This window comes from Girardinichthys multiradiatus, chromosome 9 (assembly GCF_021462225.1).
Source record: "Girardinichthys multiradiatus isolate DD_20200921_A chromosome 9, DD_fGirMul_XY1, whole genome shotgun sequence".
NCBI classification, from domain to species: Eukaryota; Metazoa; Chordata; class Actinopteri; order Cyprinodontiformes; family Goodeidae; genus Girardinichthys; species Girardinichthys multiradiatus.
The window spans coordinates 1-107,190 of record NC_061802.1 but is presented as its reverse complement, the minus strand read 5'-3'; the positions used below and the strand labels follow the sequence as shown (position 1 = coordinate 107,190).

At 43.9% G+C, this 107,190-nt stretch overlaps 4 protein-coding genes across 5 annotated transcripts; 1 reads left to right on the top strand and 3 right to left on the bottom strand.

The window, feature by feature from the left end:
* Positions 1-13,794: 13,794 nt before the first annotated feature.
* Positions 13,795-17,022, bottom strand: LOC124873842 (ELAV-like protein 1). The gene is made up of 3 exons (XM_047374847.1): positions 16,869-17,022; positions 14,862-15,108; positions 13,795-14,740 (listed from the first exon to the last, which is right to left on the bottom strand). Exons 1-3 carry the CDS (start codon positions 17,020-17,022, stop codon positions 14,422-14,424), a joined length of 720 nt encoding a protein of 239 aa, XP_047230803.1. The 3' UTR covers positions 13,795-14,421.
* A 4,966-nt stretch (positions 17,023-21,988) lies between these two features.
* On the bottom strand, positions 21,989-29,834 carry stx6 (syntaxin 6). 2 transcript variants are annotated; one of them, XM_047375750.1, is made up of 8 exons: positions 29,633-29,834; positions 27,602-27,771; positions 27,423-27,520; positions 27,179-27,244; positions 26,870-26,992; positions 26,682-26,788; positions 24,634-24,728; positions 21,989-23,200 (listed from the first exon to the last, which is right to left on the bottom strand). In XM_047375750.1, exons 1-8 carry the CDS (start codon positions 29,665-29,667, stop codon positions 23,124-23,126), a joined length of 771 nt encoding a protein of 256 aa, XP_047231706.1. In that variant the 5' UTR covers positions 29,668-29,834; the 3' UTR covers positions 21,989-23,123. The 2 variants fall into 2 exon arrangements, with proteins under 2 accessions (XP_047231706.1, XP_047231707.1); XM_047375751.1 differs by having other exon boundaries at positions 27,423-27,517; positions 29,633-29,833.
* Positions 29,835-39,179: 9,345 nt separating this feature from the next.
* On the top strand, positions 39,180-68,619 carry LOC124873970 (ELAV-like protein 1). The gene is made up of 8 exons (XM_047375070.1): positions 39,180-39,341; positions 39,957-40,020; positions 41,521-41,592; positions 41,708-41,879; positions 57,371-57,474; positions 57,915-58,068; positions 67,327-67,552; positions 67,674-68,619. The coding sequence occupies exons 2-8, from the start codon at positions 39,985-39,987 to the stop codon at positions 67,990-67,992; spliced, it is 1,083 nt and encodes a 360-aa protein (XP_047231026.1). The 5' UTR covers positions 39,180-39,341; positions 39,957-39,984; the 3' UTR covers positions 67,993-68,619.
* A 29,950-nt stretch (positions 68,620-98,569) lies between these two features.
* LOC124874223 (perforin-1-like) lies at positions 98,570-100,675 on the bottom strand. Its single transcript, XM_047375501.1, has 4 exons — positions 100,600-100,675; positions 99,814-100,058; positions 99,626-99,719; positions 98,570-99,045 (listed from the first exon to the last, which is right to left on the bottom strand). Exons 2-4 carry the CDS (start codon positions 100,041-100,043, stop codon positions 98,848-98,850), a joined length of 522 nt encoding a protein of 173 aa, XP_047231457.1. The 5' UTR covers positions 100,044-100,058; positions 100,600-100,675; the 3' UTR covers positions 98,570-98,847.
* Between the last annotated feature and the right edge of the window lie 6,515 nt (positions 100,676-107,190).

The following is a 107,190-nucleotide window of genomic DNA, read 5'->3' as shown; positions in this document are numbered from 1 at the left end:
GAGCCTTTTAATATGGTGATTGTGTGCTTGAATGTTATTTTGTCAATCAATAAGCAGTTTTGTCTACATTCTGCCACAATCTGCCTTTTGAAAATGTTTTGAATCTTGCTCTTTATGTAAAAAAAAAAGAAAGAAAAGAAAAATTGGCTAAAATCTGCAGACACAAAATGAACCTGGATTGAAGCTCTAACTAAGTTTATTTAATCTGAGATCTTCTCCAAATGCAACAGTATATGTCAGTCTACATGAGATACTAACAACTTCACCTACTGGTATAATATAAAGATCTGATTGAATATGTGAAACAAACAATGATGAAAGTTTTTCAACAGGTGATGCTCATCCAGGAGGAAGACAGTGTTCCTAGGAAATGCAGCTCATTCATTAACAATCAATTTTTCTCCTATAGGTGGAAGTTTTGCTGACTAATCATAGGCTGAATCTATGAAACATTATGTGCACAGAACAAATGACCAAGGTTCTGACTGACTTATGAACCTCACTGACCTGACAATAACATGACACCCAACAGATAACACCTTTAAGGTGGACCCACTAAGACCACCTTATTGATTCTTGGTGAATAAAAAAAAGAATTGAAGCGTTCAAAACAGACCTTGTGGAAACAAAAGGGGTTATGAGGAAACAATGTGCATTTTAAGAATAATAGAAGTCAAATTATGTTCAAATTTTTGCAAATAAAATTACTCTGACAGAGAAGTAAGTAAGTAGTGTGTGAATGTGTGTGAATGGGAATGACTGATTTCATTGTAATGCATCTTTGAGGGACGTTAAAAGCGCTAATAAAGGTCTGATGTTCTGATGATCTTTGCCAAATTTATATCTTAATAAGGTTTCCAGAATCTTTTTCAAAAAATCATTTAAAGATGGCAAAGGTTCTACCTGTATTAAAAATACTGATAACCATAAGAAAGTTCATAGACCCGTCTTGAATTTTTCCTAATTCTTTTACAAACAGGTTATTTAAACTTTCATGTGGCCAAATGTCTGTGTTTGACTTTCTGTTTTTGTGAAATAAATGTCTGTTTCATGTTATGTAAAAATTAGAGTCCTCAACATACCATAATAATATTAGGTCAGTTCTCTATGGTAAAACAAAAAGATTTTAACAGATGTTTAGACTTTTTCCAGTCAGGTTCAAAATGATCGAATTAGACTCAAACTTAACATAAGATGAAATAAACCTTAACAGAATTACTGAACTGGACTGAAATAGAGAAAACTTTAGTTAATTGAAACAAACTTTAGTTACTTGAACTAAATACAAAGCTGACTGAAACTGTATGTTGTATCTATAAAACAGGGTAAAACAAACTAAGATTATAAGATATAATATGCCCTTCATTTTTTGTGTTCATCAGTGAGTGAGTTTTTATTTTTATTTTTAATAAGAACTAAACCAAGCATTATTTATAATAATAGCAATTACCAAAAATAGTGATCTCATTTTTAAATGTAATAAGGACTTACTTTATAAAATATGATAAAAAAGAATAATAAGAATTTGGAAAAACAGAGGCTTTAAACCTCTGCAGGAACAGCACTGACACTGTCGAAGGTAGATCCTAATACAGAAATCTGGAAGCTCATTCTGGCGTGGATAGTCAAAGTCCATCCAAGGACACATTTAGATGAGGCAGAGAGACAAATACAGGGCTTAGCTGAGAGCAAAGAGAGCAACATGCATCCTGTCCTATCTGCTGTCCCACCTGAACTGTGGTCCCAATCATCAACTGATGTAGGACTTATAAAGGGGTTCCCACCATACAAGGTTAAACTAATATCTGAAAAAAGGCCATTAGTCCGCCAATACCCCTTAAAGCCAGAAGCTGAAGAAGATACTAAGCCAGTAATACAAGATATGTTGAAGTCAGGAATATTAAGAGAAGCACCTGACGCTACATGCAAGACATATCACACTGACATCACTATTATTATCACAGCCAAACATAACTCTAAAAAGATGTGCCCTTTAAATCCAAGTACTCTAATACCTACTGCAGAAGATGGAAAACCACATTCTTATAAAGCAAAAGTTGAAGAAGACACAAAACCCAGAAGAGACATTTCTCAAATCCTTATACCAGATTCATGTGTTGTGTTTGTAGATGGCTCATCATCTAAAGATGAATATGGAAAGAATAGAGTTGGTTATGCAATAACAACCATCGATAGGATAATAGAAGCTAAATCTCTACCCAATACATGCTCAGCCCAAACAGCAGAATTATATGCTGTCGTAAGAGCATGTGAATTACATGAGGGACAAATACTTACTATATACACAGACAGCCAATACGTTTTCGGATCAATACATCACCATGCTAAGATTTGGCAAAATAGAGGTTTTAAAACATCATCAGGGACAGAACTAACTCATTTCAACCTATTAAAGAGAAAATGTCAGATCTGCTATTTATAGACACAGATGTGCTGAAAGACGCCCAACAGTCAGCAACCAAGACAGAAATAAAGGCCTGGCTAAAGAGAGGAGCACAGAAAAAAGATGACATCTATCAGATAGAAGATAAACCAATCCTCCCAAAACATTTATACAACACAGCGGCTACAGTGACACATTGGGAAGACCCACGTGTCAAGGGGGGAATATGTCACATCTGGTAAAGCATTAATGCTACACTATAAATATTTCTGACTATGCAAATCATTTTTGCAGATCATGCATAAGTTGTTGCAAACACGGGGGAAGAAATATTGCCTAGTTGTAATAGATGAACCTAGTGACACATTTCTTCCCCACATATGGTATCCCACAGATTATAAGGTCAGATAATGGAACTCATTTTATAAATAAATTAATAGAACTAAGTTCTAATGCATTAGGGTTTCAGTTAAAGATTAAGGAAAACAATGGAAGAAACAGGGAGGCCATGGCCCGAATGCCTATCCCTGGTTAATTATGGATGAGAATAACTCCAAATCAAACTGGTCTTACTCCATTTGCCACCTACTGTACATCATTGTATAACTCCACCCACTGTGTTCTGGGTCTGAGATCACGTGACACCAAGTTGATGATGTGAATTTGTATTCTCAAAGAAATAGTACATGGCAGACCGTTTTCTCTGCCCTCTGACATGAATGAAATAGAGAAAGCACAACAGGAAACTTCATTAGCTGAGTGGATGAATAAAATGTTGCAGACAAAAGAAGAACAAATGTCCAGTGGTCTGCCGATAATCTCTGCTCCTATCCCACAGAATGAGGCCTGGAGACCTGGTCCTGATTAAGACACTCCACCGGAAGGATTGGAGCACTCCTTGGTGGAAAGGGCCGTTTCAAATACTCCTGACAACGCCCACAGTTCTGAAAATAGCAGAGAGGCCTTCCTGGATCCATAAAAGCCACTGTAAGCCAGTTTTGCCGTTACAGGAGCCAAACCAACCGACGGGGTAGCAGAAGGAAGTCCGGGTTCAAAGGAGTTGGAGGACCCATAGGGCCCAGCGTCTCAAACCAGTGAAGAAAACAGCTGATCTGCGCCCAATTATAAAATGGCTCTCTGTAACTTGTGGACAGGACTGATAAGCCTGAGCTTAATTCTGGTAGCAGGACTCTTTCTCTATCTAAAGCAGGATCCACAGGAGGTGATACCGAACCAGAAGAGATGGACATCAGACGGGACCCATCTCAGAACACTAACGGAAGAACATGACGCACATCCATTCCTACAGAATTTCTGGTATTGTTCATGGTGGGAAATGCAACACTGAACCAGGTAGAAATGCACGAAAATGAAGGGGACGATTATGATGACATGTTGTAAATAAATCACATCAAAAGCCTGAGTGTACTCATACATTGTATTTCATAAAATAACCTTACAGCAGAAAATCGGAAGAAGTTGTTGCTTAAGTGAAATGAGAAAAAGTACAATGATGACATAAACAGGGCAGATTTTTTAATTCTTTTATTTTTATGATTTCAAGTATTATTCTTTTATTTTTATGATTTCAAGTATTATTCTTTTATTTTTATGATTTCAAGTATTATTCTTTTATTTTTATGATTTCAAGTATCATTATTTTATTTTTATGATTTCAAGTATTAATCAACATTTAACTTTTAATGGTCGCCGAGGGCGGCGGGGCCGTATGAGTATTTCCCACAAAATATAATCTGTTTACCGTCCGTGGGTTTTCGCTCATACAAAGTATTTTTCTTACTCGTTTTTATATTAAATGTTTTTACTTGTGATAAAAGGAGGGACTGTTGGATGGGTGCAAAAACTTGTTATCACTCATGTAAAAACCTTGTGTTGCAAGGCACCTGCACTATGCCTTCCTCCCTGTGTGTGTGAGATCATTGTTATCTCTGTGTGAACCAGCCTCCTTTCCGTCTCACACACACACACCCTGTCTGAACTGTCTGTTGAACTGTGCATATAAATAAAGAGATAGGGTGTCAAAAACTTTGTAGTTTCACTGCAAAGTGGGCTACCCTTGTCACAAGTAACTATGACTGTATCGTTCTTACCTCTGAGTTGACTAAATAATACCTAACAATAACTCATGATTTCATTTTGCTAGTATATTCTACTATATTTTCTTTATTTAATTTTTTATTCTTTATATTATTTGTGTATTCATTTATCTGATCATTCCTTAAAAGGTTGTTGATTGAAGAGATGTTTTTGTTTCCATCAGAATGACAAATTGTTTCCAACAAAGAGGATGACAGTAATAATAGATCTGTTGTAGAGTTTAGCTTTGTAATAATGTTTCATTGTTCATTTTACATTATTTAGTCAATTTGTATTACTACTTATTTCATATAATCAATTTTTGATTTGTTTTTATTATTCATTTTATTACTAATCAATTCACATTTTTGTAATTCATTTTCTTGTACTTTCCTTCTTTGTCATTCAGTAAACTTTTCTTGGGTGTTCGATAAAATATGAAACTAGTTTCATTATAATTTGTTATAGAAATTTTAGTGTCTTGCTTGATTTGCTCCTTGATTCTCTACAGGAACTGACAAAAGTATTAGAACCCTTCAGTGTTGATCCATTCTTCTCTTATTTAGTCTTAGAGTAATGGTTTCTCAGCCTTCTGCTTGCAGCTGTGTGAGATAATATGTACGCCACACTGTTAAGATTATATCTAGGACAACAGGTCTCATGAGAGTTACCTTGAAAACTGTTGTAGCTTCTAGGAGAACTTTTACTTTGTCTGGTCACAATGATTTGGCAGCACTACTGAGCGCATCTCCAATGCTGTAAAATCCTTCTCTCTTGCAAGATTAAAATAAAGCTGATTCTGAGTCACATTCATCAGTCTCTGGATATAAATCTTTCTACAACACAGGCCACATAGTGGCTTAATCAAATGGATCCTTGTCAAAAAGGGTGTCATCCTCTTGTACCAGTTTATCTTTGACTATGTGTTGCATCTTATGTGAAATCAACAGTCATGTTGTGTAAGCTGTAGCAGTGAGCGGTGTGGCAGATGAGCAACAAGGGCAGATATATTTAATTAGGGCAGCAAAGAAATTATTAGAAAAAGGCCACAGAATCATACATCCATAACAATCCCCCTGTTGCGGTGGGAAAAACCCACCTCACATCAATCAATGTGTCTAGTGCATATGGACCTAAGCTAGAATATGGGAGGAGTACCATCCTTTAGTTGCCCGGAATCAGCCTGCTTTAGTTGCCCGGAATCAACCTGCTTTAGTTGCCCGGAATCAGCCTGCTTTAGTTGCCCGGAATCAGCCTGCTCTAGTGTCCCGGAATCAGCCTGCTTTAGTTAACCGGATTCAATCTCCTTTAGTTGCCCAGAATCAGCCTGCTTTAGTTGCCCGGATTCAACCTGCTTTAGTTGCCCGGAATCAGCATGCTTTAGTTGCCCAGATTCAACCTGCTTTAGTTGCCCGGAATCAGCCTGCTTTAGTTACCCGGATTCAATCTCCTTTAGTTGCACGGATTCAACCTGCTTTAGTTGCCCGGAATCAGCCTGCTTTAGTTGCCCGGAATCAGCCTCCTTTAGTTGCCCGGAATCAGCCTCCTTTAGTTGCCCGGAATCAGCCTCCTTTAGTTGCCCGGAATCAGCCTGCTTTAGTTGCCCGGAATCAGCCTGCTTTAGTTGCCCGGAATCAGCCTGCTTTAGTTGCCCGGATTCAATCTCCTTTAGTTGCCCGGAATCAGCCTGCTTTAGTTGCCCGGATTCAACCTGCTTTAGTTGCCCGGATTCAACCTGCTTTAGTTGACCGGAATCAGCCTGCTTTAGTTGCCCGGAATCAGCATGCTTTAGTTGCCCGGAATCAGCCTCCTTTAGTTGCCCGGATTCAACCTGCTTTAGTTGCCCGGAATCAGCCTGCTTTAGTTACCCGGATTCAATTTCCTTTAGTTGCCCGGAATCAGCCTGCTTTAGTTGCCCGGAATCAGCCTGCTCTAGTTGCCCGGAATCAGCATGCTTTATTTGCCCGGATTCAATTTCCTTTAGTTGCCCGGAATCAGCCTGCTTTAGTTGCCCGGAATCAACCTGCTTTAGTTGCCCGGAATCAGCCTGCTCTAGTTGCCCGGAATCAGCATGCTTTAGTTGCCCGGATTCAATTTCCTTTAGTTGCCCGGAATCAGCCTGCTTTAGTTGCCCGGAATCAACCTGCTTTAGTTGCCCGGAATCAGCCTGCTTTAGTTGCCCGGAATCAGCCTGCTCTAGTGTCCCGGAATCAGCCTGCTTTAGTTACCCGGATTCAACCTGCTTTAGTTGACCGGAATCAGCCTGCTTTAGTTGCCCGGAATCAGCCTGCTTTAGTTGCCCGGAATCAGCCTGCTTTAGTTGCCCGGAATCAGCATGCTTTAGTTGCCCGGAATCAGCCTCCTTTAGTTGCCCGGATTCAACCTGCTTTAGTTGCCCGGAATCAGCCTGCTTTAGTTGACCGGATTCAATTTCCTTTAGTTGCCCGGAATCAGCCTGCTTTAGGTGCCCGGAATCAGCCTGCTCTAGTTGCCCGGAATCAGCATGCTTTATTTGCCCGGATTCAATTTCCTTTAGTTGCCCGGAATCAGCCTGCTTTAGTTGCCCGGAATCAACCTGCTTTAGTTGCCCGGAATCAGCCTGCTCTAGTTGCCCGGAATCAGCATGCTTTAGTTGCCCGGATTCAATTTCCTTTAGTTGCCCGGAATCAGCCTGCTTTAGTTGCCCGGAATCAACCTGCTTTAGTTGCCCGGAATCAGCCTGCTTTAGTTGCCCGGAATCAGCCTGCTCTAGTGTCCCGGAATCAGCCTGCTTTAGTTAACCGGATTCAATCTCCTTTAGTTGCCCGGAATCAGCCTGCTTTAGTTGCCCGGAATCAACCTGCTTTAGTTGCCCGGAATCAGCCTGCTTTAGTTGCCCGGAATCAGCCTGCTCTAGTGTCCCGGAATCAGCCTGCTTTAGTTAACCGGATTCAATCTCCTTTAGTTGCCCGGAATCAGCCTGCTTTAGTTGCCCGGATTCAACCTGCTTTAGTTGCCCGGAATCAGCATGCTTTAGTTGCCCGGATTCAACCTGCTTTAGTTGCCCGGAATCAGCCTGCTTTAGTTACCCAGATGCAATCTCCTTTAGTTGCACGGATTCAACCTGCTTTAGTTGCCCGGAATCAGCCTGCTTTAGTTGCCCGGAATCAGCCTCCTTTAGTTGCCCGGAATCAGCCTCCTTTAGTTGCCCGGATTCAACCTGCTTTAGTTGCCCGGAATCAGCCTGCTTTAGTTGACCGGATTCAATTTCCTTTAGTTGCCCGGAATCAGCCTGCTTTAGGTGCCCGGAATCAGCCTGCTCTAGTTGCCCGGAATCAGCATGCTTTATTTGCCCGGATTCAATTTCCTTTAGTTGCCCGGAATCAGCCTGCTTTAGTTGCCCGGAATCAACCTGCTTTAGTTGCCCGGAATCAGCCTGCTCTAGTTGCCCGGAATCAGCATGCTTTAGTTGCCCGGATTCAATTTCCTTTAGTTGCCCGGAATCAGCCTGCTTTAGTTGCCCGGAATCAACCTGCTTTAGTTGCCCGGAATCAGCCTGCTTTAGTTGCCCGGAATCAGCCTGCTCTAGTGTCCCGGAATCAGCCTGCTTTAGTTAACCGGATTCAATCTCCTTTAGTTGCCCGGAATCAGCCTGCTTTAGTTGCCCGGAATCAACCTGCTTTAGTTGCCCGGAATCAGCCTGCTTTAGTTGCCCGGAATCAGCCTGCTCTAGTGTCCCGGAATCAGCCTGCTTTAGTTAACCGGATTCAATCTCCTTTAGTTGCCCGGAATCAGCCTGCCTTAGTTGCCCGGATTCAACCTGCTTTAGTTGCCCGGAATCAGCATGCTTTAGTTGCCCGGATTCAACCTGCTTTAGTTGCCCGGAATCAGCCTGCTTTAGTTACCCAGATGCAATCTCCTTTAGTTGCACGGATTCAACCTGCTTTAGTTGCCCGGAATCAGCCTGCTTTAGTTGCCCGGAATCAGCCTCCTTTAGTTGCCCGGAATCAGCCTCCTTTAGTTGCCCGGAATCAGCCTCCTTTAGTTGCCCGGAATCCGCCTGCTTTAGTTGCCCGGAATCAGCCTGCTTTAGTTGCCCGGAATCAGCCTGCTTTAGTTGCCCGGATTCAATCTCCTTTAGTTGCCCGGAATCAGCCTGCTTTAGTTGCCCGGATTCAACCTGCTTTAGTTGCCCGGATTCAACCTGCTTTAGTTGACCGGAATCAGCCTGCTTTAGTTGCCCGGAATCAGCATGCTTTAGTTGCCCGGAATCAGCCTCCTTTAGTTGCCCGGATTCAACCTGCTTTAGTTGCCCGGAATCAGCCTGCTTTAGTTACCCGGATTCCCTCTCCTTTAGTTGCACGGATTCAACCTGCTTTAGTTGCCCGGATTCAATCTCCTTTAGTTGCCCGGAATCAGCCTGCTTTAGTTGCCCGGATTCAACCTGCTTTAGTTGCCCGGATTCAACCTGCTTTAGTTGCCCGGAATCAGCCTGCTTTAGTTACCCGGAATCAGCATGCTTTAGTTGCCCGGAATCAGCCTCCTTTAGTTGCCCGGATTCAACCTGCTTTAGTTTACCGGAATCAGCCTGCTTTAGTTGCCCGGAATCAGCATGCTTTAGTTGCCCGGAATCAGCCTCCTTTAGTTGCCCGGATTCAACCTGCTTTAGTTGACCGGAATCAGCCTGCTTTAGTTGACCGGATTCAACCTGCTTTAGTTGCCCGGAATCAGCCTGCTTTAGTTGCCCGGATTCAATCTCCTTTAGTTGCCCGGAATAAGCCTGCTTTAGTTGCCTGGAATCAACCTGCTTTAGTTGCCCGGAATCAGCCTGCTTTAGTTGCCCGGAATCAGCCTGCTCTAGTTGACCGGAATCAGCCTGCTTTAGTTGCCCGGAATCAGCATGCTTTAGTTGCCCGGAATCAGCCTCCTTTAGTTGCCCGGATTCAACCTGCTTTAGTAGCCCGGAATCAGCCTGCTTTAGTTACCCGGATTCAATCTCCTTTAGTTGCACGGATTCAACCTGCTTTAGTTGCCCGGAATCAGCCTGCTTCAGTTACCCGGATTCAATCTCCTTTAGTTGCCCGGAATCAGCCTGCTTTAGTTGCCCGGATTCAATCTCCTTTAGGAGCCCGGAATCAGCCTGCTTTAGTTGCCCGGAATACGCCTCCTTTAGTTGCACGGATTCAACCTGCTTTAGTTGCCCGGAATCAGCCTGCTTTAGTTACCCGGATTCAATCTCCTTTAGTTGCCCGGAATCAGCCTGCTTTAGTTGCCCGGAATCAGCCTCCTTTAGTTGCCCGGAATCAGCCTGCTTTAGTTGCCCGGAATCAGCCTGCTTTAGTTGCCCGGATTCAATCTCCTTTAGTTGCCCGGAATCAGCCTGCTTTAGTTGCCCGGATTCAACCTGCTTTAGTTGCCCGGAATCAGCCCGCTTTAGTTGCCCGGAATCAGCCCGCTTTAGTTGCCCGGATTCAACCTGCTTTAGTTGACCGGAATCAGCCTGCTTTAGTTGCCCGGAATCAGCCTGCTTTAGTTGCCCGGAATCAGCATGCTTTAGTTGCCCGGAATCAGCCTGCTCTAGTGTCCCGGAATCAGCCTCCTTTAGTTGCCCGGATTCAACCTGCTTTAGTTGCCCGGAATCAGCCTGCTTTAGTTGCACGGATTCAACCTGCTTTAGTTGCCCGGAATCAGCCTGCTTTAGTTGCCCGGATTCAACCTGCTTTAGTTGCCCGGAATCAGCCTGCTTTAGTTGCCCGGAATCAGCCTGCTTTAGTTACCCGGAATCAGCATGCTTTAGTTGCCCGGAATCAGCCTCCTTTAGTTGCCCGGATTCAACCTGCTTTAGTTGACCGGAATCAGCCTGCTTTAGTTGCCCGGAATCAGCATGCTTTAGTTGCCCGGAATCAGCCTCCTTTAGTTGCCCGGATTCAACCTGCTTTAGTTGACCGGAATCAGCCTGCTTTAGTTGCCCGGATTCAACCTGCTTTAGTTGACCGGAATCAGCCTGCTTTAGTTGACCGGATTCAACCTGCTTTAGTTGCCCGGAATCAGCCTGCTTTAGTTGCCCGGATTCAATCTCCTTTAGTTGCCCGGAATCAGCCTGCTTTAGTTGCCTGGAATCAACCTGCTTTAGTTGCCCGGAATCAGCCTGCTTTAGTTGCCCGGAATCAGCCTGCTCTAGTTGACCGGAATCAGCCTGCTTTAGTTGCCCGGAATCAGCATGCTTTAGTTGCCCGGAATCAGCCTCCTTTAGTTGCCCGGATTCAACCTGCTTTAGTTGCCCGGAATCAGCCTGCTCTAGTTACCCGGATTCAATCTCCTTTAGTTGCACGGATTCAACCTGCTTTAGTTGCCCGGAATCAGCCTGCTTTAGTTACCCGGATTCAATCTCCTTTAGTTGCCCGGAATCAGCCTGCTTTAGTTGCCCGGAATCAGCCTCCTTTAGTTGCCCGGATTCAATCTCCTTTAGTTGCCCGGAATCAGCCTGCTTTAGTTGCCCGGAATCAGCCTCCTTTAGTTGCACGGATTCAACCTGCTTTAGTTGCCCGGAATCAGCCTGCTTTAGTTACCCGGATTCAACCTGCTTTAGTTGCCCGGAATCAGCCTCCTTTAGTTGCCCGGATTCAACCTGCTTTAGTTGACCGGAATCAGCCTGCTTTAGTTGACCGGAATCAGCCTGCTTTAGTTGCCCGGAATCAGCCTGCTTTAGTTGCCCGGATTCAATCTCCTTTAGTTGCCCGGAATCAGCCTGCTTTAGTTGCCCGGATTCAACCTGCTTTAGTTGCCCGGAATCAGCCCGCTTTAGTTGCCCGGAATCAGCCCGCTTTAGTTGCCCGGAATCAGCCCGCTTTAGTTGCCCGGATTCAACCTGCTTTAGTTGACCGGAATCAGCCTGCTTTAGTTGCCCGGAATCAGCCTCCTTTAGTTGCCCGGATTCACCCTGCTTTAGTTGACCGGAATCAGCCTGCTTTAGTTGCACGGATTCAACCTGCTTTAGTTGCCCGGAATCAGCCTGCTTTAGTTGCCCGGAATCAGCCTCCTTTAGTTGCACGGATTCAACCTGCTTTAGTTGCCCGGAATCAGCCTGCTTTAGTTACCCGGATTCAACCTGCTTTAGTTGCCCGGAATCAGCCTCCTTTAGTTGCCCGGATTCAACCTGCTTTAGTTGACCGGAATCAGCCTGCTTTAGTTGACCGGAATCAGCCTGCTTTAGTTGCCCGGAATCAGCCTGCTTTAGTTGCCCGGATTCAATCTCCTTTAGTTGCCCGGAATCAGCCTGCTTTAGTTGCCCGGATTCAACCTGCTTTAGTTGCCCGGAATCAGCCCGCTTTAGTTGCCCGGAATCAGCCCGCTTTAGTTGCCCGGAATCAGCCCGCTTTAGTTGCCCGGATTCAACCTGCTTTAGTTGACCGGAATCAGCCTGCTTTAGTTGCCCGGAATCAGCCTCCTTTAGTTGCCCGGATTCACCCTGCTTTAGTTGACCGGAATCAGCCTGCTTTAGTTGCACGGATTCAACCTGCTTTAGTTGCCCGGAATCAGCCTGCTTTAGTTGCCCGGATTCAACCTGCTTTAGTTGCCCGGAATCAGCCTGCTTTAGTTGCCCGGAATCAGCATGCTTTAGTTGCCCGGAATCAGCCTCCTTTAGTTCCCCAAATTCAACCTGCTTTAGTTGACCGGAATCAGCCTGCTTTAGTTGCCCGGAATCAGCATGCTTTAGTTGCCCGGAATCAGCCTCCTTTAGTTGCCCGGATTCAACCTGCTTTAGTTGACCGGAATCAGCCTGCTTTAGTTGCCCGGATTCAACCTGCTTTAGTTGACCGGAATCAGCCTGCTTTAGTTGACCGGATTCAACCTGCTTTAGTTGCCCGGAATCAGCCTGCTTTAGTTGCCCGGATTCAATCTCCTTTAGTTGCCCGGAATCAGCCTGCTTTAGTTGCCTGGAATCAACCTGCTTTAGTTGCCCGGAATCAGCCTGCTTTAGTTGCCCGGAATCAGCCTGCTTTAGTTACCCGGAATCAGCATGCTTTAGTTGCCCGGAATCAGCCTCCTTTAGTTGCCCGGATTCAACCTGCTTTAGTTGACCGGAATCAGCCTGATTTAGTTGCCCGGAATCAGCCTTCTTTAGTTGCATGGATTCAACCTGCTTTAGTTGCCCGGAATCAGCCTCCTTTAGTTGCCCGGATTCAACCTGCTTTAGTTGCCCGGAATCAGCCTGCTTTAGTTGCATGGATTCAACCTGCTTTAGTTGCCCGGAATCAGCCTGCTTTAGTTGCCCGGATTCAACCTGCTTTAGTTGCCCGGAATCAGCCTGCTTTAGTTACCCGGAATCAGCCTGCTTTAGTTGCCCGGAATCAGCCTGCTTTAGTTACCCGGAATCAGCATGCTTTAGTTGCCCGGAATCAGCCTCCTTTAGTTGCCCGGATTCAACCTGCTTTAGTTGACCGGAATCAGCCTGATTTAGTTGCCCGGAATCAGCCTTCTTTAGTTGCATGGATTCAACCTGCTTTAGTTGCCCGGAATCAGCCTCCTTTAGTTGCCCGGATTCAACCTGCTTTAGTTGCCCGGAATCAGCCTGCTTTAGTTGCATGGATTCAACCTGCTTTAGTTGCCCGGAATCAGCCTGCTTTAGTTGCCCGGATTCAACCTGCTTTAGTTGCCCGGAATCAGCCTGCTTTAGTTACCCGGAATCAGCATGCTTTAGTTGCCTGGAATCAGCCTCCTTTAGTTGCCCGGATTCAACCTGCTTTAGTTGACCGGAATCAGCCTGCTTTAGTTGCCCGGAATCAGCATGCTTTAGTTGCCCGGAATCAGCCTCCTTTAGTTGCCCGGATTCAACCTGCTTTAGTTGACCGGAATCAGCCTGCTTTAGTTGCCCGGAATCAGCCTGCTTTAGTTGCCCGGAATCAGCCTGCTTTAGTTGCCCGGATTCAACCTGCCTTAGTTGCCCGGAATCAGCCTGCTTTGTTGCCCGGATTCAACCTGCTTTAGTTGCCCGGATTCAACCTGCTTTAGTTGCCCGGAATCAGCCAGCTTTAGTAGATGATGAGGCCTAACCATATATTGGCGCGATTGTCTAATCCAGGGCTTTCTGTTGACCTACGTATGTCCTACCCATGAACCACCATATAAAAGATAATGACCAAAAACATAAATGAAACCAAAAATGTCCCATGATGCCGCGCTGACCTCAATGAGAATGGAAAATGCAACCATGAGTGAGGGTACTCTGTCCCAGAGTAAAATGACAACATTTAAAAGCAGGCCTCCCAGAGCCTTAAGAAAGCTTCATGTAAATGAATTCATACATCCCAGCATGTTTTACATGAACGGATTTATTATTAAAATCAATATCACACTGAGGATGAAAAATAAAACGTTAACAAAAGTAAAATTACTGCATGTCTTCCACCTGTTCTGCTCGTTTTTCTACAAAGAGACAATTTTTTTTCCACTGACAGCTGACCTGAAGGAATCTCCTCAAATCTCTCTCAGCTCAGATGCAGTTTTATTAACCTTCAGCCACTAGAACACATCAGATGACATTTAATGATTGATTTACCGATTGCTCAATTCTGCGGGGTGGAAACGTTTTCACATAAAAATGGACTGTCACGTTCTAAAAAAAGAAGAAAAAAACAAACAGAACCCTGGGGGCTGAAACTCCAACCATCTCTGCAGAATACTTCTGGTTTCAGGCTAGCAGTCGCCCATCAGTGTGCAGGAGCGATACATCTCAGGTCCAATCAGCCTGTAGGACCAAATACCCTTCAGATCCAAATGTCCTGCAGGTCCAATTTGAGGACAGATGTAGGAAAGTTCAGAGAATTGTGTCGGATCGAGTTTCACCTCAAAAATAAAAAGCTGTGCATGCTAATAAAAAAACTAAAAGGAAAACTACAACATGTGATCCTTAGCCCTGTCCACCCAATGCAGTAGACTGGTTACTTGTGTCCCTTGTTGGTCTTGAAGGACACCTGCAGGACTTTGTCTCCCAGCTGGTACCCATTCAGGCTGTGGATAGCCATGGCGGCCTCCTCGTAGTTCGCCATGGTAACAAAACCGAAACCCTTGCACTTGTTGGTGTTGAAATCACGGATCACTTTTACGTTGACGACGGCGCCGAACGGCCCAAACATCTGCCACAGCATTCCCTCGTCGGCATCCTGGCCCAGGTTATAGATGAACAGGCACCAACCGGAGGACGGGCTCCCAGAGGCTCCACCCCCTGTACCCATGTGGTCAGCAGTCATTGGAGAAAACCTGGAAGCAAAGAGGAAGTGAATAAGAGGATAGAGCAGACCAGTGAATGGGGAGGTCATCATTAGCAGCCAATCAGATCACTCCATCTCAGGTAAGTTCCAACAGTAATCTGATTACTCACCTGAACCTCTGTGCTTGATGATGGACTGGACCCCCAAAGCGCCGTGATTGACCTTGGTATGGCTGTGACATCACCATGGAGTTCCTGCCCTGATTGGGGTTAGCAGCAAACTTCACAGTGATTGGCTCAGAGCCGCCGGGCGGCACGTGTCCATTCAGGTGTTTAACTGCATCCTCGGCCTCCGACCTCTTATCATAACGAATGAAGGCCACACCCCGAGAGAGACCTGAGCAGCCAATCAGAATTCAATATATATATATATATATATATATATATATATATATATACATACACATACACATACATACATACACATATATACATATATATATATATATATGCACTGCTCAAAAAAATAAAGGGAAGACTTAAACAACACAATATAACTCCAAGTAAATCAAACTTCTGTGAAATCAAACTGTCCACTTAGGAAGCAACACTGATTAACAATTAATTTCACATCTTGTTGTTCAAATGGAAAAGACAACAGGAGGAAATCTTTGGTGATTATCAAGACACTCAATAAAGGAGTGGTTCTGCAGATGGGGACCACAGACCACTTCTCAGTACCGATGCTTTCTGGCTGATGTTTTGGTCACTTTTGAATGTTGGTGGTGCTTTCACACTCGTGGTAGCATGAGACGGACTCTACAACCCACACAAGTGGCTCAGGTAGTGCAGCTCATCCAGGATGGCGCATCAATGGGAGCTGTGGCAAGAAGGTTTGCTGTGTCTGTCAGCGTAGTGTCCAGAACCTGTAGGCGATACCAGGAAACAGGCCAGTACACCAGGAGACGTGGAGGAGACCGTAGGAGGGCAACAACCCAGCAGCAGGACCACTACCTCCACCTTTGTACAAGGAGGAACAGGAGGAGCACTGCCAGAGCCCTGCAAAATGACCTCCAGCAGGCCACAAATGTGCATGTGTCTGCACAAACGGTTAGAAACCGACTCCATGAGGATGGTATGAGGGCCTGACGTCCACAAATGGGGGTTGTGCTCACAGCCCAACACCGTGCAGGACGCTTGGCATTTGCCAGAGAACACCAGGATTGTCTAATTCACCACTGGCGCCCTGTGGTCTTCACAGATGAAAGCAGGTTCACACTGAGCACATGTGACAGACGTGACAGAGTCTGGAGACACCGTGGAGAGAGATCTGCTGCCTGCAAAATCCTTCAGCATGACCGGTTTGGCAGTGGGTCAGTAATGGTGTGGGGTGGCATTTCTTTCCATGTGATCAACAGAGGTAGCCTGACTGCCATTAGGTCCTGAGATGAGATCCTGAGACCCCTTGTGAGACCATATGCTGGTGCGGTTGGCCCTGGGTTCCTCCTAATGCAGGACAATGCTAGACCTCATGTGGCTGGAGTGTGTCAGCAGTTCCTGCAAGATGAAGACATTGAAGCTATGGACTGGCCCGCCCGTTCCCCAGACCTGAATCTGATTGAGCACATCAGGGACATCATGTCTCGCTCCATCCACACGTTGCACCACAGACTGTCCAGGAGTTGGTGGATGCTTTAGTCCAGGTCCGGGAGGAGATCCCTCAGGAGACCATCCTCCGTCTCATCAGGAGCATGTCCAGGTGTTGTAGGGAGGTCATACAGACATGTGGAGGTCACACACAATACTGAGCCTCATTTTGACTTGTTTTAAGGACATTACATCAAAGTTGGATCAGCCTCTAGTGTGTTTTTACACTTTAATTTTGTCTGTGACTCCAAATCCAGGCCTCCATTGGTTAATAAATTTAATTTCTATTGAAGATTTTTGTGTGATTTTGTTGTCAGAACATTTAACTTTATACAGAACAAAGTATTCAATGATAATATTTCATTCATTCAGATCTAGGATGTGTTATTATATTATAAAGTGTTCCCTTTATTTTTTTGAGCAGTGTAATATATATATATATATATATATATATATACACTGAAATATCCACACTTAAATTTTTGCACTGCTGGAATTCTGCAATAAGTATCAGGTGCTAAGATGTCTGACCCGTTTGCACAGTCTTGTTTGAACTGTTCAGCAAGACACTTAACTTTGGCTTCAGCTTTGGGCTGGGCTCCAGCAGCAGAGCACCAGGGAGAGCAAGAGAGACTGGACTGGGACCATTGAGGAGCTGCATGGCGCCTGGTCCAGAGCCCGGCATGTCTGCCCCAAACAGTCAACAATAAAACTGTTCCAGGTTTGTGAGGAAGGCTACATGTGCTACGCTACATTCTCTCTGACAAGCCCCATATTCTGAGACATCAATATAGGGCTCTGGGTCTGACAGAACATTCTGCTGCACTGCATTATGGATCTTGTAGTTTAATCACAGCGTAAAAAAAAATGCCAGAACTAAAACACATGGAATGACTGAAAAAATGAGAAAGAAAAAAAAACAACCGAGCAAACGTAGTTAAGACCCTCATTTATTTAAACCCTTTTATGGAAAAACGTCAGGCTATTTGGAAAACCATAGATATAGAAGTGATTGGTTATCATGTGACTTATCGTGTACATTTTGAGGCTCCATTTAGATGTGTTGATTTGGTTTATTAAAAATGGCTGAATCATAGGTTATAAGGAGAGAGACAATGCTGGGCCATAAACCATTTACATTATCAGAGCAAATGTACAAAACCAGCAGGAAATCACTTTCCATAGCAAGTTTCATGTTTATATTTAACATTCTGTGGAAAACTATTAGAACAACCAGCAGGAAGTGTGCTAATGTCTAGCTCAACAGATGCTGCATAGGGTACATGTGTATGTCTACAACTATCCCTTATTGATTTTCCGGTTTCCTGCGTCGCACACCCTTATGCATTCTGTGGAGAGAGTCCATGATGATGGGGAAAGTGAGGTGGTGTTACAGTCTGGATTAAGGCTCTCTGTAATGGTGCGTTCACACCAAACACGGATTCTGCAAATTTTTCGCCTCATTTGTGTGCTTTTGCTCGCTTGACATTCCACGTGAACTTCGCGTTGCCAAATGGCAACAAGTGGCAACGCTTCGCCGCGTCATCAAATAGGAGGAGCTTCTATCTGCTGCTTGCTGGTTTCAACTGAACATGGCGGACATGGATTTCACAGACCTAATTATGGTCTTTTACCTGTGGAGAGCCAAAAAACGCCACCGACGTCCCTGGGTTCACCAGATTCTTCAGGGACGGAAATAGTTCGGAGATTACCACCACCTACTCCAGGAGCTGCGTCTGGATGATGGTCAATTTCAGCGGTACTTCCGTCTATCCAGGACCCAGTTCGAAGATCTGCTGTCCCGCGTTTGGAGACGAATCGGCCTCTGGGACACCAACTACCGGCACTGTATCCCCGCTGCTGAACGCCTATCCATCTGTCTTCGGTGAGTAAATAAATCTCAGCTCAATAAAAAAACAGCCGATTTTTCATGTCCACATCTCCTAAATATAAGATATTTGTGCCTAAACATAACCATGCCAGGTCCTTTCTGTACTTGTCTCGGTAAAAGTAATTAGTTGAGTCATACAATTCTGGCTTGTCGCACACCGCCACTATGATCTGGTCCTCAATCTTCACTGACAACCGCTTCTTCTACGCTGCGGTCTTTCACCCTACGTCACACCACATCCGGTCCCTGATTGGTTGACGCGACGCGAATTTAGGAAAAAGTTCAGATTTTTCAACTCATCCATCGCTCTCGCTCCGCGCGCCTTCCGCACCGCGTCTTGTCTGCTTCGCACCGCCTCGTGCCATGTAAATCGACCGCTCCTATCGCAGAATCCACGTTCGGTGTGAACGCACCATTAGCTGGCTGGAGGGGATTCCCCATCTACAGGAAGTTTTTTATCTTCCATATGTTGGATCCTGCCTGTGGTGGAGCAGCGGTGGACTAAGCGCACCTTCCAGAGGCAGCCCAGCCTCTCCACAGGTGCGGGCGACTCAAGCACGCTGCAGAGCTCACTAACCTTCAACCACTGAGTCGGACCATGTCCACGACCAAGGAGGAGGTGGGAGACATTGCAATTTATCATGATAATTAATGAAAATAATCATATTTATAATCATCATGTACCAGATTTTAAAACATTTGTTTAGCATTTTAAGTGGAACCAGTTTAAGAACAAGGCCAATTCAGCCTGACTCAGTTTGTGTACCTCTGGATGACCATGCTGAGGTTTATTTTAATTCAAGTCACTAATGATATTCTCATGGCCTCAGATAACTGACTTGTGTCTGTATTGGTTCTGTTAGATCTCCTTGCTGCATTTGTTCCAGTCCATCAAAAATTCTCTTATAAAGCCTGAAACATGTTGTAAGGATCAGGGGAACAGCGCTAGGCAGGCTTAAATCTTATTTGTCTGACAGATTCCAGTTTGTTCATGTAAAAGATAAATCATCTTTAAACTCCAGGGTTAATTGTGGAGTACCACAGGGTTCAGTACTTGGGCCAATTCTCTTTACTATATACACAATACAGACCAAAAGTTTGGACACACCTTCTCATTCAAAGAGTTGTCTTTATTGTCATGACTATGAATATTGTAGCTTCACACTGAAGGCATCAAAACTATGAATTAACACATGTGGAATTATATACTGAACAAAAAAGTGTGAAACAACTGAAAATATGTCTTATATTCTAGGTTCTTCAAAGTAGCCACCTTTTGCTTTGATTACTGCTCCGCACACTCTTGGTATTCTGTTGATGAGCTTCAAGAGGTCGTCACCTGAAATGGTTTTCCAACAGTCTTGAAGGAGTTCCCAGAGATGCTTAGCACTTGTTGGCCCTTTTACCTTCACTTTGCGGTCCAGCTCACCCCAAACCATCTGGATTGGGTTCAGGTCCGGTGACTGTGGAGGCCAGGTCATCTGGCGCAGCACCCCATCACTCTCCTTCTTGGTCAAATAGCCCTTACACAGCCTGGAGGTGTGTTTGGGGTCATTGTCCTGTTGAAAAATAAATGATGGTCCAACTAAACGCAAACCGGATGGAATAGCATGCCGCTGCAAGATGCTGTGGTAGCCATGCTGGTTCAGTATGACTTCAATTTTGAATAAATACCCAACAGTGTCACCAGCAGAGCACCCCCACACCATCACACCTCCTCCTCCATGCTTCACGGTGGTAACCAGGCATGTAGAGTCCATCCGTTCACCTCTTGTGCGCCGCACAAAGACACGATGGTTGGAACCAAAGATCTCAAACTTGGACTCATCAGACTAAAGCACAGATTTCCACTGGTCTAATGTCCATTCCTTGTGTTCTTCAGCCCAAATAAGTCTCTTCTGCTTGTTGCCTGTCCTCAGCAGTGGTTTCCTAGCAGCTATTTTACCATGAAGGCCTGATTCACACAGTCTCCTCTTAACAGTTGTTCTAGAGATGTGTCTGCTGCTAGAACTCTGTGTGACATTGACCTGTTCTCTAATCTGAGCTGCTGTTAACCTGCGATTTCTGAGGCTGGTGACTCGGATTAACTTATCGTCCGCAGCAGAGGTGACTCTTGGTCTTCCTTTCCTGGGGCGGTCCTCATGTGAGCCAGTTTCTTTGTAGCGCTTGATGGTTTTTGCGACTGCACTTGGGGACACTTTCAAAGTTTTCCCAATTGTTCGGACTGATTGACCGTAATTTCTTAAAGTAATCATGGCCACTCGTTTTTCTTTACTTAGCTGCTTTTTTCTTGCCATAATACAAATTCTAACAGTCTATTCAGTAGGACTATCAGCTGTGTACTGTATCCACCTCCTGCACAACACAACTGATGGTCCCAACCCCATTTATAAGGCTTGAAATCCCACTTATTCAACCTGACAGGGCACACCTGTGAAGTGAAAACCATTTCAGGTGACTACCTCTTGAAGCTCATCAACAGAATACCAAGAGTGTGCGGAGCAGCAATCAAAGCAAAAGGTGGCTACTTTGAAGAACCTAGAATATAAGACATATTTTCAGTTGTTTCACACTTTTTTGTTCAGTATATAATTCCACATGTGTTCATTCATAGTTTTGATGCCTTCAGTGTGAAGCTACAATATTCATAGTCATGAAAATAAAGAAAACTTTTTGAATGAGAAGGTGTGTCCAAACTTTTGGTCTGTATGCTTGCATACAAGTTCAATGTTGAACTGCGTGGCCCAGCCGGTCTATCCCCCCAAAATGGATGACCCCAACAGAAATATAGGTGGCATATTCACGTCATTATAATGATCAGCACTGAGCTATGATTGAGCTCAAAGCAGCTGCTAGATGGCACCCTTTGGACCTAAAGCAGACATTGTAGAACTAAAGGGGTTCGGCTCGACAAACGTTTTAGTCGCTGATGTCATCCAAGAAGTTTTTGGTTTGCTAACATTCACTACAAACATTCCTCATGGTGTAGTCAAAATCCCTCTGTGACTACACATGACCAAGACAGATTGCTTACATTGTTACTGAATGCATAAATGTGCCGGATAACAAGTGAGGCTGCAGCTTTTTAAACTTTAAATTCGCATTTATTTATATACTTACTAAAAACACAGAGGCATCCAGGGGATTGGTGGAGCGCTATGGAAACTGAAATCAGGAAACCACTTAGTTTTAATCACAGCTCCCAGGAAGAGTCTCCAGGTTAGGCTTGTGCACTGAGGTGCAGACTGAATCTCTCTAGGTAAGGGTTTGGGTTTAGGTCCAGACAAAGTTTCTTCAGCTAAAAACTCTCCAGTGAACTTTCTGCTCTAAACGGTTCAGACAATAAAATCTTCCTGTTTTTCCTCCAAACAGTAGGTCTGGCTGAAACAAAGCAAACTGCTCCCTTAATATAACTCTGACGTTTCCTAACAGACAACAGGATGCTTTAATAAAGTTAAACACATTTTCATTTCAGTCATGATCAAACTGCTGCCATGTGTCATACACGATGATGAGGAAAGCCATAACTGCTGCATGGCACTGGTTCTAATAAAATGGGTAACTAGTTTATTAAGACTTCTTGTTGCTCCTTCACAATAAGTCTGTCAGAAGTTCCTTAATCAAAACCTTGTGTTGAACTTGGAGCTGGAGGCAGGTATACAGGTAAAGTGGGATGGAGCCACAGGATCCACATGACAAGAAGAGTTCAAGTTTACCCAAGAGACAGGCAGGCAATGAAGACCATAACATACAAACAGTCTTACTGTGGTAGAGGCTTTTATTGTGAAGTATCAGGAAGTGCATTTGACCACTCAAGTCCTAACCCTAAATAAATGAAATCAAGTCAACCTGTCGTTTAAATAAACAGAAAATAAAACTGTTAAAAAACTAAAATGAAAAAGTTTTCAGTCAACACAAACAAACTTAACTTAGTGTTTTCACCTTATTGAACAGTTATAGCTACAATAAACCAGTGTAACCCAAACTAAACCAGTTTAAACTGGTGTTGGCCAGGCTGGTTTTATTTTGGTCCTGGAGGACGTTTGGGCTCAGAACCAGACCACTCTGCTTCCTCCTTGACTGACTCTGTTGGTGTGAAAAGGGGTTTATTGTGTTTCTGTATCATTGAAATAATTTGGACAAATTTTTCTTGATGTTTGTTTTTGGGTTTAAATAAATTGAACTAATCTGGGTTCACATGCTGCATTCACTGTACCTCAGAAAGCAGAAAACCCAGAATCAGCCTGTTTCTCACCAAGAACAGAGGTTGTGTGTGAAGTTGGACCAGGCTGAGAGTTTCTAGGTTCGGTCTGCTGAGAACATGTTTATATCCAGAGACCACCAAGAACCAGAGTTTACTGTTAGAGTTCTGATCACTTCTCCTGGTTCTCAGTTAACACTGAATGCAGCAGGACTCTCTTCCAGTCTTTCAGAACCCCAGTTCCCTGTTCCTCCAGCCTTCACCTCCTGCAGAGACCTCTAAAGGCTGCGGGGCAACGGTCCCTGTGGGCCACAGTTAGGAGGCACAGCTTAAAACCAATCAGATTGAAAGTTTTCAGGAAACAGAAACTCCAAAAAGTCTGATTGTTTCAGACTAAAATGAACCGATACATTTTCTACTAATAAATTCATCAGGTCCAAGTTCAACTGGATAGGAACAGGTTAAACTGGTTAAGAATATCAAATAAAACATCTAAACCAAAACTAACTGAAAAAGCTTTGTTGTCTCTGACGTCTGAGGTTCAAACTGTCAAAAGATCAAATCGCAGCAGGAAGATTTCAGATCAGACGGGTCCTGTCCAGAACAGTACAGTCTAGCAAGGGTCACAACAGTATAGATGGGGTCCAGAAGATTGAGTCTGAGATCAGCTGTTTGAGTCAACGTGGTGTTTCAGTCACAGGATGAAGAAGAGGATGATGACGACCAGCAGGATCAGGAGCAACACACCAATTGCACACCACTGACGGCGATCTGCAGAGACACCAACCAATCACTGATCAATTAGAGGAACACCTGAGTTACACAGGTAAGAGTAGTCAACCACAGCTGGAATGATGCCGCTCCATCCAATCAGAGCTCATAATCACCAAAGTTTATTCCCAAAACAATCCGTCTTTAAACTCTATCCAATGAGTTCAGTGACTGAACCTCATCCAATCAGAGCTCAGAGTGAATAGTGGTGATTCTCTCATTTAATTCAGTTCAGCTTTATTTATATAGTACCAATTCACAACACGTTGTCCACTGTCTCTACATGCTCATCCAGGAGGAGTGAATGCTGCAAGTCACTGACTGGATGCAATCTGCTGGGTTTCCTTAGATAGAAAAACTTTTTATCCACTTAAATTTATAAGCTAACCTTGATTGTATGTAAATGGCTTAACCCTAACCCTTGTCTGCCTTGAGATGATGTGTTGTGAATATAAGCAACATAAATAAACTGAACTAAAAAGAACACATGACAAATATCCATTTATCTGAGAAAATGCTTGAAACGTTCAACATAGGCAGGTATACAGCTGCATGACAGCACTTGTACTCTTTGTTTGAGTGCTTCTAGTTTTCAGGAGGTTTCATTACAGAGACTGCTGAACTCTGACCTCATCTGTGGTGCTTGGTAACCAGAGATGTGGTCCTCAACCATCTACACCCCCTGGTGAGGTCTTCATTGGATCCACTGCAGTTCACCTACCAGCCTGGCATCGGGGTGGATGATGCCATCATCTACCTCTTGTACCGAGCTCTGACCCACCTAGAGAAGCCTGGAAGCTCTGTGTGGATCATGTTCTTTGATTTCTCCAGTGCTGTTAACACCATCCAGCTTAGTGTCTCCATCCAGCAGTTATAATGTTCAACGTAATACTCACCTTAACACTTGTTTGCTCCCAACAGACGGTTGAACAGATGTTTGCATTTTGTCCTGCCCTATCAACAGCCGAAACTGCACAATCTACTGGGTTTCATAGAACCAAGTAAGATATTTATAGTCAGTGCAATATTAACATCTCCACAGTCCTCGTCTCCATAGGTGCGGCAGTGAAAATCAAGTAGAAAACCAAATTAATATTATTAAGGAGTTTATATGAACTGAGCGTCCAGCAGTTCATTTATAGACTGTCTATAAATACTGAAAATGGTTGTATGTGACTGTACTTTTTTTCTTATTACCAATATAAATAACGGTAACAGACTAATTTATTTGAACAATTGATAAATCAAGTGAATGAATCAGTCATGGTGACTTACATTGCCAGTATCTATGAGTACAGTAGAGCAGGAATAAGTTCAATCAGGACTCAAAGTCCCTGAATTTTATCCAATCGGAGCTCAGATTGATGTGAGCTCAGTTCAAATAGGACAAACTCTCAGTTTCTGTATGAGTAACGTGTTGCCAGGCATATTACCACTTGTCATGTGTGAGACTTTGGCCAGTTTTTTCATCACATTGTCCAGGCGGGACTGAGTGTTGTCCATTTCATGCCCAAAGTCGTCCAGCATCCTGCAGGAGAAACAAGACTTGACAATCAGATTGGTTGGGTCTCAGCTGATACCGGTAATAAAACAATAATTACTGACAGCACAATATAAGAAAACATTATGATGACGACATCAGTTCCGATATCTGTCTATTTTCTTCTTTTCTCATCTGTGCTTCTTTAGTGTCTTGGACGATGTCTTCTGTGTCTGGTCTGAGCATCTGTCCAACTGGCTAAATATTACATTTGCATCAAATCAATATTTTATATCACTCAAAAAATTAAAGCCAACAGTAATTGAACTCCAAACTGTCCTTTGCGATATGAATATTGTATCACTGCTTCCCTCCAGACGCAGATATCTGCTGCCAGACTCAGGACTAATAGACTCAAACATTTATTTATTCCTACAGTGATTCGATTTTTTATAATATTTTGTGGTTCTGGTGAGTATTTTGTTACATTTTGTCTTTGTGTTTTACTGGTGGGATAATAAAGATTCTTTACCTTGAACATAGTGACATTGCCATGACGATATATTGATGATATATTGTGCAGCCTTGCTACTGACATGTAAATAAGCTCAGAACCAGAAGCTGGTTCTGATGGTAACCAGTGGTTCCACCTGCTTAGATTCTTTAACAAGAAACTATCCTTAAAAGGATAGTTTGGATTTTTTCAGGTGAGGTTCTGTGGGGTTATTGTCAGAAATGGTTCCGTTACCTGTTAGCTTGTTGGAAGTTAACAGCAGGTAAATCAACTCAGTCAACTGTTCATCACAGAACATTCTTACATTTGGTTCTGCTCCATGTGACATTGGGCCTGGCAACTGGATCAGTCCACCAGATTATCTGAACTTTTGATCTGCTGATCTGTAGAATTATTTAACAGCTACGAGACCTGAAAGCACATGAACAACTATTTTCTATGCTGCTGCGCTACAGACCCAAAATTCAGTCTACTCTGTTCTTCACAGAGCCGGACCGGACTGACGGTTGTAGCAGTTCTGGAACTATAAGGGTAAAGGCACTGTTATTAATAATGAGTTCTAAACATCTAGAACCAGAGGAGAACATATCAGCTCAGGCACTGAGATGAAGAACTGACCTTTCTGAAGATACTGATCTGTTTAGAACCGGATACATAAAATTTCAGAACCGAGTTAAAGCCCAAACAAAGGAGACTAATATATATATTTTTAAGCAATTGCGGCCTTTATTTTTCTCATTTTTTCTGACAGTGCGCTGACAGGAAATAGGTGGAGGGAAAGGGGAAGCTTCTGCAGCAAATGTCAACGGGCTGGGACTAGAACCCGTGACCGCCGCATTGAGGACTAAAGGGCGTAGTGTGAGCAGCGCGGACTCCGTGCGCACTGTCTGCAGCTTCATAGTGGAGCGTACAAATTTCTTATATTTCTGGTGACAAATTCCTACATTTCCCACACTTTCTGCCATGGCGTGTCGGTGCGACACAGAGCGGCCGTGATGCTGCGTGTCCTCGCGACCGGCCGCCAGGAGCAGAGTGTCACATATAAAACAGTTTGATGTGGGACATTTTCCTGCTGAGCAGTTTATTGTGTAGCAACGCGTACGCAGTGGTAAAAACTGAGCTTTGCAGGGACATGTCCAGCGGACGTCTGCTTTGAGTTTGCCCGTATGTCCACGGGGGTTCTGCCTCTAAGGCCTCCGTACATGGGTCTACCCCTGCGCCACCACCGCTCCCACATAGGGGACTTTCGAACTGCCACTACACACCTGAAGTACCACCCCTTTTATGAAGCTTCTCCCATATACCTGAAGGTCCCCCCACCCTTCCACCTCCACCTTTCCTCTCTGATCAGTGAAGTTCTGCAGACAGAACCTGGTTCCACACACCAAATTAATTCTGCAGGCAGAACCCAATCTTGCAGATAGAACCTGGTTGAACAGAAGCTCTTAGTTACGCAGACAGACCCAGCTAAGTGTTTGGGTTCTTACACAGCCTGTTCATCCAGCTCCATGCCGATCCGCTCTGACATGTCCTTCAGAACCCCGATGGTTCCGGACACCAGCTCCAACTGATCGTCCTGTTTCTCTGCAATAAGCTGAAACAAACAGAAAGCACGTGGTGAAGAACGGTTTCTACCTAGCTGTCAGGTTCTGGTGCTGCTCAAGTGTTCTGGTACCTGCTGCTGCATTTGCTGTTCGCCGATGAACTGAGAGTTGGCGTTCTGCAGCTGGCGGTCCAGTGGGGTGTATTTATTAGAACCAGGCTGCCAGATGGGACCCTGGGTGTCACTCGGCAGAATCTGAAGATCCAAACAAAGCGATGAATTTCAGAATCAGAACCCCTACAGAACTATCTTGCCCTCACATCACCCCAACACCATCAGGCAGTGATTTGACCAATCAGAGCCCTTGTTTCTGAATGACAATGAGAGCAGCTGGTTGGCTGATTTGTGTGTGATGTCAGCTGGACAGGTAAGAGCAGGTACCCGCTTGTTGTGTCTATCAGCAGAAGCAGCAGCAGCAGCTGGACTACACATCTGTTCCTTCATTTCCTGTGAAACACAGAGGATCAGATCAGCACCGAGACAGAACCAATTTCAGAACAACCTTGTCTGGATCAGTCTGGAAGAGTCTGTTCCTATGAACCCTCGGGTTCATAGGATCTCAGCTCACAGTCTGGGGTCCTTGAGTAACCTTGGATGACTCCACCTGACCTCGGGTGATGCCTACCTTGACGGTGCGCCGAGTGGAGATGATGAAGGCTTTCCTCTTAGTCAGTTCTGCTGCCTCTAAGTTGAACTTCTTTGGGTTCGACTCCACGATGCCTTCAGGAACCGTTAAGAAAAATGTTAAAATGTGACAACAAGGTGGAAAAACACCATAGTTATTGGACATGATGTGAAGGATACTGATGGTCTCGTCCAGGTCCTCCAGGTCCCACTCAATAGAGCGGAGGCTGTTCCTCAGTTCATTGGTGGTCCAGTCTACTTCCTCTTTGGAGGCTCCACCCTCTTCCTGCAGCAGCTCGCTCCAGCGGTGATGGAGGCTCTGAGCGGCGTGCACTGCCTTCTCCACCTCCCTGAAAACACACACAGGAAACTGAGAGTTTGAGCTAATCACATCTATGGGAGAGTCGGAGTGAACGAAGGCGGATAAGAACTGGAACGGAACCAGATCAGACCACCCTACATCCTCCTGGCTGATCCAATCTGAGTCCACCACAGTAAGCTTGATCCATTTTCATTGAGAACAGGAAATACATTTTGACTCTGAGCTGGAACACCAGAACACGACCAAAACTTTGTTTCATAGCAGTTCTGTCTTGAAAGTCAAGTAGTGACACTCCAAGCTGAGTGGAAATGTGTAAGTAGAGCGGATTTTGAATGAAATGCGCTGATCCGGTCGAGCTCCGGCTGGGACACTGGACTATCTCAACACATCATTTCTGACATTTTAAAAAACGTCTAACTCAGGAAGGTTTCTAGAATCCACAGATTCATAATTAACGCCTGCAAGATGTTTTCTGGTTGGAGTAATGACCTCAGAGTCGCTGCAGCTCCATTCAGCCAATAAATCAATGCTTTATTCTGCATCTAAGGACATAAACTTTATTCAAACGTATCTGTTAATTTTTCCTCAAACGTTTTGATGAGGGCGATCTGCTCTTCCAGGAGCTGCTGGAAGCAGAAGTCGCTGCTTCCTTTAATAACAGATTTCCTTTTAGGATTTTATGAATGCATTTGAAAGCAAACTTGGTAAAATTGTGAGATATTCAGTCTGGATGGCTGGTTTTAAATGTTCTGCTTGCAAATAAAAATACAGAACTTCTTTTATTTAAAGTTAATGGATGATAAATTTGACAACGACTAAAATAAAATGTTGGGAATATTGAATCAATGAAAAATGTTTAGCATGTTTAGCTCACCTTTGGTTCAGGGTCCATTCAAACAGCCCTACCTCCCCAGCAGAACTGTTTTCAGGGTAGATTTCTACCCACTTTGTTTGATTTGGTTCTGGTTTCTGCAGTGGAAACCCAGCATATGGTAACTGAACACTGAGGTTGGTTCTGAGCTGGGTTGAAGGACCTAAGGAGGATCTTCAGAGCACCAATCAAACATCAGGAGATCAGGAAGGGTTTAATGAGACAGGAGAACTGACTGGATTGTGTTCTCATTGACTATTAATAACCTATCAGTGACGACCTGTCTCTGCAGGCGTTCCTTCAGCACAGCTACATCAGGATCAGTCTCACCGTGGAGTCACGTTCTACAACAGAGACCCTGGTCTGGTTTAAGAGTAAAGCTTGATCTTGGACAAGTTTCAGGAACCATCAGAAAGCTCAGATCTGAGGATCTTAGAGTGCAGGAACCGTTTCTAAGATCTCTACTTAAGAAAAAAGAACCCTGAACAAAGCAGCAGAGAAAATAAATCCACTCATGAACACCTCCTCATCAAGAAAGAAAATGGAAAAACATTAAACAGAAACTATATCTATCTGCTTCTGACCCTGGATCCTTCAGACCTGATTTCAGATCTGCCCATCATTCAGATCCATCAGTAGTTAAATCCTTGGCAAATTTGAACTAATTGCTACACGGAGATGTTGCACCAGGATCTGCTGGACCTCTGGTCTGCCAGTAGGTCCCCGTCTCTCTCTGCAGGTCAGGTTCCTCCTGCTTCACCTGACTGAGCTGCACAGGTCTGCTGGTGATGCTCAGGTGTGAGTTAGTTACAGCAGAAAACCAGTTTAACCAGCGTTGGTCTTAGATGAGATCAAATGGTTCAACAATCATCCTACGTGACGTCACATGATCGTCTTTATAGCGTTTTTGTCACGTGACCTGGTTACCAGCTGATGTTCTGACTGGTTAAACTAATAAACAGTTAAACTGGTCAGACTGGTCGGTCTGAGGCTAGCTGTTGGCTGCGAAGATTCTGACCCTTTAACGACGAAGAACGGGTCTTCCATGGACATGTCTTCGGTTCTGGATCACTCCATCCCTCCGACTTTCCGGCCCGGATCCACTGATTCGGCTTGGGTTCTGATTACAGCCCGGTTCTCGTCACCGGACTCGCCGCAGCTAATTGTGCTTTGTTTACATGTAGCAACGGAAACCACCCAGCGTTGTCGCGTCCTAGTGAAGAGCTGTAGCAGTGCTGCCACCTGCTGGAAGGAGTAGAGGTGACAATGAATTTAAAAACGTGAAACTAAAGCAACACAAAGTTGTTATGAAAATAATTTATTTATTAAAGATTCAGCCGCAGAACCCTGGGACCATGGCCCAGTGTCACCCTAAGAAATACTTATCCGGATCCACAGGTTCCACGATCTCTAGGATAGGCAGATACCTTAACATGATTTATTGATCGGCAGATATATGGAATACCACAGCCAAGATCAAACAACTAAATGAAACATGAAGAAATAAGCATCTACATAAAAAAATGATAGATAAATATATAATCGGACTCATATGTTTCTCAGTAGAGAAATATGTAAAGCCAGATCTTTACATATGTTGGACGCTGTCTATCATGAAGCACTCAAATTTATCACAAGCCCTCACTCACCATTGCACTGTACAGTCCTTAGTTGAATGGCGCTTTCTATACATTTGCAAGCTCTTAGACGGGTAGGTATTTAATGGTAGGTATTCCATCATACCTGTCATGTTACATTTGACCTAAAAAACAACAACCGTCTTCGCTCAGAGGAATTTTTTACTCTCGATTTTCCAGCAGTGGGTACTGAGCTCGGCAAAAAATCCTTCTCATTCTCCAACCCCTCCACCTGGAACATACTTCAGCAGGACCGGAAGCTCTCCAGTTTGGTCACAATTGGGCAGTTCAAAAGTTTAATAACAGGATTGTAAAATACATCTGGAGGCACTTGTACTCGTTATCAGTGATAACCCCTCAGCTGATGTTGTATGGTACTGATCTTCAGAAGTGTTTAGTTGATTGTATTATTACAGTTTTTATGTTTGTTGTGCATGTGTGACGTCCCTGTGTGAATAAATAAAAATAAACGTGCTTTAATATATAAAAATGATTTTGCATAACATTTTTTCCCAATAATAGAAATTATTGTTTAGCTAATTTGATTTAAAAACAGCAGTTTGTATTCCAATATGTGATTTTCAACAAGTCAACTTTTGATGACGTTGTTCCCGAAGGCCTTTTTAGTTCATAATACTTTTCAGCAGAACGACATTGTTTGTCAATCAGCGTCAGTGGGTCGGACCTGCACGCCCACTGGCTGATACTTCCACGGCAATTAGTTTCCCTGGACACCTGAACATTGGACAGCTAGCAGCAACTGCAGTGGCGTCCCCAGCGCGGGGGCCACATAGGAACATTAAAAATCTTGGGGTTGTACACCAAACTGAAAACCAATAACTGACTTTGAAAAATGCTGTGATGCTGTAACATTATTAGGAACTACAAACAAGCTATCATAGCCCATTTGTCTTTTGTTTTGTTTTTACAAATGTAGAAGCCCTTGACCTCAAAAAATCTCAGAAGTAAGTCTGACGTGTGCAGATATTTATTTCTCTTTTTCAGAGCATCCAGGATAACTCTTGAATTTCCAGAAGACTTTCCAGTGTCACAGAAAAGATGAAATAAACATAAGTGGATTCTTGTTTGGTGTTTGATAAACAAGGTTCTAAACATAACTGAATGCATTAATTGTAATGGTGATTTCTAAGATTAATGACCAGTTTACTGTAGTGGTGATCGAACATCGTACACTGGTTAAATGACCTGTAGAGCAGCTTACTCTATGAATGAACATCAGAGAAAATTCATAAAACATTTGCAGAAACTTAATATTTCTAGTGAAGGACCGGAAGTACATCATCTTGACTGACAGACGAAAAGTACTGAAAACTCTCATTATGAAAAAAAGACTTTTTGAAAATGACATTTTGGAATAAAAACTGTTGGAATTTAATGAAAATGCCTAAACAATAATTTGTATTATTGGGAAAAATTTGATGCAGAAATGTTTTTTGTGTTAAGCTAATTTTTAAAGAAGAATTAAATATATTCTATAACAATGAGTTGAGAATTTTTTGCATTCCGTTATTTCACAATTTCACTGTCATATATTTATCCCTACTTGTACTCGTCGTCTTCCGCTTTTTCCGGGACCAGGTCGCAGGGCCAGCAGACTTCATAGAGATGCCCAGACTTCTCTCTTCCATTCTTTTGGTCATGACACAAAGTTCATGCCCACAGGTGAGGGTAGGAACGTAGACCGACCGGTAAATCGAGAGCTTCGCTTTCCGCCTCAGCTCTCTCTTCACCACAACGAACCCTTCACAGCATCCTCTTTACTGCTGCTACCACACCAATCCGTCTGTCGATCTCCCGCTCCATTCTCCCCTCACTTGTGAACAAGACCCCGAGAACTCCTCCACCTGAGGCAGGTGCTTCCCTCCAACCTGAAGAGGGGAAGCCACCATTTTCCGGTTGAGAACCATGGAGGAGCTGATCCTCCTCCCAGCCGCTTCATACTCGGCTGCGAATCGCCCCAGTGCATGCTGTAGGTCCTGGCTAGAGGGGGCCGGCAGGACCACGTCATCTGCAAAAAGAAGAGATGAAATCCACTGGTCCCCAAAATCCAGCCCCCACTGGCCCTCCTGCCAATGAAAGTTGGCAGGAGGGCAGTCGGATTCAGTTTATTATTCAAATTGGTTAAAAAGTTTGATAAAGCCATTTCTTTGTCAAACGTGCAAACATTGAGAAACTTGTACATGTTATAATCTCATTTGGTAATGTATTCATAATGGCTCTGATCTTCCCCAACATTCTGTCTCTCACCACCTCTTGCAATGGAGCCAGCCTGGTCCCAACAACAGACTCAGCCTTTTTATGAGTTTCCTTCTGTGAAATATCCAACAACACCATCTAAGATCATTTACATATAATTATTGACCTTGAATCTCCCTCCTCAGCCTATAGGCCACTGGCAGCAGGGGGTTACCGTCGCATTCTGACACGTGCTACAGCTGGGTAGTTCACTGCCGCTTCTATAGCCTCACAGCTTTTTGCTTCAACTGGACTGGTTCCCCTATTTTATTCTGATTATTTTCTTTCCTCTTTTTAAGAGTCTTGCAATTTCAATTCAATTCAGTTTATTTATATAGCACCAATTCACAACACATGTTGTCTCAAGGCACTTCACAAAAGTCAGGTACATACATTTGTTGGACCATGTTTTGCTGAATATTGGACCATTTGCACGTTGCTGGGCTCCACCAGGCCTTCCGCGCCATCGGCCATTTTGTACCCCAGGATAGTACACTACTACAAATCCCAGCAGGAACCGCGGCTGATAGGACGGGGGCGTCGCAGCTCTGACGTCACAGTGGACTATGTAAGGGCACCGGAGACGCCCACTTTGGCTTTTCACACTGGAAACCGAGACGTGATTACCACGCAACTGGAGCATCACACAGGAGAAGAAATCCCAGGTGGACTTTCATTCATTCTCCCCTGTTGGCCAACGACAAAAATTCATGAAAGAAGTTTCTGGGATAAGAAGACCAGAAACTTCACTTTACCGATCGAGGGCGTGGATTTAACACGTAACCAAAAAAACCACGGAGTTTTCAAGGAGACGCAATTTTTCCTCCTTGTTTTTTTTTGTTCCAGTCGACTAGTGACGGTCCGTCATATTTTTCACCTTTCTGCCAAGGAGGCCGAAAAGGACGAAGACAGACCGACCTGCTGAGTTACCCACGGACGCCTGGAAACTCCCCCCCCCCCCACTCCTTCTCTCTCCCTCTGCTCAGAGGAGACAACATCAAGTAATCTAATAATATTTATCAACTAGTACTGAGAATTTAATAATTGTAATTATCAAGGGCTTTGAGCCACAATTACAACACCAGAGGACATCTCTGATTTCGATTCATAAATGAGGATTTTTGGTTAAGAAATTAATTTTCTCAAATTATGATTTTTAATTATAATTCTTGATAAATATTGATTAATCAATAATCATAATCCCAACAATTGGCGTTCCTTAGATGGGCCTTAAAAGGACAGACATCACATCACTGTTGCACAGAATTAAACAATTGTGATATCCGTGGAACCTAGAAGTTGTATTGTGAGATTTTTGAGTTTTGCAGAAAGCGTTTGTGATCTAGAGGATATCTTGACTAAAATTTGCTCAGTTTTATTGCAGAGGATAAAATAATCTTTCAGAGGTGTTTTTGTGGATGCAAGGTGGAATTTGGTATAGCTTGTGGTGTGAAACTTTACGTTAAATTCCAGCTGGCAAGCCCTGCTATGCGTGGAACATTAGCGGCAGCAAAACCAGCTCTGATAAGCATAACAATTAAATTCCTGTAAAGGCAAGAGGCATCAGATCTACCTCCAGGATCTCTTAGGGGCAATCAGCTGTAACTACAGCAACCAGATTCCTGCTACAGGCATCAGATCTGCCTCCTGTGTCCGTTGGGTGTAACTACAAGTTGTGACCAATACTCTCCCAGTCAGGTAGAGAGCAACACGTACATCTTGTGGCCATTGAGTAAAATTGCAGTTGCAGCCGGTTTTCCCCAAATTGCATACCTGCACTCGGCGCCATCTGGTGGTCACTAGCAAGTATTGCATTTACTACTTTGATTTTAATCAGTTCATTAACACAGGCAGATAATTCCATCACCTATGATCAAAGGGCATAACTTAAGTTGAAAGTTGAAGTTATTGATCATTCATTACCACTTTTGGATAAAATCGAAGCGTTTTTGCTGGGTTTTATTGTGTGAAGCATGTTTGGTCTGACTCATAAAACTAACTTAGTTGTCTAACTTTGTAGGCCCAACTAGAAGGTAAATGATCCATATTAGAAAGCACTAACATTTATTTGAAGCTAAGAACAGCATTGAATGTTTTAGTTTCGTTTTTCCACTTTTAAAATTTTATTTTGAAGTTGGTTTTGGGTTATTTAAATATATTTTTTTCCTCCTTTGTGTGTTTGCTTGATTTCGCATTAAAGCATAGACTTGGGTAAGCCACAGTTTGAACAGTCAAACCTATGTGCCCATTTTAAGCAAACCCATACACCTGCAAGATATATATATGAATCAGACAGCTAGCTGAACAGCTTAGCCTGTTGTGTTGCTGCTAATTTCGTTTAGTGGTGGTTCAAAGCTAAACAGTTTGTGTGTTTGCATTGTCAGTGTATTACCATTGTGCATTTGGGCAAAGATGGAGAAAACATCCATAACTGCAGCTGGAGATGCGTGTAGGTTAGAGGATCCCATAGGAATGCAGGCACAAGAGGTGATTAGGTCATTGATTCTGTTGTCCCCTTAGGAGTGTAAAGGTTTCAATGATTATAGCATTGAGCAATGTGAAGCCAGGATTCAGGAGTTGCTCCAAGTCATTAAAAACCCACCAAAAGACATATGGGTCTCAGATGTGTTGGGACAGCTCACTCTGTTGTATCACCGAAGGTTAATGTTGGAAATTGACCAGCGTGTTAAACTGCAGTTTGAGTCGAATGATACTTTGCAGACAGTGGATGTCCTTAGAGGTGAACTAACAGAAGTTGGAAATAGGTTGGAGACAATTGAGTGTAACCAGGCCACTCCCCCATTCTTGGAGGAATAGGGGGACGAAAAACAACCCACCTCACAGGTTGAAACCTTTGGAAGTGAGCCACACCTGTGAAACTCTGAGAGAACCTGCAGGTCAGATCTGGAGGATGTAGAAGCTGCCCTCCAGAAATTACCGAGGATGAGGCGTGATGCACTGACACACCCTGAGTGCAGCCGGAGTGAACTCTCAGATGATGACTCAGATGGGCCGGCACCAATCCCTGAGAGTGGATTGCGCAGTCTCTGGCCAAAGACATAGAGTGTTTCGACCCTAATAATGCAGAGTCAAACATTGATTATCTTAGGGAAGTTGAACGCATTCTTCTAGATTTGTATTGCCCATCAGCACGGGAAAAAACTGAAGCTCATCTGGAAAACAACTTCCAGGAGCGTCCATGTTTTCATGGAGAGCCTGCCCCCTGCAGTCCGAGACCGTTATTCAACCCTCTGCAAAGCTTTAAGTGAAGAATATTCTGTGTACACGGACTGGGCCTCCGCCACACTTGGTGCTTTCACTATCCAGCAAAAGAAAAGCGAAGCACCCAGGGAGTATTACTGGCGCTTGAGAGCTGTTTACTTCCAAGGACGCAATGCTCCCAGCATTGAGGAGGAACATGCTTTTAAATCCCTGTTCCTCCACAACCTTCATGAAAGTGTGCGATACGATGTTACTATGTATTGCAGAACGAAGACCATGAGCATGCAAGAGGTCCGTAACTATGCTCAGATGGCGTGGGAAACATATTCTCGCCCGACCAAGGGATCAGAGGGCGAGGCTAGGGTTTTACAGGTCCAGACTGAAAGAACCAGCCTTGCGTTGGAAGATCAGGAAATGCCTTCAACCAGAATCCATGTGAAGAACAGGTTCAGGGAACAACGTAGGTTTGGTCAGCTGGACCGGTCAAACAGACGACCTGACCATCACTTGAGGCCTAAAGGTAAAACTGATGGAAAAGGGTGGAACCGACACGCAGAAGGGATTATGGGGAAAGAGATGGAGGATGCCTTACGCAAGATGGTGACAGAAGAGGTGCGTCCGGCCACCACAACCCTTGAAACTGGAAGCCGACCCTCCAGTTAAACCAGACCCAAAATCCCCGTCAGCATGACTAGGTGTGGACCCAGTCTCCATGGCCATCAGAGTCTATCTGATCGGACGGGGAGACAAACCTGGGAAACTCCAAGAAACCCTTGGGACCTCTCCAGGAGAAACACCACAAACCATTTTTTCAAGGTTCTCAGGTAAACTGAACCCTAATGAACATACAGGTTACCTATACTGCCCCACCAGTATAGGAGGACATGTCAAACGGAGTTTCCATTTTAAAATAGGATCAGAGATCAACCTGATGTGCTCAGTCATGTTTGAGGAGGTGAGTAGAGCCATGCTCTCCCTCAATGAACCATTTCAGGCCGAAGCTTGTGATGTAAGCATCACCAGCGGCACCCAAGACCGATCGTGCATCACTAGTTGGGTGGAGCTGGACATCACACTCAAAGACATGACTCTTGTGCACCCCATCTATATGTGCACATTGAACAAAGAGCTTTTTTTTGGTGGACAGGACCTGCTGGACAGGCTGGCCCCTCTCATTGACTGCCACCAGGACCAACTCTGGGTCCAGGCGGAGGTGCAAAACCCACTGGGTGCAAGCAGCAAACCATCCTTGATGACAAACCAGGTCACCAGCTTAGAGGAGCCCAAAGAACCTCTCAGGCCCTCGTCAGAGCCGGTCATGGGCACCTCTGGGACACAGCTGCACCCAGTAACCAGTCATGCATCATTTCTTTGCTCTTTAAGGAACCCAGGTGTGAAAACTTACAACCCTAAAGTGGTGGAAGATGTACACCTGGAAACCATGTTCATACCAGAAATGCTTCTAGCATTCTGGCTGGGAAAAACAGTAATCAGTAGAGTGCTGTATGACCATTTGTGCCAAGAAGATCCCCTTTTAACTGAGGCACAACACAACCACACACTCCTCTTAGCAGACGGGCTCCGCCCTCTCCTTAAGACAGCCAGAGTGTGCACCTTCAGTGCGCAGATTGGCATAAAACAGCTCTCCCATGCTTTCAGCATTGTTATAACAGACCAAAGAGGGGTCACATTAACCTACGCCCATTACTCTGTCTGAGCTGTTACATTCTTACACATCGTCACGTTCCCTCAGTTTAGCTGATCAGTTGTTCCTGAAGGTGCCAAAAACAAAATGCAAGCTCAGAGGGGACCATGCTTTTTCTGTGGCAGCACCCAAGCTTTGGAATGATCTTCCTTTGGGCATAAGACAGGCCTCTTCACTCACTGTTTTTAAGTCCCTCCTTAAGACCCATCTTTTTTCTTTGGCGTTTGACAAAATCTGAGATTTATTGTGTCTGTACATTAATATGTATTTTATATTCAATCTTTTTCCATTTTGCACTGTTTTTATGATTGTGTACAGCACTTTGGTCTTGTCGGTGTATAAAGTGCTTTATAAATAAAGTTGGTATGGTATGGTACTCTCCTGTAAGGGGCCATGGGAGCTACAAAGCCACACTCCATACCCTCCAACAGATGGCATACTGGCCTCCAACGTCTCACGACACCCAGGTCTACATCCAAGGATGCTTAACCTGTTTCAGCCATACCAGCCAATCAGTCAACCTCCGCTTCAGCAAAGGGGGGTTACATTACCAATTTTGCGTTATTTGCTGTTATTTCAGCTTTTAACTTTATGTTCTCTCTCTTTTCTCTTCCTAGAAGCTACACCTGGCCTGACTCTGAGTCTACCTGTGACACCTTTCTGGAGAGGGGCATCGTCCAAGCTTCTGCTGGCAACAACTTAATGCTCACCTTCTACAGATGATCCACATGGCCCTGTCTTTCAGTGTTTAACCCTTTCTCTCTCCTAGACATGGCTACTGACTGAGCTTCTACTGTAACTAACTCTATGTGCTCTCTTTCAGACTCTAACCTTGAAAACTGGATCAGAGTTTATCTGTTCTTTCTTTCTAGATGAAACGACTAAAGGAGCTACATCCATTAACATTTACTTTTCCTTCCCATAGAAAGTACTCCTGGATCAGTGCTTCTTTGTTCTCTTTGTGTCTCTGCTCTGTTCTCTCAAACCTCCAGTCGGTCGTGGCAGATGGCCGCTCACACTGAACCTGGTTCTGGTTCTGCTGGAGGTTTCTTCCTGTTAAAAGGGAGTTTTTCCTCTCCACTGTCGCTACATGCATTTGATCCTCTTTACACTGGCTTCCTGTCATTTTTAGAATTGATTTAAACTTTTATTGTTTGTTTTTAAATGTCTTAATGGATTGTCCCCACCTTATCTAAATGAACTTCTACATCTTTCTGAACATGGCAGATCCATGAGGTCATCAAATCAACATTCAATAGATGTTCCAACGTCCAGAGCTAAACACTGGGTGACTGGGCATTTTCAGTGGCAGCACCCTGACTCTGGAAACAACTTCCCTTAGACCTTTGCTTCACCACTGAATCTGGCATCTATAAATATATGTCCAAGATTAAGATCCATTTTTTCAAGCAGGCTTTTAATATCAAGTAGTATGGTTGCATTGTATCTATGGTTCTTATTTTCATTGTTTTTGTGATCTTACTGTGAAGTGCTTTGGTCACCTTAGCCAGTTGTGTTAAAGCACTATATAAATCAATAAACAAATAAATAAAGTATTTTTGGCTTAAATCAATCCGAATTTAATTAAATGTCTCAAAATATGATTTTTCTTTATTTTGTAAACAAGTTTTCAAAATAAAACCTGTAATTTAAATTTATTCACACAACTGTAATTTCATCATTAGTCCAGCAGAGGCCAACAGCTTGTAGATGCTACGTCCAATACACCAGAAGAAGAAGAAGCTGTATTCTCGCGATACTCTTTTCTTTTGTGTTGAGAGGAGCGTGTCCAGTCAAGCTCCAGGTTTTAAACGTCGTGTGTGAAGCAGCCGAACCACCGGCCAAACCTGAACTGAACCTGTCCACAGCTGTGGACTCATTCTACTTTACCTGTGCCTCTTGTTCAGGTGAGATCTGTTACTTAAGTTAGCTGTTAGCTGCCGCCGTTAGCCTGTTAGCAGTCTGCTAGCTCCGCATGCTCAATTCAGATCAACTCACCTACTCCCGTCAGACTCGTTTGAGTCTATTTTGGCTCAGTTCGGCAATTTTAAACAGTACCGCAGGGCTTTATCATCTTTATAGCCGAAACTGGTACTGTTTAGAGTCGGATGACGTCATAGTCCGTCTAACGGCGGCCCAGTTTGAAAACAGTAGAATCAAATTAGAGACGATGTTTTAGAGAGGAGAAAAGGCGGGTTTTGGGCAGAGTTAATCCTGATTGATTATAAGTTCATGAATCATTAGATCTGAAGGTCGGATTATAAGCTGATAATGATCTGGAGGGCGGTTAGCCTCTGAGACTAATTAAAACCGAAGCTACGGCAGCTGATGATGCTACTGAAACTGATCAACATTTCTGGACATTCATTGATAAGCTGCAGGGGAATATAGACTGCATCTGATCAATAACACTATATAGAAGATCACATGCAGTAATCATCAGTGATCCTGTGGTAGGCAGCCATGTTGGTGACATGAAGATCAAAGTGTTCTGAAACTGACCAATCAGATTCCTTTTTCAGACATAATAAAACTACCCAACCTGTTTCCATGGCAGTTAGACGAGGACACATCAGGTACCTGAAGGTAAGCTCATCACCGATGTCATCATTGATGGCATCTGCTTAATGTTTCCATGGCAACAGGGCACCTTAGGGATCTGTTCTTCCAGGTGTGTTTATAAAACATAAACATTCAGAGGCAAATCCACATTATTCCTTGATGCTGTGATGCATCATGGGAAGCCTGTTGGTAGCCTCCAGTAAAAACAAGTGGTTTCTCTCAGTAAATACAGATCAAAACCATGTAGAAACTTTACCTTTTATTTCATACCAGTGCCTTCTTCTTAAGGATGATTGTCTGAAGAAATACTCTGTTAATGTAAAGCAGCATGTTTAAGGTAAAGGACTCAAACAGAATAAAAAACTCATAATAAGGTTGAGTCCGTTGTTAGAACCAGGCTCGCTCCATTGGAGAATGTGGTGAGAGGCAGAATGTTGGGGAAGATCAGAGCCATTATGAACAGTGTGTCACCCCCTTATACAGCACAGTAGATGGCCTGAGGAGAAGCCACAGCCAACGATTACTGCAGCCCTGATGTGTCAAGGAGCACTAAAACACATCTTTCTGCCAGAGGCTGTCAGACTTTTTACCCTACATGATGCCTCCAGAATGAGCTTCCTAGATAACTGTCTGTTGATCATGTGGTCACTGATGGAGACACTGGGATGTTTTCAATGATGAAAAATATTGAATAAAAACATCATAACTACTTGTTATATCTGAAACCTTAAATTTAGAACTGACTTACCTCTGGTGGGGCTGTGAGTCCTTTTCAGAAGCTGACAGTTCTTCTCTAGTGCTCCTTCATAACCTGGGTATAGAGTGGGGTAAGGGTTTTCTGTGCTTGGTTTAAAATTTGATTCTTCAGCTACATTCATCTTGATTCCTTTTATTTTGCTAACCACAGGTAAATAATCCACTGATCGCAGGGATAATCCATCTTTAACACTCACCAGCTGAAGTCACAGGTCAAGCTTAGTCTGAATTTGCACCTGTGAACAGCGCAAGTAGCCATGTGTAAATATGTCAGAGCTTTGAGATTGTATCTTATCAGAGCACCACCAGGGAGGTAGATGGGTGAGATTATTATTCAGACTGTTTTTTAATTGAGGCTCCTGGCTGGCTCAATCTTCACCTTGAATTTCAGAATCTGTCTTTAATTCGGTTTATTTATGTCACCAATTTACAACAAATGTAATGTGGTTGAAACAGGACAAATGTAATCATTTTGACAGATTCAGTTCATTTATATAAGTTCCAACTGGATCCTAACTGTAATCCGAAGCTGTCAGGTTTAGTTTTTGTAAAGAACAGCTTTCTTACGAAACCAAGCCAGTAGCATCAGACCAATGACTTCGCAGCATTCTGAGGAACGTACTGACCCTGTGTACTCTTTCACCATATATACAGTAATGTTGTGAATTAGGTTATGGTTAGGGATGGGAATTGGTCTGTAAAGCATTGTTCCACACAAGTTGAGTTACAAAATACTGATACAAATACAAACCATGTGTGTGTGGTCAGGTGTGTGAGGTCCAGCCGACTCAGGGTGAAGTCAGAGACGCTCAGATTTCCTCCAAAGGAGCAGCTGTGAAGGTAAACACTGCTTTCTGATTGGCTCATTCTGTTCATAGACAATAAACACTGTCTTTGATTGGTTGTTCTATGCTTACCTGATGTTTTTTTCCACTTGTATTGATGCTGAGCTCAGGAGCTGTACGATAACGGCTTCTCAGAGACTATGATGGAGGAGGACGACGACTCTCGGACCAACCTGATCGTGAACTACCTGCCGCAGAGCATGAGTCAGGACGAGCTGCGCAGCCTCTTCAGCAGCGTCGGAGAGGTGGAGTCGGCCAAACTGATCCGCGACAAAGTGGCAGGTAACACCAGCAACGCTGATACTCACGGGACTGCAGTACTGATGGTGTACTGTAGGAGTGCTGATGAGTCATTGAAGAAACCATTTAGTTGTGATGAGATAAACTAAGATTACAGGTTTTCACAGTTTCATGTGATTGCTTCATTTTAAAAAGTGGGTAAATACAAAGAACAGTTTTAAAGTGATTTCATTTTTTTTTTTAAAGAAATCATGAATTATCTTTGATTAACCACGATTTTTGAAAGCAGACTTCAGCTTCACCAGTATGCCCAGTATGTGATGTTTTACTGGGAATGTTCAGCCTCGCCATATGGACCCTGAGCGGTGCTGTTTCTGTCCCAGTTGAACAGTTCGATCTGTAGAACCAGTAGTTCGGTGTCTGGTTTTACAGTTTTAGTTTTTCTCAGGTGATTTTATTTGTTTCAGTTTAGTTTTAAAAAACTTTTCTCTCGTTGACTTTGATTGTTTTTTAATATTTAAACATTTTGTGATTTATTTTTTTATTTAATTGCTGGATGATTTTGATTTCCTGTTGAAGTTGTAATATTCTTTTTATTTTTGCTGCAGTTTTTTGGGTTTTGTTAGTCTGGGAGTCTTTCAGGCTGAACCAGTTCTGTTCAAGCGGAGACATTACTTTGATGTTTTTGTGTTTTTATCTTTTGTAAAATGTTTTCATGTGTCATTTTTTTTCAGGAGTTGTAAGAATTTGAGTAAATGTTTGAAAAAATGTTTTTGTTCTGAACAAGTTGAGAAAACGGAGCAGTTCTGTGAACGTTTCTGTCAGTAACCAACCCGGCCCATCTGACAGAGCAAACCATCCCTCAGCACTGGTCTAAAGGGGCAATTCTTCACCATATCGGATGCTTCTGTGTCGGGCTAAAACAATGAATCGATTATTGAAATAATCGCCAACTAATTTAGTAATTGAGGAATCGTTAACTGGAGTATACAGACTCTAAAACATGCCATTATTCAGAGCTGTAATTAATTAAAACTGTACCAAACATATATATTAAGATGAAAAACTTTCTTTGTAAATATGCTCTATCCAGAACTTCTCCAGTGGCACAGTTCTAGCTTCCCTTGGTTCAGATTCTTTAAAGTCTCCTATTAAATTCCTTTTGCGTTCTCATTATCAATCAACTGATTGAAAGAAAGTCGACAAATGAATCAATTAGGTAAGTAATGGTTGCAGCGCTATAATTTGTGTTTATCAGCTGGGTCACGGTTCCGATGGTTGAACCGGCATCTGATCAACTGTTTGTTGAGTCTAGAGGTTGGTGCCTCCAGCCAGCAGCTGTGCAGACTGAAGCTTTGCAGCAGCAAAAGTATTCACACCCCCTGAACCCTTGTTCCAGCCACAACCTTCAGTTTAATGTGAATGAAAGTTGAAATTCATTTCATGAATCCCCTTGGCCTGCCTTGGACATAATGACCCATTCTGGTATTTTAATACCTGACCTTTTAGGAGACATGATTGTTAGACTATTGTATACCAGGGCAATGGTGGCTCAGGTGGTAACGGCGGTTTCAACGTTCACCCTGTCTGTCTTAGTCATGGTGTCCTTGGGCAAGACACTTCACCCTTCTTGCCTGCGGTTGGTGGTCAGGTGGTGCTGATTGTATGGCAGCCTTGCTTCTATCAGTCTGGCCCAGGATAGCTCAGCCTGATGAGAATGGGTGGATGACTGATTATAGTGGAAAGAGCTTTGGGGTCCTCAGACTTGATAAGTACACAAGTGCAGACCCTTTACAATTATTTTGTCTTCCTTTGACCTTCTGTTTGCAACTGTGTCTCATTGTGATTAATGTGATGATGGGAGCAAGAACTGTCCTGAGAGAACAGAGTCTGTGGGACATTTAATCTGCTGTAGCGTAATAAAGACACAAAGGAAACTATTGTTTTTCCCTGTGTTGTAGACTTGTCACTGAATGTCTTTTATCTTGGCCTCCCCAGTAGTTTACTGGAATTTAATGGGACAGACCAACACAAAGTAGCAGATAGTTGTGAAGCGGAAGGAAGATGATTTTGTATTCAGCCCCCATAATTAAACACCCTTCACTGCAGCTGCAAGTCATATTTGTTTGCTTGAAGGGGAAATCCACATTAATGCAAGTAACAGGTACAATGTAAATATATCGGTTAGCATTTTTATCCGTTGTTCCTTCGTATGTCTCTACCAGACTGATGTTTTGCCCATTCTTTGCAGAATAGCTTGAGCTCAGTCTGAATGGATGGTGAGTGTCCATGAATATCATTTCTTTCCACAGACTAGCAACTGGATTCAGGTCTGGACTTTGACTGGGCCATTCTAGCAACTCAATATACCCTTTAAGGATATTTTCAGGGTCGTCCTCCTGCTGGAAGTCTTTTCTTCCAGGATTGTTCTATTTTTAGCTCCTTCCACTCTCCCATCAACTCTGAACAGGAAAGCTGGTCATGATGCCACCACCATCATGTCTGTGGATGTGGTGTGTTCAGGGTGATGCGCAGTGTTACGTTTTGCATCTAGGACAAACAGTTCAGTTTTGGTCTCCAATCAGAACACTTTCCTTCACGTGTTTGCTGTGTCTTCTCCGTGGCTTTTTCTCAACAATGGCCTCCTTCCTTCACTTTCTCCATAACGGTCAGCTTTTTGGAGTTCAATTTAAATAGTTGTGTTGACAGATTCTCCCACCTGAGCTGTGGATCTCTGCAGCTCCTCCAGAGTTACTATGGAGCTCTTGGCTGCTTCTCTGGTGAACGTTGTTGTTCTAGAATCTAACTTGTTCTGTTGCTGTCTTGCTTGGTCTTCGTGATGCTGGTTGATCTCTAATGTTCTCTAAAGAACCTCTGAGGCCTTGAGAGAACAGCTGCAGTTAGATTCAGATTCAAGGACACACACCTGGACTCTGTTTAATTTATGTGACTTCTGAAGGTAACTAGTTGCATGAGTTTTGATGTAGTTTGTCAGAGTAAAGTGGGCTGACAAATGCATGGTCGAGCATGGTGGTGGCAGCATGATGCAGGGTTACTGGTGTGTTTCAGAAATGGATGAATGACGAGGAGGAGGCCTGCCTCCAAATTCTAAAATTTCACCTGAGACCAACAGAAGATGGTTGAAATTTGCCTAAAGTGGAGAAGTTCAAGTATCTCGGGGTCTTGTTCACGAGTGAGGCAAGAATGGAGCGGGAGATCGACACAACGAGATCCCGGATACAAGCGGCTGAAATGAGTTTCCTCCGTAGGGTGGCCGGGCACTCCCTTAGAGATAGGGTGAGGAGCTCGGCCATCCGGGAGGGGCTCGGAGTAGAGCTGCTGCTCCTCCACATCGAGAGGAACCAATTGAGGTGGCTCGGGCATCTATACCGGATGCCTCCTGAACGCCTTCCTGGGAAGGTGTTCCGGTCCCGTCCCACCGGGAGGAGACCCCGGGGAAGACCTAGGACACGCTGGAGGGACTATGTCTCCCGGCTGGCCTGGGAACGCCTCGGTGTCCCCCTGGAAGAGCTGGAGGAGGTGTCTAGGGAGAGGGACGTCTGGGTGTCTCTGCTGAGTCTGCTGCCCCCGCGACCCGGTCCTGGATAAGCGGAAGACTATGAGTACGAGTGTCAGTTTTTTTCTTTTTTTTACCGTTTCCTGTCCAGCAGAATATCGCTCAGAATTATTGTCTGAGTGCCAAGAAATTTCCCAACAGATTTACTTTCACAAGCAGAGCATCACAGCTAATGTTTTAAAGCTCTGCTTGATATTTATAAAAGAAACTTTCTTATAAACTTCTTTGGGAATATTTCAATTGTTACGGACAAGGAGACTGAAGTGAAAAGGACAAAAGAAGCTCAAAAAATAGAGAGATGGGGGGGAAAAAGGGGAGAAAAGGAGGAAAGAGTGGAGGAGAGAAAGAAGGATAAAGAGAATACAAGATTACACCCTGCTTGCTTATACACCTGCAGCTGTTTTTTTTTTTTAACAAAATAGTACACGGTAATTCTGAATGTAAAATGTACTTAGTGAGAGGTACAGCCCAATATAGAACATCTGTGTATCTCAACACCTGAAGTTGTGAGTATGAGTGTGGACACGCTTTGTATACAAGGTTTCTCCACAAAAATATGCAATAGCGAGTGTGAGGACCCACAGGCCTGCCCCATGGTCCCTGGACGGACACTGAGGAGAACTGAGTCACAGACATCTAAAGGCCCCCCAAAGCACAGGAACCCCAGGAGAACCACTGCCGGGAGTGTCAGTTTCAACTTTAAAGTTTTAGTTGTAAAAGAAAATACAGTGGCTTCCGATTGGGACCAAAACTATGAGGTCAAGTGTCAGCCCGGTTCTTCTGATTGTTTTTTACATCAGAGCATCATCTGATGTCTCAGATTCTACCGCACATGAAGATCAGCCATGTTTCCAGTAGAGCGTTTTATTTCCGACCAGAGGTCTGTTCCACAGCAGCAGGGAACCTCACCTGTCACCAGTGTTTGGCAGAAATGTTAAGCTGAAAAAAAGGGAATTTCTGATTGAAAGTTTTTGGAGAAAAAATTAAAGTTAATTGGGCAATTAACAGAGATTTCACACATGCCAAGTGTTGCCTCATTAGCAGTTTAGAGACAAGAAAATATTGTACATTCTTTAAAAAAGTCGTGTAAATTATAAGAGCCTATCATAATGAACTATTTATCAAGAGATCACCTGTTCATTGTCTTCTAAAATTTTGGCCAATAACGGACGAAGGTTCTTTGTGAGAATTACAGAGAAATTTATTTTGGCGGAGCAACTTTGGAGCCGATTATCAGATTTGGTCGTATCATTTTACTCTAAAAAATGTTTGGTTTAATTGAGTGTCATCGCAAGCTAAGTTCCGAGTACGATGTGATTAACCTGCTTACTGTCTTATCAGAAGTCTGTGTTGAAAAATGTAAATGCTCCAGATTTAAGCCTAACTTTACAGAATTAATCCTGCATATAAATCATTACACCTGTGAGCATCACCTATACTCTCTCCCTCCATTTCTTGCATGTGTTGTCAGTTGAAATCTGAGTCTGTATTTTTTTTATTAACTCCAATGTGAACTTTTTTCCATGTCGTTGTACGTCTTAGTCAGCCTTGATACAGATCGTGTTTTATGTTCCTCTTCCTAATAAAGCTTTAACAAAGGTGGGTGGGGGTTGATGCTTGATTGCTCACCCTAACTTTTCTGTTCTTCCTGTTGATGTTATGAGGATGAAACTTAGTTTGTTGTTGTCCTGCCTATTTTTGGCACACATAGCTTTTGAAAATTGGCTGCCTTAAACCCAGTTGCATGGCAGACTGGCTAATAGAATCAGAATCAGAAAAGCTTTATTGCCAAGTACGTTTTTGGACATACAAGGAATTTGTTTTGGCGTAGTCGGTGCAATACAATACAAATTAAACAGTATAAACATATCTACAATATAATATAAATATATGTGCACAGTTTTAAGTGAGTGAGAGTAAATATAGAGCAGTATAAGATGCAAGAGCAATACAACAGTGCAGGTGATCATTGTGCAAGTAAAGCAGGAGTCCAAGCTGAGCGTTAATGTAACGCATAGAGTTACAGGTTACAGGTGTCCTGTCAGTATAAAGGGGGGGTGTGGGGGAAAGGGAGAGTGTCAAGGTGGTTTCCGGGCTTTGTTAACCAGGCTGGTGGCAGATGGGAAAAAACTGTTCTTGTGGCGTGAGGTTTTGGTCCGGATGGACCGCAGCCTCCTGCCAGAGGGGAGAGTCTCAAAGAGTCTGTGACCAGGGTGGGAGGGATCAGCCAGAATCTTCCCTGCCTGCTTCAGGGTCCTGGAGGTGTACAGTTCCTGGAGCGACAGTAGACTGCAGCCAATCACCTTCTCAGCAGACCGAATGACACGCTGCAGCCTGCCCTTATCCTTGGCTGTAGCAGCGGCGTACCAGATGGTGATGGAGGAGGTGAGGATGGACTCAATGATGGCTGTGTAGAAGTGCACCATCATAGTCTTTGGCAGGTTGAATTTCTTCAGCTGCCGCAGGAAGAACATCCTCTGCTGGGCTTTCTTGATGAGGGAGCTGATGTTTGGCTCCCACTTGAGATCCTGGGAGATGATGGTTCCCAGGAAGCGGAAAGATTCCACAGTGTCAATTGTGGAGTCACAGAGGGTGATGGGGGCAGGTGGGGCTGGGTTCTGCCTGAAGTCCACAACCATCTCCACTGTCTTTAGAGCGTTGAGCTCAAGGTTGTTCTGGCTGCACCAGTCCAACAGATGGTCCACCTCCCATCTGTACGCAGACTCGTCACCATCAGAGATGAGTCCGATCAGGGTGGTGTCGTCCGCAAACTTCAGAAGCTTGACAGACTGGTGACTGGAGGTGCAGCTGTTGGTGTACAGGGAGAAGAGCAGAGGAGAGAGAACACAGCCTTGGGGGGAACCGGTGCTGATGGTCAGGGAGTCAGAGACGTGCTTCCCCAGCCTCACGCGCTGCTTCCTGTCAGACAGGAAGTCAGTGATCCACCTGCAGGTGGAGTCGGGCACACTCAGCTGGGAGAGCTTCTCCTGTAGCAGAACTGGGACGATGGTGTTGAAGGCAGAGCTGAAATCCACAAACAGGATCCTGGCGTAGGTTCCTGTGGAGTCCAGGTGCCGGAGGATGAAGTGAAGGGCTAGGTTGACTGCATCATCTACAGACCTGTTGGCTCTGTAGGCAAACTGCAGGGGGTCAAGGAGGGGGTCGGTGATGTCTTTTAGGTGTGAGAGCACAAGGCGCTCAAAGGACTTCATCACCACAGAGGTCAGGGCGACGGGTCTGAAGTCATTAAGCCCTGTGGTCCTAGGCTTCTTGGGAACAGGGACGATGGTGGAGGACTTGAAGCAGGCTGGCACATGACATGTCTCCAGTGAGGTGTTAAAAATGTCTGTGAAGACTGGAGACAGCTGATCAGCGCAGTGCTTCAGGCTGGCTGGTGAGACAGAATCCGGACCAGCAGCTTTCCGGGGGTTCTGTCTCCTGAAGAGTTTGTTGACGTCCCTCTCCTGGATGGAAAGAGCCGTCCTCGGCGTGGGTATGGGGCTGGTGGGGGGGAACTTCAGGGTGGGGGTTGGAGGTGCCAAGACCCCTCTTGAGGTTGGAGAGATGGGGGTGGTGGATTGTGGCTGCAGCTGTTGGGGGGCGTCGTGGGAGATGGTTGCAGGACTGTCCCTTTGTCTTTCAAAGCGGCAGTAGAACTCGTTCAGGTCGTTGGCGAGGCGTCGGTCGTTGATGGAGTGGGGGGCTTTCGGCTTGTAGTTGGTGATTTGCTTGAGCCCTTTCCAGACAGACGCAGAGTCGTTGGCTGAGAACTGGTTTTGGAGCTTCTCAGAGTACAGTCGTTTGGCCTCTTTCACTGCCTTGCCAAACTTGTACTTTGCCTCTCTGTATATGTCTTTGTCCCCACTCTTGAAGGCCTTTTCCTTATCCAGTCTTAACCTTCTGAGTTTAGCTGTGAACCAGGGTTTGTCGTTGTTGTAACTCACCCTGGTGCATGATGGTACACAGCTGTCCTCACAGAAGCTGATGTAGGAAGTCACAGCCTCTGTGTACTCGTCCAGACTGTTGGTAGTAGTCCTGAACACATCCCAGTCTGTACAGCCTAAACACGCCTGGAGATTCTCCACAGCCTCACTGCTCCACTTCCTTGTCGTCCTCACAACAGGTTTGCAGAGCTTTAGTTTCTGCCTGTATGCAGGAATCAGGTGGACCATGATGTGGTCGGATTGGCCCAGTGCAGCACGTGGGACGGCGTGATAAGCGTCTCTGATGGTGGTGTAACAGTGATCCAGAATGTTGTCCTCTCTGGTCGGACATTTTATAAACTGTCTATATTTGGGGAGTTCGTGGGTGAGATTACCTTTGTTAAAGTCGCCAACGACGATAACTAAGGAGTCCGGGTTGGTCCGCTCCACACTCAGTATCTGGTCGGCGAGCATGCGCTGTGCGACCTTCACGTTAGCTTGCGGCGGGATGTAAACACCGACCAGGATGAACGAAGCGAACTCACGGGGGGAATAGAAAGGCTTACAGTTTATGATGAAGGCTTCCAGGTCTGGAGAACAGTGCTGCTGAATCACTGTCACGTCGTTGCACCAACCACTGTTGAGGTAGAAACAGATTCCTCCACCTTTCGCTTTGCCGGAGAGTTCCGTGTCTCTGTCCGCTCTGTAGAGCTGGAATCCTGCCAGCTGCAGCGCAGAGTCCGGTATTAATCCACACAGCCACGTCTCCGTGAAGCACAAAACTGCCGATGAATAAAAGTCCCTGTTTTTCCCCAACAGCAGTTGTAGTTCCTCCATTTTGTTGGGAAGTGAGCGCACGTTAGAGAGAAATATTCCAGGTAACGGTGTTCGTAGTCCACGCTGGCGAAGACGTACCAGCACCCCAGCCCGTTTCCCTCTCTTCCGGCGTTTCACCGCGTGAACAAAGGTGAGCGCACCTTTGACCAGAATGTCCAAAAATTCCAGAGCAGTAGGCAGAAAAGTGGGAAATAACTCCTCTGGTGTAGTAGCCCTGATGTTCATGAGTTCTTCTCTGGTGAGAGAGCTCCGGGTACCATCACAGAAGACCGTTTTAAAGCAAAAAACAAAACAAAACAATGCGCACCAACACGCCGAGGCGACCATCTGCGGCGCCATCATCAGATGGTTTAGTATGCTAAACCCATTTTCCACTGAAAACCTCAGGGTTTAAAGCCCCAGGATTTGTTTTACCCAGGTAAAAGGAATCCCAAGGAATTGTGTAAATTCTGTTTGCATTGCTTAGAGATGCCAGGACCATTTATTTAAATCAGCATAATGATGCCTGGGGATATTGTGAAGAAAACTGTAATAAACCTTCATTCCAGCAGATGGCATTACTCCTTTACTCCCTTTAAACGCTAATAAATTAGATTCTTATAATGGGTGATGAACAGCTTTATTGATTAACACACTTGTTTTTCTTTTACCTTCCGGACAAACAGAAAAAATGTCTAGCAAAGATTTTATTTATTTGGGGAAAAAAAACTGATAATCAGTACAGAAGTACAGGCAGGGCAAGTTTTTTTAAAGCACATTTCAGTAGCAAGACAATTCAAAGTGCTGTACATGAAAAAAAAGACATAATATGCCACTGTAGGATTAGGGTTACACTGACAAGTCTGTAATGTATTTTGATGCTAAGCCATTCAGTGATTTATAGACTAACAGAAGTATTTTAAAGTCTATTCTCTGAGCTACAGGGAGCCAGTGTAAGGACTTTAGAACCGGGCCGATGTTCTCCACTTTCTTAGTTCTAGTGAGGACGCGGGCAGCAGCGTTCTGGATCAACTACAGCTGTCTGATCCACTTTTTAGTCACACCTGTGAAGACACCGTTGCAGTAATCAATTCTACTAAAGATGAACGCATGAATTAGTTTTTCAAGGTCCTGCTGAGACATTAGTCCTTTAATCCTGGAGATGTTCTTTAGATGATAGAAGGTCAACCTTGTTACTGTCTTTATGTTCCTCTGAAGGTTCAGGTCTGAGTCCATCACTACACCCAGGTTTCCAGCCTGACTGGTGGTTTCTAGCTGTATTAACTGAAGCTGTGTGCTAACTTTTAAACGCTCTTCCTTTGGTCCAAAGATTATTACTTCAGTTTTGTTTTGATTCAGGTGAAGAAAATTTGGCCCATCCATGCATTGATTTCTTCTAAGCATTTACCCAGCGGTTGAATGGGTTCATGGTCACCTGGTGACATCGTAACGTATAGCTGTGTGTCGTCTGCATAGTTATGATAACTTACGTTGTTTATTAAAATCTGAGTTAGGGGGAGCATGTAGATATTGAATAGGAGGGTCCCTAAGATGGACCCTTGGGGAACGCCACATGTGATGTTTGTGCTCTCTGATGTAAAGTTACCTACTGACACAAAAAGGTCCCTGTCCTTCAAGTAGGATTTAAACCAGTTGAGTGCTGTACCAGAAAGGCCGACCCAGTTTTCCAGGCGCTCTAATAAAATGGAGTGATCAACAGTGTCGAATGCTGCACTAAGGTCCAATAATACCAGCACTGTGGTTCTTCCACAGTCTGCATTTATACGGATGTCATTGAACACCTTGACAAGAGCAGTCTCTGTACTGTGGTGAGCAGGAAGTCTGACTGGAAGACATTGAAGCGGTTGGTCGTTGTTAGGAAGTTGTTTAACTGTTGAAACACAACTTTTTCAATAATTTTACTGATGAAGAGGAGGTTTGATATAGGCCTGTAGTTCTGTAGTAGCAGCTTGTCCAAGTTGTTCTTTTTCTATAGAGGTTTGATAATTGCTGTTTTTAGGGCCTGGAGGAAAACACCTGACAAAAGGGACGTGTTTATTATTTGTGTTAAATCAGATGTTATTACAGGCAAAGCTTTCTTAAGGAAAGCTGTGGGTAAAACATGGAGACAGCAGGAAGAAGAGCTTAGTTGCTGTACGATTTCTTCTAAGATTTTGTAGTTTATTTGGTGAAATTGGGAAATTTTGTCAAAATCAGTTCTAGTTGGAGACAACATTGGTCCTGGAGTTGATGTGGATGTTCTGACTGCCTCTCTGATCTTTTGGGTTTTTTCAGTGAAGAAGTTAACAAATTCATTGCAGGTCCTGGTAGAGTGGAGTTCAGATGCTACAGTTACAGGAGGGTTTGTTATCCTGTCGACCGTGGCAAATAATACACCAGCATTGTTAATGTTTTTACTGATGATCTCAGAAAAGAAAGATTCTCTTGCATTTTTCAGTTGTAGGTTATATCTGTATAGTCTCTCTTTATAGATAATATAGTGAACCTGGAGTCCAGTCTTTCTCCACCTGCATTCAGCTTTTCAACACACCTTTTATTCACTTCTGACTGGTGGAGCACTTCTCCATGGAGACATTTTCTTCCCAGAAACAACTTTCACTTTAATTGGAGCAATTGAATCAATGATGTCTGAGATTTTAGAATGAAAGTTTTCTACCAGCTCATCTACAGTGTTACAGGGCAAAGTGGAGGTAGAAGAGTAAATCTGGTTAAAGGTTTCAGCAGCACCGTCCTTAAAGATGTGTTTTCTTATCATGTCTCTTTGACAAACTGAGTCATTGCAGATGATGCTTTCAAAAATAATAGAAAAGTGGTCAGATAGAGCAACATCAGTTACAGACACCTTGGAAATGTTTAGACCCTTAGTGATGATCAAGTCCAAAATATGTCCCTGTTTGTGCGTTTGCTGTTTAACATGTTGAGTCAAACCAACATTTCTAAGAGTGTCACATAGATCTATTGGACTTCTGTCTTCAGGATTTTCCATGTGAATGTTGAAGTCTCCCACAATAATTAAACAGTCATAATCAACACATATCACTGATAAAAGTTCATTAAAATCACTGATAAAGTTTGTTTTGGACTTAGGAGGCCTGTAAATATTCAAGAACATAGTTCGGACCGGGCTCTTTACCTGGAGAGCCACATATTCAAAAGAGTCAAATTTTCCCAGAAATACTTTTTTACACTCTAATAAATCTTTAAACAAAGTGGTCCCTCCACCTTTTCTTTGCTGTCTGCTCTCACAAAGAAAATAGTAGTTTGGAGGCGTCGCCTCTATCAGAATGGGAGCTTCATTAAATTCATGTAACCATGTTTCTGTTAAAAACAGAACATCAAGATCGTGGTCAGTAATGAAGTCATTGATTAAAAATGATTTTCCTGACAGAGATCTAATCTTCAATAAAGCCAGTTTATATGACTTAGTTGCTGATATTAACTCTGTGTCTGGTTGTACCTGACAGTTTATGGCTTTCATTGATTGTTTATTACTGTCTCTTATCCTTTTAGCTTTGTTCTTTCTGTCACATATAATCACAGAGATTTTACAACTATCTCCAATTAGGGGCCCAAGTTTTTCCTGGAGATGTTCATTTCTGATAGAGTTACCACTGGGGCCCAGACTGTATCACAGAGAAGTGATTTGAAGGTCCTGATTAGGAGGAGATAGATTAGGAGGTGGTGGAGGTCTGTGGCATTTGGAAGATGTTGGTTCAGTAGCAGGGCCTCGGCCACGGGGGGTGTTGAATGGAGAAGATGTCAGAACCATTTGGGTCCCACTCTTAAAAACTTCTTTCATGTTGTCAATGAAACCAGAAAAGCAACAATTGGGCTCAGTGGAGAGACGGTAGAGTTCTGTGCGGTCTGGGTTGGGGTCATGGGTGATAGGGGTTTAACAGAGGATTCTACTTCTCTCAATTCGGCGGTGGAGACCTTTTGAGATGAACTCTCTCAGCCAACTGCCTGGTTATCTCCATCTCTGCTGGTGCTGTTGGAGGCATGTTATCATTGTTGTTGATGCTCCATGTTCTCTACTGAAGGTCAAAGCTGCTGGTGGATTATTTACTGAATAGAAGAGATTAGATGTGAGACATCTGGCTCCTGGCTTGTTCAATCAGAAACCATCTTGCTTGAAGAGTTGGGTTTTTTTCCCAAAAAATATTAAGGTTGTCGATAAAGTTCATAGATGTAGTAGCACATGCTTTTTTTCAACCAATTATTTATCATCAGAAGTCTCGAAAAAATCTCATCACCACAGAATATTGGCGCAAACAGTCCGCTGAAGAACACCTTGATATTCAATTCAGTTTATTTATATAGCGCCAATTCACAACACATGTTGTCTCAAGGTTCTTCACAACAGTCAGGTTCATACATTCCAATTAATCGTAACCATTGAACTGTTCAGTCAGATTCAGTTATTTATTCAAATTGGATAAAAAGTTTTTCTGTCTAAGGAAACCCAGCAGATTGCATCCAGTCAGTGACTTGCAGCATTCACTCCTCCTGGATGAGCATGTAGAGACAGTGGACAGTTACTGGTGTTGACTTTGCAGCAATCCCTCATACTGAGCATGCATGTAGCGACAGTGGAGAGGAAAAACTCCCTTTTAACAGGAAGAAACCTCCAGCAGAACCAGAACCAGGCTCAGTGTGAGCGGCCATCTGCCACGACCGACTGGAGGTTTGAGAGAACAGAGCAGAGACACAAAGAGAACAAAGAAGCACTGATCCAGGAGTACTTTCTATGGGAAGGAAAAATAAATGTTAATGGATGTAGCTCCTTTAGTCGTTTCATCTAGAAAGAAAGAACAGATAAACTCTGAGCCAGTTTTCAAGGTTAGAGTCTGAAAGAGAGCACAGTTAGTTACAGTAGAAGCTCAGTCAGTAGCCATGTCTAGGAGAGAGAAAGGGTTAAACACTGAAAGACAGGGTCATGTGGATCATCTGTAGAAGGTGAGCATTAAGTTGTTGCCAGCAGAAGAGACCTCCAACTTTATTCAGCAGACGAATAAAATCCTCCTTCAATACTTCTGACGTTTTCTTAGCTACGTCATCCATGGCTCCAAACTGTATGATAAGGTTTTTGAGGGTAGGGCGCTCTTCTGTGATTGCCAGAATATTCTCTGAAATATCGGATACCAGGTTACTGGTACCAGTCACAACTTTCTTGTTGCAGAAGTTTTTAATCCCATTCACAGCTGAGTTGCCCACTGTTAGGGTTCTTGGTCCGGTGGGGCCCTCTTTCTCTGGCAGATTAGGAGAAGACTGTTTAGAATGAAGATTGTTCTCATACCTTATTGTTCTCAGAATTCTCTGCGTTCTGTTTGCAGGCTGAGTCGTTGAGATCGTTGTCACTGTTTGGGATCACTGGCAGAGTTGAATTATCGCTGTACCCCATATTTACCTCAATATTCGCAGCTAGTCGATGTTTCAACTAGTTTTATCTCCAATACAGTCAATTTCTGTTCAAGTTTATTGAAGTCCTCTGTGGTAAAGAAAGGCATCTTGTGCTGATTAGCTGACGTCGACTTGTCCTTCTTTCAGGTTCGATTAAAAGAACATGGTGAAATCCTTTAGAAAAAATAATAATCCTTGGGAGTCACTGGTATGAAGTAGTTTTAGTCCAACTTTTCTGTAATTTTGGCTAAGATATAAAAAGTTAAGAATAAAACAATGCAAGCAAGCTGGGAGCAGGGAAGAAAAGCATCTGAACAGACTGAGAGGCGGAAGTAGTACAGTGAATTGATACCTTGACTGACAAATGTTTATATGAAGTAGAAGATGGGTAGACAGCGGAGTAGTGAATGGCAGGACATGGGGGTGAAGAGGATCACTGGGAGCTTTGAGGAAACTGCATCCAAATCTAGAACTGTGGTCCCTCCTCCTCCACAGCCATCTGCATAAGAACAATGAGAAATTAAAAATATTAGAGATTTCATACTCCACTAAGTTTTACATGAAAGACAGTGTTAGGAAAATGTGTATTTATTTTATGTACATAGAAAATTTGTGCTCTGATCATTAGCACTGCAGTAAAACATTTCTCTTGGAGAACTGTGACAAAATGGTTTATAATTAATGTCAACAATAACTTTCCAGTGAAAAATATTTCGTTTTATTTTCTGGTTCTTGTGGTTATTCATCACATACCTACTAAATGCTTTATATTCACTTTCAGTCGCCACAAACAGATAACAGGTAGTGGAAAATCCCAGAGTGTCGGGATGATATCAGGCAGCTTTTAGTGGGGAAGTCCCAGTTCAGCTGCCCGGTTAGCTTAGCAGCCAGACCACCCTGTAAGCGGAGCTCCGCTGCTTCTAAAACTCCACAAATACTGCAATGGCTGCACACAATCCTGCCCGTTTAACATTCCGGGGGAAATCCTGAAAGACCTACCTCAGAGGAGGACATTTTACCCCTGATAGTAAAGTCCTGGGAGAGTGAAATTACCCGGGTAAATTTGTATTGAAACGCATCCTTGTCTTTCATAATCAATGGAAAGGAGGCTCTTGTTAACCTCCTTCACCATGGTAACCACAGCCTCACCAGTGACCTGTTTGTTTCCACATAATAAACATGGGTTCTCTTGACACCCATCTCTGTTGTCATGGTAACCGAACCAGTCCCAATCTGAGCAGAGAGGAGAATCAGAGCTGAAGTTGTGTAAGAGCAGCTCCTTCCGAGCAATCAGCCGTTAGAAACCGACCCAGTCAGACAGAACCACAACTGCTGGACACAGAGCATCCAATAAGAATCATCCTATTGGATCTGTAAGCAGAACCAATGTTGATGGAGCCTCAGACAGACGCTGGTTAAAGCTCTCCTTGTTTTGTGTCTGCAAAGCTGGGTTCTGATTGATCCACTGATGTTTTATTTCAAAGATACGTTCTTGAGTAGTTAAAGCGGATAACCAGGAGTTAACCTGGTTAACATGAACTCGGTTAATAGCTCAGACCTCTTTTTAATACCGTGTTTTCTTTTTTTTTTTTTAAGGTCTGGAGCCTGAGATCCGTTTTCTTGGTTTGTTCAGAATATCAGAACCTTTTTTTTTTGTTTTTGTTTTCTGAACTCCTGACCGATCTTGTGCTGATTTCTTCTGTGTGCTGAGTTTTGAACACTGTTTCTTTCAGAATGTGATGGCTGTAACACAGAGTTTTGCTGTTATTTTGTTGTTTTCCTTTGTGTTTCTCTAGGCCACAGTTTAGGTTACGGCTTTGTTAACTTTGTTAACCATAGTGATGCAGAGAGGGCTATCAGTACCCTCAATGGCCTGAGGCTACAGTCTAAAACTATCAAGGTAACGCGCCACAGGTGCTCTTTGATTTTCCTCTTTCAACTGATAGATGTGTTATGTTTCCTGGACAGTAGAGGGCGCTCTCAGCTGCAGTGTCTAAAGAATGAAGGTATTTTTGTTTGCTGTTCTGACACACGTTAGCACTGAATCTGTCACTTTCTTCAGTTCAGTGAGATGATGTGCCAAGAATTACATTTTTTTAATGTATGCTTTTATTTTGAAAAACTCAGCTTGATAACATGTTTTTATTTTGTTTCTAAAACAAATACAGATAAGTGTAAACTTTATTTTTACTGTGGATTTAAATTTAAAATATCTTGTTTTTTTATTTGGACACTATGTAACTGTATGTTTTATTTTGAATGTTCTCTGTATGTTATTTTATTTTAACATTTTTGCCTTGTGAAGATGACTAGCTGAAGCCTCCTTTCTCCTTCCTACAGGTCTCTTTTGCCCGCCCAAGTTCAGACACGATCAAAGATGCGAACCTTTACATAAGCGGTCTTCCTAGAACACTGAGTCAGCAAGACCTGGAGGACATGTTTTCCTCGTTTGGACGCATCATCAACTCCAGAGTGCTGGTGGACCAGGCCTCAGGTGAGGTCATGCAACATTGCAGTCATGTGACCAGTCTTTTCCTTAAATATTGAGTGCATTTAGCTTTAGACAATCCCATAAAGCAAAAGATAGTCAGGGTAGTCTGTCAGCCCTCTAGAAAACTGGAGAAGAAATGGCGCTCTACACAGAAGTTCTTCTTAATTTGTTTAGAAATACTCTGTTGTATATGAAAATGCTTTGCAAAGCTGTAATAGTAGCTACATCTGGACCATCATTCAGAGGTTAAGTTCAGTTTATTTCTATAGCACCAATTCACAACACCTCAAGGCACTTTACAATGTCAATTTAATCCAGTCATACAGATTTCAAGTCAAATACATCAACCCTAACTATCAAACAGTTCAGTTAGATTCGGTTTATTATTCAAATTGGATAAAAAGTTTTTCTATCTAAGGAAACCCAGCAGATTGCATCCAGTCAGTGACTTGCAGCATTCACTCCTCCTGGATGAGCATGTAGAGACAGTGGACAGTCACTGGTGTTGACTTTGCAGCAATCCCTCATACTGAGCATGCATGTAGCGACAGTGGAGAGGAAAAACTCCCTTTTAACAGGAAGAAACCTCCAGCAGAACCAGAACCAGGCTCAGTGTGAGCGGCCATCTGCCACAACCGACTGGGGGTTGGAGAGAACAGAGCAGAGACACAAAGAGAACAAAGAAGCACTGATCCAGGAGTACTTTCTATGGGAAGGAAAAGTAAATATTAATGGATGTAGCACCTTTAGTCGTTTCATCTAGAAAGAAAGAACAGATAAACTCTGAGCCAGTTTTCAAGGTTAGAGTCTGAAAGAGAGAACATAGAGTTAGTTACAGTAGAAGCTCAGTCAGTATCCATGTCTAGGAGAGAGAAAGGGTTAAACACTGAAAGACAGGGCTATGTGGATCATCTGTAGAAGGTGAGCATTAAGTTGTTGCCAGCAGAAGCTTGGACGATGCCCCTCTCCAGGTAAAGGTGTCACTGGTAGACACAGAGTCAGGCCAGGTGTAGCTTCTAGGAAGAGAAAAAACAGAGAGAACATCAAAATCAGCTTTATTGCCAAGTTCGTACATACAAACAAGGAATTTGACTCCGGTACACTTTGCTCTTTGGTTTTGTTTTTGCATTACAGAATAAACATATTTACAATATACACATATATATTAATAAAAAGGTGCATTTGCAACATCTGTATGCTGTTGTTTTGTACTCTATTAAATGTTCATCAGAGAAAGAGCCTGGGGGAAGAAACTGTCTCTATGGCGGCTGGTTTTAGTAAACAGTGCTCTGTAGCGCCACCTGAAGGTAAAACTCTGAACAGTTTATGTGCAGGGTGTGTGGGGTCTGCAGAGATTTTAGCAGCTCTTTTCCTGACCCTAGACCTGTATAAGTCCTGGATGGAGGGAAGGTCAGCTCTGATTATTCTCTCTGCAGTCCTGATTATTCATTGCAGTCTGGACCTGTCCTGTTTGGTGGATGATCCAAACCACACTGAGATGGATGAAGACAGGACAGACTGAATGATGGCAGTGTAGAAGATGACCAGCAGCTCCTGTGGAAGGTTGAACTTCTTGAGTTGCCTCAGGAAGTACAGTCTCTGCTGGACCTTCTTTCGAACAGTGTCTATGTGTGAAGACCATCTCAGGTCCTCAGAGATGGTGGTTCCTGAGAACCTGAAGTGGTCCACGGCCGAAACAGTGTTGTTGAGGATGGTGAGGGGGGTGTATCGGGGTGGTGTTCTCTGAAAGTCCACCACCGTTTCCACAGTCTTGAGTGGGTTGAGTTCAAGGTAGTTTTGACCGCACCAGTGTACCAGCCGATCCACCTGCTGTCTGTATGCAGACTCATCACCGTCCTGGATCAGTCCAATGACAGTGGTGTCATCTGCAAACTTCAGGAGTTTCACAGACGAGTCCGATGAGGTGCAGTCATTTGTGTACAGAGAGAAGAGGAGTGGGGATAGAACACACCCCTGGGGGACACCAGTACTTATTGATCTGGATCAGGAGAAGATGTTACCCAGTCTCACCTGCTGCTGTCGGTCCGTCAGGAAGCTGTTGATCCACTGACAGGTGGAGGCTGGGACGTTGAGCTGTGTGAGCTTCTGGTGGAGGATGTCTGGTATGATGGTGTTGAAGGCCGAGCTGAAGTCTACTAACAGGATCCTGGCGTACGTCCCTGGGTGGTCGAGGTGTTGCAGGATGAAGTGTAGACCTAAGTTAACAGCATCATCTGCCAACCTGTTTGCTCGGTAAGCAAACTGCAGGAGGTCCAGCAGGGGGCCTGTGATGTCATTCAGGTGCTTCAACACCAGCCGCTCAAAGGATTTCATGACCACAGACGTCAGGGCTACAGGCCTGTAGTCATTTAATCCTACGATGGTGGGTTTCTTGGGAACCGGGATTATGGTGGATCGTTTGAGGCAGGAGGGGACCTCACACTTCTCCAGTGATTTGTTGAAGATCCTTGTGAAGATCGGAGCGAGTTGATGGGTGCAGGCTTTCAGGCATGATGGGGAGACGTTATCAGGTCCTCCAGCTTTCTTTGTTTTCATGCACTGAAAGAGCCTGTTTACATCTTCCTCGGAGATCTTTAGTACAGGCAGAGGATCTGAAGGTGGGGGGTTGGTTGCTTTGTGGGAAGAACTTGTTCCTGAATGGGATGTGGAGGAGATGATTTGAGGTGTGAACGGCTTCCTATCATGTCTGCAGTAGAAGCCATTCAGACAGTTGGCCAGGAGACGACTCTGTTCAGGATGGGTGGAGGGGCTCCTATAGGCAGTCAGGTTTCTCAGACCAGTCCATACAGCTGAAGTGTCACCAGTAGAAAGGTTGTTCTTCAGCTTCTCACTGTAGCTTCTCTTGGCTGCTTTTAACATAGAGGTAAAAGTTGAAATAACAGCAAATATCGCAAAATTGGGGAGAAGTATGAGAATGTAGCGAAGACTGAAAGTGGTCATATTGTCCTCCAGCAGCCTAAGCCTATAGCAGCATAACTACAGAGATAGCTCAGGATAAACTAAGCCACTCTAACTATAAGCTTTATCAAGGAAAGTTTTAAGCCTAGCCTTAAAAGTAGACAGGGTGTCTGCTTCACGGACTAAAACTGGGAGCTGGTTCCACAGGAGAGGAGCCTGATAACTAAAGGATCTGCCTCCCATTCTACTTCTAGAGACTCTAGGAACCACCAGTAAACCTGCAGTCTGAGAACGAAGTGCTCTGTTAGGAACATATGGACCAATCAGATCTCTGATGTATGATGGAGCTAGATCATTAAGGGCTTTATATGTGAGGAGGAGAATTTTAAATTCTATTCTGGATTTAACAGGGAGCCAATGAAGGGAAGCTAAAATAGGAGAAATATGATCTCTCTTTTTAATTTTCATCAGAACTCTTGCTGCAAGCATACAGACCAAAAGTTTGGACACACCTTCTCATTCAAAGAGTTTTCTTTATTTTCATGACTATGAATATTGTAGCTTCACACTGAAGGCATCAAAACTATGAATTAACACATGTGGAATTATATACTGAACAAAAAAGTGTGAAACAACTGAAAATATGTCTTATATTCTACGTTCTTCAAAGTAGCCACCTTTTGCTTTGATTGCTGCTCCGCACACTCTTGGTATTCTGTTGATGAGCTTCAAGAGGTAGTCACCTGAAATGGTTTTCACTTCACAGGTGTGCCCTGTCAGGTTGAATAAGTGGGATTTCAAGCCTTATAAATGGGGTTGGGACCATCAGTTGTGTTGTGCAGGAGGTGGATACAGTACACAGCTGATAGTCCTACTGAATAGACTGTTAGAATTTGTATTATGGCAAGAAAAAAGCAGCTAAGTAAAGAAAAACGAGTGGCCATGATTACTTTAAGAAATTACGGTCAATCAGTCCGAACAATTGGGAAAACTTTGAAAGTGTCCCCAAGTGCAGTCGCAAAAACCATCAAGCGCTACAAAGAAACTGGCTCACATGAGGACCGCCCCAGGAAAGGAAGACCAAGAGTCACCTCTGCTGCGGACGATAAGTTAATCCGAGTCACCAGCCTCAGAAATCGCAGGTTAACAGCAGCTCAGATTAGAGAACAGGTCAATGCCACACAGAGTTCTAGCAGCAGACACATCTCTAGAACAACTGTTAGGAGGAGACTGTGTGAATCAGGCCTTCATGGTAAAATAGCTGCTAGGAAACCACTGCTGAGGACAGGCAACAAGCAGAAGAGACTTGTTTGGGCTGAAGAACACAAGGAATGGACATTAGACCAGTGGAAATCTGTGCTTTAGTCTGATGAGTCCAAGTTTGAGATCTTTGGTTCCAACCATCGTGTCTTTGTGCGGCGCACAAGAGGTGAACGGATGGACTCTACATGCCTGGTTACCACCGTGAAGCATGGAGGAGGAGGTGTGATGGTGTGGGGGTGCTCTGCTGGTGACACTGTTGGGTATTTATTCAAAATTGAAGTCATACTGAACCAGCATGGCTACCACAGCATCTTGCAGCGGCATGCTATTCCATCCGGTTTGCGTTTAGTTGGACCATCATTTATTTTTCAACAGGACAATGACCCCAAACACTCCTCCAGGCTGTGTAAGGGCTATTTGACCAAGAAGGAGAGTGATGGGGTGCTGCGCCAGATGACCTGGCCTCCACAGTCACCGGACCTGAACCCAATCCAGATGGTTTGGGGTGAGCTGGACCGCAAAGTGAAGGTAAAAGGGCCAACAAGTGCTAAGCATCTCTGGGAACTCCTTCAAGACTGTTGGAAAACCATTTCAGGTGACGACCTCTTGAAGCTCATCAACAGAATACCAAGAGTGTGCGGAGCAGTAATCAAAGCAAAAGGTGGCTACTTTGAAGAACCTAGAATATAAGACATATTTTCAGTTGTTTCACACTTTTTTGTTCAGTATATAATTCCACATGTGTTAATTCATAGTTTTGATGCCTTCAGTGTGAAGCTACAATATTCATAGTCATGACAATAAAGACAACTCTTTGAATGAGAAGGTATGTCCAAACTTTTGGTCTGTATTGTGTATATAGTAAAGAGAATTGGCCCAAGTACTGAACCCTGTGGTACTCCACAATTAACCCTGGAGTTTAAAGATGATTTATCTTTTACATGAACAAACTGGAATCTGTCAGACAAATAAGATTTAAGCCTGCCTAGCGCTGTTCCCCTGATCCTTACAACATGTTTCAGGCTTTATAAGAGAATTTTTGATGGACTGGAACAAATGCAGCAAGGAGATCTAACAGAACCAATACAGACACAAGTCAGTTATCTGAGGCCATGAGAATATCATTAGTGACTTGAATTAAAATAAACCTCAGCATGGTCATCCAGAGGTACACAAACTGAGTCAGGCTGAAATGGCCTTGTTCTTAAACTGGTTCCACTTAAAATGCTAAACAAACGTTTTAAAATCTGGTACATGATGATTATAAATATGATTATTTTCATTAATTATCATGATAAATTGCAATGTCTCCCACCTCCTCCTTGGTCGTGGACATGGTCCGACTCAGTGGTTGAAGGTTAGTGAGCTCTGCAGCGTGCTTGAGTCGCCCGCACCTGTGGAGAGGCTGGGCTGCCTCTGGAAGGTGCGCTTAGTCCACCGCTGCTCCACCACAGGCAGGATCCAACATATGGAAGATAAAAAACTTCCTGTAGATGGGGAATCCCCTCCAGCCAGCTAATGGTGCGTTCACACCGAACGTGGATTCTGCGATAGGAGCGGTCGATTTACATGGCACGAGGCGGTGCGAAGCAGACAAGACGCGGTGCGGAAGGCGCGCGGAGCGAGAGCGATGGATGAGTTGAAAAATCTGAACTTTTTCCTAAATTCGCGTCGCGTCAACCAATCAGGGACCGGATGTGGTGTGACGTAGGGTGAAAGACCGCAGCGTAGAAGAAGCGGTTGTCAGTGAAGATTGAGGACCAGATCATAGTGGCGGTGTGCGACAAGCCAGAATTGTATGACTCAACTAATTACTTTTACCGAGACAAGTACAGAAAGGACCTGGCATGGTTATGTTTAGGCACAAATATCTTATATTTAGGAGATGTGGACATGAAAAATCGGCTGTTTTTTTATTGAGCTGAGATTTATTTACTCACCGAAGACAGATGGATAGGCGTTCAGCAGCGGGGATACAGTGCCGGTAGTTGGTGTCCCAGAGGCCGATTCGTCTCCAAACGCGGGACAGCAGATCTTCGAACTGGGTCCTGGATAGACGGAAGTACCGCTGAAATTGACCATCATCCAGACGCAGCTCCTGGAGTAGGTGGTGGTAATCTCCGAACTATTTCCGTCCCTGAAGAATCTGGTGAACCCAGGGACGTCGGTGGCGTTTTTTGGCTCTCCACAGGTAAAAGACCATAATTAGGTCTGTGAAATCCATGTCCGCCATGTTCAGTTGAAACCAGCAAGCAGCAGATAGAAGCTCCTCCTATTTGATGACGCGGCGAAGCGTTGCCACTTGTTGCCATTTGGCAACGCGAAGTTCACGTGGAATGTCAAGCGAGCAAAAGCACACAAATGAGGCGAAAAATTTGCAGAATCCGTGTTTGGTGTGAACGCACCATTACAGAGAGCCTTAATCCAGACTGTAACACCACCTCACTTTCCCCATCATCATGGACTCTCTCCACAGAATGCATAAGGGTGTGCGACGCAGGAAACCGGAAAATCAATAAGGGATAGTTGTAGACATACACATGTACCCTATGCAGCATCTGTTGAGCTAGACATTAGCACACTTCCTGCTGGTTGTTCTAATAGTTTTCCACAGAATGTTAAATATAAACATGAAACTTGCTATGGAAAGTGATTTCCTGCTGGTTTTGTACATTTGCTCTGATAATGTAAATGGTTTATGGCCCAGCATTGTCTCTCTCCTTATAACCTATGATTCAGCCATTTTTAATAAACCAAATCAACACATCTAAATGGAGCCTCAAAATGTACACGATAAGTCACATGATAACCAATCACTTCTATATCTATGGTTTTCCAAATAGCCTGACGTTTTTCCATAAAAGGGTTTAAATAAATGAGGGTCTTAACTACGTTTGCTCGGTTGTTTTTTTTTCTTTCTCATTTTTTCAGTCATTCCATGTGTTTTAGTTCTGGCATTTTTTTTTACGCTGTGATTAAACTACAAGATCCATAATGCAGTGCAGCAGAATGTCCTGTCAGACCCAGAGCCCTATATTGATGTCTCAGAATATGGGGCTTGTCAGAGAGAATGTAGCGTAGCACATGTAGCCTTCCTCACAAACCTGGAACAGTTTTATTGTTGACTGTTTGGGGCAGACATGCCGGGCTCTGGACCAGGCGCCATGCAGCTCCTCAATGGTCCCAGTCCAGTCTCTCTTGCTCTCCCTGGTGCTCTGCTGCTGGAGCCCAGCCCAAAGCTGAAGCCAAAGTTAAGTGTCTTGCTGAACAGTTCAAACAAGACTGTGCAAACGGGTCAGACATCTTAGCACCTGATACTTATTGCAGAATTCCAGCAGTGCAATAATTTAAGTGTGGATATTTCAGTGTATATATATATATATATATATATATATTACACTGCTCAAAAAAATAAAGGGAACACTTTATAATATAATAACACATCCTAGATCTGAATGAATGAAATATTATCATTGAATACTTTGTTCTGTATAAAGTTAAATGTTCTGACAACAAAATCACACAAAAATCTTCAATAGAAATTAAATTTATTAACCAATGGAGGCCTGGATTTGGAGTCACAGACAAAATTAAAGTGTAAAAACACACTAGAGGCTGATCCAACTTTGATGTAATGTCCTTAAAACAAGTCAAAATGAGGCTCAGTATTGTGTGTGACCTCCACATGTCTGTATGACCTCCCTACAACACCTGGACATGCTCCTGATGAGACGGAGGATGGTCTCCTGAGGGATCTCCTCCCGGACCTGGACTAAAGCATCCACCAACTCCTGGACAGTCTGTGGTGCAACGTGTGGATGGAGCGAGACATGATGTCCCTGATGTGCTCAATCAGATTCAGGTCTGGGGAACGGGCGGGCCAGTCCATAGCTTCAATGTCTTCATCTTGCAGGAACTGCTGACACACTCCAGCCACATGAGGTCTAGCATTGTCCTGCATTAGGAGGAACCCAGGGCCAACCGCACCAGCATATGGTCTCACAAGGGGTCTCAGGATCTCATCTCAGGACCTAATGGCAGTCAGGCTACCTCTGGCGAGCACATGGAAAGAAATACCACCCCACACCATTACTGACCCACTGCCAAACCGGTCATGCTGAAGGATTTTGCAGGCAGCAGATCTCTCTCCACGGTGTCTCCAGACTCTGTCACGTCTGTCACATGTGCTCAGTGTGAACCTGCTTTCATCTGTGAAGACCACAGGGCGCCAGTGGTGAATTAGACAATCCTGGTGTTCTCTGGCAAATGCCAAGCGTCCTGCACGGTGTTGGGCTGTGAGCACAACCCCCATTTGTGGACGTCAGGCCCTCATACCATCCTCATGGAGTCGGTTTCTAACCGTTTGTGCAGACACATGCACATTTGTGGCCTGCTGGAGGTCATTTTGCAGGGCTCTGGCAGTGCTCCTCCTGTTCCTCCTTGTACAAAGGTGGAGGTAGTGGTCCTGCTGCTGGGTTGTTGCCCTCCTACGGTCTCCTCCACGTCTCCTGGTGTACTGGCCTGTTTCCTGGTATCGCCTACAGGTTCTGGACACTACGCTGACAGACACAGCAAACCTTCTTGCCACAGCTCCCATTGATGCGCCATCCTGGATGAGCTGCACTACCTGAGCCACTTGTGTGGGTTGTAGAGTCCGTCTCATGCTACCACGAGTGTGAAAGCACCACCAACATTCAAAAGTGACCAAAACATCAGCCAGAAAGCATCGGTACTGAGAAGTGGTCTGTGGTCCCCATCTGCAGAACCACTCCTTTATTGAGTGTCTTGATAATCACCAAAGATTTCCTCCTGTTGTCTTTTCCATTTGAACAACAAGATGTGAAATTAATTGTTAATCAGTGTTGCTTCCTAAGTGGACAGTTTGATTTCACAGAAGTTTGATTTACTTGGAGTTATATTGTGTTGTTTAAGTCTTCCCTTTATTTTTTTGAGCAGTGCATATATATATATATATGTATATATGTGTATGTATGTATGTGTATGTGTATGTATATATATATATATATATATATATATATATATATATATATATATATTGAATTCTGATTGTCTGCTCAGGTCTCTCTCGGGGTGTGGCCTTCATTCGTTATGATAAGAGGTCGGAGGCCGAGGATGCAGTTAAACACCTGAATGGACACGTGCCGCCCGGCGGCTCTGAGCCAATCACTGTGAAGTTTGCTGCTAACCCCAATCAGGGCAGGAACTCCATGGTGATGTCACAGCCATACCAAGGTCAATCACGGCGCTTTGGGGGTCCAGTCCATCATCAAGCACAGAGGTTCAGGTGAGTAATCAGATTACTGTTGGAACTTACCTGAGATGGAGTGATCTGATTGGCTGCTAATGATGACCTCCCCATTCACTGGTCTGCTCTATCCTCTTATTCACTTCCTCTTTGCTTCCAGGTTTTCTCCAATGACTGCTGACCACATGGGTACAGGGGGTGGAGCCTCTGGGAGCCCGTCCTCCGGTTGGTGCCTGTTCATCTATAACCTGGGCCAGGATGCCGACGAGGGAATGCTGTGGCAGATGTTTGGGCCGTTCGGCGCCGTCGTCAACGTAAAAGTGATCCGTGATTTCAACACCAACAAGTGCAAGGGTTTCGGTTTTGTTACCATGGCGAACTACGAGGAGGCCGCCATGGCCATCCACAGCCTGAATGGGTACCAGCTGGGAGACAAAGTCCTGCAGGTGTCCTTCAAGACCAACAAGGGACACAAGTAACCAGTCTACTGCATTGGGTGGACAGGGCTAAGGATCACATGTTGTAGTTTTCCTTTTAGTTTTTTTATTAGCATGCACAGCTTTTTATTTTTGAGGTGAAACTCGATCCGACACAATTCTCTGAACTTTCCTACATCTGTCCTCAAATTGGACCTGCAGGACATTTGGATCTGAAGGGTATTTGGTCCTACAGGCTGATTGGACCTGAGATGTATCGCTCCTGCACACTGATGGGCGACTGCTAGCCTGAAACCAGAAGTATTCTGCAGAGATGGTTGGAGTTTCAGCCCCCAGGGTTCTGTTTGTTTTTTTCTTCTTTTTTTAGAACGTGACAGTCCATTTTTATGTGAAAACGTTTCCACCCCGCAGAATTGAGCAATCGGTAAATCAATCATTAAATGTCATCTGATGTGTTCTAGTGGCTGAAGGTTAATAAAACTGCATCTGAGCTGAGAGAGATTTGAGGAGATTCCTTCAGGTCAGCTGTCAGTGGAAAAAAAATTGTCTCTTTGTAGAAAAACGAGCAGAACAGGTGGAAGACATGCAGTAATTTTACTTTTGTTAACGTTTTATTTTTCATCCTCAGTGTGATATTGATTTTAATAATAAATCCGTTCATGTAAAACATGCTGGGATGTATGAATTCATTTACATGAAGCTTTCTTAAGGCTCTGGGAGGCCTGCTTTTAAATGTTGTCATTTTACTCTGGGACAGAGTACCCTCACTCATGGTTGCATTTTCCATTCTCATTGAGGTCAGCGCGGCATCATGGGACATTTTTGGTTTCATTTATGTTTTTGGTCATTATCTTTTATATGGTGGTTCATGGGTAGGACATACGTAGGTCAACAGAAAGCCCTGGATTAGACAATCGCGCCAATATATGGTTAGGCCTCATCATCTACTAAAGCTGGCTGATTCCGGGCAACTAAAGCAGGTTGAATCCGGGCAACTAAAGCAGGTTGAATCCGGGCAACAAAGCAGGCTGATTCCGGGCAACTAAGGCAGGTTGAATCCGGGCAACTAAAGCAGGCTGATTCCGGGCAACTAAAGCAGGCTGATTCCGGGCAACTAAAGCAGGCTGATTCCGGTCAACTAAAGCAGGTTGAATCCGGGCAACTAAAGGAGGCTGATTCCGGGCAACTAAAGCATGCTGATTCCGGGCAACTAAAGCAGGCTGATTCCGGTCAACTAAAGCAGGTTGAATCCGGGCAACTAAAGGAGGCTGATTCCAGGCAACTAAAGCATGCTGATTCCGGGTAACTAAAGCAGGCTGATTCCGGGCAACTAAAGCAGGTTGAATCCGGGCAACTAAAGCCGGCTGATTCCGGGCAACTAAAGCAGGTTGAATCCATGCAACTAAAGCAGGCTGATTCCGGGCAACTAAAGCAGGTTGAATCCGGGCAACTAAAGGAGGCTGATTCCGGGCAACTAAAGCAGGTTGAATCCATGCAACTAAAGAAGGCTGATTCCGGGCAACTAAATCAGGCTGATTCCGGTCAACTAAAGCAGGTTGAATCCGGGCAACTAAAGGAGGCTGATTCCGGGCAACTAAAGCATGCTGATTCCGGGTAACTAAAGCAGGCTGATTCCGGGCAACTAAAGCAGGCTGATTCCGGGCAACTAAAGCAGGTTGATTCCGGGCAACTAAAGCAGGCTGATTCCGGGCAACTAAAGGAGATTGAATCCGGGCAACTAAAGCAGGCTCATTCCGGGCAACTAAAGCAGGTTGAATCCGGGCAACTAAAGCAGGCTGATTCCGGTCAACTAAAGCAGGTTGAATCCGGGCAACTAAAGGAGGCTGATTCCGGGCAACTAAAGCATGCTGATTCCGGGCAACTAAAGCAGGCTGATTCCGGTCAACTAAAGCAGGTTGAATCCGGGCAACTAAAGGAGGCTGATTCCGGGCAACTAAAGCATGCTGATTCCGGGCAACTAAAGCAGGCTGATTCCGGGCAACTAAAGGAGATTGAATCCGGGCAACTAAAGCAGGCTGATTCCGGGCAACTAAAGCAGGTTGAATCCGTGCAACTAAAGCAGGCTGATTCCGGGCAACTAAAGCAGGTTGAATCCGGGCAACTAAAGAAGGCTGATTCCGGGCAACTAAAGCATGCTGATTCCGGGCAACTAAAGCAGGCTGATTCCGGGCAACTAAAGGAGATTGAATCCGGGCAACTAAAGCAGGCTGATTCCGGGCAACTAAAGCAGGCTGATTCCGGGCAACTAAAGCAGGCTGATTCCGGTCAACTAAAGCAGGTTGAATCCGGGCAACTAAAGGAGGCTGATTCCGGGCAACTAAAGCAGGTTGAATCCGGGTAACTAAAGCAGGCTGATTCCGGGCAACTAAAGCAGGTTGAATCCGTGCAACTAAAGGAGGCTGATTCCGGGCAACTAAAGCAGGCTGATTCCGGGCAACTAAAGCAGGCTGATTCCGGGCAACTAAAGCAGGCTGATTCCGGGCAACTAAAGGAGATTGAATCCGGGCAACTAAAGCAGGCTGATTCCGGGCAACTAAAGCAGGCTGATTCCGGGCAACTAAAGGAGATTGAATCCGGGTAACTAAAGCAGGCTGATTCCGGGCAACTAAAGCAGGTTGAATCCGTGCAACTAAAGGAGATTGAATCCGGGTAACTAGAGCAGGCTGATTCCGGGCAACTAAAGCAGGTTGAATCCGGGCAACTAAAGGAGGCTGATTCCGGGCAACTAAAGCATGCTGATTGCGGGCAACTAAAGCAGGCTGATTCCGGTCAACTAGAGCAGGCTGATTCCGGGCAACTAAAGCAGGCTGATTCCGGGCAACTAAAGCAGGTTGATTCCAGGCAACTAAAGCAGGCTGATTCCGGGCAACTAAAGGAGATTGAATCCGGGCAACTAAAGCAGGCTGATTCCGGGCAACTAAAGCAGGTTGAATCCGGTCAACTAAAGCAGGCTGATTCCGGTCAACTAAAGCAGGTTGAATCCGGGCAACTAAAGCAGGCTGATTCCGGTCAACTAAAGCAGGTTGAATCCGGGCAACTAAAGGAGGCTGATTCCGGGCAACTAAAGCATGCTGATTCCGGGCAACTAAAGCAGGCTGATTCCGGTCAACTAAAGCAGGTTGAATCCGGGCAACTAAAGGAGGCTGATTCCGGGCAACTAAAGCATGCTGATTCCGGGTAACTAAAGCAGGCTGATTCCGGGCAACTAAAGCAGGCTGATTCCGGGCAACTAAAGCAGGTTGAATCCGGGCAACTAAAGCAGGCTGATTCCGGGCAACTAAAGCAGGTTGAATCCGTGCAACTAAAGCAGGCTGATTCCGGGCAACTAAAGCAGGTTGAATCCGGGCAACTAAAGGAGGCTGATTCCGGGACACTAGAGCAGGCTGATTCCGGGCAACTAAAGCATGCTGATTCCGGGCAACTAAAGCAGGCTGATTCCGGGCAACTAAAGCAGGCTGATTCCGGTCAACTAAAGCAGGTTGAATCCGGGCAACTAAAGCGGGCTGATTCCGGGCAACTAAAGCGGGCTGATTCCGGGCAACTAAAGCAGGTTGAATCCGGGCAACTAAAGCAGGCTGATTCCGGGCAACTAAAGGAGATTGAATCCGGGCAACTAAAGCAGGCTGATTCCGGGCAACTAAAGCAGGCTGATTCCGGGCAACTAAAGGAGGCTGATTCCGGGCAACTAAAGCAGGCTGATTCCGGGCAACTAAAGGAGATTGAATCCGGGTAACTAAAGCAGGCTGATTCCGGGCAACTAAAGCAGGTTGAATCCGTGCAACTAAAGGAGGCTGATTCCGGGCAACTAAAGCAGGCTGATTCCGGGCTCCTAAAGGAGATTGAATCCGGGCAACTAAAGCAGGCTGATTCCGGGCAACTAAAGGAGATTGAATCCGGGTAACTGAAGCAGGCTGATTCCGGGCAACTAAAGCAGGTTGAATCCGTGCAACTAAAGGAGATTGAATCCGGGTAACTAAAGCAGGCTGATTCCGGGCTACTAAAGCAGGTTGAATCCGGGCAACTAAAGGAGGCTGATTCCGGGCAACTAAAGCATGCTGATTCCGGGCAACTAAAGCAGGCTGATTCCGGTCAACTAGAGCAGGCTGATTCCGGGCAACTAAAGCAGGCTGATTCCGGGCAACTAAAGCAGGTTGATTCCAGGCAACTAAAGCAGGCTTATTCCGGGCAACTAAAGGAGATTGAATCCGGGCAACTAAAGCAGGCTGATTCTGGGCAACTAAAGCAGGTTGAATCCGGTCAACTAAAGCAGGCTGATTCCGGTCAACTAAAGCAGGTTGAATCCGGGCAACTAAAGGAGGCTGATTCCGGGCAACTAAAGCATGCTGATTCCGGGCAACTAAAGCAGGCTGATTCCGGTAAACTAAAGCAGGTTGAATCCGGGCAACTAAAGGAGGCTGATTCCGGGCAACTAAAGCATGCTGATTCCGGGTAACTAAAGCAGGCTGATTCCGGGCAACTAAAGCAGGTTGAATCCGGGCAACTAAAGCAGGTTGAATCCGGGCAACTAAAGCAGGCTGATTCCGGGCAACTAAAGGAGATTGAATCCGGGCAACTAAAGCAGGTTGAATCCGTGCAACTAAAGGAGAGGGAATCCGGGTAACTAAAGCAGGCTGATTCCGGGCAACTAAAGCAGGTTGAATCCGGGCAACTAAAGGAGGCTGATTCCGGGCAACTAAAGCAGGTTGAATCCGGGCAACTAAAGCAGGTTGAATCCGGGCAACTAAAGCAGGCTGATTCCGGGCAACTAAAGGAGATTGAATCCGGGCAACTAAAGCAGGCTTATTCCGGGCAACTAAAGCAGGCTGATTCCGGGCAACTAAAGCAGGCGGATTCCGGGCAACTAAAGGAGGCTGATTCCGGGCAACTAAAGGAGGCTGATTCCGGGCAACTAAAGGAGGCTGATTCCGGGCAACTAAAGCAGGCTGATTCCGGGCAACTAAAGCAGGTTGAATCCGTGCAACTAAAGGAGATTGAATCTGGGTAACTAAAGCAGGCTGATTCCGGGCAACTAAAGCAGGTTGAATCCGGGCAACTAAAGCATGCTGATTCCGGGCAACTAAAGCAGGTTGAATCCGGGCAACTAAAGCAGGCTGATTCCGGGCAACTAAAGGAGATTGAATCCGGTTAACTAAAGCAGGCTGATTCCGGGACACTAGAGCAGGCTGATTCCGGGCAACTAAAGCAGGCTGATTCCGGGCAACTAAAGCAGGCTGATTCCGGGCAACTAAAGCAGGCTGATTCCGGGCAACTAAAGGAGATTGAATCCGGTTAACTAAAGCAGGCTGATTCCGGGACACTAGAGCAGGCTGATTCCGGGCAACTAAAGCAGGCTGATTCCGGGCAACTAAAGCAGGTTGATTCCGGGCAACTAAAGCAGGCTGATTCCGGGCAACTAAAGGAAATTGAATCCGGGCAACTAAAGCATGCTGATTCCGGGCAACTAGAGCAGGCTGATTCCGGGCAACTAAAGCAGGTTGATTCCGGGCAACTAAAGCAGGCTGATTCCGGGCAACTAAAGGAAATTGAATCCGGGCAAATAAAGCATGCTGATTCCGGGCAACTAGAGCAGGTTGAATCCGGGCAACTAAAGGAGGCTGATTCCGGGCAACTAAAGCAGGCTGATTCCGGGCAACTAAAGGAGATTGAATCCGGTTAACTAAAGCAGGCTGATTCCGGGACACTAGAGCAGGCTGATTCCGGGCAACTAAAGCAGGCTGATTCCGGGCAACTAAAGCAGGTTGATTCCGGGCAACTAAAGCAGGCTGATTCCGGGCAACTAAAGGAAATTGAATCCGGGCAACTAAAGCATGCTGATTCCGGGCAACTAGAGCAGGCTGATTCCGGGCAACTAAAGCAGGTTGATTCCGGGCAACTAAAGCAGGCTGATTCCGGGCAACTAGAGCAGGTTGAATCCGGGCAACTAAAGCAGGCTGATTCCGGGCAACTAAAGCAGGTTGAATCCGGGCAACTAAAGGAGGCTGATTCCGGGCAACTAAAGCATGCTGATTCCGGACAACTAAAGCAGGCTGATTCCGGTCAACTAAAGCAGGTTGAATCCGGGCAACTAAAGCAGGTTGAATCCGGGCAACTAAAGCAGGTTGAATCCGGGAAACTAAAGCAGGTTGAATCCGGGCAACTAAAGCAGGTTGAATCCGGGCAACTAAAGCAGGTTGAATCCGGGAAACTAAAGCAGGCTGATTCCGGGCAACTAAAGGAGATTGAATCCGGGCAACTAAAGCAGGCTGATTCCGGGCATCTAAAGCAGGCGGATTCCGGGCAACTAAAGCAGGCGGATTCCGGGCAACTAAAGGAGGCTGATTCCGGGCAACTAAAGGAGGCTGATTCCGGGCAACTAAAGAAGGCTGATTCCGGGCAACTAAAGCAGGTTGAATCCGTGCAACTAAAGGAGATTGAATCCGGGTAACTAAAGCAGGCTGATTCCGGGCAACTAAAGCAGGTTGAATCCGGGCAACTAAAGCATGCTGATTCCGGGCAACTAAAGCAGGTTGAATCCGGGCAACTAAAGCAGGCTGATTCTGGGCAACTAAAGGAGATTGAATCCGGTTAACTAAAGCAGGCTGATTCCGGGACACTAGAGCAGGCTGATTCCGGGCAACTAAAGCAGGTTGAATCCGGGCAACTAAAGGAGGCTGATTCCGGGCAACTAAAGCATGCTGATTCCGGGCAACTAAAGCAGGCTGATTCCGGTCAACTAAAGCAGGTTGAATCCGGGCAACTAAAGCAGGTTGAATCCGGGCAACTAAAGGAGGCTGATTCCGGGCAACTAAAGGAGGCTGATTCCGGGAAACTAAAGGAGATTGAATCCGGGCAACTAAAGCAGGCTGATTCCGGGCATCTAAAGCAGGCTGATTCCGGGCAACTAAAGCAGGCGGATTCCGGGCAACTAAAGGAGGCTGATTCCGGGCAACTAAAGGAGGCTGATTCCGGGCAACTAAAGGAGGCTGATTCCGGGCAACTAAAGCAGGCTGATTCCGGGCAACTAAAGCAGGTTGAATCCGTGCAACTAAAGGAGATTGAATCCGGGTAACTAAAGCAGGCTGATTCCGGGCAACTAAAGCAGGTTGAATCCGGGCAACTAAAGCATGCTGATTCCGGGCAACTAAAGCAGGTTGAATCCGGGCAACTAAAGCAGGCTGATTCTGGGCAACTAAAGGAGATTGAATCCGGTTAACTAAAGCAGGCTGATTCCGGGACACTAGAGCAGGCTGATTCCGGGCAACTAAAGCAGGCTGATTCCGGGCAACTAAAGCAGGTTGATTCCGGGCAACTAAAGCAGGCTGATTCCGGGCAACTAAAGGAAATTGAATCCGGGCAACTAAAGCATGCTGATTCCGGGCAACTAGAGCAGGCTGATTCCGGGCAACTAAAGCAGGTTGATTCCGGGCAACTAAAGCAGGCTGATTCCGGGCAACTAAAGGAAATTGAATCCGGGCAACTAAAGCATGCTGATTCCGGGCAACTAGAGCAGGCTGATTCCGGGCAACTAAAGCAGGCTGATTCCGGGCAACTAAAGGAAATTGAATCCGGGCAACTAAAGGAAATTGAATTCGGGCAACTAAAGCATGCTGATTCCGGGCAACTAGAGCAGGCTGATTCCGGGCAACTAAAGCAGGCTGATTCCGGGCAACTAAAGCAGGCTGATTCCGGGCAACTAAAGCAGGTTGATTCCAGGCAACTAAAGCAGGCTGATTCCGGGCAACTAAAGGAGATTGAATCCGGGCAACTAAAGCAGGCTGATTCCGGGCAACTAAAGCATGCTGATTCTGGGCAACTAAAGCAGGTTGAATCCGGGCAACTAAAGCAGGCTGATTCCGGGCAACTAAAGGAGATTGAATCCGGGCAACTAAAGCAGGCTGATTCCGGGCAACTAAAGCAGGTTGAATCCGGGCAACTAAAGGAGATTGAATCCGGGCAACTAAAGCAGGCTGATTCCGGTCAACTAAAGCAGGTTGAATCCGGGCAACTAAAGCAGGCTGATTCCAGGCAACTAAAGCAGGCTGATTCCGGGCAACTAAAGGAGATTGAATCCGGGCAACTAAAGCAGGCTGATTCCGGGCAACTAAAGCGTGCTGATTCCGGGCAACTAAAGCAGGTTGAATCCGGGCAACTAAAGCAGGCTGATTCCGGGCAACTAAAGGAGATTGAATCCGGGCAACTAAAGCAGGCTGATTCCGGGCAACTAAAGCAGGTTGAATCCGGGCAACTAAAGGAGATTGAATCCGGGCAACTAAAGCAGGCTGATTCCGGGCAACTAAAGGAAATTGAATCCGGGCAACTAAAGCATGCTGATTCCGGGCAACTAGAGCAGGCTGATTCCGGGCAACTAAACCAGGTTGATTCCGGGCAACTAAAGCAGGCTGATTCCGGGCAACTAAAGGAAATTGAATCCGGGCAACTAAAGCATGCTGATTCCGGGCAACTAAAGGAAATTGAATCCGGGCAACTAAAGGAAATTGAATCCGGGCAACTAGAGCAAGCTGATTCCGGGCAACTAGAGCAGGCTGATTCCGGGCAACTAAAGCAGGCTGATTCCGGGCAACTAAAGCAGGCTGATTCCGGGCAACTAAAGCAGGTTGATTCCAGGCAACTAAAGCAGGCTGATTCCGGGCAACTAAAGGAGATTGAATCCGGGCAACTAAAGCAGGCTGATTCCGGGCAACTAAAGCAGGTTGAATCCGGGCAACTAAAGCAGGCTGATTCCGGGCAACTAATGAATTTCTAATACAGGTCCTTCTCAAAAAATTAGCATATTGTGATAAAGTTCATTATTTTCTATAATGTAATGATTAAAATTTAACATTCATATATTTTAGATTCATTGCACACTAACTGAAATATTTCAGGTCTTTTATTGTCTTAATACGGATGATTTTGGCATACAGCTCATGAAAACCCAAAATTCCTATCTCACAAAATTAGCATATCATTAAAAGGGTCTCTAAACGAGCTATGAACCTAATCATCTGAATCAACGAGTTAACTCTAAACACCTGCAAAAGATTCCTGAGGCCTTTAAAACTCCCAGCCTGGTTCATCACTCAAAACCCCAATCATGGGTAAGACTGCCGACCTGACTGCTGTCCAGAAGGCCACTATTGACACCCTCAAGCAAGAGGGTAAGACACAGAAATAAATTTCTGAACGAATAGGCTGTTCCCAGAGTGCTGTATCAAGGCACCTCAGTGGGAAGTCTGTGGGAAGGAAAAGGTGTGGCAGAAAACGCTGCACAACGAGAAGAGGTGACCGGACCCTGAGGAAGATTGTGGAGAAGGGCCGATTCCAGACCTTGGGGGACCTGCAGAAGCAGTGGACTGAGTCTGGAGTAGAAACATCCAGAGCCACCGTGCACAGGCGTGTGCAGGAAATAGGCTACAGGTGTCGCATTCCCCAGACCTGGGCTACACAGAAGCAGCACTGGACTGTTGCTCAGTGGTCCAAAGTACTTTTTTCGGATGAAAGCAAATTCTGCATGTCATTCGGAAATCAAGTTGCCAGAGTCTGGAGGAAGACTGGGGAGAAGGAAATGTCAAAATGCCAGAAGTCCAGTGTCAAGTACCCACAGTCAGTGATGGTCTGGGGTGCCGTGTCAGCTGCTGGTGTTGGTCCACTGTGTTTTATCAAGGGCAGGGTCAATGCAGCTAGCTATCAGGAGATTTTGGAGCACTTCATGCTTCCATCTGCTGAAAAGCTTTATGGAGGTGAAGATTTCATTTTTCAGCACGACCTGGCACCTGCTCACAGTGCCAAAACCACTGGTAAATGGTTTACTGACCATGGTATCACTGTGCTCAATTGGCCTGCCAACTCTCCTGACCTGAACCCCATAAAGAATCTGTGGGATATTGTGAAGAGAACGTTGAGAGACTCAAGACCCAACACTCTGGATGAGCTAAAGGCCGCTATCGAAGCATCCTGGGCCTCCATAAGACCTCAGCAGTGCCACAGGCTGATTGCCTCCATGCCACGCCGCATTGAAGCAGTCATTTCTGCAAAAGGATTCCCGACCAAGTATTGAGTGCATAACTGTACATGATTATTTGAAGGTTGACGTTTTTTGTATTAAAAACACTTTTCTTTTATTGGTCGGATGAAATATGCTAATTTTGTGAGATAGGAATTTGGGGTTTTCATGAGCTGTTTGCCAAAATCATCCGTATTAATCAGAATCAGAATCAGAAAAGCTTTATTGCCAAGTACGTTTTTGGACATACAAGGAATTTGTTTTGGCGTAGTCGGTGCAATACAATACAAATTAAACAGTATAAACATATCTACAATATAATATAAATATATGTGCACAGTTTTAAGTGAGTGAGAGTAAATATAGAGCAGTATAAGATGCAAGAGCAATACAACAGTGCAGGTGATCATTGTGCAAGTAAAGCAGGAGTCCAAGCTGAGCGTTAATGTAACGCATAGAGTTGCAGGTTACAGGTGTCCTGTCAGCAAAAAAAGGGGGGGTGTGGGGGAAAGGGAGAGTGTCAAGGTTGTTTCTGGGCTTTGTTAACCAGGCTGGTGGCAGATGGGAAAAAACTGTTCTTGTGGCGTGAGGTTTTGGTCCGGATGGACCGCAGCCTCCTGTCAGAGGGGAGAGTCTCAAAGAGTCTGTGACCGGGGTGGGAGGGATCAGCCAGAATCTTCCCGGCCCGCTTCAGGGTCCTGGAGGTGTACAGTTCCTGGAGCGACAGTAGACTGCAGCCAATCACCTTCTCAGCAGACCGAATGACACGCTGCAGCCTGCCCTTATCCTTGGCTGTAGCAGCGGCGTACCAGATGGTGATGGAGGAGGTGAGGATGGACTCAATGATGGCTGTGTAGAAGTGCACCATCATAGTCTTTGGCAGGTTGAATTTCTTCAGCTGCCGCAGGAAGAACATCCTCTGCTGGGCTTTCTTGATGAGGGAGCTGATGTTTGGCTCCCACTTGAGATCCTGGGAGATGATGGTTCCCAGGAAGCGGAAAGATTCCACAGTGTCAATTGTGGAGTCACAGAGGGTGATGGGGGCAGGTGGGGCTGGGTTCTGCCTGAAGTCCACAACCATCTCCACTGTCTTTAGAGCGTTGAGCTCAAGGTTGTTCTGGCTGCACCAGTCCAACAGATGGTCCACCTCCCATCTGTACGCAGACTCATCACCATCAGAGATGAGTCCGATCAGGGTGGTGTCGTCCGCAAACTTCAGAAGCTTGACAGACTGGTGACTGGAGGTGCAGCTGTTGGTGTACAGGGAGAAGAGCAGAGGAGAGAGAACACAGCCTTGGGGGGAACCGGTGCTGATGGTCAGGGAGTCAGAGACGTGCTTCCCCAGCCTCACGAGCTGCTTCCTGTCAGACAGGAAGTCAGTGATCCACCTGCAGGTGGAGTCAGGCACACTCAGCTGGGAGAGCTTCTCCTGTAGCAGAACTGGGACGATGGTGTTGAAGGCAGAGCTGAAATCCACAAACAGGATCCTGGCGTAGGTTCCTGTGGAGTCCAGGTGCCGGAGGATGAAGTGAAGGGCTAGGTTGACTGCATCATCTACAGACCTGTTGGCTCTGTAGGCAAACTGCAGGGGGTCAAGGAGGGGGTCGGTGATGTCTTTTAGGTGTGAGAGCACAAGGCGCTCAAAGGACTTCATCACCACAGAGGTCAGGGCGACGGGTCTGAAGTCATTAAGCCCTGTGGTCCTTGGCTTCTTGGGAACAGGGACGATGGTGGAGGACTTGAAGCAGGCTGGCACATGACATGTCTCCAGTGAGGTGTTAAAAATGTCTGTGAAGACTGGAGACAGCTGATCAGCGCAGTGCTTCAGGCTGGCTGGTGAGACAGAATCCGGACCAGCAGCTTTCCGGGGGTTCTGTCTCCTGAAGAGTTTGTTGACGTCCCTCTCCTGGATGGAAAGAGCCGTCCTCGGCGTGGGTAGGGGGCTGGTGGGGGGGAACTTCAGGGTGGGGGTTGGAGGTGCCAAGGCCCCTCTTGAGGTTGGGGAGGTGGGGGTGGTGGATTGTGGCTGCAGCTGTTGGGGGGCGTCGTGGGAGATGGTTGCAGGACTGTCCCTTTGTCTTTCAAAGCGGCAGTAGAACTCGTTCAGGTCGTTGGCGAGGCGTCGGTCGTTGATGGAGTGGGGGGCTTTCGGCTTGTAGTTGGTGATTTGCTTGAGCCCTTTCCAGACAGACGCAGAGTCGTTGGCTGAGAACTGGTTTTGGAGCTTCTCAGAGTACAGTCGTTTGGCCTCTTTCACTGCCTTGCCAAACTTGTACTTAGCCTCTCTGTATATGTCTTTGTCCCCACTCCTGAAGGCCTCTTCCTTATCCAGTCTTAATTACCTTGCAACTGTAATTAAGACAATAAAAGACCTGAAATATTTCAGTTAGTGTGCAATGAATCTAAAATATATGAATGTTAAATTTTCATCATGACATTATGGAAAATAATGAACTTTATCACAATATGCTAATATTTTGAGAAGGACCTGTACATACTGTGGTCAGTTGCAAGGTAATTCTCAAAGCTTATAAGCTACAGTCAAATGTAAAACATTTATTTTAGTCTTAGTCTTCAATGCATGAACCAGTTTCTTGGTATATCTGATTGTGAGTTAACCTTACTGAGGAAAAAGAGGGGCACAGACGTCCCTTCACAAATCAAAGGTCGAAGCGTTCGTAAATGGTTTATGGTCCAGCATTGTCTCTCTCCTTATAACCTATGATTCAGCCATTTTTAATAAACCAAATCAACACATCTAAATGGAGCCTCAAAATGTACACGATAAGTCACATGATAACCAATCACTTCTATATCTATGGTTTTCCAAATAGCCTGACGTTTTTCCATAAAAGGGTTTAAATAAATGAGGGTCTTAACTACGTTTGCTCGGTTGTTTTTTTTTTCTTTCTCATTTTTTCAGTCATTCCATGTGTTTTAGTTCTGGCATTTTTTTTTACGCTGTGATTAAACTACAAGATCCATAATGCAGTGCAGCAGAATGTCCTGTCAGACCCAGAGCCCTATATTGATGTCTCAGAATATGGGGCTTGTCAGAGAGAATGTAGCGTAGCACATGTAGCCTTCCTCACAAACCTGGAACAGTTTTATTGTTGACTGTTTGGGGCAGACATGCCGGGCTCTGGACCAGGCGCCATGCAGCTCCTCAATGGTCCCAGTCCAGTCTCTCTTGCTCTCCCTGGTGCTCTGCTGCTGGAGCCCAGCCCAAAGCTGAAGCCAAAGTTAAGTGTCTTGCTGAACAGTTCAAACAAGACTGTGCAAACGGGTCAGACATCTTAGCACCTGATACTTATTGCAGAATTCCAGCAGTGCAATAATTTAAGTGTGGATATTTCAGTATATATGTATATATATATATTGTTGAAGCCGTCTCTGCTTCCCCGGGTCCGTTAATTTGGGTACAGGTTTCAAAGAGTGAAATAAACACAAAATACAATCTACTTATGTTCGCCTCTGCAGAGTGAGAGATGGAGAGCCAAGCAGCTGCAAACCCATCTCTAATCAACTCTTGCTTTCAGCTCGTTTTATTCAGTCTCTAGGGTGTGTTCAACATATAGATATATCATGTCACACATGTATAACATAACATAACAGTCCAAATAAGGAATACTTCTGATTGTAACATGCAACTCATCCTCCCCTGTCCTCTTCTAATTTATGACCTTGCACTCCCTATGTTTTCACTCCCCTAGTCCCCTTCTATGCTTCACTCCCTAAGCTTGACCCCCCTATTTCCACACATTCCAGTTACACACATAGTTTAAATTCTACAATTCCCCTTTTGAACTCTCATAAAAGAGTTCACAATCTAAAATGTCCTTCTAAAAATAAGTAGAAATAAGTAAAAATATTACTGTACCACCTGTAAGAGAAAAAAATCATTAAACAACATGCATGCATCATATTATGCGTCCATGAATTCACACTCTGAGTCCTCATCCTGGTTATAGTCAATTTGCAACAGCGGCATCGTTATCTTTGGATCCTTCTGCTCAATTGCAGAGGTGATGAGGCGCACCATTAGAGAACGAATGCATGGGACACAGCAACATCCACAGGTCACCATTATAGCCACAAATACTGCAATAGAAATCATAACCTGAAAAAGATACAGAAACATCAAAATGTAATATAAAATATAAAATGTTCGCCAAACGGTTTCTTCTGGGGTGGGAGGGAAACTCAATCACTTCCGCCTTTTCTTCTGCTGTTCTTTCTTCTCTTCAGCTCCCAGGTGTAGACTGACCTGGAGCGTTGCGTTCTCTCACCCTGGGGATTATTCTGCCCCTTCAGTGGTGTGAGAAATCTGATCTTCAGCTCTCAGGTGTAGACTGACCTAGAGCTAATTTCTCTCACCCGGGGATAATTCTGCCCCTTCTTGGGTGAGAGAAGTGAGATTGTCTTCTCCTGTGTTTTCGCTCAGATCTTCCTGGATCTGAGAAAGGGATCGTTGAGGTGGTTCTGCTCCTGCACACTGGCTCCAGTGGTACCAAGTAGCGGCTTTGCCCTTCAGCCTGACTGCATGGGTTGTCCTCTCTGTGACCTGGAATGGACCAGTCCACCTTGGCTGTGACCACTTTCTTTTGATGACTTTCAGGAGGACCCACTCGGCTTCTGAAGTAGTAATTCCAACCCTGGTCTCTGGTTCTGCTGGGATCTGTTTGGAGAAAACTGTAACAAGACTGGAGAGATCTGTAATAATCACGATGAGACATAGATTGTTCACACTCAGTGAGAAACAGTAACCTTGTTTGTGGACCTGGGAATGGCCTCCCTGTTTGCAGCTCATGTGGGGTTAAACCATGTTTCTGATTTACAGAACTCCGTATAGACATCAGAGCTAATGGTAAGGGAGTAACCCAATTCATTTTGGACTGTGCACAGATCTTAGCCAATTTGGTTTAAAGGGTTTAATTCATTCTTTCAACCTTCCCCTGTGTTAGGTATTAATTAGTCAACTCAGAGGCAAGAACGACACAGAGTCAGTTTTTACTTGCGGCAAGGCTAGCTCTGCAGTACAGACCACAAAGTATTAGCACCCCTCCCTCTCCATCTACACATGCTAGCTCACACACAGCTCAACAAACATTCAGGGTGTGTGTGTGTGGGGTCAGAAAGGCCAGGGCCCACGCGTCCCGATCCCAAGCAGAAAGAGAGAGGGAGTGAGGACTCGTACCAGTCGCTAGATGTTTCTGATAAAAGCATAACTCACTCTTGTCTCCGTCTCCCTTCCTGTGGCATGTAAGGAGGGAAAAGCACTTGGAGCTGACATGAGTGATAAACAATACAAAAGTTTTCAAACCCTAACACCCTGTGACTGTGGATGGTACACATTACCAAATGAGTGTTTCAGTCCCAGAAATCTTTCCACTTCCTTGAGTTCCTCATTTTTGAAATGTGTTTCGTTGTCAGACCTTATTTTAGCTGGAAACCATGTCTAGGGATATAATGATTTATCAAACACTTCACCACAGATTTGCTGTCTTCCTTTTTTGTAGGCCACGCCTCTGGCCATCCAGTAAATGCATCCAAACACACCAACAGATATCTGAACCCATTCACTCTCAGTCATGTCTGTATAATCAATGATAACCTCTTTTCCTGCTATTGGGTCTACTGGAAACTTTCCAGGTGCTGGCTTCAAGGTTGATCTGGTATTGAACTGCCTGCACATCTCACATGAATTAATCCAATGCACTGCCATTGGTTTCAAAAAAGGATGCCACCAGTGTTCGAGATTTTTCAACATTTGCGTTGTTCCCACATGTCCTACTCCATGCGCTTCTTCTAGAGCTACTTTGGTAAGACCTGGTGGCAAGATGGGACGTCCGTCTGGGCTTCTCCAGAGACCATTCTGATCCTCTAAGCCTCCTCCGGCCTTCCAAACTGATTTTTCCTCAGGAGAGGCCCTCTTTTGTAATTTCATTACTTCTTCCAGGGTGGGTTCTGGTGTCCACCCTGCTTCTGAACACAGCATTATGTGCCTGGGCTGATATCCTGCACACTGTTTAGCAGCCTGGTCTGCTGCATGATTCCCTTATGCTACTCTGGTGTTACTGCTGTCATGTCCTCTGCATTTAATGATGGCTACTTCTTGAGGGAGCAACAAAGCTTCAGCCAACTTTCTCATTTCCTGTTCATGTTTAATGGGTTTCTGTCCTGCAGTTCTGAATCCTGTCCTCAGCCACTGTTTGAGTTCTACATGTACTGCTCCTGTAACGTATGCGGAATCTGTGTAAATGTTAACCTTCTGTCCTGCTCCTAGTTTCAGAGCAGCTATTACTGCCAAAACTTCTGCTCTCTGCGCTGATTGTGGGTCTGTCAGTTCTTCTGCCTGTACTGTGACAAAATCTGTCCCTGTGTCTTCCACAACCGCGTATGCTGCCTTAAGTCCTTCTGTGTCATGTCTGAAGCAGCACCCGTCTGTGTACAGGTTTCGGGCGTCTGTTAGGGATGTACTTTGTAGATCTGGTCTGATTTTTTTATTAAACTCCACTTTTTCTGCGCAGACATGTGCTGTACCGGTAGTTATTCTATCTGCCATGTTTATCCCTTCATGTGTGTATGTGATGTTTGGGGCTTCCAAGATTTTGCTGAGCCTGTGTTGTCTCAGAGCTGTCATGGTGAAACTTTGAGAGTTCACATATGCCACCACACTGTGAGTTGTTAAAACATTCAGAGGGTGTCCCATCACTAAGTAAGCTGTTTTTTTAATTAATTTTGCCAACCCTGCTGCATGTTGTGTATATTGTGGGTGGCGTTTTTCCATGTTATCCATCATTACTGAAATGTACATCAGCACTCTCCTCTCTCCCCCTTTTTCTGAAACAAAACTCCATTTACTGCCAGTTTTATTACAGAAACATCCAAATAAAATGGTGTGGTGTAGTCTGGGAGCGTAAATTCTGCAGAAAAAGCATTAGCTAGATCAATACATGTGTACCACTAAGGTGAAAGTTCAAGGTTGGAGAGAGCAACATAGGGATTTGGGACAGGAACAGTAGGAGTCACCCGAACTGAATTTATTGTTCTTAAATCATGTGCCATGCAGTATTTTCCAGTATCTTTTTTCTCTACAGGAAGGATGGATGTGTTCCATGCTGAGGCTGAGGTGTCTAACACACCTGCTGCCTTCCGGCCTTCAATGGTGTATTAGTATGGTGTAGGGCCTCCTTTTGCAGCCAATACAGCGTCAATTCGTCTTGGGAATGACATATACAAGTTCTGCACAGTGGTCAGAGGGATTTTAAGCCATTCTTCTTGCAGGATAGTGGCCAGGTCACTACGTGATACTGGTGGAGGAAAACGTTTCCTGACTCGCTCCTCCAAAACACCCCAAAGTGGCTCAATAATATTTAGATTACATCTGGGAGATGTTCAACTTCACTTTCATGTTCATCAAACCAATCTTTCACCAGTCTTGCTGTGTGTATTGGTGCATTGTCATCCTGATACACGGCACCGCCTTCAGGATACATTGTTTGAACCATTGGATGCACATGGTCCTCAAGAATGGTTCGGTAGTCCTTGGCAGTGACGTGCCCATCTAGCACAAGTATTGGGCCAAGGGAATGCCATGATATGGCAGCCCAAACCATCACTGATCCACCCCCATGCTTCACTTTGGGCATGCAACAGTCTGGGTGGTACGCTTCTTTGGGGCTTCTCCATACCGTAACTCTCCTGGATGTGGGGAAAACAGTAAAGGTGGACTCATCAGAGAACAATACATGTTTCACATTGTCCACAGCCCAAGATTTGCGCTCCTTGCACCATTGAAACCAACGTTTGGCATTGGCATGAGTGACCAAAGGTTTGGCTATAGCAGCCCGGCCGTGTATATTGACCCTGTGGAGCTCCCGACGGACAGTTCTGGTGGAAACAGGAGAGTTGAGGTGCACATTTAATTCTGCCGTGATTTGGGCAGCCGTGGTTTTATGTTTTGTGGTTACAATCCGGGTTAGCACCCGAACATCCCTTTCAGACAGCTTCCTCTTGCGTCCACAGTTAATCCTGTTTGATGTGGTTCGTCCTTCTTGGTGGTATGCTGACATTACCCTGGATACTGTGGCTCTTGACACATCACAAAGACTTGCTGTCTTGGTCACAGATGCGCCAGCAAGACGTGCACCAACAATTTGTCCTCTTTTGAACTCTGGTATGTCACCCATAATGTTGTGTGCATTTCAATAGTTTGAGTAAAACTGTGCTCTTACCCTGCTAATTGAACCTTCACACTCTGCTCTTACTGGTGCAATGTGCAATCAATGAAGACTGGCTACCAGGCTGGTCCAATTTAGCCATGAAACCTCCCACACTAAAATGACAGGTGTTTCACTTTCATTGTCCAACCCCTGTAGTTTGATATTAACCCTGGATCAACAGTGACTTGAAGGACCTGCTTAACAAAAAAAAAAGCCTTCAGAGAGGAAGACAGGGAATTATCGAGGAGTATCCAGAAGCAACTTAAAGCCAGAATAAGACACAGTAAGGAGGTGTACAAGAAAAAGAATGATATCAGAGATGTGTGATCAGGGATGAATAAGATCACAGGCTTCAAGCAGAACTAAGATCGAGCTCCCTCCTCACAGTTAACCAAAGGTAACATACAGGGGTTGGACAATGAAACCCCTGGTTTTAGACCACAATAATTTATTAGTATGGTGTAGGGCCTCCTTTTGCGGCCAATACAGCGTCAATTCGTCTTGTGAATGACATATACAAGTCCTACACAGTGGTCACCTGATACTTATTGCAGAATTCCAGCAGTGCAAAAATTTAAGTGTGGATATTTAAAAAAAATAAAGGGAACACTCAAATAACACCTCCTAGATCTGAATGAATGAAATATTCTCATTGAATACTTTGTTCTGTACAAAGTTGAATGTACTGACAACAAAATCACACAAAAATCATCAATGGAAGTCAAATTTATTAACCAATGGAGGCCTGGATTTGGAGACACACACAAAATGAAAGTGGAAAAACACACTAGAGGCTGATCCAACTTTGATGTAATGTCCTTAAAACAAGTCAAAATGAGCATCAGTATTGTGTGTGACCTCCACGTGTCTGTATGACCTCCCTACAACACCTGGACATGCTCCTGATGAGACAGATGGTTTCCTGAGGGATCTCCTCCCAGACCTGGACTAAAGCATCCAACTCCTGGACAGTCTGTGGTGCAACGTGACGTTGGTGGATGGAGCGAGACATGATGTCCCAGATGTGCTCAATCGGATTCAGGTCTGGGGAACAGCCCAAAAAATTAAGGGAACACTCAAATAACACATCCTAGATCCGATGGAGGTCTGGACAGAACCAATGAGCTAAACACATTCTTCAATAGGTTCAGTTCAGAAACAAGCTCAGCATCCTCCTCTCTTGCTCACAGCCAAACAGACATTCCACCGTCCTTTGACCCACAGGACCCACAGCTGTCCAGTAACACCTCACATTTTTTATCTTCCACCTCAGCCCTAGACCCTTCTGCTTCTACATGTTTGCTTTCAACCATATCAGAAGATGCTGATGCTTCCTTTGCTTCCCCCTTCCACCTGTGTGTCTCAAGAAGTCAAGTAAAGATGCAACTGGAGAGACTGAATCTGAATAAGGCTGCAGGTCCAGATCATGTCAGCCCTAGAGTCCTGAAGGCCTGTGCAGGGCAGCTCTGTGGGATTCTGCAGCACCTCTTCAACCTCAGCCTGGCCCAGAAGAAGGTTCCGGTGTTGTGGAAGACCTCCTGTCTTGTTCCGGTACCAAAGAAAACTCACCCATCAGTCCTCAATGACTATAGACCTGTTGCCCTGACATCCCACATCATGAAGGTCCTAGAGAGACTCCTATTGGCCCACCTGAGTAAGCAAACAGTAAACCATCAGGACCCCCTTCAGTTTGCTTATTGCTGTGGAGTTGGAGTTGAAGATGCCATCATACACCTGCTTCAACAAACCCACTGTCATCTGGACAAAGCCAGCAGCACTGTGAGGATCATGTTCTTTGATTTCTTCAGTGAATTTAATACAATCCAACCTGATTTGCTTTGTCAGAAACTCCAGAAGACTCAGGTGGAGGCCTCAACAATCTCCTGGATCAAAGACTACCTGACAAACAGACCACAGTTTGTAAGACTGAAGGGTTGTGAGTCTAACCAGGTAGTCAGCAGCACAGGAGCACCACAGGGGACGGTACTCTCACCATTCCTTTTCACTCTGTACACCTCAGACTTCCAGGACCAGACAGGAGGAGTATAAACACCTCGGTGTTCACCTGGACAACAGACTGGAGTGGAGATGCAACTGTGAACCCATCTACAAGAATGGACAGAGCAGACTGTACTTGTTGAGGAGGCCTAGGACCTTCAGTGTTTGCATCAAGATGCTGCAGATCTTCTATAAGTCTGTTGTGGAGAGTCTGATCTCTTCTGCTATCATCTGCTGGGTTAGCAGCATCAGAACCAGGGACTTAAAAAAGCTCAACAAGCTGATAAAGAAGGCTGGTTCTGTTCTGGGGACCCCTCTGGAACTTTTGGAGATCATTGTACAAAGAAGGTAAGGTAATGTAAGGTAAAGTTTATTTATATAGCGCTTTTCATTAACAAGACATTAAAAGCACTGTACATGAGGAAGAACAATTACAATACAATCACAAAGAAAATAAACACAGAAAAACAAATCAAATGACATTAATAATCCTAGGGAGTAATAATAATTAATAATCCTTCCCGGGTTTACTGGTAGAAATTGGTTCCAAGCCACTGTTAATAATAAAGCATCTTCTGCTAAAAGAAGATGATAATATTGATAGTCTCATCATTCCACTGAATCTAACTAGTGAAGCTGAGTCACTGGTACAAAACAGCTTTAATCCACATTTTCAGGTGCTAATAATATATTGCTTTTACTGGTACTGAAGTTGAACTAATTAATAACAGTCCATTGTAGTCTAACTAAGAAAGCTGGGTCATTGGTGTAAGAACAGCTAAAGTCCAAATTACTAATAATGTTTGGTTTTCGCTCGTAATCCTTCTGAGAAATCTGAAGATCTAAGAAAAGTAATGAAATCACACATTTAGGTAAAGTAAGATAGGAGGAAAAGAAATCATATTTCAGACTCAATTCTTAGCAGAATAGAGTCTGAAACAGTACAAAAAACCTCAGCAGGGGTAAGCAACACATACATAAGTAAAGTTTTATCAAGGGTACGGTAGAACCTTGAGGGTGTAAATATATACTGGTCCTTCTCAAAATATTAGCATATTGTGATAAAGTTCATTATTTTCCATAATGTCATGATGAAAATTTAACATTCATATATTTTAGATTCGTTGCACACTAACTGAAATATTTCAGGTCTTTTATTGTCTTAATACGGATGATTTTGGCATACAGCTCATGGAAACCCAAAATTCCTATCTCACAAAATTAGCATATCATTAAAAGGGTCTCTAAACGAGCTATGAACCTAATCATCTAAATCAACGAGTTAACTCTAAACACCTGCAAAAGATTCCTGAGGCCTTTAAAACTCCCAGCCTGGTTCATTACTCAAAACCCCAATCATGGGTAAGACTGCCGACCTGACTGCTGTCCAGAAGGCCACTATTGACACCCTCAAGCAAGAGGGTAAGACACAGAAAGAAATTTCTGAACGAATAGGCTGTTCCCAGAGTGCTGTATCATGGCACCTCAGTGGGAAGTCTGTGGGAAGGAAAAGGTGTGGCAGAAAACGCTGCACAACGAGAAGAGGTGACCGGACCCTGAGGAAGATTGTGGAGAAGGGCCGATTCCAGACCTTGGGGGACCTGCGGAAGCAGTGGACTGAGTGTGGAGTAGAAACATCCAGAGCCACCGTGCACAGGTGTGTGCAGGAAATGGGCTACAGGTGCCGCATTCCCCAGACCTGGGCTACAGAGAAGCAGCACTGGACTGTTGCTCAGTGGTCCAAAGTACTTTTTTCGGATGAAAGCAAATTCTGCATGTCATTCGGAAATCAAGGTGCCAGAGTCTGGAGGAAGACTGGGGAGAAGGAAATGCCAAAATGCCAGAAGTCCAGTGTCAAATACCCACAGTCAGTGATGGTCCGGGGTGCCGTGTCAGCTGCTGGTGTTGGTCCGCTGTGTTTTATCAAGGGCAGGGTCAATGCAGCTAGCTATCAGGAGATTTTGGAGCACTTCATGCTTCCATCTGCTGAAAAGCTTTATGGAGATGAAGATTTCATTTTTCAGCACGACCTGGCACCTGCTCACAGTGCCAAAACCACTGGTAAATGGTTTACTGACCATGGTATCACTGTGCTCAATTGGCCTGCCAACTCTCCTGACCTGAAACCCATAGAGAATCTGTGGGATATTGTGAAGAGAACGTTGAGAGACTCAAGACCCAACACTCTGGATGAGCTAAAGGCCGCTATCGAAGCATCCTGGGCCTCCATAAGACCTCAGCAGTGCCACAGGCTGATTGCCTCCATGCCACGCCGCATTGAAGCAGTCATTTCTGCCAAAGGATTCCCGACCAAGTATTGAGTGCATAACTGTACATGATTATTTGAAGGTTGACGTTTTTTGTATTAAAAACACTTTTCTTTTATTGGTCGGATGAAATATGCTAATTTTGTGAGATAGGAATTTTGGGTTTTCATGAGCTGTATGCCAAAATCATCCGTATTAAGACAATAAAAGACCTGAAATATTTCAGTTAGTGTGCAATGAATCTAAAATATATGAATGTTAAATTTTCATCATGACATTATGGAAAATAATGAACTTTATCACAATATGCTAATATTTTGAGAAGGACCTGTATACGTCTGAGTGTGTTTGTAAGAATTAGACTGTCAACACTGATAGAAGCACCATTGTCCTTGAGAAGAGAGGTGGAAGTTTTGTCAATCGGCTGCATAGTCCTATCATCACACAGCTGGTAGGGGAGTGCTGGGGAAGAGCGTCGTGTTTATATAACATCCAGGAGATATTTTGTCGATAGCCAGTTAGCAGAAGTTGCCAAGGCCACATCGGGGCGCCAGATTTAGAAAAACAATAAATGTTGTGGTTCAGGTAGTAGTGAATTTCCAACGACCTTAAGAGTTTTACTGGTATGTCTCAATTGCGAATCCAAATAGCCAAATTTCTGGTACATTCCGCAGATCTGGAGCGTACAACTTCTCCAAGATTATATCCTTTAACCTCTGAGTCCAACCGCTGCCAGGCTGCGATTCTGTTTAAGAATCGTGTCCAGCTTGTGATTCTCCTCTCTTAAGATTTCAGTCTGAGTGTTGATCGCTCTACAGACTCCATCCAACATCGCAGGCAGCTTTGGGATGCTTTGAACAGCCGCCCACGTTTTGCAAATCACTCGATAAGCCAGGTAACCACCAACTCCAAAAAGCAGAAATCCTGTTATCAAAAGTCCAAATATGTAGACATTTTCTACGTCCTCGACCGACATCGTAGTCAGGAACACAATCTTCCACTGCTGCCAAGAATCCATTGTGTATCCAGAGAAGAACGTCCCGCCTGGACAAGAGGGTCTCCTTTACCCTGTCTTCCTGTAGGAAAGAAAATTTGATCAATTATGTTGAGAGACCAGCTGACTAAATCAATAATTTACAAGTTTGGAGGATATGCAAAGCGAGGCTCTGAGAAAAATATAGACAAAAAGCAGAAGCAGGGATCAGCAGGGAAGGAGGGAAGGAGGGAGAGAAAACGCATGTGTCTTCCACTGAGAACAGGAGAAAAAAAAAAGACGGATTCTTCATAATGAAGAACATTATGGAGAACCCTGAGCATCCTCTTCATCAGACTGTTGTACATCAACAGAGTGTCTTCAGTCAGAGGCTTCTTCAGATCTGCTGCAAGACAGACGCTACAGGAGATCCTTCCTGCCCACAGCCATCAGCATCTACAACGATAATAACAGATCCAGTATGATGACTGATAGATGGCTCCAGGCCCAGTGCCTCAACACAAACAGCACAGAAAATGACAACGCAAAGAAAGAATGGAAATGTCCATCATGCAAGTAAGGTGCAAAGTGTGAATGTCCAATAATGCTAGAAAGAAATTATGTAAATTATGTGTTGGAAATAAAACTGTAGATCTGTTAGATAGCTTTAAGACTGTGTCTCATCTGTCATGTTGAGTAGAATGATTTAACATTAGTTTTGTGAAAGGCATGTTACCTCAAAGCTATTGACAAAAAATAGAAATTAAATCAGATAAAAAGAAATGTGTCTCATTTATTCAGTCTAATATAATTATTTAACAGTAGTTCTGTACCACTGGGTCACGTGACCTAAAAACTATTGAAAAAATAAAAGATTTGTGATGAAAGAAATGTATAAAAAATAGAAAATGCATTCAAATCAGATAAAAAATGAGTGTGGCTCATCTGTCCAGCATAGTAGAACAGTTTCAGACAGATTTTGTCAGTAGGTCACATGACCTGAAAGCTATTGAAGAAAAATGCTAATTTGAGACCAAAAAAAAAATCAAAAAAATATAAAAAGGTTTAAAATTGAATAAAAATGAATGTGCCTCATTGCTCCGTTTGGAAGCGGACCAAGACCACCTCAAAAAGTGGGTCTCGGTCCCATTGATTGGTCCGGACCAGGGTTGAGTGTATTCACATGTGCACAAAAGGTCCGGACCAAGGGGGGAAATTAACTCTGGTCCATTTAAAGTGGACCAAAAGTGGCAAGTGTGAATACGCCCTTAAACTTACCTGGGAAGTCTTGGAGTGATGGATAAAAACATCTTTTGACTGAGTAAGCAAGAACAATTCTGCTGCTGGTTCAACGCTTCACTCACGGCTGACTTCTCGCCAAGTCAGGCTCCATTCCCGGACCATCGCCCCCTGCGGTTCGGCGATTGGCCAAAGAGAAGATGCTGCCGGACGCCACTTTGGATGATCCATCCACACAGCGTGTGGCTCCAGCTGCTCTCAGATTCTCTTTATCACCCCTCTCTGTGAGAGCCGTCAACACAATTATGATTGCTGATTTCCACCACCATGCCTCAGAAGTGTTTGTGTGCTTTTATTCCCAGTCAACTCTGATCTACTGAATGAAGGAACTGCTCCATTTGCTTCAGGTTAAAACAGATTTGATGGAAATTAGCTAAAATCTGGTCAATGACAGGAGGGATTTGACAGAGTTCTGGCTGAAGCAGATCGTTGGCTGAGTACAGAGCACCACGGTTCAGAGGTGTGGCTGTTTTGGATCAGGACCACAGAATAAAAAAGGCTCTCTATTCATTGTGAGTCAGTCTGCTGTAAAGGATTTATTCACCAACTCTCCAGCAAAAGACTGGGCTTTAAAAATAAAGAGCAGACAGAGGGATGAAGGGTCTTCACTCGCGATTTGTGTTGACAGAGGTGTCAAAGATCCTTTATAGGGAGGGGGCTGGTTGTTCCTCATGAAATGTTGCACATCCATTCAGATTTTCTGCTTCATGAGGTACAAAAAGTATTGAGAGATTTCTAGATTTGTTTTGATGTCATCTGAGCCGAACCTCAACTTGGATCAGTTCCTATCCACGCTCGGACGCCTTTAAGCTAACCTGGGTTTCATGTTCAGATTGTTTTTGTAGATGGGTCTTCCACAAACCTGAAGGAAGTTGGTGTGCTTTCTGTCATGACCTTGATTTGTTTTGGCTTGGGAAGGCCTTTGGATCCTCATTGAGAAGCTGGTCAGTGTTGGTGTGGAGAAAAACATCAGGGTTTCCATTCTTGGCCTGTTGTTACAATTAGTGGATGGATGGATTTGGTATTTCCCAGGATTTTAAAGGTTTTCAAACAGAAACATGTTTGAAATGCAGAAGAACCAGGCTCTTTCAGTAGGATTTTCAACTCAGTCCGCCATACAAACAGTTAAATCCATCATCGTGGTTTTACTGCTAGGTTATTCCACAGCTTGTCATTTGTTTGCACTGTTCAATTGTTAGGATTAATTGGAATGTATGAACCTGACTGTTGTGAAGTGCCTTGAGACAACATATGTTGTGAATTGGCGCTATATAAATAAAACTGAATTGAATTGAATTGAATTTCACAGCCAGGACTCCTCACTTTTCACACTCTATGAATTAAAAACATTTTCAGTTTTTTGATCTCAGCAACTTCAGTAAAAGAAATGTTACTTTAACTGACTCCTACACCGAGCTCCCAATATTCCCCTCAAGGAGCCAGTATTCACCCACACCTCGGCTAATCCCTGGCTTCTACTTAGAGCGGCCATGGCACCTTCTTGAAAACTGCCCTCTATTATCTGCTCATTGCGTGTGTCTACACATTCTCACAGAAAAACAAAGTTGCTGAAGCGTGAGGCTGGTGTTTGGCATGTCAAGCTGAGAGTTATCAAGAGTCTCTTGTTGGTTCTGAGTGAAATAATCATACCTCAGACTGAAAGCTCATCCATTTTAATTACTTTTTACCCACAAAGAGGCAAAGAGCAGGCCTTTGGGGTTCTGCAATAAACAGAACAAACTTCCCCTCTGATTTTATCCTCTAGACCTGCCAAGATGTTGAAAATTACTTTTTGAAGCGTACCCGTTTTTTCATTATTGAAAATATTTAAAGCTGAAGTTTAATAGACTGTAAAAAGAACAAAGTGATCTCCTGGTCAAAGTCCAGGCCTAAATATAAGTGAAGGTCTGTGGGAAGACTTGAAAATGTATGTCCACAGGTCCTCTACATCCAATCTGCCTGAGCTTGAGCTATTTTGCAAGTTAGAATGGGCTAAAATGACAATTTCTAGTCAAGAATTGAGGAGGTTAATCCATCCATCCTTTGACTCCAGCTTATTTGAGACTGGGTTGTGAGGAAAGCCGGTCAGAGAGGGTAACTTACACACATTATGGTTCCCAGTCATTCTGAGGAATCTGAATGTGTGGAGGTGAAATGCAAATTCAAACACAATGTATATTTTCCATCTCACAGATACACATAAGACAAAATACAAATTTAAACTGTGTAGGACAGGCATAAATATAATCCTTGTGCTTCTGCCTGTAATTTTTCAGTCAAGCTGTTCTAATTGTTGTGTTTTGAAGTATTGAAACATTATTTGATGACTGACTGAATATATGTAAAAAATCAATCAATCAATCAATTAACATCTTGGCTGATTAATTTTGGATGTGTTTGAGGTGTTGCTTTGAAATGTATCCAAAGTTGGGCCTGTATTTAAATAAAATGTTGTAAACTTTTGTATCTGAAGCAATAAAAGCTATAATATAATCATCTTTGCTTTCCTCATTTGTTTAAAGGCGTAGTGATCTAAATGTATGTGAACTTCTAAGTTCGAAAAACTCATTAAAACAATTACAGCTAAATTCCCTCTCCCATAATTCTTGCATTTATGTGAGAAAATGTTAGATACAGAGTGAGTAAAAATCTGGGTTCACCCACATTAAATCTTCTCCTGAGACATTTTAATCATTTAGCTCATTCCTTCTAAATAACTCTGACTTAAAGAGAGCATTTTCTAAAACTGCCAGTAGGTAATAATAATAATAATAATAACCTGTATTATATTATTATAGGGTAGGGTTTGGAGTCTAAGCCTGTGTGATCTGGGCAAAAACATTAAACCAAACAAAACAACATTTATTCCCTTGCATTAAAAGATCAGACAGCTGTGCTACTCCGTGCAGCTCTACGGGCCACGATAGAACCAACTCAAAGCTGCAGTATGTAACTTTTATGAAAAATATGTTTTTTTTACATATTTGTTAAAATTATCATTATGTTGTGACAGTATAAGACTGGAAAAAATTAAGCTCTTCTGCCTTCTCCCAGTGCTCCCAGTGTTCCCAGTACTAACTGCAGAAATGCACCACTCAGTCAGACACAACCAATCAGAGCCAGGAGAAGGGTCTTAGTGCTGTCAATCACCCTCATTTACTCCCCTTGTTCTCTGCTACAGCTGGTTCAGCACAACACAGTCTGCTGCTAATGCTAAGGCTAACTAGCATGACGGTAGATAAACAGTTTTACTGGAACAGGTGTATGGAAGCAAATCGTTACCATATTTGAAATGAAAAAGCATTTCCAGAAATACTTTTTTATTTTAAGAATGTGGCTGCAGTATTTGACCCATAAATAAAATTAGTAATCAATCATCCTATTTGCATTTTCTTCTTCATGACTGCACATTTTATGCCATAATCAAAAAGAAAACAAAGCAGACATTGCTTTTTCGTTTTTGTGGTCTGCTTGCAAAGTACTGCCCAGAACTCTAAAACGAAAAAGCATTCCGAGCTGCGGGCGCAGCAGAGTGACGTCAGCAGCCGCTCTTCCTCAGCTCCCTGCTGACCGAGCTACCCATCTTGTTCGGTAGGGGGCGCTGTGTACGTCTGCATTGCATTACATTGCAAACGTGCCGAGAAGTTGATTGCATTGCAGCAGGGCCGAGCTCAATTTGTGGCAGTGGCAGGAAGAACTGGTAGTTCTGGTGGCAGGCAGTGGCAGTTCTGCCACCGAAGCTGCCACCGGAACTGCCACAGCCTGCCACAGGGTGGCAGGGGATTCCGCGAGGATGCCAGAAGCCAGAAGCCGCACGTACACGAGAATGATTGACAGCGCTAAGCCCCTCCTCCTGGCTCTGATTGGTTGTTTTAGATTGGAAGCGGAGCATTTCTTTAGACGGCAATAGCAGCTCTGGAAGCTGGATCACAGGAATGTTTGTAGATGTGAAGCAGAGAGAGTTTGGTGAGTGGCTGAAGTATGACTGGTAGCACAGTGTGGTGGGTCTTCCTGAAAAGTCCCACTCTGAGACCTGGTTTCACTGAAAACCACCTTATGTTTCACCACCATCCCTTAGGTCAGCTGACCACCTCCTGCTGGTTTTACTAAAACCAGGCTAAAGCTCAGAAGATGCTCTTAAAACAAAACTTATCAATAGTGGCAGTGTGAGGTGGTTTGTTGTTTCTGTTTTTACTTTACCTCAGTGCTTGTAGCACTTTGTTTCTGCTCTTATTGTTTTTCGTTCAGTTTTAATATCATGTCTTAGTATTTTTGAATTTGAATTAAATCAGGTATTTTGTGATATTAATTTAAGAAATGGAACCAGCTTTGACAAAAAGATTTGGCTTCAGTTCAACATTGTCTCAAGGCATTTATAATAAGTTTTTACCAATTATGTTCTTACTTTTTACTTCTGCTTGAGAAAAATACATTGAATTAGTCCTCCTTGTCAAATCTACCTTCTTATGGTTAAATGCAAACGTGTGTTTTTCACCAACAATCTGGTTTCAACGTTGCTTTGCTTTGACTGGATAACTTACCATTCGTAATATGGAGGATGTGATAACATACGCAGCAATCATTCTTCTCTTGGTTGCACTAACCACTGCCACTCTTACTTAAGTACAATGTTTGGAAACTCTACCTACTTCTTTCCAGGACTAAACTACGGTGGCCGGGGGGTGCAAAACACTTTTACAGGTACCGCAACAAATGTACATTTCAGAAAATAAATTTATATTTCAGAAAACAAATTTACATTTCAGAAAATCAACCGGAAAGGGAATGTACCAACGCCGAGGCTGACCCGGAAGTCAGCCTCAAAGGCTGCATCCTTCGAAGGCCGTATTTGTAGACCGATTACGTTACAGCGCGGCGACGAAGGCTGTCCCAATTCATGAATCATTCCGAGCAAATGCTGCCGACAAATGTGTCCTTATTTTGCCCGATTTGAAGGATGGGTCGTGAGTATCCTTCGCGGCCCGTCATTTCCCATCATTCATTGCGGGTCGAAGCGGATTGGTCAAGAAGGGGAAGCCATGGCGGACCATAGCAACAAAAGCTGTGAGTAAATTGTGGAAAATTACACTTTTTGTGACACAAATTAACTTCTACAATGTTTTTAGTGCGGGAATATAACTATGTAGACGTGAAATATCTGCTTGATTTATCTAGACATCGCTTAATTTCAAACGTGCTCCGACGTGTTCGGAGTTTTCCGTTCCCGGCGTAGTAACCGGCTCGCCTCGCCAGCCCTACCTACAAGTGATTTCTAACAGTTTATGTTATTATTTTAATTGTTACTGAAAATCGATTTAATATTTCAGGTGATATTAAGGGTTAACCCTAACCCTTATACAGTTGGATTACATAAAACTGTCCATTTATTCTGGTTAACTTTAATATCACCTGAAATGTTAAATCGATTTTCAGTAACAATTAAAATAATAACATAAACTGTTAGAAATCACTTGTGTTAAACGTTCACTGTGATGACTGCCAGCGGGAGCTTAGTGCCGATAGTCCGGTCAGATCTCTACCGGGCTAGCTCGCCTCGCCAGCCCTACCGGCTTTACATTCCCTTTCTTTCCAGTTGATTTTCTGAAATGTCAAATGTTTTCTGAAATGTAAATTTGTTTTCTGAAATGTAAATTTGTTTTGCACCCCCCGGCCACCGTACTAAATGCTTATTTGATTAGCCATTCATTAAAAACAGCATAAAATAAAGCATACCACTGCTGCAGACACTCCAACCCATGAAAGTTGAACGTCCCCTATTTTCATTTCTGAAAGGTTGCAACCCTCAACCAATAAGTTTTACAATGCAAGTCAATTAAATGCAATGAGAATTTATTAATTCAAAGGATTTTAACAGTAATACAGTTCAATCTCAAAGGATAGTCTCAACTGCTGTCAGTAAATGCCAGTTCATCTATTGTCAAGATTTGTTTGTTGAAAGCAGGAACAAAGATTTTTCACAATACCTGCTAACATACACTCAACAGATATCAGGCTGGCACATTCATCAACATCAAAAAATCAAGTTTGAATCATGAGTTTTGACAGATCCTTTTAAACCTTGTCATCGTTGAGCTCTTTTCACTAAGCAGTTTATTTGCCTACTTCGCATTGGCTTCCAGTGAGGCCGGGTTCACATATCAGGGAGTAATTCACCTCCACTTGTCCATTTCCTGAGCAGGTGAAAGTGTGGATACCCTGGGTCAGATACTTTATGCACGATATGAGAAGGTCATCTTTTCCCACGTCCTTGTCCCAAACCTCAACTTTCAGTGGAAGATGGGTTTCCACCTTCAAAAGAAAATTTTAATTAAAGTTAGAAAGTTTTTTATGTTGTTATTACATATATGTTGAGCTATTGTGCGAAAAATAGTACTGGCCCAGTTCAAACCTAACTGTCCTTTTTATGATTTAGAGGTTTTATCAAAAATAAAGGTTAGTTATGGTTCCATTTTTTTTTTTTGTTCGTAAAAAACTTGTTTAAAAAATGGCTTAACCAGATGGGCTCCTGTAACTATCTTAAAGAGATTCAATACGCTTTGTCAGACAATCATCATAAGTTCCTTGATGTGTGGGGTCCTCTCAATTGGCATATACAAAATAAGGGACATAAATTTATACCCTGACCATTAAATCTTTTTTTGTATTTTATTGTCAATATCATTATCTTACATTCATTCTTTAATAATACTGTGTTGTTTTGTTGTGCATTGTTTGATTTGCATCATGTACTAAACTTCTCGTTGTCCCTAGCAACTGTCTCGTGCTTGATTACTCATTTTGGGATAAGGTGAACATTTTTATTCCATTGCATTTTCGCACCTGTGGAAAATACTGTTTAAGCGTAACTGAAATGAGAAATGGTACTTACAACGCCCAAATTATACACAGCGTTCCAAGTTGGATTGTCTGATTTGATTTCATTGGTCTGGTAATAAAATGAGCTGTACCACATCCTAGCAACACTATCAAAAGAGGAGGAAAAGAAGAACAACATATTAATAATATCTTTGATCAGTTAGAATAAGATCTCAGATTTTGATCTGTGCATCAACCTACGAATTAGTTTTCATAAGTCCATCTCCATTCAGACCAAGGGCTCTGACAATGACCACAGACAGGCTCCCCCTCCTGTTCTGCCGGGTGCTCAGGTCAGAATCAACCATCTCTACACCTTGGAGAGTTTCCACCAGGTCGTCACCTGGTGCAAAAGCAGCAGCGTCACATTGGGTCCCAATCTGGAGTACGAGGCTTAGGAGAAGAAACCCTGAGGTCAAATAGGATTGCATGACTGGAGTCTAGCGCTAAAAGAGAAAGAGAAAAAAACATCAAATTATTTCCTTAAAGTGTATTACAAGCAGTTTAAAGAGTCAATATTATACTATGAAGTGAAGTGCAAAATCAAAAGTTTGTTGTATAAGACTGGTTCTTATGTGTTTTAGCAGGTGATTTGCAGAAATTTCTCCCTTGAAAGGATCGGACAGCTGTGCTTCTGTGTGCAGCCCTTTGGATTAAGATGAGGTGTGATGCACAAAAAACAAAACACCCATAAATAAAATAAAACCAACTTAAATAGAGGCCCATCATATATATATATATATATATATATATTGAAAGACTGTCCAGAAAAAGGCTTCAGTTAGTCACAAATTTGGTTGTCAACAAGTAACATTAAGCTGATCTGAATGAAGACACAAGAGATATCTTCCAAAATCTAAGTTGATAGAATACTTAATGCCCACTTTGCTTCAAACATCAGGGCATTATTTATAAACAATTTTTTTTCCTTTCTTGATTCATCATTTAAAGAGAGTTTGAAGCTGTTTCATATCCTGAATTTCTTACTGTTGTGGAGCCACGTCCAGCAGTCAAAACCAGATTCAGAAGCAAAATTAATGCCTGAACAAGATGAGCTGTGGACTACCGTTTATAAAGGGAATCGGAGACGTGGCCCCCGCAAATCCAAGGAGATAAGGATGGTAAAAAAAGAAAAATCAACAGAACCAACTGATAATAGATAACAGAGTCAAGGTGATTATTATACAACACATTTGTTTTTGTGTAACCTTAATATGAGTTACAATTGCAACAAATGACCAAATTCAGAAAGTTTAGCCTTAAAACATATGGACCAATAAAAAAAGCATGTTTTGTTGAAAGGAGTTACATGAAATCATTTGTTTTTAGACCTTTCTATGCTGCATGCCCCTTTCACCTGTTTGACAGCTGGGGACAAGCACTGTGGTGGGTTGGTCTCTGTCCTATACATATTTTTGGAAAAGATTAATGATTAAACCAGACCTTTTACTCCCCATGGAAAAAAGTATGATTACCTCCATGTTTCAGGAAATGATATAAAAGAGACGCTAAATACATCCTAAAAGTCTAAAACAGATGTTTGTGAATAAACAAACTTCTTCCAGGGATTTTCTCTGTCTTTCAATGAAACTTAATGACATTAATTATAAATAGATATGGCACTTGGATGAGATATGACCACTGGTAACATTTAATAATCCTGTTAAGACGGAACTTTGTTCCTGCCTGCAGGAGAGTCGCATATGAAGGTCGAATAACAGGTGCATGCCTGCATGTGCAGCAGATAAGCTGATTGCAGTGTAGCTGAGGAGCAATAGATGAGAGAGCAAGCAGATGTGCCAGAATAACAACAGATAATTACACTCCACAACATAAGAGCGCTTCATATAACTAATATTCTTGTGATAGCATTGTAGAGGCATAACGCTGTGTTTGAATAGATTAAAAGTGTTATTATTGTGTTTACCATTATAAGATGAATTCTATTAATTCTTTCTTCTGTGCATAATGAAACAGGCCTGTCTGGAAACAGATTACATTAGGGAAAAGTTCTTGGCGAGAGGTAAAGACTAATGAGTTTGTTATTGCAGGAAATCTTGTGATATTCTGACTCTGCCAGGTGAACGTGACATTAGAAGTTTTGCATCCAAATAAGTAATGAGAATGTTGTTATAAAATGTCACATACGCCAATCTGATGTTTTCCAGATGTTGGCTGAATGTGTATTCTTGGAAAAATAGAGAAAGCAATGTTGTGGATACCAGATGTATTACGTAAATGAATACGATGTATTTCAATGGGTCAAGAGAATCCAAATACACACCAATGCTGTGTATCTGTATAAAAACCGGCCCGTAAAGACTGAACGGGAGAGACTTCTGGAATTGTTGTGAAGATGTTTGTGCGCTTTGAATAAAGTCCCCTCTCGTGAGGATTGTTACAAGAGAGGATATTTCTGAGTACTGTTTTAATTATTTTGGCTCAGAGATCCGACCGCATCGCTCCCAAATATTGGTGGCCCGTACGGGGAGCTCTCTACAGGGAGAGGTTTGTGGTCACTCCTCCGGAGAGGGGCCTGGGTTGCTGTGGTTCAGGGCCCACAGCAGGAGGAGGTGAGTTCTTGTCTCTTTTCTTGTTGAAAGGACCTTGGCCTCCCGGGTCCCTCGACTGAGGAGTGAATAGATAAAGACTTTGTTCTCTCTCTTTTTTCTCTCTTCTGACAATCTTCACGGTGCCTTGCATGCAGGGAGACTGTCTAAAAAACATAAAGTTGGAATTGGCTAAAGGCAGTCTTAAAAAGAGTAGTGCGCACCCCCGGCTGGGTCGTGGTGCCAAGGCAAAGCATAAGCTTTTTTGTCATATAGTACTTGCCGTTAATACTGATTCTCTCCAAGAATGAATCATTCTTGCTAAGAGACAGCTATTTCATACATATAAAAAACTTGTTAGAAAAGGTACGTAGGAGACCTTGAGGAAAATTAGTCGGTGGATTTAAGTGAAGTAAGAGAATTGTGCCTGCGTGTGATGTCCGTAGGGCAAAAAGCGCTGGAAAAGGCCACAGCTGTTGAAGTTTTACATGTACATGATTTAGAGTTAGGGTTAGGGGTTAGGGGTTAGGGTGAGTTTAGTGTCACGATGACATCCCCCTAATTCAGTCTAATGACCGAAAAAGTTTGGTGTAGGGAGTCAAAGGCAAGGCACGGGCCGACGCATGTCACTCAAGAGCTCATCTCCGTATGTTAGACCCAGGTGGAAGGTACACAATAACACAATCCTAATACCACATCAGGGAGCGAGCAAGGGCCCAGGAACCAGGCAAAGATCGTGCAGGTAATTCCAGGAATCGGATGAAGCCAGGAGGGGCCTCCACCCGCCGCAAAGCCAAGCAGACCAGTTGGGAACCACAGCCGCTGGATAAACCCCGTACCGGAATGGGGCCAACAGGGGGCTCGAGACGTAGGGGTGTTTGTTGATGGAGATGCAGCCGGAGGAACAGGTTGAGGTGCAGCTAACATTCCATTTTCAGTTTTATCACTTTTTCTCTTATTTAATTTCTTTGGCCTCTTTAAGTAGCATTTTAAGTAGCTGATTCTGTAAATGCTCTTTCTCCTCTTTTCTTTTTCTCTGCCTCCTGAGCTGTATATAAATGGTGAATTAAATGTTTTTCCCACTTTGTGAAGTCTGCTCCCTGCAAATCAGGATTATTTTTCATCTTTTGACACATGTCAACAGGAACTCCTTTTAATATGGCTTTTTAAACAGCTGTCCCATTCCTGTCCAGTCACCCTTAGGATTAACTCCTGTGTGTCTCATCCTCGTGTCCACTGCAGCACTAATGTGCTCTTTAGGATGCTGATTAGGGTCCCAATCGAATTGAGGGACTGCAACGGAGGCGGATACTGATTTCTTATGGCTTTCCCTAGGGCTGTCATTACACGTGTCAGGGGTGTGTCATCAGGATCCTTACTGCAATCAGCATTCTGTTCTATCTCTCTAGCCACCGAGGGACGCACAGATCGTCCCAAAATTGCTCTAAAGTCACCTAAGGCTAGTGTCATGCCTTTAATCAATGTATCTAATTCCTGTAACCAGACCTGTCCGCATCCTACAATTGGTGGCAACTTATCCACTAATGCCTGTACATCTCCCAATAAAATAGAGACATATTTTGTCATTCCAACTGATGAGGTCAACAACGGACATTGAAATCTGGATGGACCGCTCTGGCTACGAGTAGTCATGGTGTGTGTTCTTCCAGAATCTTTAAACTGTTTTTCTGTCATCTGTTGAGAAGCTTTCTCATATAAATTATGCACTTTTGATTCCAATAGTGTAACCCCTCTTAAAAGTCTAAAAGTTTCTTGTGCTTCTGTCTCTCTTAGGCCCTACTTCAGCTCTTTTGCTTCAACTTTACACTTTATTCCACCAAGTCGCCCTTCCTCATCAGCTTTAATCAACCAACTTTCTTTATCCTTCAGATACCTCTTATATTCTCGGTTCAACCATCTACCTAACGGTTCCTTGTCATTCATTCCTACTCCTTCGACAATCAATCTCTCCTGCCATGTTGAACAACTTGTCTTTTTTTTTTTCTGTTCACTCAATGGCAATACAGTTTGTAATATAATCACCGCTTCTACAGTCACTCACACTCAAGTGCAGCCATTCGCAGCCACTTATTTTTTTATAATAATAATAATAATAATCATCTTTATTGGTCATTGCACATGTACATTACAACAAAATTTCTCCTCTGCATTTAACCCATACCTTATAGGGAGCAGTGGGCTGCCATTGTGCGGCGCCCGGGGAGCATTCTGGAGCTAAGGGTCTTGCTCAGGGACCCTGAGTGGTAATCTGTGGGATATGAACCTGGCCCCTCTGGAACACAAACCTCCTGTTCTAACCACTAGGCCACCACTCCCCCATTTGTATTCTCTCCTCACTCATATGCATAGTAAATCCAGTTAGACAAATACGAAAACACAATAGGATATATAGCTTGCGCGCGCGAAGGGCCTTTAACCCTTCCACTCAGCGGGACTTTTTCAATCTCTCCTGGTCCAACCGCTGTGATGCCAAACCCGGTTTGACACCTAGGAATCAACTCTCAGTTGACTCCCTGGAATTCCTTTTAATTAATCTTATTATTACAGTTTCACCATTTAAGTATCTCAACTGTCTTCCCTCACCTGCCAGTTCAGGGTCTCGGGGTCCTATTCCTGGCCACTTTGAGGCGTCCTTAATCCCTCGGGGAGGCTCTTACTAACCCCAGCCTAAATACCCCAGTCCTCGTCAGGACTGAGTTTGGATTGCCAAATCCGGAACTTATTTACTTCAACACCGTCACCATTTAAGTATCTTCGGTGAAAAGTATGTTACAGCCTCAACATTCAAGTATCTCTGCTAAAATTTATCTTGTGTCAATCAACAAATAATTTTACGCAATATATCATTTCTGTACCGTAATACATTATTTTAACCAACAAATATTTTACCCAAAACTGATCAAGACTGTAAATTGAAGAGAAAACAGATATCTATTCCACAACACCACCTACATTATTAGCAGGCAAAAGGAGAATAAATATAGATCTCCTTACCTTTTGTTTTGGGTCGACCCTGTGGTGTTATCCTTTAGTTAGTGCCAAATCCCTCTCCTTTTTTTTTTTCTTTCAAACAAAACCACTTGCCAACACTCTTTATCTCTTGCTTTTTTCCATCTTATGACAATTACTATGCTTTTTTTCTAAAAGATATATTTAATGCGTTATCTCAGTCACACATATATACGTATATATATATATATATATATATATATGTACATATATATGTATATATATATATATATATATATATATATATATATATATATATATATATATATATATATATATATACGTATATATATACGTATATATATATATATATATATACGTATATATATATATATATATGTATATACATATATATATATATATACGTATATATATATATATATATATATACATATATATATATATATATATATACTGCTCAAAAAATAAAGGGAATACTCAAATAACACATCCTAGATCTGAATGAATGAAATATTCTCATTGAATACTTTGTTCTGTACATAGTTAAATGTGCTGACAACAAAATCACACAAAAACCATCAATGGAAATCAAATTTATTAACCAATGGAGGCCTGGATTTGGAGTCACACACAAAATGAAAGTGGAAAACACACTAGCGTTCGTCCATCATTCAGAGCTGTGCTCCTTTTGTCCACACCAGCAGTTTACAGGAGAGGTATTTTTAAGTTAATGTTTCACTTATTTGTCAACATTTACTTCTTTATTTTAAAACTGATATAAACAAATGTTCTGATTTGCTGGCGAAGACAGTTTTAGCCACTTTAAATATTTATAAATTATTATGTTGCATATGCAGAATATTGCAAGCCTGTTTAATGTGGCTGTCCATGCACTGGGAGTGGTGGACGCCAGTTATCTCCTAAATCACTCCACAGCTGGTGTGATTCTGTTTGGTGACAGAACAGAGCTCCCTCCTCACAGTTAACCAAAGGTAATATACAGGGGTTGGACAGTGAAACTGAAACACCTGGTTTTAGACCACAATCATTTATTAGTATGGTGTAGGGCCTCCTTTTGCAGCCAATACAGCGTCAATTCGTCTTGGGAATGACATATACAAGTTCTGCACAGTGGTCAGAGGGATTTTAAGCCATTCTTCTTGCAGGATAGTGGCCAGGTCACTACGTGATACTGGTGGAGGAAAACGTTTCCTGACTCGCTCCTCCAAAACACCCCAAAGTGGCTCAATAATATTTAGATTACATCTGGGAGATGTTCAACTTCACTTTCATGTTCATCAAACCAATCTTTCACCAGTCTTGCTGTGTGTATTGGTGCATTGTCATCCTGATACACGGCACCGCCTTCAGGATACATTGTTTGAACCATTGGATGCACATGGTCCTCAAGAATGGTTCGGTAGTCCTTGGCAGTGACGCGCCCATCTAGCACAAGTATTGGGCCAAGGGAATGCCATGATATGGCAGCCCAAACCATCACTGATCCACCCCCATGCTTCACTTTGGGCATGCAACAGTCTGGGTGGTACGCTTCTTTGGGGCTTCTCCATACCGTAACTCTCCTGGATGTGGGGAAAACAGTAAAGGTGGACTCATCAGAGAACAATACATGTTTCACATTGTCCACAGCCCAAGATTTGCGCTCCTTGCACCATTGAAACCAACGTTTGGCATTGGCATGAGTGACCAAAGGTTTGGCTATAGCAGCCCGGCCGTGTATATTGACCCTGTGGAGCTCCCGACGGACAGTTCTGGTGGAAACAGGAGAGTTGAGGTGCACATTTAATTCTGCCGTGATTTGGGCAGCCGTGGTTTTATGTTTTGTGGTTACAATCCGGGTTAGCACCCGAACATCCCTTTCAGACAGCTTCCTCTTGCGTCCACAGTTAATCCTGTTTGATGTGGTTCGTCCTTCTTGGTGGTATGCTGACATTACCCTGGATACTGTGGCTCTTGACACATCACAAAGACTTGCTGTCTTGGTCACAGATGCGCCAGCAAGACGTGCACCAACAAT

What these genes read in the sequence shown, in the direction of transcription:
- LOC124873842 (XM_047374847.1), bottom strand. Translation starts at nt 17,022, where the DNA reads ATGCCGGGCTCTGGACCAGGCGCCATGCAGCTCCTCAATGGTCCCAGT. An exon ending in AAACAAGACTGTGCAAACGG is followed by an intron (nt 15,109 to 16,868) that starts GTCAGACATCTT and finishes TATATATATATT; the next exon opens with GAATTCTGATTGGCTGCTCA. An exon ending in CATCAAGCACAGAGGTTCAG is followed by an intron (nt 14,741 to 14,861) that starts GTGAGTAATCAG and finishes CTTTGCTTCCAG; the next exon opens with GTTTTCTCCAATGACTGCTG.
- stx6 (XM_047375750.1), bottom strand. Translation starts at nt 29,667, where the DNA reads ATGTCCATGGAAGACCCGTTCTTCGTCGTTAAAGG. An exon ending in GGACCTGGACGAGACCATCA is followed by an intron (nt 27,521 to 27,601) that starts GTATCCTTCACA and finishes TAACGGTTCCTG; the next exon opens with AAGGCATCGTGGAGTCGAAC. An exon ending in AGTCTCACACATGACAAGTG is followed by an intron (nt 23,201 to 24,633) that starts GTAATATGCCTG and finishes GTGTCTCTGCAG; the next exon opens with ATCGCCGTCAGTGGTGTGCA.
- LOC124873970 (XM_047375070.1), top strand. Translation starts at nt 39,985, where the DNA reads ATGGCAGTTAGACGAGGACACATCAGGTACCTGAAG. An exon ending in GACACATCAGGTACCTGAAG is followed by an intron (nt 40,021 to 41,520) that starts GTAAGCTCATCA and finishes GTGTGTGGTCAG; the next exon opens with GTGTGTGAGGTCCAGCCGAC. An exon ending in TACAGTCTAAAACTATCAAG is followed by an intron (nt 57,475 to 57,914) that starts GTAACGCGCCAC and finishes TCCTTCCTACAG; the next exon opens with GTCTCTTTTGCCCGCCCAAG.
- LOC124874223 (XM_047375501.1), bottom strand. Translation starts at nt 100,043, where the DNA reads ATGCAATCCTATTTGACCTCAGGGTTTCTTCTCCTAAGCCTCGTACTC. An exon ending in GGACTTATGAAAACTAATTC is followed by an intron (nt 99,720 to 99,813) that starts GTAGGTTGATGC and finishes CTCTTTTGATAG; the next exon opens with TGTTGCTAGGATGTGGTACA. An exon ending in CTGTGTATAATTTGGGCGTT is followed by an intron (nt 99,046 to 99,625) that starts GTAAGTACCATT and finishes TTTCTTTTGAAG; the next exon opens with GTGGAAACCCATCTTCCACT.